This window comes from Styela clava, chromosome 1, assembly GCF_964204865.1.
Source record: "Styela clava chromosome 1, kaStyClav1.hap1.2, whole genome shotgun sequence".
NCBI lineage: Eukaryota > Metazoa > Chordata > Ascidiacea > Stolidobranchia > Styelidae > Styela > Styela clava.
In genome coordinates, this window is record NC_135250.1 from 23,896,431 (window position 1) to 24,040,609 (window position 144,179).

Here is a 144,179-nt window from a genome sequence, read left to right on the forward strand (position 1 = left end):
ATTAGAAAATACCATAACATCTTGAAAATTGTCACACGTTTTAGATTTTGTCGACTCCTATTAATTTATTTATTTATGTCGACTGGATATATATTTTTTTCAATCGATTTCTTTTCTTCTCGATTTCAATATTAATGCTATAAAAAGTCACCTCGGCACGTTTATTCTGGTCACGAAATTCCTCTTTCCACTTGTCAAAAGTATCTTGCAGATTTTGTTGGCAAAATTGCCGCTCGACTTGACTAATATTCATCCGCTTCAAATATTCCTCGGATTTTTTCTCAGCCTCAGAAAAATATTTTCTCAAGTTTTCTTCTGTACACGCGTTCCCCCCAGTTTTCTGACACATGAAATGTAAAGATTTTTAATTATGCTTTTATTAAGCATTAAAATGTTTATATCGATTTACTTCAAAATCATATATTCGTAGATTTAAATTTGAATTAAAACTAATTTTGGGTTAAAAATCCGTTCTTTAATTGCGGTTATCACAAATATTTATTTTCGACTATATTCTTTAATAAACTTTTTTGATATTTTATGTCATGAATTTTACCTAATCCATACACGAAAAACAAAAATTTAAAAGTATTTAATGGGTCAACTTGTTGGTAAGACTGGTTCTACTGCACCAATATTATACATAACACCCCGTGCATTATTTTTCTACCTTGTCGAAACGGGCACATACAAGCTGTAAGTTATCATATAACATTTTGTTATTTTAAATAAATATATTGCACTAATGAAAATTACAACTCTCTTCTAAATCTTGCGCATAAATCCCAAACTTCAATACTTACAGTTTCAAAGGATCGTTGGAACTCCAATTTTACTCCGTTTAAAATCGAAGCGGATTTTTTGCGGGCTTTATTCTGTAAGTACGATATATACATTAGATTTGAAATACGATATTGATGTAATTGGTGAACTGTTATAATATTCTCAGTTATTACTTTATTACTATTCGCAATTTTCCGGTAGTGCTCCTTTTTTACTCGAATCATTTTTTGTAATTCTGCGTTTACTCTGTTATGCATTTGGCTCGTGAATTTCGCTGATATATGTTGCATGCGATCAAATGATTTCTGTTGGGATTCATTGTGGCTTTCTTCTATTTGAAAATCATCCATCAAATCTTTGCAGGCCTAAAAAGGAATACGCAATTTACATTCATCTGAAAGATATATTTACCAAATTTTACAATATATATACTAGTCTATAGGGGTGGGCAAAATCGAATATTTTTTTCGACTCGAATAGTTCGATATTTTTTACGAATACCGAATAGTCGAATAACGAATATTTTTTTTTACAACGGGGATCCGTCGGAGGTCAATACTCCCTTCGAAAATTAGAAGAAACTTTGAAAAGTCGGCAACAAAGCGTTTTTTTCTTACTGGTTAAATTCCCCAAAATCGCTAATTGTTTTTGTCGCGCGATCCTAAAGTTCGTAATCTGTATTCCCGCCCGATTCATTTTTTTGAAAGTATTAATTCTTGCGGGTCGGCGGAAACAAGACAATAATGAAGCAAGACATTTTAAATATGCCCTTATCGGTCACGAATTGATCACTTTGCACAACAGAAAACTTATTATTCATTGTAAAAGTCGGCTCTTTTAACAAGTCGCCTAATCGCGGCGATGAATATGTATTTTTGATTTAACGATATATTTAATTTGTATTTTCATTGTACGAAATAAAATTGTCTCTACGGGATTTCCATATCAGTTATTGAGATTTTTCTAACGGCGATAACGAGTTCGCAAGATTCCAAAAATACGAATTAAAATTAAATACACCTGGCAGTTTATTTCATACTTTTATGACCACAGATCGCCGTGGCAAGTAATGTTTTAATTTTGACTTGAGAATAAGCAACCGCGAGTTACTTTTGACATAATAAATTAATATATAAAGACATTTTGGAATCTCGTAGTTGTCATGGATTGAATATTTTACGCAACGGCAATGGGAATTTCCGATTTTGAATCCCCCACCCCCCCCTGTTGATAAATTTACGGAAGGGTGGGGGCGTATTTTGCAAAATAAGGAAATGAAACAATACGTTAGGCGTGAAACGAAAACAAATAACATCATAACGCAATGAAAATTTGTCGCCCATCACTGTCGCCCACTACATGTTTATTTTTTTGTTCTTCACAATTTTTATTACATAAGAGAAAAAGAGTTTGTGACTGGATATAAACTATATATGTTTGACGCGTTAGTAGATAAAAAAAAGTCAGTACAACGTACGCAATATAACAAATTTGAGGATCAATTCGTAACAACAAACTTTTTCCATTTCTTGATTGTAAATTTTAATACATTCTTGTAGGCAATCAGTTTCTTTTCCTTTTTGCATTTTCTAAAAAATAATATAATCTTTACAAAATGAAAAACGAAAGATACTTTTTTATAGTTTAGGTATACAATGCAGAATTAGTACAAAATATTTGTCAAATTCAGTCTAAATGATTTGATTGATCGTTAGATGGAAAGTTGATATCATATTGAGAAAAATGCAGCATGGATTGTAATTAATTATACGTAATGTATTATAAATAGAGCATCAAACCTAACCTCATGTAAATTCCTATGTTATTACTGCATATACCATATTTTTGTATAATATGCACTAGTAAAGATAAAATTGTGAAATTATAACCAGTTTTGGTGAGGTATGTTACGGTTTTAATGTGCATCTTGCTCAAGGAAACTATTGTAAAAACTAACCAATATATCCATGTTACTTTTTTGTAACTTTGCAAATTCTCCTTCCAGCATCCTATTCAAATCTTTTTTCTTCTCGGAAATTAATATATCTGGCATTCCTTTTGAATTTTCAGCATATTCTTTTAACGTATCAGATTTGCATTTCATGTGAAACTTTTTGAGATCTTCCAATTCCACCGGGTCGGGCTGATCCAAAGACTGTGGTATATATTATATGTTTATCACGAAATCGAATAAATATTCAAAATGCCAAACTTAGCAATTATTAATTTAAACAATTTATGAACAAAGTATGAATGGTTTTCTTGTGGAACAATTGCCTCACCTTCTTCATCTTATCTGTATATTGCTGTCTTCTCTCTTTAGTAAACTTTGAAAGTTCCTCAAGTATTCTTTTCTGAAAAGTGAACCCAATTTACAAATTTGGTTCATTTTACGACCACATATATATATTTATATACATGCACGCAGAAACCTTTCTGCTTTCATGTTCTTCAATCGTTTCGGAAAGTAATATGTTCAACTTGGTTTTCAAATTTTCTCTCGAACTACGATAAAGATCCATGGGTCCGTCGGATACAGCCTTTGTGAATTTATCCAAAGCTTCCAGTCTAATTTTTTTGTGAATTGCCTTAATATCTATTTCGTTTTTGACATCATTTTCACATTTCTGAAATAGTAAAAAATACAGGACTTACAATTTGTATGAGTAAAATACGTGATAGTAACATGTTGTTTATAATTGATGCGTTCAAATAATACAAAAAATCAATATTCGTCAAAACCTCACATCTTTTATTTCATTTTGTGCCCAATTGTAACATGTTCCCAATTCCATACTGCAAAGTTCATGGAAATCTTTCTGTAATGTAATAAAATCTTTTTAATTTTTTTTTAAGCAAAAAAAATCAATCACATTGAACGAATAATTTTACCATCAAGCATATTAAAAATAAGATATATATTTATACTCTTTACATAATAAATCTGTGGTAATACAACTTAAACTATGAAGAATGCCCAAGCAATAAAACAATAACGCAATTGACTGAATTATATATATATATAAATGAATAAATATTGCAGGTAATTGGCCATTTTAGCAAGAGAAAAAAAATTACTTCTTTTTGTTGATTCTCTTCCAAGATGATTTTGAATTTGTTTTCTAAAATCGCACCCAATCGTTCTAGACATTGATTCTTTATATATCCTCCCAAATTCATATCCGAGAGAATTTTCTTTGCCTTTTCAGCAGAATTTTGGCGAATTTTTTCCAGCTGAAGCTTACTTTTCATTTTTTTGTTTGTTAGCTAAACAAAAATATTTTTTGCTATCAGTTATTGCAAAAAAATTATAGGTGAATTCAAAATTACCTTTACGACTTGTGTTATGAAGTATTTCCCCAATTCTTCAAGTTTTTCGGAAATTTGCATTTCATCGTTTTCCTAAAATTGAAACTGATTAATTTGAAAAGTATATTATATTATTAAAACAGAATTGAACTAATATCGCAAGTTACTTTATTTCGAGTGATGATTGTTGATGCCAAATCGCAAAGTGTTTCCAATTTTTTCACGTAACTTTATTTTCCGATCATCAGATTTTGTTTTTGGAATGTCTGCTAACACCGATTTCTCAGTTGTGTCATCCACTATTTGTTTCAAAATTAAATCAGCTTGAGATGAATCTTTAATATTTTTTTGCTGCAGAATCTATAAAATAATATTATTAATTTTCCAATAGCTATAAGCGAGTTCATTTTTCTCTTATAAGTTAAAAAATCATATGAGAACACTATTTTTCGTAACTTTTCCAATTTGTTCACGTATACTAAATGCTTTTCCATATATATTTTAACAACCCACCTCAGATAACTTTACTTTTGCCTCTTCGTAGATATCGTTTATTTGAAGATCCAGAGATTGTTGCATCACTTTCTGTTATAAAAATCACATACTTGATGATTTCGCAATATTTCAATACAGACAAATTTAAAGAATAAATACCTGGTATTATAGTTTCAGTTCTACGGGTAATAAAAGGCAATCATATACAGATAAGAACCTGAAGGTTTATAAATCAGTTTTCATCTCTATAACTGACATGAAGACACACCAGCTGCACAGAATTTTGAGAAAATCGACTATATAAATTTCATTATACATGATACAAATTTTCTCAGTGTTTCTGAGGACATCTTGAGGATCGATGAACCCAATGCCTTTTGGGATTTTAACAGTTGCCTAAAGTATATATGTGTCGCTATGTCAATTATGGTTTTATTTCCCGTTTAGTGTTTCATTTCGTAAGCCCGTTTGTACATGAAAATGATTATCAATAAACAGTAGGTGAGTAGGTTTAGTAATTTATTTGTATATAAATAAAACTTGTTTATTAGCCTTAAATAGATCGATTTTATTTAGCGTTAGCCGAATAGACTTATTAGGTCGAAAACACTGATTTAAAACCTATGAATTGCACGACTACAAACCAGAGTTATAGTGTCAGCAAGTCTTGATCCCAATAAGTGACAAAGTGATAAATATATGCATGGCATAATTTAAGATTTGAAAAATCTAAAAATTTGGTCGCCTTACCAGATTGTTTGTGTTTTGTAAAACGACATCATCACATAATTGTTTTATCATGTTTTTGATTTTCGAAGTGTACTCTGCTTCAAAATCTTCAACTCTACGTTTAATGCCATCAAAATGTTTTCCAAGAATAACTGATTCGTATTCTTTACATGAATCTTTTATTTTAATTTCTTTGACATAGTGTGAAAATTTCTGTGGTATAGAAAAAATATTCTTTGTCAACGTGATGTATTACAACTAACAAATACAAATCTACTCAAAATTTACCTTCCGCAAAATATCCGAAAGCTCCTTTTTCTTTTCGTCTATATATTTGTCGTAATCTATTCTACACTCGGCCTGAAAGTATTAATTTTTTATGATACAAAGATGGATGAACTAGAAAACAAGCAATAACAAATTTGGTGTGATTTGGAAGTCACTCTATCATTTACTACAACTTCACCAAAATCGATCAAGCGGTACAATCAGTTGACATTGCAAAGGCGAACGTGCACAAAAAGAATTACTGCGTTTGCCAGACGGAGCTGCTCGAAAAAGAAGCCAGGCTTAGATTGCCAGAGCGATCGTCAACGATGAATCCTTAAAAACTGGCAAACAAATACCTAGTTTTTTCGGTGGAATAAGAACTGAACAATAGAATTAATTAGGTATACTTCTATTGCTAGATTCCGATCAGAAAGTTCTCCAATGTCGTTCTTGATGTGCAGTTTCACCGATTCCATAGCCTCTTTTTTCGATTCATCACCACCGTAAAAAGCCCTGCCTTCCAGCTCTGCGATTATTTCGTTTTCTGCACTTTTGGCCATTTGTGCAAATTCAGTGTTCTTTAGAAATGGGCTCTCGCCCATATTCTAAACATTAGATCAAGTTAAACAAGTCATTGTAGCCAAGTAAAACTGTAAACTGGCATATTTGTTATTGGCATATTTATACTTATCTTAGTCAAAAGTCAAGACTGATAATTTAAATCAAGTAAAATTCAATAAAATTGGCTACACTAACTTCAAAAACAAGTATCCATTACCTGCTTCATTTTGCTTTTGAATTTGTTTCCAAACTCGATGACCAGATTATTTTTAGCAGCCTCAATCTGTGCCTATTGTATAAAAAAAATGATTATTTAACAACTGTAAAAATAAATTTAATAAGTGTCAACGGTACAAATAATTTTATTTCGTTAAATTTAAAATTTGTATTTCTCAAAACAATATATGGAAATATTTATTATTATATAGGAAATATGTGCAAGCTTACGGGTAGGTGTTTCCTTTTTTACAACGATAAATTATCAAATAATAGACAAACTAGTGCAAATACGAAAACATTTGTATCCATCAAGTTGCTATTGGTTGATTTATTCCATACCTCTACAAAGTCTTTGGGGGTTGGCAGATTATCACTTTCCAACATTTTCGAAAATTGCAACGCAAACTCTGCTAATTCTCGTCCATGAATTGGTTTGTCATTAAATTTTTTTAATGATATTTTATCTGGATCGGATTTAAAAGTATTACCTATTTCGTATTTTGATTATTCCGTAATAATACCTCGTCCATATGTTCCAGTAATATCCAAGAAAATAGTAATGAGAACAGAAAATTTAATTTTTAACTGCAATGTTATTTGTTTATCTGGTGGCAAGTGTGATACAAATATTGTGTGATGTAAAATTGTAATTAGCAATGTAAATCTCCAAAACGCTCTTTGCCAAGATAGCCCTGCAAGGTCTCAAATCTACGTCATTATATTCACCCTCAAAGGCGCCATTGAATTGTTCTTGTCTGCTTTGCGCAACTTTTTTTCCAGGGTGAGGTAATAGAAATCCTCCAACTTGTTCAAACATTTTTTTTTTGAAGTTTTCCTTTCTAACGTTATCTTGTGACCCTCTACTAAGTTGTTCATTAACATAAATTTCTCCGCCTTTGGCACCGCAGCTATGTTCATCACGATCTGGCCAATCACGAATTAGAAACAACAACGTCTGATAAAAAGATGCGCTGATTTTCGTCTTTGTATTAGCCATAGTTTATTTAAATGTGATCTTATCAAAAATAAGTTAAACAATATGTTACCTGAAAAAAACTTTTGCCGTGAAGACCTTCAGCCATTCTAGCATGTTCTACGAACATCTAAATTAATTTTACTAACATTTAGTTTCATACAAAATTGATCTAATAAAGACATCATATACTAGTTCACATGCTATGTTCTTCAAGTAAAACGTATATTAGGTTCGAAATTGATTTTTAAATGAATAATAAAATGTTCGGAAAGAATTTGACTGTACAAAAAAGGCCATGAAAGGTTGGCAATTGAGCCTGATATATATTAGTTTATCTGAACAACAACATGCATCATTTGCACGAACAGTCTATTTTGAATAAACTTTTGATGATAACTAAAATTTCTCAGGTTGGGGAAATTATCGAGCTAATATTAATCCTTTTATTATAGTCTAAGCCTACATTATGTTTTAATACAAATATTCAAAGCAACCATTGAGTATTCTCCAAATTTATACAATGCGAGATCTAAGAAGTATATATAAAGTAAATCTGATCAAATCATGGGTAGTTACTTATTATATATGTATATTTATGGCGTCAACAATGAACTATATTATCTCACCTCGAATAATTCTAATTTATCGCTTCGCAAACATTTGTTTACGTTGTAAATCATATGGGAACTTATTGCAAGACTCATTGTTATAATCTTTGAACTTTGAGTGAGATCATTTTCATTATCAAATGCTCCTTGAGTGTCAATGAGAAAGATTGCAACCTATACAAAAATGAACTTGTTTGCTAACGACGTCTTTACTCTTCTTTCAATTAATATTTTGATTTTTGGAATGATATCAAACATATAATTTTTGACACAATCCAATAACGTGTTTTGGAGTAAGCACTAGTCGAAATATCCCAACAGTATGACCAAAGCAACAAAACATGACGGAAATGCATTTTGTTTGACCTCCGATACTGGCCTATCTTCACTTGCATTTCAGTTGCTCTGTGATGTAGTGGTCTCAGTTAAAATAAAATTACTATTTCAATTTTGATAATAAGAAATAATAGGATAATCCAGTATTAATTCATATCATTTGCTTTTGGGGTATTTGACAATAACTCACTTCATTGATTGTTTTGTTGGACCCATCAATTCTGAATAATATAGATATATTTTACAATTTTTGATAGTTAAAATTAAAAATACGCACGTCATCTATACGGCTATTTCTTTTTATACTTTCCTACCATGCCTTCTTGTTTTTGAAAAATAAAAAACGTTTTATCTCAAATTTTGCTCATTGCATAAAATTGCGCCACCACTAGGCGTAAATTTTAACGAAAAAGTTTTCTAATAAAATATTGAATAACGTGATCTACTTCATGCCCTTTTCATAGAAAGATTGTTTTAGACACAATTCTATTCAGATTTACCTTTGTTCCGTCCAGCAGAGTTGAAAAATATGGTTTGCTCCACATTAATATCCCCATTGTATTAGATTTTGTACCGCCTCGCCAAGAAAATCCAGTTAAGTTGGTTTCATTACTATTCATCCAATTGTCAGACTAAATTATAAATTGACACAAGTTATCAAGATGAGAAAGATATTGCAAAATCTCAGATAAAGTTCAAGAAAAGATGCAACGGTATGTGTGTGTGTGTGTTTTTAAGTGCTATTTAAGTGTTATACCATTCAACGTATACAATTCGGCGTTCAATGAACCTTTCCCCGAGCATGGACTTCCTTGTTTACTTCGTGACATTGGCCAATCAGCAAATTGGAAAAAGTGACGTAACAATGCTCCCTTTTCGCATCCGCTCAGACACTTTTCTCACTCAGACTGATTTTCAAGCGCGGTCGTAAACATTACCTCGTTTTCGCATTTTTGAACTCTATTCGTTAGTTTTCAGTTGTGTTTTGGAAACCTAAACGTAAATCAGATAATTCAATTGCCACCCTGTCTTCCTAGGAGTTTTAATTTAATTGCAGTAATAAAAATTAGTGTAGAAATAGCTGTGATAGACTAGGCTCAAATTATTTAACGATACTTTTAAAAAACAGATTGTTGTATGCGATGGATCATAATGATGGTTTGAAACACATACCCCGTTTTACAGGCGCCAACTCGCAAAAGCACTCTTAAAATAGCCCCGAACATTTTGCAATGGTAAAGTATAGGAAGAATTTTTCGGGGGTCAAAGGTCGGGGAAAGGTTCATAGTATTCCAATGGTATGTACCGATAAACTCGTTTATGTAATGCAAAATAGTAAAGTGAAACATGGTTTGCATGTGGAACCTTCGTACAATTGGTAAATTAGTTCAAGTAGTTTGTAAATGTGTGATTTATGATATAAAAAGGGTACATGAATCCACAGATAGAATACGAAGTCGTAACATGAATTAAATGTTATCCTACTACAGTTGATGTACTACATGCGGAACACGGGCGAATCATATTTTTAGACAAAAATTGACTTATAGAGCTTACTCGTCCTGATTCAAGAAATCTGATGAACATATTTAGAATAAACGATTTCCCTTCACGCATAGCTCCAGTCACAGACAGTATCATAATTTTGCAATCATCCACTCCATCCTGAGAGAGTATTTTTAAAATATTATCTTTTACAATTCGATGTACTTCGTCATCATTTTGTTTAATGTAGATTGGAACTGCTTCACCTGCAAGACATATTTTTAACAATATTATATTTGTTTCATTTATCAAGAACAATTGTCAACAATTTTTAATTTAAAAGTCACTACCTAAAATAAATGTTAGCGTTTAAAAATTTTATTAATAGGTCCTGAATTGTTCTAATCCACCTCGACAACTTGCTCAATTTTGGCTAATATAACATGTCAAAGTTTCATATGTCGGTTGAAAAACTTGATCATATTTACATTCTTTAGAGATTTTAAATTATCACGTTTAAAAATCGATATGTTTTAATTACTATCAATAATTTATGTAGTAGTGAAAATGGTCGGAGCGGCACTGCTTCGAAATTGAGACTGCAAGTTAGGCATTTGGTACGTTGTATTTTTACAATCACAAAATTTTATATTATGTTTTGAACTCATTTGATTGATTGTATTTTATCTGGTGGGTTAAAATTAAAAGATCATTTCTGCTGCTGAAAAAAAGAATAGGTCCAGGCATACAATGGTTGTTCTATAAAATACAATAAAATTATAGCCTATAGGCAGTGTTGAGAAGACTCACATTTTTTATTGATTCGAGTCATTCGAGCAAAAAGACTCGATTCAAATTCTACCAATTATACTTGACTTAGGAATAAAATGCTGGACGGAAAAAAATTGCTGACAAAAATCCGTTGAAGTGCGATATAGTACACATGATAATGCCGTAATGATAAATATATATTTGTTGAAAAAAAGGTATCAAAAATATTTTCACAAAACTCAGCTTTGGGTCGCGTAGGGTCGTGTCCCATAGGGAAACACAGTTGAAACATACGCATAAAATAAGGAGTACTATTTAAAAATACCCGCTATTGTTGCAATTAACAATACAAGCCTGCTAACGCAGTCGGCAGTGGTTCAAGAAAGGGATTGTGCACAGTTTGTGTACAAATATACACCCGATAGAGAACAGTCAACTATTTGTTAGCGAGGATTGGTATGCAGCGGGATGATCACGACGATGCAGTTAAAGATAATGCTATCACGAGAACACGAATGATAAAATTGCTACATTTTATAGTATATCCTTGGGAAAGAATGTAGTTCATGTTTATATTCCCTGCCAATTCTTTTCTAACTACCAAAGACCTTCAAAACTTTTGCTTCTTCTATTCTATTAAAAAAAAGATTTTATATATTCACATTTCCATCTGTTTGTTCGTACTCCCAGATAACCGATCCGGGGCCTCCAAGGAGGCCGGAGTCCCCCTTTAAAAAACCCTGTCATAAGCTAGAATAGGCGACCGTGCTTCTCTTGCCTGTTGTCATGTTGTCCCTCAAATTCAGCTACAACAAAAAATTCACGAAAACGGGTTTTAGATTTTATGATTCCATCAATATTCTCGACAATGAATGATATACGGGTGGTAAAATGCCAAGTTATTCAAACAAAATGATCATGTTTTGCAACTTACAACCAATATTTTGTAAATAACTTTGTTTGACAGAGCCCCAAAAGATCTAACTACAAATATCAAAAAAGATTGGCCAAATAGTCACACTACAACATAGTCGAATGTGCTGTATTTACGATAGATAACAAGTTCACCAAAAAGCATTACATGTAAAATGATAAAATAAAGATCAATTCAGCAATATCTAACTAAAACTTGGTGATATGCATCTGTTGATGATTTTAAGTGTTTGTTTCGGAAATTTAATGACAGAATCAATTGTGGTTGTTGGGAATGTTTCAAAAAAGATTGAATTAAAAAAAGTTTTCACAAAATGTCAAGGTTTGAGAGTAGTAAAGATGTAGAAAAAATACTCCCATGTTTTCTTCATTTGATAACCACACCACAGAACTTCTCCGATAAATATACGTAGCAATTGCGAGAGGCAGAAATGCCATGATGGAATTTCAACGCATTACAAACCAATATTAGCGATTCTCAGATATATTCGCGCATTCCCATCTGAACTGTGTGAAAAAGACTATACCTTTCTACACACTTGAAAATCTTTGTCAGATGAGCATCATAATATCGAATATCAGGAAAGGAATAGTGCAATGGGAAAAACATATAAGACGTAACTTTCAGTAAAATGCAATTAAATAATTTTATTGTAGAATATATATTTAAAAACATTTCGTCACGTCAACCGCAGTCCGAAACTTTAAGTCTCTGGCTGAGCTTAGATACCAATTGGCACTCATGTAAACTGGTAAGAGGCAGGTCTTATATTGAAACGCCACGGGATGGAGCAGATAATATGAGTATCCATCCCCCAGCTGTCATTTGAGTGGGTACTGCTGTTTTTATTGCAGATGAAGTCAAATATTCCAATCCATTTCAACTAATAAAATATTTCCGAGTCCTAAAACTTTAAGCGGGAAAACGAAATGCTCGCAGTATCACAAATGTAGTTTGAAAAGTGCAAAAGGAGGTGGCTAGTAGCTGTCGATGAATCTTGGTTTATAGTGAAAAACTACCATTTATTGTACTAAAATTGAGTTTCTGATATTGTAAGGAGATTCATTGTTACTATGTATTCAAAACTAACCTATGTAGTTCTAAAATATTTGTTTTCAACAAAAACGTGCTCCCGAAATATTCGTACCAAGATGGCGTACAACCTGAACTTTGTATGTGTACCAGTTTACGCTTCAGGATGTTCGTCATCTTGGTACGAATACTCCCGGAGCGTCTTAAAATCCACTTAGAAAAAATTGCTCAAAATGATATACTCCACACCCACTTGGGTATCATTATTTATGTCATTGACATTATATCTAAAAAAGAAAAAAAAGTTTATGTCTTAAAACCAGCTTCGGCCACGATTCTGCCAGACTACACGTGTGCCGGTCCAACTCGTGGATCTACCAACACCACTTATTTGCCGATGCCGATTCGATATATACCAATACCAATATTACGAATTTCTTGTATTACTGCTATTCCAATAATCAGTAATTGACATCATTGCATATACAATGTTTTTGAGTTCTTTAGTGTAGGGTACACACGGGGTAAAATGTTCGTCTGTGAATAGTATTTATTGGGAACAGTACTTCAACTAGAATGACAGGTGAGGGAGTCATGATGCACACGTGAATGCAAACTTTTGACCTGACTTATGACTCAGATGGACAGTGACGACTTGACTTGGACTCTGCCTTTAGATAATTTTATTCAACACTGCCTGAATTCTAGTCGGGTTTTTATGGGGATTACCAATTGTAATCTAGTGAGTTACGTGAGTATTGAAGGCTTTGAAAATTTAAAACGTCATTGTCAGATTGCTAAAACGTTTGAAGTTCATCTGAGGGCATATTGACTTCTGTATTGTTATTCAGAGAACACCGTGTCTGTTATACTGTAATGAGCGTTACCGTCATTTTCTGTAAATATGTTTAAAATTTGAATTTAATCAGCAAATTCTTTTGTGTTTGTTTGTCCTGATGTTTTATCAGAACTTATGACGTTAGGCCCTTCAAATTTCGACTGTAAACAAACGCCAACGACCTTTATCTAGTTTCAATAAAGCAATTTTTTTGATATATATATATATATATGTATACTTGTAACCAACTTGTTTGCGCAGACAAGCGTAAACTTTGAAATTATTAACGAATTCGTCGAATTGGATAATGCCTTTGAGTAACGAAATAAATTTTACCCACACATACTACGACCGATAACTAGGACCATATCATATAATTTGGGTTTGATAAAACAGTCCAATCAAATTTAGTAATACCAATTCAATAAAATACAGGAGAGCTTTGTTTTAAAATATGCACAAAATGCAAACGAAATATTTCACCATCATATCTCAGAAAATCATATCCGGTAACTTGTCGGGGCACCTGGTACCGCTTTTTCAAATCCGGTGACAATGAAGCATTTTTCATATGATTTAGTTTGAACGTGAATTGAAGTACCAAATTATATTTCAGTTTTTTTATTGCATCCTAATCATCCATTAATATAATATATTCATCATAACTATGTACTATTCGGTATATGTACGATTAGAAAATTGAAGTCGTGATAAAATCGATAATGTTACAAAGCACTGCTTCAATTATGTCGGCATGGCAAATAAAAATAAATGTAGAAACCAATGCCTACCTTCCACGCTGGCCATTGTTGTTTGCGTGCCTCTGTCCTTGACTGCAATATTGACAAGATACAATAGCAAAGTAAAGTAATTTCATATAAGCTGAACTCTTTAGGCGTTTAATTAATAAAACAAAAACGTTGTTGAAAATGATACTTCAAAATCACTTGGCTGCAACATGACACAATGTCCTAGATCAAACAAGAAGTGTTAAAAACGCCAATACATAATCTTACACTGAATTACTCAACATCATTAGTTAGGAATATGAGGATGTTGGATTTGTTTGCATTGTAATCTATGCCTTTTCTTTCATTCAGTGTTCGTTTAGCTTCTTCGGCATCGACCAAGCGGCCAACACAACGCCTAATATGGTGCGTCGTCTTGTTTTTTGTGTGCACGCCATTTTTTCTTTATCCGTTCTATAAAATAAATGTCCTTACGCCTCTCGAGTTCATTTGCGTACAATTTAAACGCGTAATATTATCTAAATGTCTTGAATTGTTCGAAAGATATTATACGTGGCTTGATAGACAATCAAGTATTGACACAGGAGTATTGGAATCTATTTTATTCTCTGATTTAATATTTCTAATGTAAACATGCAACTAAAATTGTGTTTGGCCAAGTTTGATAAATTAACACCGATGTTGTTCACCTGAGCTGATCAGTTGCTAAGCAATGTTGAATTTTGTAGGTATAATATCAAGACAAGAACTTTTACTAAAAAGTTGAATTCAAGATATTATACCTACAAACTTTAGTTATACACTGCCTCAACATTTTGAGGCAGTGTATAAGAGTTTTTTACTTTTTTCACTTTTTCAAATAGATTGGCATAACTAGCTTATTTTTAAATCAACAAAGTATCAAAGAATATGGCGACTTGTATGGAAAAAGACGAATTTTATGAAGGTATGCGTTTTACCTATTATCTGTATATAAGTAGATTTTTTCTTAATAGTGCAATCAAAAAATATTATTACCTACAAAACTGTTTCAATGACTTGAATGCATCCTTTTTCAGCCAATAATCTGGCAAATTTTACATGACCATTTTTATCCATTTTATAACGCGGAGATTTGCCCAATATATCAATTATTACCGTTAACTCAAAGTTTTGTTGAAGGCCTTTCGAAACGTCGAAATATAGAAAAAAAATTCTATTTTCGCATTTTCAGCTGTTGGCTGCGTTATTCTCTTCTGAATCTTAAAAAAGACTTTACAGTTTACTCTATATTTATTGGTTTTACTTTTCAGTCGATATCATACTTGTGTAAAAAGAGATAGCGAATCGCCCATAATGAATATCTTTCTCTTCAAAAAGTCAGCGCTCCAAATCAAGCTTGTCTATTCTTGTTTTGTCGATCCCTAAGTTATCGTATGAAAACTTTTAGAAATCATAATCTGAACATGTATTATGAATCATGAAGAGAGCTATAATCTTGGAGCAAGTACTTATTAAAATATTGAGATGATAAAACGCTTACATATTTTTTATTCTGTAACGGCACCAAAATGCCTAATGCGCTCGAAACACTCACTTTGTTGTAACTTCCTGATGTCGTAAAAGGCTCACTCTTTCATTGTTGAGTAGCAAATAAAATGAACTTTCAAAAACCTTAATTGGACTTATCGGACGATTTTTGGTTACCACCCATCGCTCAGATTGATTGAATTCTTCTTCTAGTTGTGCGACGTTCCATTATCACAGCGAGGTGTATAAGTTCGAAATGTAAACGATATTTTAATACTTCCAAATGTCATATGAAATTCATAATTATATTGCTGCATAGGAAGTTAAATTCGCTTCCACACAAGATCATAACAAAAATTCCTGACATTATGACACAGCAAAACATCGCGAATTCGTGCACATGATGGGCAGGATCATATTTTAAAATTTAAAATCGATAGAAACTATATAGTCTATAAAAACTCAATAATATATAGCACATCACATAAAGTGTACAAAAAGGTGACGTAATGAGTAAACTAGGGGTTTCACTCAATGAGTTTACGTCTAAATTATACTTTATAGATTTTGTAAAAGAGTCAGTTTATTTGTTTTACACTCTATATGCGATTACTTATAAAGTTCTCTAAAGAAAAATGAAGGAACCTCTTATTCGATAAGTCGATTGATTTAATGTAGTCGAGCACTTTACATAATCCGACGACAAATAAATTCATCTGTGCCGCTCACTCACTACTTATCGGCCGATGTCATCCGCTATCGTTAAAAACAAAATCCTGGAAGAGTGGGGATCTAGTAAGTTACAACCTTCAAGTTGAAAAAATGGATAACTTCCAAATCTTTAATGCTCTCATTTTCTGCGCCCGATTAATTTTACGCATTCAAAAGCTCTCAAATAAGTCAAATTACCGACGATAAATAAATGCATCTCTACTGCTCACTTGCGGCTTAGCGGCCAATCAAGTCATCCATTGTTGAAAATATAAATTACTGGATGCGTGATAGTTGAGGTCAATGGACAATAGTGTAGGCCATATGGACATACAACCTTGAACCGTGAGGGATATTAGATAACTTTACCCAACTCTCACTGTGAAACTCTCTCTTTTTTATGTAAACTTCTCTCGGCAAAGATCAAAATATATTGGCGACTGCGAGAGCCTTGAATTTCGGGCATTTCCGGCTGCATCTTACGCCCTTTCAAACGCCTTATATGCGCGCATCATTGCGTTCAATGAATTTGGACCAATACAGTTTACCTTCAATACTATCACCAAAAACAGATTATTTCAATATATTATCCCAGGCCTTTTATTTTGTTGAATATTCAATTTCAGTCACGCTTTTGAACATTATGTATTTGATTGGAATATTCCAATATACCAAAGTCTGTCTCATTGAAGTCAGCGAAATATAGACAATGCGCGTGCTATTTAGACCACACTGACCCGTACCAGTACAACAATAATATTTGTGCTTGAAGTTTAACTACCAATTTATGCCAATAATGCAATTATGTCATGTTTAACTCATTGCAACAAATATAAACAAAAATCCAATAATGAGGTTTGTGTTATTATTTGCCGATAGAACGGCACCATTAAATATCACACATTTATATCTAGATCGCTATCTAGCGCCTCTAAAACAATTTTTGTTATTAATAGATGAAGGTGAAGCAATACCAATATACGTCAAAGACGAGAACGGCAAGCAGATATTTCTAAAAGATAATCTACTTAGGATACTGAATCAAAAAGGAGTGAAAGATGGAAAAGTCATGGTGCTAACTGTCGCCGGAGCAATGCGTGAAGGAAAATCTTTCATACTAAATCTATTCATCAAATATCTTGAGTCTGGGATGGTATGTATCATAGTTGTTTTAAATAAATAAAAATTAACAATGTATTCGAAAGAGATCTGGTTTTCTTTATGACAATTTGCATTTTTTCGTTTTTGTAAACCATTTTATAATTAATCAAAATAATACGAAAATCACCTTTCTGAAGTTTGATGAGCGTGCTTTTTGTATTAAAGCTCTACAAAGAAATACAATTTGCAAGTAAGGTATCAGTGAACTTTGATCTGTTTACTGTGCCGGCCATAATGTAATTCAAAGTTAACGATATGGAATTGTTTATTGTCATTATTGATTGCTCACTGGCTTATGCTACAATAACTCGATGGAAAAATTTTAAAATAATCATCCAACAACATATTTGATTCGAACAGTAACAGAACGGGAATTTTTTCATGCGTTGAACGGCCTAACATACTCATCACTTTGTAAATAAATATTTAAAAATGTGATTTCTCTTATATTACTCTGCAGTCGTCTAGTTGGTTGGACGGGGATGAGAAAAAAACACTTGCAGGTTTTTCATGGCGCGGGGGAACAAAGTCAAATACTATGGGTATACTGATGTGGAGTAAGCCATATTTTGCAAATCTTCATGGAAAAAATAAGGTTAATGCACATTACTCATATTTCTCTTTATTGAATCCCACTGTTTTTGTTGTGAATAACGTTCTAAAATACTGACGCTTATGGCTTATCAAATGATCGGACTTGAATTTCAGACTTTCTATGGGTCTTTCTCTACATATATATATATATATTACTTTTTATGTCTCTTCTTCTTCTCTTTGAATTTTTATTTATAACGGAATGTGAATGTCCTATGCTCATACTGCCAATATTACATGCATATACAGCCAAATCATGTACATATAGAGCAAACCAAATATGCAAATACAACCAATGCCAAATGTGCATGCGGCCAATGTTATACGGATATGCAGATCAATATCAAATCAATATAATATACAGCCATTGAAATAATGTATATACAAAGCAAGTACCATGTACATATATAAATATACAGCAATTTAAATGATGTACTGTATACACAAAATACATTGTTGTATTATATAGGTCAACTGAATATACATTCAAGTGTGTACATAGAAAACTCAATGTCATATGTGTATAGACAGCCATCTAAATATGCATATATATAAATAAAATATATTGTATTAAAATATAATTTGAAATATTTATTAAATTGAATCGGCTGTATATTTTATATATATATAAACAAAAATCCAATATCTTATATATATATATATATATAAAATATTGAATTTATATAAATATGGCATTGGCTTTGTATGCATATTTGGTTATCTCTATATGCAAAGTAGTTGACCGTATATATGTATTTTTGATCTACACTATATGTTCTTGATTTTATTGTATATGCATATGACATTGATTGTGCATCATATGCCATTTGATGTATATGTATATTTGGTTAGCTCTACATGTGTATGAGTTGGCTGTATATGCCCATGACAATGGCTGTCCATGATATGACATTTCGTGTATATGCATATTTGACATTGACTTTTGCATGTGCATCACTCAAATGTCTGTATAAATTGCTGCACATTTTATGGAATTAGCTGTGTATGTGCATCACACAAATTGATGTATATGCATATTGGATTGGCTACATATACATATATCATTGGCTTTATATGTTTACAAATTAGGCTGTGTATGCATACTTTGTCTGTAGTTTTTATATCACGTTACCAACCCTATCGAACCTTTTCAGGTAGCAATACTTTTAATGGACACACAGGGAGCATTTGATAATGAAAACGACATTGCTCAAAGCTCTAAAATAATTACGATGAGCCTTGCAATCAGCTCTCACCTTATTTATAACGTCAACAAATGTTTACGAACGGACAAACTTCAATTTTTTGAGGTAATATTTATGTTTTTTGAATTTGGCGCTACTTACCAAGACTCTATTACATGGCATTTATAATTTATCTTGAGTTCTGATAAATTTCCCCATGAAATTATTTATACGATGTAATCAGCATTTTTATTGCACAACCCTTCTACGATTGTCGATTAATTCGATCTTTTATCAGTGATATTTCATAACCTGTATAATAGTTTACTTTATATGTTGTATTCGAGTAACTCATTAGAACTCCTCATTAGATTATTACTTTTGATATTGATAGACGTTCCTTGAACATGCTAAGATGGCGAGAAAACTTCAAGACGATAGCATTTTCCAGGTGAGTATCAACTAATTTATTGCATGCTAATTACTTATCGATCTTAAGATCGGTAAGTATATTGATAGGTATTTGTATGTATGTCTGTCTGTCTGTGTGTGTGTGTGTGTGTGTGTGTGTGTGTGTGTGTCTGTTAGATGAACGCGATATCTCACGAACGCGTGGTTGAATCTGCTCCAAATTTTGCATCTGCATGCACCTTACCTCGGACCAGGCGCCTATTTTGGGTTAATTATGTCGTATAATTAGCGAGGTATTAACTAATTACCGATCTAAGATCGATAAGTCCTCGGTCTCCGACCGATATTCTCGTTTAAGTATTGGGCGAATTTTTATGTCGCTTTCCCATTGCTTCGTTTTTATGCGGGTTGGTGATGACATGCTTTTCTTGATGAAGTTTCAGAAAAAAACCTCATAAAACCTCCAGTAGGAGATTCTAAGTTCTTCTGATAGCCACATTAATCATAAATTAACTGCTGATTCTCCTCCACCCCGCTATTTTTCTTCCAATACCTAGTGCTTTTCAATGCTCACCATAACATCCCTCTGTAGCAATTGTTTTATCACAGTCTTTGACGTTTCTCGTTCGTGATTGGGCTGATACCGAAGATTATCCTTATGGCTCAGAGGCAGGAGGGGATTACGTTGACGATCAGATGAAAGGGAAAACAAAAGACAATATCAAGCGTTCAACATTTAAAGATTTGTTTCATAAAGTCTCCTCATTTCTCTTACCGTATCCTGGAAAAAGTGTGGCTGAGAGTTCTGCTATGAAATTCAGTGGATCTTTGCGAGGTTGGAAGGAAATGGTTCAATTTGCATTTTAATTATGGGTATTTTAAATGTAGGTAAAAAGAAAAAAGTTTACTTAGAAGATAAGAAGTACAAGAATATATATTATATATACAGGATGTCTCAACAGTAAGTATACACTTTTAATTTTGATTTGCTTTTCAGGTACTCATCATAGAGCGTTCCTTTCTTTAGGATACATAGTATATATATATGAATAAAAAATAAAAGTTAGGTATTGTTTGCATTTTTCAACAACCCACAGAATGACAAGGTGATTACCCCGAGAAATGAGAGGCAAAATTGCTGTTGGGCGAGAAGCATGTTAATCAGCAAGGCAAACCCAGCGCTTCGTTAACAGAGAATTTGATTATCGTAAGTCATCGTTGTAAAAGTGCCGAATGACTTTAATGCTTCTTGCCAAACAGCAATTTTTGACCTAATTTCTCGGGGTAACCTACTTGTCATTCTGTGGGTTGTTGAAAAATTCAAACAATACCTAAATTTTACTACTGATCCATACTATGTTTTGTGAGGAAATGAACGCTCAATGATGAGTATCTGAAAAGCAAATCGACAACCGATTGCTGCCGGTACATCTAAGCCCAATTTTTTTTTTTTTTAATTTATAATTTCTCGTTAACCAATAACGCCTGACACATCACTCAGGGCTCGTTGGAAGCTTTGTTTTGTTTTCTACACGCTAGATGTCGCTTCTGGACCATTATTCGTACGACGTCACGCTTATGCTTGAGTAAGCATCAGCTTGTAAACAAACAATCAACCTTTTTCAATTCCTGCCGAACGAGTCATTCTTTATCATAACAGCAATCTCGCATGTTTGGTATCGTTGATTTCCTAGTTGTTATAGCAACAGAATGAGACCGTAAGAGGTCTTATAGCTTACGCCGTCGCATAGTGAAGACGTGTTATGTTTGGACAGGTCGTGTCTTCGCGTCAGGTTGTGCGACATAAGAAATGTCCGATTCCACTAAATCATTTGCATCTGAATGGTTAGGAACAAATTTTTTGTTCTCTATTTGCTAGAGGACACTCTCTAACGAATAACTGCGACTGCTGACGAGACGTAATGTGATAGTATATCTTCCTACTACTGCATAGCACATTTCGTAATGTGATAGTTTATATTCTTGGAGTATTTGGTTGTATTAAGGTAGATTTTCCTATTATGACGCATGAATCGATATGACTCGCTCGAGTTCAATCCCGTCTTATTTATATAACTAGCCAATTCCCACGCGGAAATAATCCACGCAGATATAATACTATTTGTTTTTTTAAAAATTATAATTTCTTCTCAAGATAATAAATAAACTAAATTTACTAATTATAATTACTAAATATATGCCATCCGGCTGTAATGGGTTGTATACTTACTTTTGAGACACCCTGTATATTATTTTTCTACATTATCTAGCTAGATCAACGGTGCACAACCTGCGACCGTCGTGAAAAAATAATGCGGCCGTCCACATACAAAATCCTATAAACAAAACAAAATAAAAAAAAGTTCAAAATATAGGATTTGGCGGCTATGCTGGCGTATATTGAAGCAAAACAGAAGCACTGCAAAAAAGTCAGACGACACGATGGTTCAGATTGATCACGCGTTTTTACATAATTGTACAACCATTATTCAACTTGCTGCAATATATCTGCTCAAGAATAGGTCCACCGAAAAGAAAAATCTGTTTAAAATGTGAATATTATACTTCCAAGTAGTCCTACATACTTTATAATTGGGCAGACTGCACCTCGCATGGGTCAAATACGCGGTTACGACGTCATAAAAGCCAAAGAAAATCGTGCGCCGTCGACGCGTGCATTAAGCCCCTGGAGGCCGTATTGAATACAAAGGAATGCAATGTGGCCGCCAATAGCAAAAAGGTTGTGCACCCCTGATATATATAGAATGCATAGAACGGTATACCACTAACTACTCATTTTTACTGTTATACAGGCGTATAATCATACAAATCTCTAATCAACTTTTACAGATATTGATTCAGAATTCCTAGAATACGTGGACAAACTTGTTCACTTTTTGTTCGACCCTAGAAAAATTGTAATGAAGAAATATAATGAGGAACCCGTAAAAGGATTGGAATTGACGGAAATAGCAGTGCAGTTTGCAAAAATTCTGGAAAGCGACAAATTACCAACACCTAAAGATTTTTTGCAGGTTTGTTTTCATTTTTATTGCATTTCAACTAATATAGCTTTTAACGTTTAGTGCATTTATCAATGCTTTGTTTAATACAACAATTAATTTCTGTATTCAAAACAGCAATTTCTTATGGGTTAAACAATTTTACTATGTCACATCACGAATACTTGTGATAATTGGATACTTGTGTTACAGGCACAAACAGAAGCGTTTTTAGCTAACGTTATTGAAAAAATGAGAAGAAATTTAGAAGAAATTATTGTGGAGGTGGGTAAAACTTGTTTGTCATTCGAAAACTGACTAAACTATTATACATTAATGAGAACACGTTCATCCTCCCCCCAAACTCGATGAAAAATGCATTTCACCCCGGACCTCGGTGTTTGCATCATTATTTATTATTTTTATTGTTTAGGTCATAAAGTTTTTAAATTCATACCAGACCTATTTGTTCAGGTTCAGAAATTGACAGTATTTAAAGTATGTTTAAGAACAGGTAGTTATTTCTAAGTTAAATTTTGTACAACTACATTGTTCGTTTTTAATATTCAGTCACTTGGCGAATGGACATTTGTGGACGAAGAACTTTTCAGTCAAATTTCAAAAGCTGCGTTTGAGAAATCAATGATTGAATTTGGGAAAAAACCGTTTTACGGAGGCGACGAAGCGAGAAAACGTTGTGAAACAAATCTTGTGGAACAATTACGACATGATATGGAGCAGATGTCTGATCGTAATAACACAAAAAAAGTAACTATTTCCAGTATTTTATTCTTCTTTTAAGCTTATTTAGGAAACATTAGCTGCATCGGTTTAGGAGTCAGTGTTTGTTAGAGAAAAATTAAAACCGACACTTCTGTACCAGAGAAATGAGAAATGAACAATGTTCCATTAATTTTAGTCTCTGCTTTGCATGATGTGCTCCTTCTTGCGGAAAAATTGAAAATAGTTTTTTTTAGACTAGATGGCAATATTCGTTTTTACATTACCTTTTCTACTTTTACAAGCTTGCTCACATTGAAAAAAAAAAAAACTTTTAAACTAGCATAATATGAGTAAATACTAATAAAGAAGGTTGTTTATCAATATTGAGATATTTTTGATCATGAAAAAAATTATTTTTATCATCAGAACTTGTAAATTAAATGACAAAACGAGTAATAAAAATCAGCGATGTAATTTTACCTCATTACCTAAAAAATATTTGGCAGCTGTTAGTAATGTAGTTAAAGTCGAAACCATCTTTTTGTTTTATTAATCACATCAGTACAGCAACATAATCAAGAGTCTAGTGCTAAATGGTATCAACCTTTGGTAGATCATTTTCCATATTTAAAAAAGAAAGTAAACCCCCCAAAATAGTGGAAATAATAACTCTCGAAAGGACACTTGTATTTTAAACCATTGAAAATATAAAGAAAATGCTGCAGTATTGATTATTTTTCAACAATACTAATGTGCTTTAGCTCCACTTTTTCTATAATATGGTGTTAATTAATTAGGAATTATGCATTATGCAAAGTGCATTATTTTAATGTAACAATCGGACAAAATAAAGTTGGCAAAAAATTAATATTTCTCTAAGGAACCCATTCCTAAAAATATTGCTAGAACGAATCAAATTATACTTTTGTTCAGATTCAATGCAGAAACCAATATGAAGAATTTATAAAAAAGGAAATGAAAGAGATGCAAACATCTTTGGAACAGGTTGTTAAATACATGAAGTCTTATTTGTCGAATAAAAAAGAATAAATTCTAAAATTACGCCACATTTGCAGTTGTGGTAATTTTAGTTTCTGTTTGTATATATAAATAATTAATTTATTTTCTCGTAATTTTATACACATATATATTTCTAGAAACAAAAACAATGCATTTTCTTGCAAAAGCCATTTTATTTCGGACAAATAAATGTGCAGAATAATTTGAAATTAACTTTATAGAAGGTGGGACAGCACGCAGAAAAGACGGAAATAACCAGGGAATGTCAACATCTCGAATCTTTTGTGGCGAAACGATTTCAACAAAAAGGTTTTGGTGTTCCTGAATACGACAAAGAATACATTGCTACAGTGAAAAAAAGGATTATCGAGTTGTGTGAAGAAACAATTCGAAGTTGCAAGAATCGTCGGGTAAATTTGATATTTGGATTTGTGACCGTAGATAAGAAATATTAGGAATTTGTTGAACTATTTTTTCTGAATTTGGCTTTATTTTTGAAATATCTGACTTCATCGTACACTCTTCTATTTAGATTATCTTAATCTATGTTATTCTTTATTTCTATCCAGCAGCATATGAATTTATTTTTGTTTAGTTATAACAAATAGGATCAATTCCATATTTTTCAATGTATAATATAAACCAAATTAGATCACAAAAAGACAAACACATTCAAGCTATTCGTTGTGGTCCTTAACAATGGCCAATGGCGTTGCTATAATACCAGTTATTCCAACTATTTTCCTGTGGAGTTTTTTTTTAAATATTTTATATTATTTTGAAATAAATGTCTGAACATCAATAAAAATGCATTTTGTCTGATTTTTTAGGATTTAAAAAAAAAAATTATGTCTCATAATGTTTTAGGTAATTTATAGGTTTTCTTTTCTACTTAAGCTTTTTTTAATTATTGATTCAAATTTATTTATACAGGAAGCTTTGAAATTTTCTTGCATTCAAAAAATATCCGAAATTGAGAAAAAGGCGAAGCGTATTTTAAAAGAGGTATTTAATAAAATAAATTATAATATACGCTCCAAATACTTCATAACATATTTTTTCCAATGCTACCCGTTTACTAAATCTGCATCAATGTGAAACTGACGCTTAACGTAATGATTCCTTTTAATACCTGGTATATTTTTATTTCGCCATTTAGAAACTTGACCAAGTGGTGATTGAAGATAGAACAAAATTGGAGAATATCATCAATCAAATTATATGTGATGCAAAGCTACATTTCGGTGAATATATGCAGTTGGATGCTCCCGATTTATTGAAAAAAAATCTAAATGACACGTTAAAAAGCAAACTCGATGAACTTCATGCTGTTGCCATTGAACTACAAAGGGAAACTAAGGTATTCAACACAGACTATGTACTATGTAGTGAACATTATAAATATACGTGATTGCTTATTTTACCAATATGCTACCAATTGCTACAAAATAACATTTTTTATAATATATTGCAGAGGTATCTGAGTATGATAATTGAGCGTGAACTCGGCACACTTCGTAGATACTACTCCGAGGCTATGCACCAGGTAATAAATTTTCTAGCTTGTTCATGAGAATCGTATATTTTCAATATAGCAGTTTTATCATTGGAAATATTTCCAAGTCCAATATCACAGAATACTATCACTACCTCTGGCTTGCTTTTATCCTTTTCAAAAAGAGTTTTTAGTAGTATATTATCTCTGGAGCAGCCACTAAATGCCTAAAAAATGAGATAATTTTAAAAATTTGTATGAATTCCAGACCAAATCTCCAAACATAGTAAAATGTTCTTATTTTTTTATTTTAGCCTCTCCTATTTTCAGTAATAGCTCGGAATTTTTGACATTATGTTACTGCAATTTTACTGAAAAATCCCACAAAATCTTTTCTTTCATTCCTTTTACTTCAATAAAATATTTATGTGTAAATAAAATATCAAATTTATAACACAATGCAGGAAATGGGAGAAAGTGCAAAGAATGAGAAAGAATTAGATAATATCAATGTCAAATGTATTAAAACTACTAAGAAACATCTCAATGAAATGAAGTTGCTTCCATACGTTCGCGAAAAATGCATTGAAGAACTTGATTCTGTTTTGGCTGATGAATACGTCATCGTTCGTAAACAGAACAAAGAAAATCAGGTGCAGTAAATGTTATTTTGAACATTTGATATATGAGTTTGAGGTTCGTTTATTCGAATAAAACTTGACACTTTTATCTTATTATATTTTACAGTCATTCTAGGGAAAAAAAACTTCGGCGTTGTTCTAGTTTAATTGTTATGTATTTTTTTGCAGAAAGAGTTTCATGACTGGTGTCGAAGAGAGGTGACTAACTGCCTTAAACAAGCGAAAAATGAAATTGAAGAGGTGCAATATATATCATCGTGGTATAAATAAGAGTGCGTTTGGTTTTCTTATTTCACGTAAATATTTTTGCACAGAAATGCAGAAATGATGTGAAAGAAGACCAAGAAATAGAAGCAATTCATGATACCGCAAAATTGCATGCATTAGAGAGTTTTCAAAACCTCAGTCAAAAAGGTCCAGCGAAAGTTATAGAACAGCACAAAAATGATTTGTGCATTGGACTTGTTGAACTTCTGAGAGATGTTAGACAGCAAAATCAAAATCTAAAGGTTTGGATGGGGTAGTTTAGTTTGGTTAAGCCAATTTGTATATAAATATATAAATTATATAAGTAGAGTAGCTTGTACTTAACTATTTACTGCTCCTTTCAATCTGCATTTTTGTTGGTAGATCCGCATGCAACGTAGCAGTAATCAAGAATGCGCAATTTTTTAGGCAGAAGTTTAACTCTTCAAAGCAATAACGCGAAAGTGAAGTAGTTCTGTTGTTCCTTATATTCTTCGAATAAAATTATTTTTGTTTTCTTTCATTGTTTGTTAGGAGGCCATTATACGTGAAATGGATGAAACGATAGATGAATTCAAACAACAATATAAAAATTCGATGAATAAGGTAAAAAATTAAAAAAAACTATGATAAAATAATCTCTGATCAAACACAAGAAAAGGTCAAAATAAGACACGAACAATAGCTAAGTCGTGAGGTTGGAACAGCTAATTTTTCAATAATATTCCACGGTGAAATGCGAGTCAAGATTAGTATTTCAGCCAAGTATAAATTGAATAAATTTTCTCAGTATTTCTCTTCATTTTATTTCATTTGCAGGAGTTGAAAGCACCCGCAGCATTGGAAGAAATTGTACTGAAAGAAACACATGAGCGAATCAAGGATATTGTAATGGAAGATTTTATGGAAAAAAATCGTTTAAAACCAGAAAAAATCTGTCTGCAGTCTAAAGCAGATCTAAATAGAAAGTTGAATGGCTTATTCAACGCGTTCAAGCAAGAAAACAAAAACAAACAAGTTAGTTATATTTAATTTGGTAATTTTACAGCAAATTGTTTCCAGATACAGTAAATAAAATTTCATTATCTTTGCACCCACGTACTCTTGCAACCAGGACATTTGCGCCTGTATAATTTTGCCCCCATGTACAATTGCACCCATAAATTTGCACCGCCATAATTTTGCACCCGCATACAGAGTGCACCCATATACAATTGCACCCATAGATTTGCATCTCCATATTTTGGCACCCGCGTACAAAGTTCACCCATGAACAATTGCTTCCTCGTACATTCTTACCATTGGAAATTTGCACCTATGTGCATTTACATAAGTGCAAATGTGCGTGGGTGAAAATGTGCCGAGTGCAATCTATATGCTAAAATCTGTGGATGTAAATGTCGATGGGTCCAAATGCCGGTAGGTGCAAAAGTATGCAGGTGCTAATGTGCTGTGTTCAGTTCACAGATGCAAATGTACGTGGGTGTGAATTTACCATCAGTAAATATTTATGGAAAGAACAAGGTGAGCCTACGAATCTCAATAACATCGACTTATTGAGATTCGTAGGCTCACCCTGTTCTCTCCATAAATATTTACTGATGGTAAATTCACACCCACGTACATTTGCAAAATTAAACTTCCAATTAAAAATTGGTCTGCTGTATCAACCCAATTGTTTTTTATCTGGTCAGTGCAAGCAAAGCTATGTAAACTTTTTTTCCTAGGTGAAATATTAATACGTTTATTTTTAAGAGAAATCTTCAACAAAAGCAAGAAGAAATTGTTCGTGAAAGCCTGGTTGTCTACAACAAAGAAATGAATCAGGTAAAATACTATATTACAGACAAGGGAAGGAGCAAAGTTTTCATTTGCAGTTCTCCTCAATATATATATCTATTTGTGATTAAATAAGCAACTTCATTGTAGATTATTACATGTACTTACGCATAAAATTTATGTATAAATATGCTGTTGTACTGTATATACCAGGGCTAGTGAACTGGCGGACCGCGTTCCGAATCTGGAACTCTTTCGACCATTTAATTTGAACCTCGTCTGTTTGTTTATGTTTGTAAGACAAGAATCGTTTTATAGTTTTAGATGATTTTGATACTCTTTACATCTTCACTGAACCACGGGCGAATGAATTTTGACAGCATGCCAGTATGTTTCTCGAGTATCGATGTAATTGTTTAATTCCGTAACATTGCCTAATCGGCAATATTTCAACGATGTCGTAACAATTTGTTTTTTATCAAATGACCAGACGAATTTTCCACTCAGGCTGATTTTCAGGAACGTAGTTTTGTTTACATAGTGAAATATGTTTTCTGAAATGTCCGAGACGCAGTAATTTTGAAGTTTTGTAAACGGACCTTCCGTGGAAATTGTTGAGTAGCTTTGGTATATACAATAGTCATGCATGGTTTCGAGAAAAACACATTCCAAATACCTCCTAAAATAAAAAGTTTTTTCAGGCATTCATATTAAATTGAATGTTATATTTTTATTCAAAAGGCATGCGAAAGTCTGCCCGATGAGTCTCAACTCGAAGAAAAGCACAAAGAAGCTGAAGAACTTGCCATCGACAAAATTTCACAAGTTAAAGTGGATGAAACTATTCGAGACAATTCAATGACTGTACTATCGACAATGATCGAAGAGCGTTATTTGCACTACAAGAAGACGGCAGCCGACAAAAAGGTTGAATGATCTGAATACTCACATAAAAAGATATTCTAAATTCATTCTGATTATTTCCGAATTTACATTCAGAATTTATATTTTGAGTGCCCATAAAGCAAAGACGATTTTATTCATAAACTAAATGTTAGAACAAAGCAAAGCAAAAATATATTAAAAAATAGGCATTGGGTATATGAATGGTATAAAATACTACCCATTATCGTTTTTATATTTTATCAGAAATGGGCTGGCAGCAAGTGTGAAGAATACATGGCCAGGATAAAAAGGACTTTCGAGCGCGCAGTGGAATCGGTAAGTGGACAAATCTACCCTTTTTCAATCGTTACACTATGATTTTGTTGTTGCTGTTGTAAAAAATCGTTTTTCCCATCAAATATTGAACTAATTGCTCCGCAATTTTCAATGCCTGGAAATTGTTGTCGCTGAACGCATTTATTTTCATTTAAAAAAATTCTGTGAGCTCAATGGTATTTGACTTTGTATGATGAGTTTTGTACGATAATATCAACAAAATTAAAAATTGCTCCGTGAGGCAGTTGTGAATAGCATTTAACCATCTGGTAATCCGCAAAGCCGGAAGTTTTTTATAAGGAAGGATACAGACGAGTACGGTAAAAAATTTGATACTACATCGTATAAAACTTGTGTTCAAACTTTTAGCATTGCTCATTTGTTCAATATATATATATATATAATTTATTTCAGAACACCGGTGAACATTCTTGTTCTGCCGCAGATCTGAAGAACTATTTTTTTAAAGCTCAAAAAAAGGCGGAAAATGCTTTTCAGAACATGCAAATAGCTACATCCATGAAAAAATTGTGTGCAGAGAATATGGAAAACGCAATTGAAGATTGGAAGGAAGATTTAACAAACACAAACAAAGAAGCAGAGGTAAGACATACATATATTTAACATTCGCACTTGTATTCGAGCGTTTGTAAACGAAGAGTCTATTCTGAACCGTGTTCACTAAACTAAGGTAAATTTGAGCAATATTATCAGAGCTCATTGTTCCTTACATTATTTAGCTGTACTTGACTCTAAACATATACAACAGGTCGAGTTGAAAGCACTTTGCAAAGATAAAATTGGCCGGTGTTTGGAGCATTACAATACGCTCATCAAACGGGTAAGATATATTAATTACCTTATTTATACCTAGTATTAGTATATTGCTATATGCTATATATATAATTAGAATAGATAATTTCAGATGATTATACAAAATTGATGGCTATGTAGATGACTAATCACATTTAATTGAAAAATAGAAATTTAAATTAGTGAATCAATAAAGTTGGTAGTCAAATTTTGTTATGTTTCTGTTTGAATGTTCAAATATTAGTTGTTTTTAATATTTTGTGGTTTAATTATGTTTATTGTAAGATTGGACAAAACATCGTAGAAGAAGAAGATCTCACTCCTCATCACGATAGAGCAATGGAGACAACTGTGAAACGTTACGATCGAGAGGAACTTGTTGGAAACAAAGAAATTGTACAAACACACAAAGAACAGTTGGAGGAAAACATAAAGTCCGACTGGGAGGATTTTAAACAGCAGCGCAGCGATTTTCTGGTTTGAAAGATATAGTTTGTTTTGCATTTGAAACAGATATAGGCCGGTAGATGAATTGTATTTCGCGGAATCGAGGAGATGCAAACGCTTTTGAACACTTTTATGTTGGTGAATGAGTTAATCGCTGTTCACAGGAAAAAATATTTTTACTGGATGATGATAATAAATTGTGTGGCTGGAATGTTTATTTTTGAAGATATTCATTTTATATTATCGAAATATAAAATCGAATTATTTTATTAGGAAAAGAAAAAAAATGAAGGAGAAGAATGTGTTTCGGAGGCGCAAACGTTGTATAATGAAGAAATGAAAAAGGTGAGGTAGTAACGTTTAATTAATTATCTACTATCCCACTACTATCTCATTTATTACTATTTTAAAGTTCCCGGATTATTGTTAAAAAGTTGGCTTATTTTAGTTTGTATCTTTTAAAAAGGCAGTAAGTTCAATCAAGAAAGATTTATCTAAAACGAACATAAAAGAGTTTGATAGGGCTGCTTGCACAAATTTCCTCTATGGTTAATTATATTTGAAAACAAGAGTTTAAATCTACCAATGATTGAGGTATTAAATTTATAGTAGTATATGGCGTAAAATCATCTCATATTGAAATCAAAACACAGGTTATTGGTGTTAGAACGTATAACATCGACGCATTAAAAGGGTTTCACGATGATGCATCTGATAGAGCTAAATCCAAAATCAAAGCATTAAAGTTCCCAAAAGTTGTTCAAACTGAATGCTTCGACAAATTGCAACAATTAATAAAAACCGATTTCTCAAAGTGGGAGCAACAAAATGAAGATTTGAAGGTAGGATTTCATAAAACAAAAAAAAATGAATCTCATTATGAAACGTTACAAGGGTAAGCAAAGTAGTAATCGCTTCGATTGTTAAATGCATTAACGATACTTTTATGAGAAAAGATCATTTACAGTTCATGCTTTATTTCTAATATTCACCACGAAATTATAAATTCATTCGATTGTAACTCACATTTTTAGCAAATGCAATCAAAAACTTTATTAAAGAAACAAAAGTAGAAATTTTTTTCATAGAATTAAACGAGTTCATATGTTTTTGACTTATAAATATCTCTAACTTTAAATATTTAAAATTCCTACTAATTAAAATACTTTAGTTAATACGGCTTTTTGGATTTTTGTTTCAATTAAAATAAAATTTTCAACAATATAACATTTATCTTATTGTCTTAAAATTTTCGTATTCTGTTTCTGCTTTGTAGGTCGACAGAAAACGAAGTTTGGAAAAATATGTCCAGTTGGAGTGTGTTAATGCATACAAACAGAAAATGAAAGAGGTAATCTATGTGTTGTTGGGCGATAACTCGCTCGCCAACGTATATTGACGTTGCGCAAAACTTATATCATTCTGATCTCATTTCAATTATTTTGGAAAACAGTAAAATTGGTGTGCATTAAATATATTTATCAATTATAGAATAACGCTAAATATTCTGGATTTTATTTATAAATTCATAATTCACAGCTTTGTGGTACACTTTATTGCCGTGAAGATACGATGGTCTCGCACCATGGAACAGCTATCAAACATGCAAAAGTGAAGTTTGATTCTTACGACACACTTCCCGAGAAGTATCTTCCTAATGAAAATGTAGTCCAAGCCTGCCTAGATACACTGAAGGAACTTTGCGATGATGAAAAAAAGATTTTTGACGGAGTTAACACACAACACAAAGTAAATAAATTATCTATTGAACATTGTGAAAAATAAAAATAAAATGATAGATCAGTTTCAGAGTCTGAAAGAATGATACTTTAATATTATACTGATATACTATATGGACACGAAGTGGAACTATATATCGTTCGGTTATTATGTTGTTGTTATTATGTTATGTTAATGTGATAAAATCGATCTCCCCTAATTACATAAATAATTGATTTGAAATTTGCAGTAGGTAATACTTATTGTTGTCGCTAGAAGATTTATTTATTTTAAAAAATTTTGTAGGCTCTATGACGTTCGTTTTCCACTTCGACGTTTTGTCACGTGACTCCATCAGAATTGCGCAAAGTGCTGTGAATAGCTCTCGTAATATGATATACGAATAGATTTACCGCCATATGCATATCCAGGAAAATAAATATAATATATATGCATTTATTAAAGTAATTAAAGTACATGCAAACGGCACTTATATAAATAGAACGTCAATGACATATGCATATACACTCAATTTTAATATGCATATATATGTCCTTTGTAAATAAAGCCAACTTAACATATGAGATCATTTAGCTGAAAATACATACACTGTCAATGTCATATGCATATACAGCCAATTCAATATAATGTGCATTACTTCAAGCAATGCACATATAATCAAATGTCATATACATATACAGTACTCAATGTTCACACTAAGTCATTTGTGTAATTCAAAGAGCTGTAATGTCATATGCGCATACATGCGAATCATATACAAATAAAGCCAACAAAATATGCATATACAACCAACTCACATACATATAGGGCTAATAAATATGAATATATAAAAAGCCAAAGCATCCTAGACATACGTATTATGTATGGCAGGGATGGCGAATCATTTTCGATAAATGGGTCAAAATTTATATTTTTATCGCGGATCAGAAGAGAGTGGGTCACTGATATTTAATGTTTGTATCTTAAAAAACTTCTGAAACAAATCTTTTCTAAGCTTCTGTTGGTGTTGGTGTAGATTTGGGATTATGCATCACTTTTATTAAGGACTTTTAACGGCACGCATATTAATAAAAAGCAAAGGAGCATCTAGTTCTCGTATAACCCCTAAAACAGTCCGCAGATGCTCTTCCGAAAGAGACAAGACATTGCGAGAAATGAACAGATCAATTGCATTGTTATGTCATAAACGATGTCAGAGCCAATAGCCGAATTACGGTAAACAGCCGTGCAGACACGCGTCCAAGATTAGAGGTTTTAAAAAATTACCATACCGGCTCGGAAATATAAATTTGAATATGAGCGATAGCAGCCTTGACTGCCCAACTGACGGTACATTATAATAGTCTAGTCTATTTATTGCAAGATTAATTTGAAGCCGGTTTTATCAATTTTCATTGATATGTTAGCATTTATTTTATTTCATTCGTGCCTTTGTGAGTCACGAATAAAACGAGGTGTGTCATTTTGTGACCCGCGGGTCAGTGGTTCGCCATCCCCGATGTATGACATTATATTTTCTATGTATATCATCTGAATGGCTGTATATTTTTTGTACTGCGCATAACATTAACTTTATTTTTCCTGAAATTGTATCTTGATCAAAATATACACAATACAATTTCACGCTTTGTATTGAATTGTAAATAGTGAAATTAATTTTCCCTTTCCTTCCTATTAATGATGTTCTGAAACTTTATAAATGACTTTATAAATAATATTTTATTCCCAGGTTAAATGCGAACAGATGGCAAATGAGAAGATGGATGAAGCGGCAGCAGAATACAACACGTTTATGGAAATAGTATGTAAATTAGTGTAATGCGTTTTTATCTGAGCTTGTAAGTATTCGTTCACATTTCACACAACAATTTGCAAAATCTGATTTTTTCAGAAATTGTTCAAGCAATGCTTTTTTTAATTTTTTTCTAATCAAAGAAAACAAAATACGGAATGGACGAAAGGGCTCTGAGGACTTGCCACAATAGCTGCAAACAAAAAACAAAACGATGGATAGAAAACAAAAAGTCGTCATTAACGGAGGATGTTCAGCAGCTCGTTGAAGAAAAATTCGAAGAAAAAATGATGAATATATTTGAGGAAATTAAAAACAATAACCAAGACAAAATAGTAAAAATTTATATAACCGTTGTCATATATATTATTTCTCAGCACATACGCTTTGAAAATTATGCAAACAATGTTTAAACATCAATAACAGCAATACATTTTTTATATTGTAGAATCAAATGAACGCGGTTCTCGCAAAAACAAAGTTAGAAGCAATTGAACAGTATAAAAATAAAATGAAAGAAGTGAGTGACATCGATATGCCAAAAATTTTCACACTTGTGTCGATTTTTACATTTTTCTTACTATTGTTGCTAAGAAAAATAAATTAAATAACTCTGACTTTAAGTGCTGGTTTTGTGCACGAAGTATCTAAACCAGCGGTGCCTAACAGAAGTAAAGTTGGCAATTTTGCACTGCCAACCTTTTTCTAGTATTAAATAAAATATTACAACGTCCTATGTTGCTTAATAAATCTTATCATACTATCACCGCAGAGAAGACGGGATGCTAGAATGGGCTTGGTTGCGGGCTACAACCGTAGTAATTGTTATGTTAGCGTTATGTAAACCCAGCAAAATCAATTTTGAATATAATTTTTTTTTTTCTTTCAAATATATTATCTCTCCATGCGTCATCAGCGTTGTTGTAGGAAGCGAAAGTATAAAAACGTGTTACGTATGAGATACAAAATCTAGTTAATACTTTCCCTTTTAAATCCCAATATTGCTTTACTAAAATGCATTAGCAAAAGTTCAGTTTTTCTAATAAATTATTAATTAGTAAGACAATAGTATATCTACTAGACTAAACCAACAAACTTTTTATTTATTCTTTCTGACGCTTTTATATACACTCATATAATATACCATAATGCTTTTGAATATGTTAACAGAAGCTTGCAAACACGTGCTTTCACTCGGATTCCGATTTCAGCAACGCTCACTCTGGCATAAGAGATATGGCACACGGGCTCGAAATGAACGATTCTGTTGTGGACAAACTTTCAAGCCAGTTTATGAAATTCCAAACCGAAAGAGATAACGATATAGAACTAGCTCGCAAGTTATTTATCATCGAACATACTTCCTTGATGGTAATGTGTATATTTATGTTCTCTAATATCCATAGTTATTGAATTGCTGACATGCCATTTTGAATGGTTCGAATGGTCACGTTATTGAGTAGGGGTCATGTATATTACATACTTACAGTTATTAGTGTTTGAGTTTAAGTGTTTGAATTTAAGTGTTTAATTGTACTGAACTCATTTTAAGAGTGAACGCAAAGTAAAGTATCAAGAAGTGATCAACAAGTATGCTGGATTTTACAGAGGAAAAGTCAACAAAGTCAGAACATTTGTTTTCATTGATACGTATTGTATATTTAAATTATTGTTTGTTATTAAATAATGTTTTTTTCGCTCACCTGCAATGGCATGACACCTTGATGCTGTTAAAGCGTTTCCGACTCATGCAAAATGACACGTTGAAATGGAATAATTTAAATACATTTGTCTAGAAGAAGTAATGTTAAAAAAATATGTTTGCATGGATTTCTTTGAGTTACTCAAGTGTTTCTATTTGTTTATTTTTTTAAAAATTTGGAGTTAAACAGTAATTACTCAATTTTAGTATCTCTTATCGTCTGCTCAAATAATTTTTAACACTTATAAAGTAATGTATAATTTCAAGTAAATTTTATTTATAAATAAACATTAACAATATACTACAATAACTTTTAGTCAAAAAAAGAAGCCAAGGAGAATATTTGGTTGGCATTTAATATAAAAAAGAAAATGAAGGCCGACCACGCTCTCAATAAAAAAGAAGCAGAAAGTAACGCTGTCTCGAAGTTTCCGCCGGCAGGCTGTCCATCTTGTTCTTGGTGTGAGAACTCAGCAAAAACAGATCTGAGTTCAAGAATTGACAATCTTTACACAAAAGAGTACGACAGTCTTTAAGCAAATATATTCGCCTGAGTTGTACAAACACCTAAGTAAAATACTACAACTACAAATAAATAATTGGGGAAGTTAGGAGAATAAGAATGTTTATGTCTAGATTCTTTGATCCGACATTGTTTCAAGTGACATTTTCTTCATTTTCTCTGTACTGCATAGAGAAAAACTCCTACATTTCAATTTTACTCTCAATATAGAAAATACAGTTATGTACAATGTACATTAGTAGAAAAATGTAAAAAAACAATAAATATGTTTTTCTAAAAATGTCATTCAACGTTATGGTCACAGTGTCCACTAATGTAAATTTGTTGTAGGAATAGACGGTAGAAAATAATGACGTCTAATAAGCATTACGCGTTGGCCCACTAAAGAAACTCAAGCTACTTAAAAAAATAAAAATGATTAATGTCACAAAACGGTTAATAATTATTTGGGATAAAATCTTATACCTTCTGCATTCACTAACTATTTTTAAAAACAGAGAAATGTTCATGTGAAACGCGTTTCTCAGTTCGATGTTTTTAATATTTGAATCGCTTTAGCACCAAACTCACCCAAAACTCGATCAAATTTGTTAGATTTAAATTATAGAATAACCTTCCTAAAAACATTCGAAACAGTAATTATACGCGCTTATATGCACTGAAAAGCCTATACCTGGATGCTTGTAGGCCTAGTTGCCATCATTTGAAAACAATACTTAAGTGCCTGACTTTGTGTTGCTTGCTATACCCATCTGTGTTCATCCACGCTCGTCAAGTATAGCATCTTTAACATTTTCTACACAATAACTATTGTAAGTTACCATTTGCTTTTGTCTGCTTGTGTCCTGCTCTTGCTTTATCATTTTCAGCCCAGTATCATTGCCACAAATTTTGCAGAACGCGCGATTCAATCTGCACTATTTTTATGAGCCAATAATTTACTAACATTCGCTATTAGCAGAAAACATTCGACGAATATCAGCCCTAGCAGCCAAAATCTCATTGCTGGGCACATTATTTTGCTGTGATCCGAAGCTCTTGAGGCATATCTTATTTACAGATGTCGCTATTGCATCACCTATTACCCTGTAGTCTCATCTTGGCATTCCGTGGTGTATTTCCGATTTGTTGATGTTCTATCTTTGTATGATTGTGTTTTAATTAAGTAAATGTTTAATATACTATAGTGATTGTGGCATCCCGTGGTTTATCTCAAATTATTTATTGTTTTTTCATTGTATGATTGCGTTTAATTAAGTAAATGTGTAGTGTTGAGTTGTTTTGTTGCTATATTTGCAGCTTAAATTTAGCTGCATGGTGTCGCTGACTAGATGACTTTTTGAGTTTTTCGCGACCCAGCGACAACTGTAACAAGCCGACTCCCGTTTTTGTAATTTGTTCATTATTGTATTTATTCATTATTTCATATCACGCATTGCTTTTTAAATACCCGAATCTGAATTCTATGACGAAGCAAAATTTATTCCATCAAAAATCTGATGCCGCATCACGTGTTAGAGTATAATAAAAATACTAATATTTTGTGCATCCAGGCGGTTTAAGGAAAACTGTATTTAATGCAAAATGAAATTGACTCACTTTTTGGAGTGATTAATGACTTTTCTTTTCATAATTGTATTAATTGTCGTGCTATTTATGGTTATTATTATTTATGATAGTGTAATATAACAATTAAAAGAATTTTCGTGTTTAGTATCCTCTTTTGTACTCAAGAGAAAATTTCTGGGATATGAAATTCGATTTTACGATGTACTTTGATGTACTGGTGATTTCTGTAACAAAGTGAAAGGATTTAGATAAAGTTGATAGTGTTGTAACAAGAGTCAGGCACCTTTAACATTCAGCTTATAAAACGGTCTTGTATTGCGATAGACTAGCGGTCAATCGTTTTCCAACATGTTTCTTAGAGACTTTCAACACATCCAAATGTTTTGTACAATACCTAAGATCTTTAAAATACCTTTAATACCTTTAAAATAGTGTTTTGTTGCAGGTAAAAATTTATTAAATGATAATATTTCGAGGTCAATAAACTAAAAGTATATTTTCCTGCATTGCAAACAATATATCGAATATCCGGGGCTCCCGAAGTATGCGAACCAAGATGGCGGACATCGGAATGTAGTATGTGTACTAGGTTAGGGTTAGGCCATAATTTTAGGTATAAATACTACGGGAGGCTCTTGGCTAGTCTTCGAACTGATAATAGGACTAAAATAAGTAAAATTGAAAAAAAAATAGCGCTTAACCCTAACCTGTTACCCATGTTACGTTCCGATGTCCGCCATCTTGGTTCGCATACTTCGGGAGCACCGAATATCCATAACGTGTTCTGGTAATATCATATTTCAATACCCCTATCATTGAAGTTTAGAATATCAAAATCGATCAGAGATTCACGTCTACTGACTACAACATAATATAAATTTTATTATATATTCAACTACTTTGTGTAGTGAATTGAAGTGCGCATGCGCAAAATGATGTATAATGTGCCGTTATATCGCAATGACGTCACACATATCCAGGTTTAGACGAACACTAACTTTGTTTGGTGAAACGTAGATAGACAGATTTCACCGAAGGTTTTTCCCTAAGGAAAACGACGCGGATGAATAATTAATTTAGTTTGCAGAAACCCTCGCGATCGTCGAAATGATAAAATTTCTTGTTTATCTCGGGCATTTCAAGAGGGTTGAGAAACGACAGCAATTTATGAAAGTTTTATTCTAATTAGATTAAATAAAGATATTGAGGGTATAGAACTTTCGCACTATTCATCAGAGTCGAGTTCAGACCTGCAGTTGTTGAAAGTATACAAAAGTCGGAATAAACATTACACAGACTAAATACTTTAGTATTCAGTTAGTATACAATGGATATATGATATATTTTAGTGGTTTTCAACGGGTTATTTATAACTCGTATTGAGCAAATAATTTAAATTAGCTGGGCATGACGTATTTCGAAAATTTGACCTGTTCATATTACACTGTTCCTCGAATTCGAGTTCAGGTCTGCATTTGGTGAAGATATACGAAAGTTACAAATATCGAGAAAACGTGTAACAGAGTAAATACAGACGCTTGTTTAGCATACAATCGATATAGGAAATATATTACAGTGAAGTATAAATCAGACGAATACATATTCATATTGTGAATATTAGTCATGAGAAATATTTCTAAGGCTATATTCATATTGTTTCTTTTGCACAATTTGAGTTTGTACGTGAACAAAAACAAGATATTGCAAAAACTTGAAATAACTGTTAACGATAGTTCTGCGAACAAAATTTAAATGGAAAGAGAATTGGTTGAGTTGGTCAATAACTTTTTGCGTATAGTTCCTGGCCAAACAAATATGAGTCAAAGCAAATAAGTTCCCTCGTTCGCTTTTTCTAACATTCCTTAAAGGAAAGGCTGTTCCATGTTGTTGTAACACAGCTTAGTACGGCTTGTTTATCTTCTTTATGCACTGTCCCAAGCCGTTAAATATAGCCATTAACATTTCTATGAAACCAGGGGTGGAGTATGCTCGTGAGATAATTCCGATCCTAGCGCCTTTTAATGGTTTTATGCTTACCTAATAGCTTACGGGAAATACAGACAAATTACGTTGTACTTGGTTTAGTTTGTTTCACTAATATTCCTCAGTTACTTAGTCGTATTGTAATTTTTTTTTTATTGAAAGGAGAAATAAAAAGCACTTCGCAAAATAGCATTTTGTGCTGAACAATAAAAAAATTTGTCACTCAAATGTGGTGAAAAAAAATTAAAAAGTATTGTAATACTTAAGTATGGATGCAATATAAACTATTCAAAATGAACAAAATCAGATCGCAAATTGTGCGTATCACTAGATAAAGATCCATTAAATATTTAACAACAATTAGAACGGAGATTTCATACCATGGAGAGCTGGAATATGTCGGGAAATGTAAGGAACCTTGCACTGTTCTGCAGCATTTATTGCTTATGTTTGAACAAGTGACTAATTGGCCATCATGATTAAATTACAGTATATATCCCTTTTTTAATACAAAAATAAATATTTTTTATATTAAAACAGATATGAGAATCAAACTTAAAGTGGTGTTTATACTGATTCTAATAATTGTATTTAAATTTGATAGTTTTAAATGTCTGAAGCACTGGCTATCAAACAAGATTCCAGATAGAGATGGGAACTGCTTATGCAATAAATGGGTGTACTTGTCGTCAGACATAAAATGGAAAACGCATGAATTCAAAGAAAAGAACCGATTTAATTCTGCAAAATCTTGCCGATATGCAATACAACTCAATCGGACTAAATGCGTTTCTACAAAACTGCAAGCATCAGGGCAGAATGTAGACGTTAAAAAACATTGCAAGAAGGGTCATGTCAGGATTAACAGATCATTTTACCTTCCACGAAATCGATGTCACGCCGGATTTCAAAACTTCCAAATAACTGAAAATTGTGACAAGTGCGAGGATGAATACAAAAGAACGTTTTCTTTGTGTTATTCAAGACTGAGTGAGAACAAAAAGAACAGGGTTCACTACTGTAAAGTGAATTGGACAAATTGTGAAACGTCACAATGTAACTCTAAACCCCACTTCTGGTGGTCATTGGTAAAACTTTCTGATGACTGCGGTGCCAAATGTACTGATGGGCTTTCAATAGGTATGATAACATCGGTAAGAAAATGTGTGGCATTGCAGAATAACAGTGACATCGCATCAGGTGTTAGTTGTTTACCTGGCGAAGTAGGAAAAGAACGAAAATTTAAATGTCCGTTGTTGCCTAACTGCAACGACGCTATTCCCACAAATGAAATTAAGTTTCACGTTGCCACGTCCGACGCGCTTCCTACGTCCACCGGAATTCCAAATCAAGAAAATGATGATTGCAACTTATCAACCACATCATCAAATAAAAACATTGAAAAAAACCAAACGAATACTAACATGGGTATTACCATGATATTCACTTCGACTTTTAATAATATTATCTCAGACGAAGTAACCTTTACTGCTCCTGAAGAGGATACTAATCCAGAAACAGAAGTCATCCTAGTGACGTCATCATCGTGGAGTTCCTTTGTCGTTGCCATGACAATCATCGGAATTATACTTCTTCTAGTTGTGATATGCCTCGCGTCAGCTGTTTGTTATATTGTGTTTTGTCAAAACAAAAAGAATGTGACAAATATCTACGAAGTAGTAAGAAGATCTAGAAATTCTTTAGAAAGAGGTTTGTTGGTTTGAATGATGAATTTAGCTTTATCATAACTGGCAATACAATAAGGTGGAGGGTAGGACCGTGTATAGATTATGTCTGAGTATGGATTTCCCAGGTATGATGGCTAAAGGGCAATACCAAAATTATCCCATTTTTAAACAACTGATATAGGAAATCTATTTCTCCCTGGAAACGGATATCGCATCTAAACTTTTTAATCTAATTTTGCTTTGGACGTTCGCCCATCGCATTGATTTTATAGATCGAGTCGGGCGCAAGCTCGCAATGTAATGGCGTTGAAACGTTAAAATGTTTTACACGAGCAACAATGTTTTTTATCATCAAATTTTACGATCGCTGCTGAAGCTAACAAATATTTGCAAAGGTGATTCCATGAAATTAACAGTAATATTCCGATGGTACATATATATATTTTTTTGTAAACAGTAGGTAATCAGGTATTAATTTAAAAAAATGTAGAGAAAATACCCAAGAAACTGTGTATCTCCTTGTGGTTCAATTGGTATTTTTACAGAAAATTATGTTCAATTAAAGATATCGCTTTTTACCACCGCAACAAATGAATTGACTGAATAGGGCGTGACAGATAAATTTATGCAGTTGCTAAAGTTCTATACTCAAAAGCCTGATACGCGGTTAATTGAATTTATTACCTTCTGCATAGACAAAATACACCAATTTATTCAAGATCATACTGTTGTATGCCCTTACCCAAAGACAAATTTGAGGTTTCTAAAACTATGGAAACGTTATTTTTGTCAATATCTATGAATTAGACATAAGGTATTCAAATAAGTTATAATGCAGTAACATGTAACATTATTGTATTTGTTTTTTAAGGCTACGAGAGGTTTAGCGCATTTATTCGCGGTCAGAACCAATGTATCGATTCTACTAAGCCAGGCCCATCTCAAACAGTGCCGATGGAAGCAGTAACGCCGGTAAGTAATTTTTCAAAATTGAATGATTGAGGCGCTCATTTTCAAACTTGTATTTTATAAACATATTTCATTGAAGTCACTCCTCATTATAATTAAGTTTGATCGCAACAAAGGTGCGTTTTATCTAGAAGGTAAATTATTTGAATGAACAAAATTCAAGTCGTTTGTTCCCAGATTACACTACATATGAATGACAAAGTAGTGGTTGATAATGATGAAGATGCTGAATATTGGACGATCTGTGACGTAAATGGCGAAGGAGTGACGTCATTTCTTCGTGATGACGCCATCAATCATAACATACCATTGGAAATGAGGAAAACGACGGCGCAGTATGATCCACCGAAAATAATTTCAAAACTTTCTGGTTCACTAAGCCATGGCGGAATCTCAAACAAAGCAAAAAATCCCTTAGTGCCACCTACAGGAGATAGTATGCGCAGTTCAAGTGAAAGTAAGCAAAACATTGAAAAAATATCCTAATCACACAAATTTTACGATTCCAATGCCGTAATGCAACAAATTAGGTAGCGATCCAAATGTATCGCTTACAAAACGCATGGTATTTAATTACGGATTTCAATTAGTCGGTCACGTGATTTGAAAGACTATCACATTTTTATAATACTCCCATCACTTTTCAGTACTAATGGGAATTTGAAAACAATTCAGGTACAAATAATGCCGCACCATTTTTTCTGGTTTCATCTGGCATTGGCAAATCCTGATAAGAGAAACATTGTAATCCCCCTGGCTATAAACTGCCTATACCCGCGTCTACCAACTGAAGAGGAATTAGCTCCAAAATAGGCCAAAAATGAAATTTTGCAAAAAGGCTTGAGAACCAATGGTCTATAGTTTATACTCTATACTAAGATCCGTCTGTAGACGGTCGAAACTATTTTAAATCCTTGTGCCATTGTGTTAGGTCATTATCTGTCTGCTTGAAAAATGCTTGTTTGGAGAAAAATGTTTAATGCCCTTGGCTCACGCGTTACCAATAATAACAGGTTGTTAAAGAATTACTTTTTTATTTTTATTTTAGAAGAGCTGAAAAAAAGAGTAAGTTGTCCGGGATATGATTGGAAAACAAAAGCTCGACTATCTGCTTTCCTTGATGATGAGCCTTCGCACTCCAAAAGTTGCGACGGTGACAAACAATCGTTTGATGACATCATCAATGAAATATCGACATTGCGTCGTGATTTGTCATTTATTACTTCACGAACCAAGTCAGAATTTTTGCCTAAAGAAGAAAGTGCGTTACATACTATGTATGCCGACAGATCATCTTCGTCAGACGAGTCAGTGAACCTATACACTTCAGTTTCCCTAGCAAACTCGCAACAAGAGCCGATACCAATGTATTCTCCACGTTTATCAATAACTGAATCTCCTTTTAAAAAGATTTTGCCGCCTAAAAGTCCTATTGTGCCGTCACAGGTGTGCAACGTAACGTCATTAACTCAAAAATCGCCTGCTATAAGTGTGTTGCACCCTAGAGAAAGAAGATTCGGTCTGATAAGAGGAAGAGAGGATCATAACTTGGGGAAAATTGTGATAGACACGACTAAAGCCAAACCAGAACATATAAACACCGAAGCCAGGATTGCTAGACCCCATCATTCGTCGTTTGATCCATATTATAAATAAAAATGTGTTGTGATATAAGTAATTTTCATCAATTTTAAGATTTTTTTTCCAAATAAAAATATATATCTTACATTATAATAAAGCCGTACAATTTTTTATTATTTAAATAGGTGTTATTTGTTCTCTATAAATTTTCATAAATTCATTATGATTATTGATTCAATAAAAGCATCGTTGTAAACGACAGGTTCTTAAATATCACTTATATACTTATAGATTCGATGTCATATGCATATACCGCCAATACTATATGTAGGCTATATATAACCATTTGGATGTATCAGCCATTCAAGTAATGTACATAAAGTGCGAATGCCTTATGCATATATAGTCCAAGAACAAATACACACAAATTTTATGCTCTGGTCGACGAAAAAAGAACGAATCCTATTTACTTAATTACTACAATTTATGCTCAGGCAATCTATATCATAACATCTCCACGTCCAATTACACTTACAATAACAAAAACTAAACGTTTAGACTTGAAACTTCAAAGAAATCACGGCATTAATGCCGTCTATTATTATATTGTAGAAAATATAACATTAATATGCCCACACAATTTTTATATGGTCTACATAGGCCAGCTATATTATAATATCTGTACTTATGTCTCATTACAACGTAAAGTTGTAGGAAAAGAAAAATATAAAAAATTTGCCGCGGTGGTTGAATTCTTCATCGCGTTATCTAATTGATATTTCACGTCTATATCAGGGCTTTAAATGTTTAGGTACACGTCTATAATCATATGTCGCAACCTCACTCGGCGCATCCTACAGCGAATGACTAACTAATGCGCGATTCAGCAGATAGGCTACATCGCAACGTCTGTAAAAAGATGTGATAATATTGGCGCAAAGATAATATATTTAGGCGATATCTTCCGAAAGGGTCGAGAACTAATATTTGTTTTTCATACTTCCGGATACATAAATAGGAGCTCACTAAAACGGAGTCATCACATAGTCATAGACAACAGAATTAGAGAGATGGCTGAAGCAAAACCTACAAAGATACTTTTGAGGGCCGCAACTAAAGTAAGCCTTAATGAGAGATTTACCAAGCTAATGCATAGCCGACCTCCGACCGTAATAGAGGCTAGAATCGCGATTCACGGTACAGTACGCAAAAGTAACGGGCGATTAGCACACCAGCTACAATTAGAGAAGAATCGAGTCACACAAAACTGGAATAAAATATCAATAAAAGATAGGTTAGGAGCGCCACGTGGGAAGACCAGGGGACGTGGAATTTCAAGAGGAGCAAGATCCGCTGTATTATCACGCTTAGGACATGGAGGAGCAACGTTACAGACCAATGGAAACGGTTTGGTTAGCACAACAAAAAGTAAAACAAGAAGAGGTTTCGTTCGAAATGCGTTTAAAAATAAGAGAAATAACAACAGAGGAAAAGGTCGTGGTGGATTGAAGAGGGATACTCAAAGAAATCGACAAAAAAAAGTTGACAAAACATCACTGGATGCGCAGATAGAAAGCTATATGTCTAAAACCAAGAGTTCAATGGACGCCGAACTTGATGTGTATAACGCATCAAGGTCAAATGTGATTATACCAAAGTGATTCCAATATGTATTACATTCAACATACAAATGAATTGGGATTTAGCATTTCTTTTCTCTAGCATCATGGACGTCATCCGATTCTTTTCCTTTCACTTTATTTGATAGGCTATCAAAAAACAATTCCAGTTACCGCGGAAAATCGACTTGTTTGTGGCAATACTTATCACCATGTAATAATATTATAGAAGACAACTCATTTATTTATATCTGGTATATATTTCAGCTCATTATTTAAATAAAATTTAGTATATGAATTTCATAGAGAGAACAAAATTAGTATATGATACAACGAATTAAGTATAATATTATCTAAATTGGATGAATACAAACGCTAGTTCAAATATCTATTTTTAGTACGGCCAATGTGTCCATATTTATCCATCTTTTTATAACGGTGATATCATATAAAACTAACAGGAATGTTTATAACGGTGGTATCCTAAAACTAACAGGCAGCAATGAGATTGAGCGGAATCGGTGTTGCGAGAACAGCTGAGATTGATCCAATTCGCAAAAAAGCAAATCAAAACAAGATATAATCTGGCACTTTACCACACATGTTTACGTCTACAGATTACCATGGTATTTTAGATTAGTTACGACCTGGGATTTTATTTTGTCACGATACCGCAGGTTAAATTGAATACAATCTAATTAATAAAGCAAAACATTTTAAATATTTCAGTATTGATTATGGCACGATTACTTTGCGCATCGAAAAAGCCCGTTATTTAATAAACAATAGGACTTCTCAAGGAGTGACATAGTCACGACTACTACTAAATAGCAGTTATGGGATTTTTTAACGGCGATGGCAAATATGCAAGATCGCAAAAATACGAATCAAAATTGAATATTATGGGGCATTTTCTTCATATTTTTATGTCCACAAACTGCCTTGGTAGTTATGCTTGTATTTTGTCGTTGAACGTGCAATCATGAGACACGTTGAGCATGATTAAAGACCTTTTAAATTCTAATAGTTGTCATGGCTTAGATATTTTACGCGACAGAAAAATCACAATATCGTCACGCTAATAACCGAATTGCGTAAGTCATTTTTAGCAGTTTTGAGAAAAACGTAAAAAACTTCCTAATGATAATGTTATGTCATTGAGAGGCAATAATTTGCCTTGTTTCAATTTTTTGATCGTAGCCTGATTTAAGTTAATTTGTATGACGCAGTTAAGTGACGTCATTATGACGCACTGTGACTTAGGCAGAAATGTGTCTATGACTTGGGGACATATGCAATTTTGCAACTTTACTATATGCACCAGTCCTGAAAACCAAAAATTCCAAAAACCAATGTAATTTTTAGTATCTACAATGTCTAATCCCCAAAATAGCTAATCAGTTTCTATTGCATTATTTTTTATGTTTAAAATTATATATATTTCAATAATATAACACGTTCTGCACACCCACCGAAATAAGACTAAGATCAAATATAAAGAATAAAACAGCAATGCACCCAATATAAAAGCCACCCAAGGTGAATTGGACTCGGACAGTGAATATCACAAGTGCACGCCTTCCGATACTGTAGTATAAATTCAAATTAATACGCGCTAAGCTAGAATCCGAGATGCAAAAACTCGAAAATACTTCGCAGGGGTTATTTTCCTTTTGTGACGTCAGAATAGTCCTGCGGTAACAATGACAATTGATTATGAGGAAACAATTGCACAAATGTGCATGTCATACTAAATCTCCATTTTTATGGGTTTCGGAATTCTTGAAATAAAATCTGAGTTAACAGATAGGTGCGCAGCATTACATAAATACCTATCTTATAAAAAAACTCAAAATCGCTAAAAATGACTTACGCAATTCGGTTATTAGCGTGACGAGGGAATCTCAGATTTTAAAATCACCCTATTTGAAAAATCTGGCTGCGCCCTAGCCATTAGGGTTTGCGAACTAGGGGCTTAGCGGAAATAGGAATCCAAAATTGTAAATATAACTTCGAACTTTCAAATTAATATTAAAAACTTAAATTTATAAATTTAATATTAAGCTGAAAAAATGGATTTTCATATTTTGTATAAGGTATCTAAAAATTGGAAATGTGAAAAAGTGAGATAGTTTGGAAATGGTTTGGAAAATTTCTGCTAGATCTAGCGCCGGCTCAAGCTTGGCTCCAGCTCCGACTGCAGCTGCATCGAAATGTCACGGCTCGGTGGTTCCAGGCCCCGATTCCGTGGTTCCAGGTCCCGGCTCCGTGGTTCCAGGCCCCGATTCCGTGGTTCCAGGTCCTGGCTCCGTGGTTCCAGGCCCCCATTCCGTGGTTGCAGGCCCCGACTTCGGGGTTCCAGGTCCCGGCTCCGTGGTTCCAGGCCCCGATTCCGTGGTTCCAGGTCCCGGCTCCGTGGTTCCAGGCCCCGATTCCGTGGTTGCAGGCCCCGACTTCGTGGTTCCAGGTCCCGGCTCCGTGGTTCCAGGCCGCGGCTCCGGCTTCACAACCTTGGCACTGCTAACAGGCACCCAATCATCAATATTGACTGCAATATAATTATCATCATTGTAATTGTCTTCGTGTTCTTTGATATTTTTGATAGCGTCTTCGTAGTATGATTTATTCTGCAATTCTGGCATCGCCGTTTTGAGTTTTTCCTCCAACTAAAAAAGAGAATTTATTGACAACTTTCCACGCTGGGGAGTGGACAGCAGGGGTCGGCAACCTTTAGTCGCTCGCGGGCCTAAATTAAGGGTTCTAAGTCATTGGCGGGCCGCACATATTTTTAGAAAGTCGAAAATCGAACGGATGATATTTCTTATATTAAAAATTAAGCAGTGATACATCTCTCGAATAGAATACAAATTTATTTCCTCATTGCCTTCAATCTCAAAAAATTTCATTTGAATATTTTCGGCGCCATTGAACCCTTTGCACTTAGCAATAAATTTTCTGCGTTTTGTTGCCATTTGTCTAATTATAAATAAATTATTAGTTCATTAAACAAGAAATTGTGAATTTTATTCTTTTCAGATTATAATATAATTTAGTCTACACGTGTATCACAATAAATTCTGTTACGTAAATAATATAATCGTCTAAACTAAACAGCCGTTTTGTTACTATAATTCAGTGAAGCGTCGCGGGCCGGATTAATTTTGCATTGGACTAAAATAACTCACAATTTGTCTGATGTCTTTACTTATCATATCTTCCTTTATCTTCAAGTAATTATCGACAATGACGTATGTGTTGTAGTCTGCATTATACCAGCATCTATAATAAAAGTGGAGTTGCATGTTTAAACAGGGTTATTGGTGTTTTCAGACGGTTCTTCACTGTTTTTAAGCGTTTTAGCAGGGTTAATCGATGTCACCATCCGAAACATAGGTCATAGAAGATGGTTAAATATTTCCCGTGTGTTTCAAGAACATATTAGTCTATTTCGAAACGATCATAATAAATACGTGTTGTGTTCTCACAAAAAAACGTTTTGGTAAGTTCTTACTTGAATGATATACTTTAGGTTTTAAATTAAGTAACTTTTATTTAAATCAAGTTCCCACTGTGTCTGTCTTAAACTATTTAACCACTTCAATGGTTAGTCGGCACCAGTAATTTTTTTAATTTTCATATAACTTAATTTGATAGAAAATTTGGAAATCTGTATCCAAGTATCATTTGTTCATTTGTAAACTCGTTGCATTAAATATTGGGTATCGTTATCTAGAATAGTATTTCATAATCATCTTAGCGCATAATGAAACCGATAGAAAGAATGACAAATAGCATCAACGTTTAGAACAGGGTTGACGAACCTATATGCTGTCACGGGACATTATTTCAGTCACCGCCGAGTGAGCACAACTTTTTAGTCATACTATTTCCCGTTCGAATACCACAGCCTTTTTAACACGGATTTTTTGGTCGACTACCGGGGTATCACTGCACAATCATTTTTATTGCACTGAATGAAATAAATTGTAGTCTTAGATATTTTATGCAGATCTAGGGATTTCTGTGACATTGCTATCTTGAAAAGAATCTTGGGTGATAACATTGTGATAAAGTGGAGTCAGTGATGCAAGAACAGATCAAATTTGTATTAATAATTCGTAACAATGCAAAAATACAAATCAAAACTAAATATAATCTGGCAGTTTGAAGCACTATTCATGCCCGTGGATTGTGATATTTCATAGTAATGTTCTGAATTTGTTGACGCAATCGCAGATTGCAATAAACACACAATTAAATTATTATAGTAAGAATTATAAGTAGACCCGTATTGGTCCTCATTGGAATACTTTGCGCAACCACAAAATTATTACTCGACAACATAACATTTGGGTTGCCTATTTGCGGCGACAGTTGTATGGAAATTTTCGATCTCTTTCCGGTTTCCCATGTTGTGGTAATTTCAACCTAGGTTTTATCGAACCTTCCTCTATGACATTTTATGATTTGGTGTCGGGTTAATACGTAAAATTCTAGTTCATAATGCTCCCCATGAATGGAGAACTGGATACTTAGTAATTTGCTATTTCAGAACGTGATGTTTTCTCAAATTTCACATTTTTGCATTAGTGGTGGGGGCTTTGTACAAAAGATCCGTATTTCGTAAGCCTTAGAATACAGAAACTATAAAAGTATCCATCTTTTCACGATTAACCGATTTTTAAAACGTGGGCATTTTTTTCAAGATCTTGTTTGTTTTAATCGTTGAGCTGAAGTTATAAACTTGTTATTATAAATTCAAATATCCCGTGTATCGTGCGCAAAAACATTTCTTTTCCCTAAAGTAAGGTTACCCCTTCTTCATTAACCCGTATTCGTTTGCCGATAAGACAGTCTTTCTAGGATAAGACTAACTAGACTGAGACACTGGTTATTTTGAACCATTGTTGAAGGTGTCTATAATACAGCAAAAACAGATGCATTGGAAATAGCGTTGCCAGTAATATGAATGATACTGTCGATCCCGTTCTCTTTCTACAGCCTCTAAAGGTTTATGAATTTACGCTAAACCAAACTGAATCGCCTGAATGCTTCGCGGGCCGCACGAAACTCTTTTGGCACTTCAAGCCTTGTACCAAAATCTTCCACAAAGATACCAAGTTTTTTAGATATCTAAACGTCCTTACCGATTGCAACATACGATTAAAAGGTATACCAGAGCCACTCCGAATATCATAAATTCTCCAATGATCTGAGACGTTTCTTTATTTCTTTGATAGGTTCCTGAGAATGGCACTAAAATAGAAAATAGCAGACCTATTAACAACAACTTAACATCCATAACCATGGCCAAGCGAAATTTAAAATTCAACTGAATGCATATAAACGAAAATAGGACACGGAGGTTATACTTACACTGATCCTTTCTTGTCCTGCTGACAATGGTACAATTCTGCGTGTAAGGAATACAGGTGACAGCACATGCGTCATAATCTCCATCAAACAAAGATAGTTTAAACCAAACAATTATCACTGCGACAGCCTGAAAATTCAAGCTTTTTATGAAATATTCCATGGTATAAAGTTTAAAAAACGTATTCTGTAGTGGTAATGTCAATATTGCTGAAAAACCGCATTTAATATTTAGTTATACACTAAAATTCTTACACGAACTCATAACCTACTAGGCGTAGATTTCTTGCACTTTGGAATGAAGCATGTAGTCGACTTCTAACATTTAGCTAAAACTCAATTTTTCTTACTTGAGCATTGGCTTGAAACCATTTCTTTCCTTTAGCATTGGGGACGTTTTTAAGTGCACAATAGCAACAACACCAGAATACGACTGGCAATTTTCCTTTTTGTTTTTCCTTTTGCATATTCCTTCAAATTAAAAAGAGTAAGAGGAAAAATTTCTCTAGTTGTAAAACAGTAAATCGTTATATCCGCATTTAATGCTAACCATGGCTGTTTTTTAAGCCGTGCAAGACGCAAAATCCGCTTTACGAATGACCGGTATGAGGTAATATTGCTTTTTAACATTTTTAAAGCAAAATGTTTGACGTATATACCATGTGGATGAAAATAAATAAATGGCTAATACAATAGATATGTATTTATTTACCCATAAATAGATTCCAGACGCCATTGTCTTGAGCAAGGCTTAGCAGATACAACGAGAACGCAGGGATGAGAAAGAACAGCAAGCTATAGAAGAGGTTCCAATCTACTGCAATCTACATTAAAAATAGGGAACTTTTTTTAAAATGTTTTCGAACTATTTAAGAAGTTGGACATTTCTGAAGTAATAATTGGCTACTCACAGCATGTCTGCGTATTGGTTCTGCAAGGACATCAAAATATTTCATCCACGAATATCTTTTCAAGTAGAGCAGTCCCGATAAAAGCAGTAGCTTTCAGAATTGGAGATAATGTGGTTTTCCTTGCTCCATCCAGATATTGTTTGAGCATGGCATGTGGAAGTCTCGATGGTTGAGCGGACATAATTGCAATTGAATAGAGTGCAATATGAATATCAATAATCTCAGAAAATATGCAACAAATGATGCTTATTCCAAACTTTATAACAGCATAAGTAAAAAGTGTAATAATTACGATTTGACGACGACATGCAGGTTGACAGAAACACAGACAAAATATACCCCGCGAAAAAGTTACAATCATTCTTTTAATATTTCCTCTCTTAAAACAGCCCGATGTAAAATTACTTATATTTATTGTTTACATCGATCTAATAAAGCAGTGTTATTCAACATTGTCAGTGACGCGAATCCCAATGGAACATTCCAGAGGTGCGAGGAACCCAAGTGTAACACTTGTAGGGCTGTATGTAAGAAGAATTATATAAACTATGAATATACATAAAATCAAGCCTAATACTTATAAACAAATATTCTTTAAATATAGCAAGTTTAATAATAGTGATAAGCCCAATGTGATCATATTTAAACAACCTTCATATAATAATATATACCAAGGTGGTCCCAACCAGGCCCGTGGGTCACATGTGGCCCCGCCGCTTCATTATCTGTGGCCCGCGTCGCTTTTGCGCGAGGGTAAACAAAAAAAATCGTATTTGGTGCTGTTTTGTCATAAGAATAACCAGAAAAATCTTTTTACAAATTGTTACATCACTAATGTCAATGAATTGACTAGTGTTATGGCTATCTGAGGCTAGTCTACATTGTTAACTGGCTGTCTATTGTTTTTGTCGGGAATATATGCTAACAAAATAGGCTTCATAGAAAACTAAAATCGAATGAGAAATATATTAGCCTAGGTTGGTTATGCTTTATAACTAAATATTAAGGTAATGGCCAAACAATATAATTCCTCCCGGGTGTTTTTTTTGCAACAATGACAAATGCCTATATGTCAGAAAATTTAGTATTTACCCTCCTGTATCTGAAATTTGGTAACCAATCAATCTGCAATTATTTGTAAGTTATTTTGTAAACATGAGTTTAAAAAGAAAGCTGGTCATTTAAAACAGACAATCTAAAATGGCATTTTCTCTTTTTTGAACTTTCTCCGTTATGAGTTTAAAATCTTACACTAAATGTAGTTATAGTAAGATTTTTGTACGTTTTAGTGAGTTTTTGCATGTTTTATCTTGATAAATGATAAATATTGAGCAATGTGTTTGGACAATAAAAGTGGTTGTATTGCACTGTTTACCTATTCTTGGCGCTATTGTGGGCCGCGTACAACACAAAAAAATATTAGTGTGGTCCGCAAAGCCGACAACCTTAGACCACCCTGATATAGACTATCGGATTTAGATAAAAACCTGCGAAACCCCTGGGCTGCACTGACAGAACCCTGGTTAAAACCACTGCAAAAACTAACACTGGTTTAATTATAAAGACAACTTGATAAATACGACCTCTACACCAATTTATTAGTCGTCACTCGATGACACACAGTATTACGTCACACAACCTGATTACATTGCCTTTTGTTCTAGAACCTGTGCTTCGGGAGCACTATTGATGACAAATAAGCGGAACTATATGCTACCAACAACTACGTTATATCTATACAATCTGCACTGAGTGGCCATAACTTTGGCGTTAATGGAAGAGACTGCATCGTATAATGCAGCAGTAGGCAAATCGTTTATATTTTTATATCCTGAATTTGTGGCCGGTGCTCGATTTAATAGCGAGTAGCTATTATGAGCATCATGGGCCATGTCTCCATATCGTGACAAAAATTTTCAGAAAAAATGATTTGAACACCGCTACAAAGTTTACGTCAATAAACCATTAGGAATAAGGAAATGAGCGTTTAAAATATTTTGCCATTTGACCTAATATCGGACTTTTTCATACTTCAACTATTGCAGATGAAATAGCAATGCTAAAATGAAACAGCACTGTAACACCTTTTCTATGTATCCTGGCCAATACAGGTGTCGCATAAGGGGGTGACTGAAATATCTGGCTGTTCTTTGGTTCTTGAAAAACTATTCGAAAACGCGCAACTCTCAGTGTGTCCTCCAATGCCACAAATATCAAATGTTGTACAATGAAATTTGATATATTGAAATAAATCCAGTAAAACAGTTCACAATGTTGAATGAGGTTAAAGAGGTGTAGCGTACTAATAACAGAATGATGCAATGTGTATGGTGATGTGTAGCGTAGCGGTTTTCTGAATTTAAATGAAAATATTCAAATACAGACCACAGAAAATAACAATAATGCATTAAAGCACTTGCAAACTTAATCATTAAACAATGTGACATTGTCTAGCTCTACTGACAGTATTTAATTAACATGAAATACTATATACTATTTAAATACCAATTAATTATTATTATTTGGAATATTATTTGAACTAATAACAAGAATTCTTATCATAAACAACAAATACTAAAACTTACCGAAACGTTTTAAGCCAGGCGATAACAAATATTCAGAAATAACTTCAATTTCAGTTCAGGATTCAGAGAATCAATCAATCAAATTACAGTCTATTTATAACTTATATAATATTCTACAATAAAAGTTACAGCAGTTATATGTTCCAATAACATAAGCCTTGGGTATGGGCAATTATTATCCCTACAACCGGACGTTAAACGTAACTAATTTAACACATAAAAGCAATCTATGCGAATATTAAGCAACGACTGCCGTCAAACACGGCAGCGAGTCACGTGAGAGCGAGGCAAGATTAGACTTGTCCAGCGAGAGTCGATTGCAACATATGTGGACAGCTGGAATTTTCCATTTGTCGTTTCACTTTAGGGAAATCCCCATTGATAGAAGATAATGCCAATTTTCGAACTTACATAAACTCCCCCCAAATGTATGCATTGGGACAATAAATACATTTCCCTTAAAAACAAAAAGTTCAAAAATTGCAGAAAACGAAATTATGGTCAAATAATAAAAATTGACGAAATCTCAACTTGTATGTACATGTGCAATATTTTCAAGATTTCTCATCTTGAATAAACAGTCCATAAAAAGCTGTTTTAAACAGTTCAGTTCTTTCATTACTTTTCTTCCACATTTGCTTCTTGAATGAAACATAACTTGTTGATTGGTCTTCTCAGTACTCCCCATTGAGTTTTGACATCTACATTACGAACTATGTCAAATCGATCCGGATATGTGTTGACAATTCGTCCCATTTCCCATTTGCCCCTTGGTACACTGTTGTTTACCACAAGTACTATGTCCCCAACAGTGAAGTTTCTTGTCTTGTCCGGCCATTTTTGACGAATGGCTATGGTTGGCAAATATTCTTTGCAGAATCTCCTCCAGAACTCGTCAGCAAGAAGTTGAACTCGACGCCACTGTAGACGACTATAGGAATCTTGATTATTGAATAATCCAGGTGAAATACATGGTGTTGGTTTTTGCAGAAGTAGATGATTTGGAGATAATGGTGCATTATCTCTTGGATCAAAAGAAACTGGACACAAAGGTCTTGAATTGATTATGTATTCTGCCTCCAGGAGTGCAGTATGCAGAACATCTTGAGATACAACAGGAGATTTGTAAAATATCTTGTTCAAAATTCTTCTTATTGATCGAATTAAAATTTCCCAGGAACCTCCTTGGTTGCTGGCTGTTGGAGTATTGAAATACCAGCGGATTTCTTGTTTTTTGAAGAATCCATCTAATTTGGTATGATCGAGCTTATGCATTTCTTCTCGTAATATTCGTTCTGCTCCAACAAAATTAGTTCCATTGTCACTGTGCAATTCAAAAGGTTTTGATCTTCTTGCCATAAACCTCCTAAGAGCATTTATGAAAGCATCAGTGGATAAATCTTCTGCCAGTTCAATATGTACAGCTCTTGTTGTGAGGCATGTAAATATGCAGCCATATCTTTTGATTTCACTTCTCCCACGTTTGATCAAATATGGGCCGAAGAAGTCGATTCCTGTTGAATAGAATGGTGGTTGACCAACCTTTAGACGAGCAGATGGCAGTTCAGCCATTAACTGTTCTCCTTGTCGTGTGTTAGCTTTTCTGCAGGTCACACATTTATTTAATTCATGCCGAATTGTTGCTCTCGGTCTTGTGATCCAGTATTTTTCACGAATAACATTCCAAGTATGAGAAACACTTGAATGTCCAACTTTCTTGTGATAGAAGTCAATGATTAATCTGGTTAAGTGGTGATCATTTGGTAAAATGATGGGATGTCGCATTTCGAATGAAATAGGAGCTTTATCCAACCTCCCCCCAATCCGTAGAATTCCATCAGTTATAATTGGATCTAGTTTTGCAATTGACTTTGTATGCTCAGCTTTCTTCATCTCGTGACGAGCCTTCCTGTCACCAATTTCACTTTTGTCTGATAAATTATCAATGACAGATTTGTAATTCTGCTGCTGAACATATTTCACAAGTGCTTGCTCTGCGTATTGCATTTCTTCCACAGTTATATTTCTTGTGGTAACAGAATTGTGGTTACGAAGGAAACTTTTATAGCGTAACACCCATGCAGTGGCAATCTTGAGCCTTTGTAAATCAGAAAAGCTTTTAATGAAGTTGTCAATTGTGTCAATATCCGAAGCAATAATTGTTGCCACTTTCTTTCTTTCAATTGGCTGAAATTCATCAGGCAGGTCCGTTTTATCTTCAGAATTTCTTGGCCAACTATCTTCGGTCTTCCATAAAAATTCAGGTGCAAGCAGCCAACGACTTTTATTGATGAGAGTTTTCAATGATAAGCCTCGTGATGCGTCATCAGCCGGATTGATTTTTGAAGGCACTTGTCGCCATTGAGACGGCTTTGACTGTCGATGAATCTTGGCCAATCTATTTGCAACGAAGGTACGAAAACGTTTTCTTGGATTACATATGCTTTGACGCACTGCACTCGAATCAGTCCAAAATACGGACTCACAATCGGAATAATTCAACTTTAATCGTAGCCACTTATCTGCCTTTACAGCTAGCACAGCAGCAACAAGTTCAAGTCTAGGAATGCTTTCAGCCCTCGGAGGAGCCACCTTTGCTTTACCACATAAAAATGAGCAGTGTATTTGATTATTTCCATCGACCAGCCTCAAATACGAAACTACACCATAACCGAAGCTAGAAGCATCTGAAAAATGGTGTATCTCACAATGTTTGATATTTCCAAATTCTTGTGGCTTGAAACATCTTGGAATCGAAATATATTCAAGATCAGTGAGCTGTTTGAACCAAGTGTCCCAGTCTTTAATATTGTCTTCTGTAATTACTTCATCCCAGCCGAAACCTTTTTTGATGATTTCTTGTTGCAACATTTTTGCTACCAGAATCACGGGAGCGAGCATTCCCAGGGGATCAAATAGTGAATTAACTGCAGATAAAATTGTCCTTCTTGTATATGTCTTCAACTTAGGTACAGTTGAACGAAATTGAAAAGCATCGGCATCTACATTCCAGAAAACTCCAAGAACACGCTCTTTTCGAGGTTCATGCAAATCCAACTCTTTCACAGATTTGGTATGTTCAGATTCTGGGATATTGGCCATCACAGTGGAACTATTTGAAATCCACTTCGTTAGATTGAAACCTCCCTTCTTCATCAAATTACAAAGTTGTGTTTTTGTGTTTATTGCATCTTCATCACTATCAGAAGATGTAAGACAGTCATCTACATAAAATCCATTTTCAATAATCTCACAAATTCTTTTATCAAATTCATGACCAAATCGTTTTCCGGTTTCCTTCAAGCAGAATGAAGCAATGCAAGGTGAACTGCAAGCTCCAAATATATGACGTTCCATGAAATATAATTCTGCCTTCTTTAAAATATCACCATTTGGCCACCAAAGAAATCGCAGAGCATTGCAATCTTCTTTCTTAACTTTAATTTGATGAAACATAGCTTCAATATCAGCAACTAAAGCTATGCGTCCCTTACGAAATTGAGTCAACACACCAATAAGGCTTGACACCAAGTCTGGTCCAGGCATGAGAGTGTCATTAAGAGAAACACCTTTATAAATTGCAGCACAATCAAATACGATACGCACTTTCGGTTTGTTTGCGGTACACACCGGGTGGTGGCACAAATACCAAACAGGACCTGCAGGGATATCTTCTTCTTGCGAAAGCTTTTTCGCAAAACCTTTTGTAATATATTCCTGCATTTTTTCTGTGTATTTCTCTCTCAAATCATCATTTTTAGACAAACGTTTATGGAGATACTCCAATCTGCGTTCAGCCAATGCACGACTTCCGCTCGGCAGCTGTGTCCCAGGACGCCAAGGTAAAGGTATTGTGAAATGACCATCGAAATGCTCTACAGAGCTCTTCAGAAAATTTAGAACATGTCTATCTTCTTTCGAGGTTGGAAATGTCAAATCTCCAATCTCATCTTCAAAATCAGTGTACCATGTTCTTCTTATCTCTTCTTCGAGTAACATATCAGACTTCACAAAGTTGACATGAATCTTGTGCGTTGATGGCATATTCACTGATGGTCCAATAATCGACCATCCCAATGGAGACTTTTGTGCAAATGGCTGCTTCTTGTTTCCAGTTCGAACTTCCAACACATGATGTGCATATGGACAATCAGTTCCAATAAGCAGAGAAACATTTTTATTTTTAATTTTACGTAGATTAAGTTCTTGCAGATGAGGAAGTAGCTTGAGTTCTTCTTCAGATGGAATAGGATTTGGTTGAACTGGAATCTTGTCAATAGACATCACATTTTCAATGAATATTTCTTCTGCATCGTCAATTGATGCAACAGTGAGATTTACAACAACACCATCATGCATGACTGGTCGTTGTCCTAATGTGTTGATTTCAACAGTTCTTTGTTTTCCAGTCAAACCAAGTTCTTCAATTACGCTTGTTTCACAAAAAGTTGTGTCGGACCCAATATCGACCAGAGCATATGTTTCCACTTCAACGTTATTTGCTCGAATCCTGACAGGCAAAATATTTCTGTAAGTATACATGGAGCTCTTGCATGCATTTGAATTAGCTTGAACTGCAGTAGTCACATTCTTCTGAATTGAGCTTTGTTTGTCATCATTCTTTTTGAAGTTTGCATTTTCTTCATTTTCTAATTTCTTTGTATTTAAATGCAACAAAGTATGATGTCTTCGTCCACACCCTTTAACAGAGCATGTATATTGTGACTTGCAGTCCTTTACCAAGTGACCTCCACGTAGACAATTGAAGCAGAAACCAATTTCTTTCAGGAATTTTACTCGTTCTTCAATCGATTTAGAATTAAACTTTTCACATTTTGACAAAAGGTGGGAAAAGGAACAACACTTACATTTTAAAATAGCAGGACTCTGGACATGAGAAGTTGCTTTGACATCCTCAGTTTTCACAGTATAAGTTGTAGACTTTCGTGTTGATTGCCGTTTTTGTTGTGGCTTATCTTCACGTCTTCTGATGTTCAATGATTTCGCAGTATTTGAACCTGCAATATCAGCTTCCTCTTCAATGAAATCAGCCAAGTCCCATATCTGAGCCTTTTTACCAGTATTATTTTTGATCTTCACAGCTTTCCTTTCCCATCCTTTCTGTGAGCTGTATGGTAGCTTACTGGCAAAATCGATAATACGATCAGATGTATTCATTTCTCCAAGGCTATCAAGCTTACCGAGCACAAGAACACATTTTCTCATTAAAAGAGCATAGTCTTGCAGTGCTGCATGATCATCTGGTTTTATATTCGAACAACGATGCAACTGTTCTTTAAAAGCTTCAGTTACAACATCTGAATCTCCAAATTTCTTATGAAGAATATCTTTAGCCTTGGCATAACCCACTTCTGGTTCAAATATAGAACAGTGTTGTATGAGCGATTTCGCTTTTCCTTTGCATTGATGCAGTAAGAAAGCTAATTTCAAGGCATCTGTGGGACCTCTGTCAAGCTAGCAAAATGCTAGCAAAATCTTGCTGCACGAAAACACGAAGTCATAAAAAGTGTTTCATTATAAAATTTATGATTAAAAATTAATTTAATCGTACTCAGCAAATGCGATCTATCATTTTCGTGTATAAATACAATACCAGTATCCAGTCTCATGTGAATAAATTAAAATTGTATACTTTGGTATGATGATATTATGTAAGTATTGCAATAAAATAATGTATACGTGTCAAAAACATATACGTGAATAACAATGAGGTTCTCAAAAAAATTAATTTTTGTCGGAAAATTTAAACAAGAGACCGAGACAAAACTCGATCAGTTTTCTAACAAAACACATTTAATACAACGCAATAATATAAATTTCACAAAAATGCCAAAAATCGTTGAATTGACCCAAAATTTGAACAAGATCTGCCTTCGGGACTCAAAAAATATTTTGAGTATGGATATATGAAGTAATCATCTTTCCAATCAAATAAACAAATTGGGAAAGAACACAATCAGTTTTCTAACAAAATTCAACGCAATAACGTAAATTTCCTAAAAATCAGAAAAATCGTTAAATTGACCCAAAATTTGAACAAGATCCGCCTTTGGGGCTCAAACAATATTTGGAGTATGGATTTATACCTTAGACATCTTTCTAATCAAATAAAGAAATTGGAAAAAAACTCGATCAGTTTTCTAACAAAATACTTTTAATATAACGCAATAACGTAAATTTCTTAGAAATTCGATAAATCGTTAAATTGACCCAAAATTTGAACAAGATCTGCCTTTGGGGCTCAAAAAATATTATGAGTATGGATATCTGAATTCATCATCTTTCCAATGAAATAAAGAAATTGGAAAAAAACTCGATCAGTTTTCTAACAAAATACTTGTAATATAACGCAATAACGTCAATTTCTTAGAAATTCGAAAACTCGTTAAATTGACCCAAAATTTGAACAAGATCTGCCTTTGGGGCTCAAAAAATATTATGAGTATAGATATCTGAATTCATCATCTTTCCAATGGAATAAAGAAATTGGAAAAAAAACTCGATCAGTTTTCTAACAAAATGCTTTTAATATAACGCAATAACGAAAATTTCTTAGAAATTCGAAAAATCGTTAAATTGACCCAAAATTTGAACAAGATCTGCTTTTGGCGCTCAAAAAATATTGTGAGTATGAATATCTGAATCTATCATCTTTTCAATAAAATAAAGAAATTGGAAAAAAACTCGATCAGTTTTTTAACAAAATACTTTTAATATAACGCAATAACGTAAATTTCTTAAAAATTCGAAAAATCGTTAAATTGACCCAAAATTTGAACAGGAAATGCCTTTGGGGCTCAAAAAATATTTTGGGTATGGATATCTGAATCCATCATCTTTCCAATGAAATAAAGAAATTGGAAAAAAACTCGATCAGTTTTCTAACAAAATACTTTTAATATAACGCAATAGCGTAAATTTCTTAGAAATTAGAAAAATCGTTAAATTGACCCAAAAATTGAACGAGATCTGCCTTTGAAGCTCAAAAAATGTTGTGAGTATGGATATCTGAATTCATCATCTTTTCAATGAAATAAAGAAATTGGAAAAAAACTCGATCAGTTTTTCAACAAAATACTTTTAATATAACGCAATAACGTGAATTTCTTAAAAATTCGAAGAATCGTTAAATTGACCCAAAATTTGAACAAGATCTGCCTTTGGGGCTCAAAAAATATTATGAGTTTAGATATCTGAATTCATCATCTTTCCAATGGAATAAAGAAATTGGAAAAAAACTCTATCAGTTTTCTATCAAAATACTTTTAATACAACGCAATAAATTTCCTAAAAATCCGAAAAATTGTTGAATTTACCCAAAATTTGAACAAGATCTGCCTTTGGGGCTCAAAAAATATTAAGAGTATGACTATCTGAATCCATCATCTTTCCAATGAAATAATGAAATTGGAAAAAAACTTGATCAGTTTTCTAACAAAATAATTTTAATATAACGCAATAACGTAAATTTCTTAGAAATTCGAAAAATCGTTAAATTGACCCAAAATTTGAACAAGACCTGCCTTTGGGGCTCAAAAAATATTATGAGTATGGATATCTGAATTCATCATCTTTCCAATGAAAAAAAAAATTGGAAAAAAACTCGATCAGTTTTCTAACAAAATACTTTTAATATAACGCAATAACGCAAATTTCTTAGAAATTCGAAAAATCGTTAAATTGACCCAAAATTTGAACAAGATCTGCCTTTGGGGCTCAAAAAAATATTTTGATTATTGGTATTTGAATTCATCATCTTTCCAATAAAATAAAGAAATTGGAAAAAAACTCTATCAATTTTCTATCAAAATACTTTTAATACAACGCAATAAATTTCATAAAAATCCGAAAAATTGTTGAATTTACCCAAAATTTGAACAAGATCTGTCTTTGGGGCTTAAAAATTTGTTTTGACTATGAATTTATACTTCAGACATTCTTCCAATCAACACAAGAAATTGGGAAAAAACTCTTTCAGTTTTCTAGCAAAATACCTTTAATACAACGCAATACCGTAATTTTCTTAAAAATCCGAAAAATCGTTATATTGACCCAAAATTTGACCAAGATCCGCCTTTGGGGCTCAAAAAATATTTTGAGTATGGATATCTAAATTCATCATCTTTCCAATCAAATAAATAAATTGGAAAGAAACTCAATCAGTTTTTTAACAAAATACATGTGATACAACGCGATAACGTAAATTCCTTGAAAATCCGGAAAATCGTTAAATTGGCCCAAAATTTGAACAAGAACAACCTTTGGGGCTCGAAAAATATTTTGGGTATGGATATCTGGATTTATCATCTTTCCAATCAAGTAAAGAAATTGGAAAATAAGACTACCAGTGTTCTAACAAAATACTTTTAATACAACGCAAAAACGTAAATTTAACGAAAATCCGAAACTGGTGATTACCTTTGCTTTGTGACATCATAATAATATAAAAGCCTCTTGAGAAGTCGATCAGCGATGTCTCAGCGTGCGTTACCGCGTTTCGAGATATTCGTTAACTGCCATTCAATGATTGCAACTATTGGCATCCACCACCTTCATTTCTCGTGATATAGCAGTCAAAGTCTTGAGTTTGAATATTATACATCCCACCCATCGTTCTGGGTGAGTATTCAGATTTACATTTTTTTGTAATATAACCATTAATACAGTGACTTGTTGGGGTCTAGGAAGTGTTTCACCAGGAGCAAACGTCTTCCTATTTGCATATGTTACCGTTGCGACTTTGGGTCATAATGTTATAACAATAATAACGAAAAAATAACAGATACGATTTATTTTAGGACGCATCCCTTCCTTTATGATAAAATGGCTGCAGATTGGAAAGCTAGACCGGAAATAAAGAAAATATGCAGGTCAATCGCTTGCTACATGATTGAAAATGACCTAGATACATTCGAATCAAAAATCCATAAACAATGGTTTTTGTTTAAAAGCAAAGTATGGTCACGGAGATCATATTCGGAGAGGCGTAAGAAACTCGACGCGTTTCTCAATCAACATGAGAAAGCAATTTTTGAAATTATTAGCGAAAAAAAATCTGAAAAACTACCAGCAATTTGGAACGAACATGCAAGGCAATTCAACCAAAACGAGCGAATCGAAATAAATTCCCTCTTGGTAAGTTTCAAGGCATACGTGAAGACAAACCATCGCAAAAAGTGCATTCTCAAAAAACTACCGAACCAATATACATGATGAATTTGCCATCCAGCTCGACATCATCATCTTCCCCCACTACATTATACTGCATTTGCAGGAAGGAATATAATGGCGGAAGTATGATTGGTTGTGATAATTGCGATAAATGGTTTCACCCAGCTTGCATTCGTAAGAGTGGGACACTTGCTGCAGCCTACTGGAAAAATTGTCCTTTTGTTTGTGAAGGCTCCGCCGTTGTTATTGACAAGGCAGTTGATAAAATATTTTATCACTCAGAAGACATTGCTAAACACATTCCGGTAGTAGACGCGTTTTCAGATTTTCAAGTGCCCTCTACAAAAGAATCCAAATGCGTGCAGACTGACGGAAAATGTTTTTTCGGTGATCAGAGGGAATTCATCACAACCGATTCATCAACATTAAAATGTACGGAAACCAACTATCAAAAGAATTCACATACTCACGTGTATCCGGATTATCGACAAAATTCGGCCAATTTCTTAAAACTAGGTCTTTACCACGAAAAAGACGTAAACTCTTCGATAGAGTTCAAAAATATTGACATACATGGAAAATTTACTATTTCACAATCGGAATGGCAAAAATTGATACAAGGGCGTCAAGAGCATAAATGTCAAAAATCTACCGATATGGAAATCGTTATAAAAAAGTATTGGTCTATATACAAAGGCTGTGTTCCATGCATCACGAACCATTGTTTGAGAAGTCCTATTTGCAGTCAATGGGAAACATCAAAATTTGTCAAAGAAGGGTCGATAAATATACATTGCGGTCACAAATGTTGTTGTGGCTGTAATGTGCGTGGAAGGATCGAAATATTTTCGACATCGAGTGAACAAATTACGTGTCACGTGACCGTGAGCGGAGAAAGAAAACATCAAATTCATTGTGTTAAAAGTCGTTATGTTCGAAAAAATGAAAGAACAAAATTGAAAAATGAGATGATTTTGAAATCAGCTGAAATTCAGAAGCGAGAACTGCACTCAAAAATGGAAGACGAAGAAAGAATTCTGGGTGCATACACTTATTCTCCAAGCGCGAGCGCATTGCGAAACATTAAGTCAGAAAATAAAGAATACAGATTCACTGAATCATGGTTGCAGAATATTGGTATTATGCAAACTATATTTAAAAGTAATAACGAGCACTATATTCGCTGCTTGCTATATTCAACGACATGCCAATATTGCACAATTGCCTCAGCCATGCAATGCATGCGGCCAAATTGCTGTGTGTTAAATATTATAGAAAAAGTCATAGAGTCGTCGTCATGAATTGGGTCGAAAGGTTTTTTGCATCAGAAAGCATCGAAGAACTTGACGGAATAGCTAATAGTTTTTTTTTTATCGTCACAGCATTAAAACAATTGTCCCCTCTCGTCGAGATACATTTTGAAAAATTGAGGATAAGAAATTATGTCAGTAGATTCTACACTGATGAACACGAATACCGTGAACAAGGAATTTTTGACACAGTTAATGACAGTATAGACCCTCTCTCACCCTTTTACAACAGATATCGTATTCTTTTGGACAACTTTCGACACTCGGAGATCTATAAAAGTCACACAGATGAAATTTCAGTCCCCTGTCAAAATCCATACTACTCGGATAAATTTTGCGACATTTTTTTGAAAGTAATTATGAGCAAGTTAGCGGCAACATCTAGCTTGATGTTGGGGGATTTATCACGCCATGTGAAAAAAACGACCGTAGACAGAGAATTTTACGAAAAATTTGCCAAAAAGTATCAAACAATAAAAAACTCTAACGTACAATCGGCTCACCAGAATAATAAAACGCAAGGCATAATTGAAGAACATTTTGGGCAATTGAAACGAAACCATTTACACGGAAAACGCCTGAGTCATCTCGACGAATTCGTTTGGATGTATCGAAAAGAAGTCAAAGTAACACAAAAAATGTACGCGGATTTTGTCCTACATCGAGGATACAAAATAAATACAAATAAAATTCAGACAGAATCTCTGCTTGTCAAAGAAAAGTTTAAAAAAGAAAAACACGAGGTAAAGGATTTTATACTACAGGTACCGCCTCACTTAAAATCCATTTCGATTACGGGAAAAATCACCAGATACAATGCATCGCGCATATTGAAACCAATTCGACTGCATCTTTAGAAACGCTTGAATTGACTCAGAATGTGCGACATCCGATATTCTTCTCAGAACATCAGTTGAATATTGAACTTCATATACAGTTTTCTAGAGATGTGTGGGGTAGTATTCCAACTGATTCGATGCTGAGTGTTGCTGCTGGGACGGAAAATGATAAAATTGTTCGATGGCTAGATATTTATACTCTGTGTCCTGCGCCATCTAAAGTTTTGGATTTGGCTGGGAAATGTCTGTTGGATAGATCGCATCAAGCAGGATGGCTGAACGAAAGTATAGTAGAGGCATATATGTGTTCAACAATTGAAGCATGTAATAGTATTACAGGCGACGTCATTCGTTTTGGATATGTTGATTGTCTTCTAACACAGCATATTTTAGCAGGTAAACCGATTAGAAATAAAGAACTTATCAGGGCAGCTCTTGAAAATCCGAACCAACCTGGGATTTTGAGAGAGAATCTTTTCTTTCCTCTGCTCTACAACCATCATTTTATTTTGATTTGGATTTCTATTCCTATGCTTACCGCGTTCATTATAGACTCGGCTGAAAGTAAAATAGACACCACGAAAGAGAATATTGCCTCATATCTTCTCCCGTTTTTATTGAATCTCGGAAAGTATGAAGGAAACATTTCCATTCTTCAAAAATGCTTTATTAGGCAAACGGATGTGACAAGCTGTGGCGTATGTGTCTGTATGGCAGTGGACATGATTTGTTCGGACTTCAGAAATGACCTTGGCCTCGTCTCCCCAGACATATTTCGAAGTTGGATGATGTATGCAATTTGTCTTGGATCTAAAAACCTACATCCGAAAGTACATGCCATATTCAATACTGTATTTCGTAGAGATAGAGAGATAATTGACTAAGTAGTGAAAACAAATAAACGTTTTGGTTCAATTTATACTTATCTTTGAAAACTAAAGAAGTTGACGTAATTTTTGTGGATTTTTTTTATTAGGTTACATTTTTTTGCCAATATTCATAGGTATTTCGTTAAATAAATGTGCCAATTTGTAGCATACAATTGATTCGCGTGTTTCAATACTTACGGACTGTATAGTAGGAATTCGGCATGTTCTCACTGGATCTGGAAGCTTAATATTAAACTGTAAGATTTTGAATTCGATCGTTAAAGTCATAATTTCAGACATTCAATGGTGATAATGGAAGTCAAAAAAGCATTAAGCTTCCTAAGCGTTTTCTAACAATTAATTAATGAAGGCTAACATGCGCTAAAAATTTTGTTATCAAAATTTGATTTTCCTAGAGTTCGGAGCTGTAGTCAAGGTCAAAATTGTTTGCAACCCCGAGTCTAGAGTCGGAGTAAATTTTTTTTCAATTCGGATTCGATTGTAAATTGCCGTGGAGTGGAACGCGGCAACTATTTTACTGTTACGAAAGCACATGGGTTATTTCTTCGGATACTGTTCATCTCTACTGAATCGAGTTTTTTTCCAATTTTATTATTCCATTGAAAAGATGATGAATTCAAATATCCATACTCAAAATATTTTTTAAGCCCCAAAGGCAGATCTTGTTCAAATTTTGGGTCAATTTAACGATTTTTCGAATTTCTAAGAAATTTACGTTATTGCGTTATATTAAAAGTATTTTGTTAGAAAGCTGATCGAGTTTTTTTCCAATTTCTTTATTTCATTGAAAAGATGATGAATTCAAATATCCATACTCAAAATATTTTTTAAGCCCCAAAGGCAGATCTTGTTCAAATTTGGGTCAATTTAACGATTTTTCGAATTTCTGAGAAATTTACGTTATTGCGTTATATTAAAAGTATTTTGTTAGAAAACTGATCGAGTTTTTTTCAATTTCTTTATTTCATTGGAAAGATGATGAATTCAGATATCCATACTCATAATATTTTTTGAGCCCCAAAGGCAGATCTTGTTCAAATTTGGGTCAATTTAACGATTTTTCGAATTTCTAAGAAATTTACGTTATTGCGCTATATTAAAAGTATTTTGTTAGAAAACTGATCGAGTTTTTTTCCAATTTCTTTATTCCATTGGAAAGATGATGAATTCAAATATCCATACTCAAAATATTTTTTAAGCCCCAAAGGCAGATCTTGTTCAAATTTTGGGTCAATTTAACGATTTTTCCAATTTCTAAGAAATTTACGTTATTGCGTTATATTAAAAGTATTTTGTTAGAAAACTGATCGAGTTTTTTTCAATTTCTTTATTTCATTGGAAAGATGATGAATTCAGATATTCATACTCATAATATTTTTTGAGCCCCAAAGGCAAATCTTGTTCAAATTTTGGGTCAATTTAACGATATTTCGGATTTTGAAGAAATTGACGTTATTGCGTTGTATTAAAAGTATTTTGTTAGAGAACTGATCTTTTTTTTCGAATTTCTTTATTTGATTGGAAAGATGTCTGAGCTATAAATCCATACCCAAAATATTTTTTGAGCCCTAAAGGCAGATCTTGTTCATATTTTGGGTCAATTTAACGATTTCCGAATTTTTAGGAAATTTACGTTATTGCGTTGTATTGAAATTATTTTGTTAGAAAACTGATCTATTTTTTTGTCAAATTCTTTATTTGATTGGAAAGATGTCTGAGTTGTAAATCCATACCCAAAAGATTTTTTGAGCCCCAAAGGCAGATCTTGTTCAAATTTAGTGTCAATTTAACAAACTTTTCATTTTTTTTCTAAATATTACGTTATTTTATTTTAATAAATTTAGTTTGTTGTAATTCTCCCTTGATCCTAAATGCTTTGTGTGATTAAATGCTACATAATAACGTTCAATTTACAATTCTACATCTCTGTGGTTAATAATTAAAAATATTTCGCAAAGTGGAAACACGTTTTTATGACATCGTATATTTTGCTGCGGGATTTTGCTAGCATTTTGCTTATATGACAGTGGCTCTGTGGGTGCTTTAGCATCAATATTAGTTTCAAAATTTTTCTTGAAAATATAGTAGTCAATAGGATTACCAGAAAATGTCAAATATTCCAACTTTGGAGCATGCATGGCTTCACCAAAAGCTCTGGCTATACTCTGAGCAAATTTATCAGTGTCAGTGACCAAAGGTTTAGATATATTATGTTCATTATTTGAATTTGTGTTCAGTGCAAAATCAGCGGACTGTTGGGAAAATCCAGAATTCACGCTGTCATCATTGCTTGAAGACACCACATCTTGTTTAGGTGAAACAGCAGGTTTAGTTGTAGCGATAGGAGATGATTGACTTACCACCTGTTGATTAGTAACGTTTCTCTCAGGTTGTTGTTCGTGTTCTACAGTCCGCGAAGTTACTACAGCTGTAGCTTCCTTTTGAACACCAGATCTGATGAATATATCTGATGAAGACCGAGAACTTCCAGCATCATCAACCACAGACAAATTCTCCCAAACAGCAGCCTCTGCTTCTGCTTCTTGCAAATCAAATTTTGCTTCCAATATTTGATTTTCATGTTCAATTTTGCGTTTTTCATCTTCAATTCTCTGCTTTGCTTCTGTTCTTTGCAATGCAATTCGAGCTCTTTCACGCTTAACTTGTGCCTTGGCCATATGTACAGACCCTTTGCTGCATATTGATGTCTTGCTACTCGCATAAGAGCGTTTACTTCGTATGCTACCAGACAAGGACACGACTTCACTTTCCGCTCTTTCTCTTCTGGAATCGGGAAGTTCAGAATCTTTGCATTGATTTGAACTCCACGTTTTGGGGTTTTGTAAATGTGTGAATTCACGTACTCGAGCAAAAAGGTTGTCAATGTCTTTATTCACATTCCAAAGTTCATTTTCGAATTTCAATCTTATTTCATCATTGGGTGCAGCTGATATACTCTCAGAGTACATTTCCACAAGTTTGGCAAAAGGATCATCAATACTTGACATAACAGAATTTAGCACATGCAAATCCTGATCAGCAATTGCTTTTTCAGCCATGAAATATAAATGTTCTAATGTTGTACGTTGTTTTTTGACATCAGCCAGTGATGGCATCTTCTGACAAGCGGCTGTTGTATAGTTAGCCAGTTGCCTCAAAGCCAGTTTTCTGGGTGAGTAATCTTCATCACTCGAACTCAAGTTCATGATTTCGTTTCAAAAACTTATTATGTAACACCTTTTCTATGTATCCTGGCCAATACAGGTGTCGCATAAGGGGGTGACTGAAATATCTGGCTGTTCTTTGGTTCTTGAAAAACTATTCGAAAACGCGCAACTCTCAGTGTGTCCTCCAATGCCACAAATATCAAATGTTGTACAATGAAATTTGATATATTGAAATAAATCCAGTAAAACAGTTCACAATGTTGAATGAGGTTAAAGAGGTGTAGCGTACTAATAACAGAATGATGCAATGTGTATGGTGATGTGTAGCGTAGCGGTTTTCTGAATTTAAATGAAAATATTCAAATACAGACCACAGAAAATAACAATAATGCATTAAAGCACTTGCAAACTTAATCATTAAACAATGTGACATTGTCTAGCTCTACTGACAGTATTTAATTAACATGAAATACTATATACTATTTAAATACCAAATAATTATTATTATTTGGAATATTATTTGAACTAATAACAAGAATTCTTATCATAAACAACAAATACTAAAACTTACCGAAACGTTTTAAGCCAGGCGATAACAAATATTCAGAAATAACTTCAATTTCAGTTCAGGATTCAGAGAATCAATCAATCAAATTACAGTCTATTTATAACTTATATAATATTCTACAATAAAAGTTACAGCAGTTATATGTTCCAATAACATAAGCCTTGGGTATGGGCAATTATTATCCCTACAACCGGACGTTAAACGTAACTAATTTAACACATAAAAAGCAATCTATGCGAATATTAAGCAACGACTGCCGTCAAACACGGCAGCGAGTCACGTGAGAGCGAGGCAAGATTAGACTTGTCCAGCGAGAGTCGATTGCAACATATGTGGACAGCTGGAATTTTCCATTTGTCGTTTCACTTTAGGGAAATCCCCATTGATAGAAGATAATGCCAATTTTCGAACTTACAAGCACTCTAACCAGATTTATTTGAAAACACAAAATTCTCAAAATACATGGTGTCTTAAAGTAAGTATACACTTTTAATTTTGATTTGCTTTTCAGGTACTCATCATAGAGCGTTCATTTCTTCAGAAAACATAGTATGGATAAGTAGTAAAATTTAGGTATTGTTTGTCTTTATCATCAACCCACAAAATGGCAAGGAGATTAAACCTAAAAATGAGGCCAGGCCAGCTATGCATAGACCAGCTATATTATAGTATCTGTACTTATGTCTCATTACAACACAGAGTTTGAAAATATAAGAAATTTGCGGCGGTGATTGAATTCTTTATGGCGTTATCGAATTTATGTTTCACGTCTATATCAAGGTCCCAAATGTTTTGATACACGTCTATAATAACATGCCACAGCGAATTAATGACTGAATATTGTGCGATACAGCAGATAGGCTGCATCGTAACGTTTGTGAAAACAAGTCATATTAATGGCGCGAAGACAAGATATTAAATCGACATCTTTCGAAAGGGTCGAGAACTAATATTTGTTTTCATACTTCCGGATACATAAATAGGAGCTCGCTAAAACGGAGTCATCACATAGTCATAGCCAACTGAATTAGAGAGATGACTGGAGCAAAACCTACCAATACTTTTAAGGCCGCAACTAAAGTAAGCCTTAATGAGAGATTTACCAAGCTAATGCATAGCCGACCTCCAACCGTAATAGAGGCTAGAATCCCGACTCACAGCACAAGACCGGAGGGCGTGGAATTTCAAGAGGAGCAAGATCCGCTGTGTTATCACGCTTGTGACATAGAGGAGCAACGTTACAGACCAACTCAACGCGCCAATATGGAAACAATTTGGTTGGCACAACAAAAAGTAAAACAAGAAGAGGTTTCGTCCGAAATGTGTTGCAAAGTAAGCGAAATAACAACAGAGGAAAGGGCCGCGGTTGATTGAAAAGAGTTACTCAACGAAATCGACAAAAACCAGTTGACAAAACATCACTGGATGCGCAGATAGACAGTTATATATCTAAAACCAAAAGCTCAATGGACGCCGAACTTGATGCGTATACCGCAGCAAGGCAAAATGTGCTCATACCAAAGTGATTCCAATTCGTATTACATTCAACATACAAATGAAATTTGGTTTACCAAATTTATTTTCTTTTTCTCTACTTAATACACCACCACATAAACTTTTCCAGTCCTCCCCCCCCCCTCTACATGTATCGACTTATTTGTGTCAATACTTATCACCATGTAAAAATATTAGAATGCAAGTCATTTAGTTTTATCTGATATCTATTCTAGCCAATTTTTTAAAATCATTTAGATATATATCATAAACATCGTAAAACGGATAAATTAGTGTATACTACATCAAGTTTTAGTTTAATATAATATAAATGTAATGAATACAAACGTTAGTTCAAATTTATATTTATTTTTATTTTAATACGGCCTGTGTGCTGTTATCGAGCTATCACTTCTATGTTACAGTGCTAACAGTCTCCCACTCTGCAATATTAACTGCAATATGATTATCATCATTGTAATTGTCTTCGTGTTCTTTGATATTTTTGATAGCGTCTTTGTAGTATTGTTTATTCTGCAATTCTGGCATCGCCGTTTTGAGTTTTTCTTCCAACTGAAAAAACGAATTTTTTGACAACTTCCCATACTGTATAGTGTAGAGGGATACAAACTGCCAAGACTGCACTAACAGGGATATACCTACCATTCGTGACACCCTATTACCATTACTCATATATAGAATAGATTGTTCAAAATAGATTCAATTTTAGACGACATTCAGAAATGAGCGAAAAAATTTGAATACACTCTAAGAAATGTTCGGTAAATTTTACCGTCATTTTAGGGGTAAAAAATTAAAAAATGAGGTCGGTAAACTGATTCACCGACAAATGTCGGTAATAATCACCGACATTGGAGGCGTGGCGTTAGTCAATGTTGCGCGCGCACATTGGTTAAGGATAGCAGCCTATCAGAAGCTATATTTCAAACGCGTAATTAATCACGCGCGTTTTTTTTGTTGCTTCACTCCTTAATTTGTCCGTTTGATTTGACATTTGATGAATTCCAGACTTTTGGACTTCGATATTTGGTCGGCCGACAGTTATATCTTGGTCGCTTTTGTTATTACTGCAGTACTGCGTTGGCAGTATTTCTGTAAGGCAATGCATCTTAGATTCAATAATGTCAGTGTAGGTGTCGTGTTGTTTAGTGCTGGTTATTAATGTATTGTTCAGTGTGATTATACCAGTATGGGACAGTCGGGAAGTAGGGTAAGATCTACCGTACCAATAACTGAATTAATATATATATATATATATATATTTGAATACATACTGGCTATAACAGTACAGCAGTATACGGTACTGGTATAAGGTTGGTTGGACTAGCTTACATCAGTAAATCCGCAGATCCATGTTACGCCTGGCGATATTTAACACAGCCAAAGCTTGATTCGTATTTCCGAATCTGAATTTTTTTTGTCAGTAGACTGGCAAATGTTAAAATGGCAATACAATATCTGAATATGCCCTCTTCACAGCTCTAGACTTTGAAATGTTAGCATCTAATTACTGAATCAAGATAAACCGTCAAATTATCAATAGCTTTATGATGATCGCAAACTCGGACTACGTGCAGGCTGGACTACAGGAAACACATGAACAGGCAGACAGGGAGAGAGGTGACGTTGCTCTACACCCCAGAACCGTGGCTTGAAGAATATGGCATTAAAATAAACAGGTATCAATTAATTATATACTCATATAATTATATACTGATTCAGTGATTGAAAATCATCTACAGACAGACAGATTTCAGGATTTGTATTTAATTATGATATTTTAAATTATTGATTCTAGGACTAATTCAGAACAGTTTCATTTTAAAAAGAGCAATTTTAGGCAATTCACATTTATCTGACATAAAAACACTAGATTTCCTTTTAACTTATGACACTATGAATAGAAAATTTATCAAAACAATATTTATCTATCTTATTCTGTATATTTACCAGAACCAATTCTGTAAATATAGTTGAATTTCCCTTTTGAATAAGACCGAATTTGAACATAGTCTATTACATATAATGAAGTTGGGGAATGAATACATTTCTTTTTAACAGTGTTTTCTCTTTAGAAACTGAAGAATCTGATTATGCAGGCATGAACAAATTGTCTGCCCCAACCCTGAACTGTGAAAAATTCAATGTCTAAGACTTCATAATATTTGAGATTCTTACTAACATGTTATTTCAAGGAAGAAGTATTTGAGGTTAGTTATAATGTTAATTTTAAATTGTTAGAAGAGAACCTTTCTTATCTGCTCTGAGAATAAAATATTAGGAGTGTAATTTTTATCATTTAGGGACTTTTAATTTTATTCCATTTAAATACTATTTCAGGTACCTCCTCCATCTGATCTACAAAGTTTGGTAATACTGGAAAAGTCTGTATCGATTGATTGCCCACAGATTTTTGTCCCTGAACTCCAAGAGGAAAAGAAAATATGAAAGTTTATAGAAAGGTGGGATAGGTGAAAGATGTAATGAATGCTAGTACATGCAATTAAATAATTTCAGATATTTCCAACTTGCAAAAGAATTTGATTGATTGATTGAATACTACAAAATATTAAATCTTATTCGAAAATTAAGTAATATTTTTAAATTTTGGAGTTGTTTGGGTAAAACTCTTCGTACATTCCATTTCAGATAACTTGAAGATATGGAGAATAAAATACCACGAGTTCGTAAAAGCAGATGGATAATGCAATACAATCAGCATGGGCAACACTAACCCGGAAAGACTCCCCCTCTGCCATAGAATATTCTCTCACAGAGGCTGTCTATAGAGACTTGTTTAAAGTGACTATGTGAACGGATACCCTGCGAGCATAAACTTCTTCAACGAGAAGTTTCTGTCTACCTCGCATTTCTAACTTTTCACTATACAATTTCTCATTTTTCCAAGTTTTATAATTCATTTCACGTTCACTTTTATTTTTTGAATAAACCTTGTTTCATACAATAATCTGTGATTTTTACTGATCATATCCTGTAAAATGTAATGCCAGGATATTTACGGTAATTTTTACCGGGTTCTGAATGTAAATTCACCTAATTTGTAATGTAAATTCACAGGCTAACGTCGGTTAATATTACTACGCATTGCCGGTGAAAATTACCGGAAAGAAATTGTAAGGATTACTAGGGAAATCCTGTAAAATTCGCAGGTGATCAACAGCAATTTTACCGAAAATTCTTGTGATATTTACCTTAAAATCGCATTAAAATTTCACAACTACATTCCAGTAATATGTAATGCCAGGCGATTGCCGGTAAATATTTCTTAGAGTGTATAAATACGAATAAATGAATGAAATACGCCTCCCATATAACCATTCATCTTTTATCCATTCAGATCGCTGAATTTTCAAATGATTTTCAGGCAATAAAATATTTCATGACTGATATAAGCAAACTGAGGAATGTAACATACGGTTTTTCAACAAAGCATACGGTATGAAAGCTACATAAAATTTATAATCCCGTTGAAATGTACAGTTGAGTTATATTTACATGGGTTTTCATTACGCTCTAACGGTTTCGATCTGCTTGTTACTTTTCGAAAAAAAAATTGGCACAAAATTTGGTAAAACATTATTTTTTGAATTGAACTAAGATAACTCACAATTTTTCTGATATCTTTACTTATCATATCTTCCTTTATCTTCAAGTAATTATCGACTATGACGTATGTGTTGTAGTCTGCATTATACCAGCATCTATCCCAAGATTGGAGTTACAGATTTAATCGCTGATGCAAGCAACTACAGCATCCCCTACAATCCAAATTTATGGTCCTAAAAAGTGGCTCTATCGGATAGAAGCATCATCGGATAGAACAACATGAAGATGACTATGTGAGAGAGCACAAATGATCAGCGGTTACATTTTCACCGATTTGGCAATCAGTGGGGCAATTTTAAGCACCACACCAATAAGCAAACTAGTTTTTTTAGATATCGAAATGTTCTTACCGGTTGCAACATACGATTGAAAGGTATACCAGGGCAACTCCGAATATCATGCATTGTCCAATGATCTGAGACTTTTCTTTATTTCTTTGATATGTTTCTGAGAATGGCACTGGGATAGAAACAGCAGACATATTAATAATTTAATATCCTTAACCAATGCCAAGCAAAATGTGAAATTCAAATAAATATATATACTAAGGGATATTGTGTATTGAACTGCAGGTCCTTTCTCCTTGTTTACTTTCTACTTCGGTTCCGTATGTGGTACTCACCACAAGGATGCTTGAACGAGATAGTATTAAAGTGATAAGTAAAAATAACATGATCTCTTTCAACGAAATAGTAAGTATATTTGTGAGCTTTCGTTAGATCATGGTCTAACTTCTTCAAACGATACAAGATATAACTGTAAATATAAAGATCACAAGAATTTAATTTATTTTAAAATTATGTTTTCTATAACTGATTTAGATGCTAGGGTAATTTAATCCATATCATCTCAGAACTGTCGGTCTAACTGATGTGGTTGGGTTGAAGTTCGTCTATTTGTGTGGTTTCCTTTGTTTGCTTTTGAACCATGTTTGTTCGTTTTACTTAAATATATATAAATAACAATAGGACGTGTACGTAATACTTACACTGATCTTTTCTTGTCTTGCTAACAATGGTACAATTCTCCGTGTAAGGAATGCAGGTGACAGCACATGCGCCATAATCTCCATCAAACAAAGATAGTGCGAACCAAACAATTATCACTGCGAATGCCTAAAAATTCAAGTTTATTCATAAAGTATTCAATGGTATAATGTTTAGAAACTATATTCTGTAGTGGTGATATCAATATTGCCAAAAAACAGAATTCGATTTTTAGTTAAACTGTAAAACACATACATGAACTCATAGAATGAAACATGATAGGCTTGTATTTCGTACACTTTGAAATAAAGCAAGTAGTCGACTTCTTATGTTTATTCTCTTCTGGGTAACTCTGTAAGTTTTCTCTCATTTTTCTAAATTTTTAGGTTTGCTTACTTTAGCATTAGCTTGAAACCATTTCTTTCCTCTAGCATCATGGACGCCATCTAGTGCACAACAGCAACAACACCAGAACACCGAAAAGCAATTTTTCTTTTTGCTTTTCCTTCTGCATATTCCTTCAAATTGAAATAAAAAAGGGTAAAAGAGAAAATGTGGAATTCAAATTTTTCGAGTTGTAGAACGGTAAATCGTTTTAATCGCATTTAATGCTCTTTTGTTTTCTGCTGCTCAAGACGCCACGTCCTATTCAAGGTTGACTGGTATGAGGTAATGGTGCTGATTTATTACATTTTGAAAATGAAATTTACCCATGAACAGATTCCAGACGCCGTTGTCTTGAGCCAGGCTTAGAAGATACAACGAGAATGCAGGGATGAGAAAGAACAGCAAGCTATATAAGAAGTTCCAATCTACTGCAAACATTAAAAATAGGGAATTTTTTTATATTTTTTTCAAACTAAGTTGGAAATTTCTGAGGTAACAATTGGCTACTCACAGCATGTCTGCGTGTCGGTTCTGCAAGGACATCGAAATATTTCATCCACGAATATTTTTTCAAGTAGAGCCATCGCAAGAAAAGCAGTAGCTTTCAGAATTGGAGATAATGTGGTTTTTCTAGCTCCATCCAGATATTGTTTGAGCATGGCATGTGGAAGTCTCGATGGTGAAGCGGACATAATTGTATTTGGAGAGTGTGCAATATGGACGCAACAAGTAAATCGGTTTTCCAACTTTAGAACTACATAATTCAAATGTGTAATATTTACGATTTTATGACGATACGCAGATTGACAAAAACACAGACAAAAGAAACCTCTCAAAAAAAGTTACATTAATTATTCGATTATTTTGTCTCCTAACACGTCCCGATGTAAAGTATTGATTTTTATCGTTTCCATCGATCCTATAAAGCAGGGATTTCAACATTGTCAGTGGCGCGAATCTCCAATGGAACATTCCGGAGGTGCGAGGAACCCAAGTGTAACACTTGTAGGGCTTTATGTAAAAAGAATTATATGTACTATAAATATATATAAAATTAAGCCTGATGATTTCAGAACAAAATGATCTTAAAATGTTTAATATTAGTGATAAGCCAAATGTGATTATATTCATTGAATATTCATATATTAATATAATATAAACCAGAGTGGTCCAAACCATGACCGCGGTCCAAATGTGGCCCACCGCTTCCTATCTATCAAAAAATCACATTAGGTTCTGTTTCGGCATAAAAATAACTAGAAAAATCTTTTGACATATTGTTACATAACTAATGTCACTGTCACACAATTGAGTGTTGAGTAGTGTTATGGTCAGCTGAGCGGCAAAGTTGAATAGAGTGCTTGGCTAGTCTAAATTGTTAACTAGCTGTCTATAGTTTTTGTCGTGAATATATGATAATGAAATAGGCTTCATAGAAAGATAAAATCAAAAGGGAAATCCATTAGCCTAGGTTGGTTATGCAGGACAACTGAATATTAATGTAATGGCTACACAATATAATTCCTGTCGGGTGTTTCTTTTGCAACCAGCCAACAGTATTACAAAAAAATGCTGCCTATATGTCAGAAAATTTAGTAATTACCCTCCTGCATCTCAAATTTGGCGAAATTCGTTAATCAATCAATCTGCAGTTATATGTATGTTATTTTGAAAATATGAGTTCAAAAACAAAGCTGACGAATTGAAACAGACAATCTAAAACGACATTTGTTGGAACTTTCTACGTTATGAGTTTAAACCACAGTAAATGTAGATACAGTAAGATTTTTGCACGCTTTAGTGAGTTTTTAAGGATTTTCGCATGTTTTGCTTGATAAATGACAAATATTGATCAATTAAGTGGTTGTTTTGTATTGCACTGTTTACCTATCCTTGGCACTATTATGGCCCGCGAACAATACAAAAATATCAGTGTGAACCGCGAAGCCTAAAACCTAGACTATCGGATTTAAATAAAAACCTGCGAAACCCCTGGACTGCACCGACAGAACCCTGGTTAAAACCATCGCAATAAACTAACTTTGGCCTAATTAGAAAGGATTCTATATATCATACGACATTGACAACTTGACAAATACGACTTCTACACCAATTTATGAGAGCGTCATTCGATGCCACACAATATTATATTACACAATCTGATTCTATTGCCTTTGTTTTCAAACCGGCGCTTGGGAAACACAATTGGTGGCAAACAAAGCGCTTGGGAAACACAATTGGTGGCAAACAAAGCGCTTGGGAAACACAATTGGTGGCAAACAAAGCGGAACTATATGCCACCAAGAACTACGTTGTATATATATACCAAAATATCATATAATTTAAACAGCCGATCTCGCAAGATTGAGTGCCACTAAGGTTTAATATTGATACGTTTTAACCAGTTGTACCAGACTACAGTAACATTGCAATGGTTATCTCTATTCGTATCGCATTCTAACCGCTTCATTTTCAATCCATACTGATCTCCACCCCCCTGTATTTTCAAATTTGGCCTTCAATGAATTGCTAAGGTTGGATGCGCTTCGGTTAATTCTGCAAATTTATACAAATAAATATTCAAGACTCGCGCTTTTCAGTCAACTGTGAAACACTGTGTATGATCTATCTCAACGGTGCATAACCTGCGGCCGTACGGCCGTCGTGAAAAATAATGAGGCCGTCCACATACAAAATCCTATGAAAAAAAAAAGTCCAAATATAGGATTTGGTAGCTATGCTGGCGTATATTGGAGCAAAACAGAAGCACTGCGATAAAGTATATCCAGTGCTACAAGAATTGACAAAAAAAACTTTCGTTCTTTTTGGAAGCACTTACACGTACAAAGCAACGTTTTCAAGAATGAGTACCGAATCAGATTGTTAGACGTCAATCTGGAGTGTGAACTAGGGCTGATGGTATCCAAAGTGAGTAAGTGACTATAACACAAGTGAGGACATGCATTGGTAACGGTATAAGCGCGTGTGTGACGTCACACCCGTCATTTTGGGTCCAGAATACTATCGCTGTGTGATTCTGACTAAGTGATTTAAACCTGTGTTCGTTGAACATTTGAATAAAAAAACGATGCTCAATAATTCGGACAAAACTTTCGCAACCGCAAAACGAATGAAAATTCTTCTGAAAAATTAATTTTCCGCAGATGTTTCTTAGATAACTCGGCTCGGCGATATGGTCAGCATATACGAAGTTAAGGTTAACGTCATCTAACTAAACTCGATAAATCAACACCCAATAAGACCAAAATATTAAACAAAAAGATACACATTTTATTATAAAAATTCCTGATGTAAGTATCGCTAATTACACAGAACCCTATTTTAACAAACTGACAGAACTACAATACAAATAACACTACACAAAATTTTCAACACGGTGTACGTACTTTGCCAAAATATATTAAAAAAATATACAACATGCATGGAATGAAGAATAACAGCATATATCAAGGATACAAGAACATCTAAAAATCCTGAGTGTATAAAATAATATATTATCTATTTGACTGGAGCTTATTAAGAATACGTTTCAAAATTTTAAAAGCGACATTGTGACAAGATGGGAAATTCTATTTCAAGCAGTCAACTTTATCTGTCAGAAAAGTAACTGGCGAACATATATTAATAAAGGCATTAATATTGGTGCGATATATAGTTTATACTCCGCGCAAACATACGACTGCTTTTTGGATGGGTGGCATAAATATTAGATAAAACTATCGATTTTCTAATTTTCATCATGTGTCTAAGACCGAAAAACGTGAAAGACGTGATGGCGTCGCTAGATCACCTATGAAATAGTTTAAATTTTCCGATGCAAAAGAATCGAAATATTCTGCCAATAAGTTGATAGGTGCTGTAACACCAGACGTGGCGATTGGTCTTCAAATTTTGTCCGTTATAATGTACAACTTGTACACTTGAATGAACTTCATTAGGCCGCACAATGGGCTAGCCATGAGACCGTTTAAATTATATAATTTTTGGAGCAACTGTTGCAACAGCTCGTTAAATCAAGAAAAATTGTCCCGAGAAAATTTGGACATTTCATCAGCTTCTGGAATAATTAATGCAATACGCAGGCTTTAAACTTTCGGCACGGTGTGAACAGGTATCACGATACCAGTTCAAATATTACCTGCTTTTTTGTTTGGGATCAAGGGTCTCCAACTCAAAATACGTGACGGGCCACTTCATGAAATTTATCTGCGACGCGGGCCACAAACCAACAAATTGGAACAAAATTGATACAATAAATATAACAAAAGGAATCTGAATATATTTGTTAAAATTATACTTGAATCTTCCACAAAACGAGACATAAAACATATTCATTTACTTGTGCTGGATATTTGACACCGTTTTGTAGCGATGAAAAACTCGATGTTTTGCCTTATTTTACGTTGGTTTGCTAGTATTAAGACAGCACGCAAACGCTCGTCTGTTAGTCGTGAGCGAAAGGTTCAACAACGCTTGAAAATACTGATTCGAAAAGGTACGTGGAGGGAACTGCCGTGAGTTAGTTTAATGGCTTAGCAGCAACTTTCAGATATGTGTTTTGCATCATCGCCCAGAATTTACTAAGTGTATCTAAGTCTATCCTCAAAAATTGTTTTTGCAGACGAATGGTGTATCATTTTCAAAAATTCTTCCTGGTTATCTTCTTAGTCCTCGGAAAAGTCTTGAACGGAAATTTTCTTCGAGAATCGTCGCTAATATCATTCGCCTCACACGTTCGATTTAATGTTAGAAATGCTGTTCCACGACGACCAGTTTGCATCTTCATTTTTCAGAAATTTAGCTTTGCGATGAAAGCAGCAATTCTGTCTCTTTGTCCAAGTATATTTGAATCTGCTCCTTGTAACTTACGATTTAGTTCGTTCAAATGACAAAACATGGCCACTAGGAACGCCATCTAATTCGAAACAATTCGTCAGAATGATCTTTTTTCTGTCGAGCTACAAGAAACTCCGCAACCTCTGGTAGTAAATGCACAAGTCGAGTCAACATCATTCCTTTCAAGATCCAACGCACAGAAGTATGGAACAATAAGGAATCATACTGATATTCCATATCATGATATCCTGACAGAGTTTTAAGTCGAGCAGTTAGAGCGCTCGTTTTTACGTAATTCACGATTTTAATTGCACAATCCCGAGTTTGTTTGAGTGGGTGCTGCATTGTTTTCAAGGCCAATGCCTATCTATGATATTACTTATGCTGGACCAATGTCAAAACTAGATTCCCTCTACCATAAAACACAAATTATTAAAATGGCGGATATTAATAAAATTGACGTTTTGAAACTCCTGCACCAGCATCATAATAAAAAAACTGCCATTAGCATTCACCAACTATTTTGTCAGACAAACTAGAGTACACCCTCTTGGTCTGCTGCCAATAGCTCTTACTATGTGCCTCGCTATACTCAACCTATCGGTCTCAAAAAACTATTAATAAGTTTCTTGGTGTGAACTTATGTAATATGCTTCTTGATACAATTCGACCAAAGAATTATATTTCATTTAAACACGCACTAATAAATCTCTACATTGATGCTTATATTTGTCAGTAATTTGGCATAGTAAGAATGTCTCATGAATTGTTTGAAAGTCTAGTAATCAGCGTTTCCCAACCTTTTTCGGTCGCGGACTATTTTATCACCGGCAAAAACCTTTGCGGACTCAACGTGCGTTTATTGCAAATGTACTCGGTGTGAAAAAGTAATAAAACCAAACGCAATTGCGTTTCGCAATTCGTCGCAATTGCGCGTTTGTTTAAAGAGTCGAATTTTTAGTGTGTAAATGGCCTTTTCTGTCGCACAATATTCAATCCATGACAACGACGAGAATTTAAAATTTCTTTCTATTTTAATTTAATTGTGTTCATGGTCACCGCGGTCGTGTCGACTTATGACAAGATGAGAGCATTACTTCTTTAAAATGCCATGGCTATCTGCGAACATAATAATATGAGAATATATTGCCCGATTATATTAGTTTTGATACATAATTTTTTTTGTTGCGATCTTGCGAATTTGTTATCGCCGTTAGAAAATTTCTACTATTTGCTCTAAATTTCCAGAAAGTACAACTTGATTTAGTATTTATTAAAAATATAATCAAAGTATATATATTAGTAAATCAAAAAAATATATTCATCGCCTTGCTTTAATATTCATTTAATTGTGATCATTTTAATCTGCGGTTGTGTTGACGAAATAAAAGCAATACTACTCAAGAAATATCACGACAATCCGTGGACACAAAAATGCGTGGTGAAGTGCCCGATTATATTTTGTTTTGATTCGTTTTTTTGTAAATTCAACAAATCTGAGCTGTTCGTACAACACTTACGGCGCTCCAGTACTGTACGTACTAGTGTCGAGACAGTAAAGCAAATAATCTTAAGGGAAAAGACCCTTACTACAGTATACTACAGTAGCACCCGAAATTTTGCGATTTGCAATGTATAAAAAAGCGTTTTTAATCTGATGTGGACCATCATAAAACAAAACTTATGGTGTTCTCCATTTTATTTTTAGTATTGCCGCTTTTCAATTAAGAAAATTCAGGTTGCCACCATTGATACCTACCAGAAAAAAAAAACATTATTTCTAGTTGTTCAAGCGCGCGAGAAACACCATTTAGGTATCTATCCACGCGTGTGCCGACTCGTGTTTTCGTCGGGTGAGTTGTGAAATCCAATCGTTTGATTAACCGACGCGAAAGTGACCTGTCGCGTCACCTGTTACCAAATTTTCGAATAGTAAATTGCTATTCTAATAGTTGAATATATGCCCAGCCATACTCGGTATCCAGTAAATATTGAATCGACTAATGTTACGTGAATAAACTTGCTTTTTATGTTTTATGTAAATTCTAACCTAAATTGTAACTTGGCTGATGGTTAAGTTTCGCAAAAACGTTTGCAGCCCGCCGTGAATTTCTGGCTCGTTGCGGACTCATTCAAACACTCCGCGGACTCATTTGGGACCGCGGACTAGGGTTGAGAAACACTGGACTCTAGTTTATGAGAATTTTTTTTATTTTGTTTAATACACATAATATTACACACCATGTTCATATTGATTTTCCGAAGTTGTGGTATAGCCTACTTTTCAATACCATCTGTATCATGTGCTTCTCTTGGTGCAAAATAAATTTAGTACGACTTCTTCCTTCGAAGTATTCGCCTTTGTTTGCTCAACATTTCATAATATGCTATTCATCTCGGTCTTAATAATTTTCCAAATGTATTATTCTTCGATATGATGTGTTCCTCACAGCACAAAATAAATCTAATATGATCTTTTTTTAGCAAATACAAGGTTTGATTGTCTACTTTTGTCCATTATAGTCATTGTTGCTGAACAGGCATGTTCCCATTATATTTATAACCTTTGTTAGATATTCTCCAATACTATTTCCTCTTAGCATATAACTTAAATATGACTTTACTTATTCATAATTTAATTGGTATATGTGTAATCCCACTGTAGCTGCAGGGATTTGAAATACTGTGCGTCTGTTTCTTTTTATTTAGACTTGATTTCTTATTGTATGTGTTTACAACGTTTCATGCACAACGAAAATAAATTATCTGAATCATGGTGCATGATGCAATGCGTCGTAATAACATTGTTTTTTTTTCTTTACATTCACAGCCTTTGTACGGTTTTCTAATGGGCGACAAAATGTAAAGTCCTCCTCAATAGTTTTGTTGTGAATATAGCAAACAAAAAACATTAGTTGGAAGAGCTACATCGACCGATTCACCAATTTGCATTTCGAATCGTAACTCCGACGTTTGTTAGAAGTTGATCTTTGGTATTAAATAGCATATCCTCTCGGCGGCATTTAATAGTGTCATTGGACAGGGAGACCTTCCTCATCATTGACGCCGCAGTTTTGCTTAGTAGACTATCAGCACAATCTACCAGACAAGGCTTCATCATGGTCTCACGGATGTGGTGGGGCTTTTTGGTCCTTTGCTATTCGCTGGCAACTACAGAGGACGCAGTCACTATCGCCTTTGAACTCATTTGAAATTGTCCCATGTTGTAGAATCTCATCTTTTTTACATAGTTTGCTTTTAGTTCGAAGGAGCTGCGATCTTTGTTAGCAAACTGAGGATGGATTTTTGAAAGATGTTGCTTCAATTGACGCGTCATAGAACAATTCTACAGGTTTTCAAGGCAAACGACGCACTGCGGCAGTTGCTCAAAATTTTTCTCTGCAAACGTGGATCTGTAGTCGAGATAACTATGATCCTAGTTTTTTTTTACATTAGCCATCACCTTTTATTGAAAGTTTAGCTTTCAGCAGAATGACGCCACGGGCCAGTTATGCTCGTACGAGACATGTTGGTCAGGTCATCCAGATAGTTACGTGAATACCATGCGATTAAAATGTCTTGGCCCGACAACGAAATTTATCAAAATTTTGAGTACTCGTCGCAGAATGGGTTTCTTTTCGTCATGTTGGGGATCTTAATTCTGTTTTTTTTTAATAAAGTTATTATGCGTACAATTTTAGAAGAAGTTTTTTTGTCTCCGAATGGCGATATTTCAACGTGGACCGCGGAAGCAACGATTCTGTAAAGGTAGATTAAAGTCTCCAAACTGAAATATTGGCCAGAAGCGCGTTTTTTTTAATAGATTTGTACAAAATTTTTCAATGGATTTTATTACGCCAATACTTGGCCAGATGTTAGGTTCAAAGACAATAGCCAAGTAACTGTATACTTCTTCAGAAATTGTTTACTAAACAAAAATAATAGATTACCAGTCGCTTTTTCTTTGACCTGGAGCCCTAATTGCGTTATACGTAGCCTATATTAAGAAAGCCCTTTCAAATGTACTTCACTTTAGGCCGCTAAATTACACCTATTTTCCAACGAAAATTAGTTCAAATTGACATCATATACCAATCGTTTACAGGAGATTTCTCTTACCCATTTTGACTATGAATGCATTTCATTTTACTTTTTATCAGAAAACTTACCTGTTGAATCATACAGTATTTAGTACAAAAACAAATTTAATTTCTAATTCTTGAACATATATAGCTTCACTAATCATGATATGATTGATCATAAATTTGGTGTTTCTAGTGTTATGAGACTGAAAATGGGAAAAAATTCAAGCAAGCTTATTCTTATCATGCACGCGCTGTGCATTAAGTCGATATATCTTGAAATATGATCTAAAATTATAATTAGTCAAATGATAATCAATACTCATTACAATATGCAAACGAGCCAACCACAAAATACAAGCACACACAAAAGTAACACTGTGTTGAAATACTAGTACTTTCAGAATACTGATGTGGCTTATTTTGCAAACTTAAATATATCACGGATCCAACTTTCTGGATCATTATAAAGCTTGGCATTTTTTTATTTCAGCTTCTGACAAATGTGGAACAATTTTCAAAAGTTCTGTTACTCCATCGTGTATCGATTTTGTAACAGTAAACCCCACGTCTTTTATGCGCTCAAACGAAGTTTCAAAGTTACGATTGTCAGCGTCTTTATAAGCCTCATCTTTTGGTTCAGAAATTCTGATATTCGGTAACTGATCTTTAATTATCTCACAAATCTGTCTCTTCGAATAGCCGAGAGACTCGTGTCCAACATTATAAGCCTTGCCTCGCATTTTGTCAATATTATTTAGAGTGAATAAATGACATTTAGCCAAGTCTTGAACATGAATGAAATTCCTTTTGAAATCAGCCTGGATGTAAAAATGAAAAATTCATCTTAGTAACTTATTTCTTTAAATTTTTCCACTGTCATTTCAGATTATCATATAATGGGAATGATTCAGAAGTTTTAATATTTACTAAAAATATTGATTCAATTACACTAGCCAAGTCAAATTCATCCAAAATTCACAGTTCATTTATCACCCTAATAAAAAAAATTCTCAGATGTTTTACATTTGCAGTTTAACTTAATCAATGCAGGGTTTGGAATTTGCCTTATTGATAACGCAACTGATTCGATAAGCTATGTGAAATAAACAAATAGATATGACATAATACAGATACAGCATGCAAATACAAAAAACAGCATGTCAGCAAGTGTTTTACCTGATACAAGTCAATATGGCCTTTAGTACATGCTTGAAATACTAGGTTGTTGACAAGAAGATCTAGTCTCATTCTTGGCGATATTCCAAAAGCACTTGGAATTCGCAAAACCTGAAAAAGAATGAATAGGTCGCTGCGAGCCTGCAAGTCAATAAATCAGCAAGTAAAGAAAATTATGTACGATTTTTCTATTTCTTCATCGTTTCCACAAAAAATTTGATTCGCAGAGAGTAGTAAATAAATGATTAACAATAGGACATGCAAGCTGTAGATATGTCCGTCCGCATAAGATAGTAAAAACATTGCATATTTCATATTTTGAATGCTTTTAGGAATTCAGTGTAATGCATAAATAAATTCAAAACTGAGTCATAACTACGAAGAATAATTACAGATTTCGAAAGTAAAGAAATAATTATTAAAAGTTATTAAATTAATTTTTAACACAAGATTATATTAAATCTGAAAATTAAAAAAGAACTCACCACTCCATTTGATTTTAGAACTAGTTTTTCACTTTCAACAAATGTTGCAGCGAAGGGGGAAAGTGGATCACATTCTTCATCTTCTGTGCACGGTCCTTTCAAATTCAGAGCAGAGCGACCGTATACATTTTCTACCGATGCAAAAATGATAGGTTGATCTGGTTTCAGTGAATCTACAAGTATTTTTGTCCCTCTTTCATTCACTTCTTTAGCGATTTCTGGATACCTGAGAAAATGGAAAAGTATGAAACAGTTTTATATTGACAAAATTCGACAATGTGATGTATACCAAACGTATGAAACATTTTTTCAAAATTTGCTCGATTCAAAAAAATGAAAAGCACATACAAATAGGATAAACTGGGAATGTCCGAATAAATAATGAAAATTTCTTTCTTTGTTGAATTGTCTTATAGTTTCACTTTAGCATTTGCTTGAATGAATAATGAACAATAAAAGAGTGATCCTCAACATATCGTTATATAAAACCATGAATTTAGCTTATTTTTCTGTTTTGAAAAAATCGCATTCTCGTAACTTTCAAAGCTGTGGATAATGAGTGGTATATACACATCATATTTATAAGTATGGCACCTGGGGCTATGTTTTTGAGAATAGCTGTAGGTGAATTACATACCTATATTTATCTTACCCCCATTTTGGACAAAAAATACTTCGGTTTCATAAGGTTACAATACCAAAACTAGGTACCACGATTTCCACCATTGAATATCTCATAATTATTCTACCCATTACATGCCAATCTGTCAAATCCAGAAATATTGACATAAAATTGAAAAAAAAAATGTGACATTAATTACTTTGGTTTTTCTGCGTCGACATACAGTTGGCTATATCATGACTTTCAGCAACAGAGATTATTGAACACCACAATTACCTATTAAATGCAGGAGCACTCACAATACCAGCAAGATGGATAACAGCATTGGAACTTTTCACAACAGATTCCAAAGTTATATCATCTAGGATATCACCATTTATAATCTCAAGATGTCTGGTATCCAAATTTGAATTCAATAATGGCTGCATTCCCCACCTAAAATGAAAGCTTAAGCTTGTTACTGTTATTAAACACAAATGAACTTGTAGAATAGCATTTTTTCTATGCGAAACAAAATCAAGTTGACGTATGGAAAAAAATTGATTTAGTTCTTCTCCAATTTGGTATCGTTTCATATTAATGAAAAACTTATGAATGATATATATGTGCAGTGCATTGAGTATGGCAATATTAGAATCAAGAACATTTGAAACTGTGGCTCTTAACTGCATTTAAATGCTTTTATTCCTTATTCAATCTTTAAAGGATCATAAGCTTGTAATACGAGCAAATGGTACTTAGCCTTTGAGTTTATGATGTTGGGTCAAAAATATTGGTAACATTACACCCAAATAAAAAAGTAAAAATTCAAAAAACATTAATGGAGGAGAGTGATTAAATCTAACCATTTGGATATTTCAATAATTCCCTTGAAAGCCCTTGAAAAGGTTGACTATTATTCACGGAGCCCCAGAATAAATGTTAAAATTGTTACTTTCCGATTAATATTCCTGAGTAAGTTAAAAGTACTTTACTTAATTTAAACTGCAAATTTGACACTTGGCAAACATATTAATAATTGGGGGTCGAATCTTTTCTCTTCTGACATTTTTGGAAGACTTAAAGGACCGCTAATAACTGCGCGATTGAATTTTGTTACAATTGCCGATTGTTTTCGTCAGCATGGCGTGTTTTTAAACCTTAAACATCTTTACGCCGAAGTTTATTCTCCCTAAATCGAAAATTTTCTTTGGCATATAGTCCATGTATTGTTCCACAATGACGACAACAATTGCTTTTTTGTTCTCGTGGGAAATTATGTGTTTAATGTGAAAAACATATTATGGTCATCGGCGACGAAATGCTAAAAATCATAATTAATAAAGAGGTGAATCCGCAACTCAAATTTCTTGATTGAAAAGCGGCATTCTAAAATATTAAAACTAAAACTTAAAATGGAAGATCACACTATAAGTTTGGTTTCAGCAGACCTCAAAACGCTTTTATAAACATTGTTTATCCCAAAACTTGGTGTTATGTTAGGTTTTCTTGGGTAATTCATCGTAGTAACTGCGAAATCGAAACACAGTCAATTGTGCGCGCGATGTAGGCTACCTTTTTTCATTCTGAAACTACCGACTGGAGCCGCATGCAATAAAATAAATTTCAATCGTTTGTATTTTGCCCAGACCTTGTGATTTTTTAAACGCGATAACTTGCTTAGAAATAATCTCGAGAGCGAAAGAACAAATCAAGTATGATAAATCCCAAGATCGCAAAAATACAACTTTATAGTTTGCAGTTTTGTACATATTTTATGTTATTTTATAATAGTATTCTTTCATTTTAGTAATCCTAATAGTAATCTCGAGTCAGACGTGAGTAACGATGAGCACAAATAAATTATAACGCCAAGCCAAGACACTTTAAATGCTCGCATTGGTCATGGATTGAATATTTTACGCAACCGAAATCTCGTTTTCCTTTTTAATCGCGAAGAATGTTGCACAGAAATTTCCTATTCCAATTTTTAACTCCCTCTTAAGAATCCTGGCTGCGCTACTGCTTATAAATATTGTCATTTTAATATATTTGAGGCTATATTGTTGGCAAATTTTATCCAAGCTGTTATTGCTTTTTTGAACAGTTACAAAATTAGCCAAGTCAGTACTTTGAAAAGTAATGGAATAGCTCGCGGAGCCCCTGGGTTTCTCTCGCGGAGCCCTGGGACTCCGTACGGAGCACTTTGAGAACCTATGCGATAGGGTAATACTGTAATGCCATTTGAGTAATATTTCAGGTATGCAAATACTTCCTCCTGTACAATGACATACTGTGCAAAAAAAGAATCTAGTATAGTACCATAAGAAGTATTTTCCGGGGGACGATTTTCGAAAATTACATCACTGCGAAGACGTAGTGAGGTAATACGGGATACGGCCCTCCAAAGTATACGAATAGTCGTGCAGACAATCATCCAAAATCGAGCAAGCTATTTCTCTCGTTTTCTCGTCGAAACGATACCGATAAGAGAGAGATCGCTGAGGTTGGTGAGTTCATTACAGTCGACACATATGCCTTCTGGACAACAGTAGCTAAACTTTAGCAAGCTCTATGACGCGATTGTGATGTTGCAGTGATGTAATTAATTTTTGAGTGATGTACCCAGGTGGGGGTTAGCAATATTATATGCAAAAATCGTTATGCTATGCCCACTAGAAGTGGTTGAGAGCGCGTACTTCAGAAGACCCCGAATTTTGCATATGATGTTCCTAACCCCCATCTGACTATGTCACTTAAAAATTGCCTAACTATGACGTCACAATCACGCCATAGAGTTTGTCCAAGTATAGCTACGATAGCCCGAAACATAATCTACGCTGCCGATTACGAATTCATTACCACCATCGATCTCTCTCATATCGGGTGATGTTCTTCGCATTTTGGACGACCATATGTACACTATCGAGGGCTTTATTGCGCCAATGTGACGTCGTAGTAATGTGATTTTTTAGTGATGTAGTGAGGTGGGGAATGACATATGCGAGAATTGTTGAGTCAGGCCAACTACCATTACTGAACTAGAAGTGCATGTGGTGCTAAACTATAACAGACCACGAAAAATGACGGATGAAATACATGTATGAAGTGCACAAAAATTCCAAGCTAGAACAGTAATATCATGAATTTAATCACATACCTGAACAAATCATATATGACAACAGCATACCCTTCACTCAATAACATTGGAACCAAAGTTGAACCAATATATCCAGCACCTCCTGTCACCAACACTTTAAATCTTGGACTCTCATAACTATATCTCAAATTTGAATCTTCTTCCACAGCAAGACCATCAGCCATTTTTGGGATGGATGACTGGATGAGCGAAGCCGCCGACCTGTCTATGTCAAAGTGAATATAACACCGCAAATAGTTATACCGGTAATTTCACTTTTTTCAAAGGTTCCACATCAGCATTTACTGATATAGAATAACAAATATATATATAAACATCATCCAGTTTTGTCCAGTAATTCATAGTGTTCCATTGTTGATTCCAGATAAAGTTCACCATGTTTATCAGTAAATATACATTATTTTACATGTTTTTTAATTATTGATAGCAGAAAATAAAAGTTTATACAATTAGCCATAGATTCTTGCATATTACGTCAAGTTCTTTTATAAAACTAGGTTTTAGTCTAAATTGTTTTATATTTCTCCTTGCTGAAAGGGATTTTTCCAATTCTTGTTGAGACATTATTAACACTTGAACTAACATTTTCAAAAATAACTGCATTATGTTCCAACCAAAGTGACTAGCGGTATATATTACTGTATTATAGTTATAGTCACTTTGGTTCCAACCATATCCAGATATCTTATATCTTGCAGTACACAGAAGTATGACTGCATTACGTAATAAAAGTTTTTATATTATTAGCCAATATTTTACAATGTATGTTTGAACAAGCTCTTTCAAAACTACCATCTCTAAGAAACACTATTCTGTCACCACTCTTCAAATTATTTACTATTTTATTATATATTATTCAATGTTTCTCTTGTTCTAAATCACTAGTCAGTTTATGTGATGTTATATTGCCGAAGAAAAGTAATTATGGCTCCATAGTATCTATTGGGGAAAAAGTATGTGCTACATTATTATTTACTGGTAGTTTAAAAATAATACTCAGTTGTTGCCCTATGTTATATTCAATGAAATTATATAGCCTACTGATTGTCTAGTGTTCAATATTAGCATTGATTTTATCACAGTAATATTAATAAGAAGTCGTGACATGAAGACACAATGTGAAAAGAGAAATAATTACCGTATATCATAGGGTGGAGGCTAACTCGCCATGAGGGCTAACTCGCCATGGACCACTCGCCATGCGACGGCGGTTAACGGGTTAGCCTGCAACTGTGTGGAGGCTCTTCTTGTAATGGGAGATGGAAAGGTGACTGTGCGGAGGAAAGGAAATATATGCCCGGCCAGGGTATACCAAACAGAGCCCTCTCTCTCTCTCGAACTCGCGATGTCGATCGTTAAATATAAAGAATAAAGACATGGCGAGTTAGCCCTCTCTCTCGAACTCGCGATGTCGATCGTCAATTATAAAGAATAAAGACATGGCGAGTTAGCCCTCTCTCTCTCTCGAACTCGCGATGTCGATCATCAATTATATAGAATAAAGACATGGCGAGTTAGCCCTCTCTCTCTCTCAAACTCGCGATGTCGATCGTCAATTATAAAGAAAATAGACATGGCGAGTTAGCTCTCTCTCTCCCCCACTCTGATCGCAATCAACGGCTGTTAGAATAAAATGAGACTGCCGGTAGCAAAATAGAACTTTTGATATATTTAGCATTGTTGTTGATTCAGTGCTCATACAATCAATTAATATGATGATATATTTAGCATGCTTAGATAAAAATGATAAGTTGAGACATCACAGCGCGGCGGTGTGGCTCAACGGGTTAAGCGTTAAGAATACGCTCGCCACCGCACCTCTAATTACTCTGCGTAGGTTCGCAGGTTCCATTCCCATGCAGGGATCGTTATGTGCGAGAGGATTGCTGGACTCCTCGCCGTCGTTGGGTGGTTCACGTAACCGCTGGTCGGTTACGGCTTCCTCCACCACCAAGTCCATGCTTCCGAAAACAAACAATACCTGAATACAGTATAACTAACTAATCCCATACCCGACTTGGAATGGTAACCGGACGAGAGGCCGTGGTTCGCCATATGGATAAGCCGTCTTGTCGGCTTTCCTCTCCCCCGGGATAAATATGTAAATCTAATCCTAATCCTTTGCGCGTCAAGTACGGTACTGTACGGTACCGGTATGCCTTCCGACATATAACAGTATAAGCACGTCCTAATATCCTCCTAATATTTTGGTTTTACATAATGCAGTACGGTAATGTTTCAATTCTTACGGTATTTCTAACATTAAATACAAACTTTTCAATAATATCATCAATTTGTTTTGCTATGTAGACTACAACAGGATAGGATATATTTTTTGCACAATATAAGAATACAGACAAAATTTTAAGTTTGATCAAAAGACATCTTCCATTGAGCGAAAAAGGAATGTCCTTCAGTTCACTTATTACAGTTCTCACATTATTCATACAGTCTTCCCAGTTCTCATTGCATGAATCAGAGTTTGAAATCAGTGACTAGGGCTGTCCAAATTCGAATAATTTTTTGATTCGAATCGAATATTTTTGCCGAATCGAACCGAATAATCGAATATTGTTGCGCAATCCTGAATCTGTCTCTATTATACAACATCCGCCTACCCTTCAATGTTATGGTAACATACCTATGTGCAGTTGCATCTTACTTACTGCTGGTATTTTGCAATACAATGATTTCAGATGAAAGGTGATCAAACGCTTGCATGAACTGGTCAAAAAAAAGCGGAGGACTCCAAAATTTGGGTCTCAAACTGTTGAGTGTTAAGAGTAAAAATTGCACAATTCAAAAATTGCAATCTCAATTCTAATGGATTCAGTTTTAATAGGACATGTAAAGCCTGTAAATGCTATTCTAATCCTATTCACTAGTCTCATGTTTTTTTGTGTAATTTTCAGCAAAATAATAACAACCATTAATATAGATAAAACTGTTGCTCAAATTCAAAATTGCATTTAACAAATTCGAAGCTAGTTTGATGACTATAATATGCAATCAAAATTCAAGAGTGCAATAATTTGTCTTGGTATATAGATGGATAATACAGTGTTGCCATCATAAAAAAATTACATATTCCATTGAAAGAAGGTATTGCCATCATAAGGATCCCAAAACACCTGTTTTAGCTTTGAGTTGCCTGTACCATGTTCTTATGATAACTAACTCAACAGCTTCAAATCGATTCCATTTATAGAACTATCGTTTTCTAATTTGCCCTTTTTCTCCTTGTGTACTCTCTCAAAAACGTCATTACAGATTATAACTCATACGTTTTTTTTTTTTTTAACTTTGTACAATGGCGCAAAGTCTACCTCACTGTGAAGTTGGGTTGCAAAATTTGATAAATAAAATTCTACGCGGTTAAAATACATGTTCCCATAATATTTAATAACCAATATTTGTTGCCAGATGACGATAATTTTATAAAAAATACTGTACTAGGTATATTTTATGAAAAATTAAATCAAGGAGTACACAACTTTTTCTAATCAAGATGCTTTTAGGAAAATCATTTGATTAATAATAATTTTTGTTATACAATTCTTTCAATAATAAAATTGTGTATTCTGCAAATTCAATACAAATTCAACTTAATTAAGCAAACTCGAAAATATCTTTAAAACTTCATTAAAACGAACACAGCCTGTGTAGAAAAATCTAAATAAATACTTAAGAATTGACTGCCGCTAAAAAATTCATCAATCATGTTGATGATCTTAGAACGTTGAACCGGTAGAACTGTTCACCTTTTTCATACCCAACTATTATGTAACTGGACAAGAAACCATAACCAGCTTATCAAATATCAAATAACATTTCCTATACGATAAATGCGGAACATTCGTTTTGTAGTATTGTGTTCTAAATGGCGGTGCTCATATACAAAGTCATGCCTCTGGAAATCTTAATCTGACAGCTTCCAAGCATCTTCAATTTGTTTAACACGATTTTTTACCAGAGAGATTTTTTTCACAATAGTTTTGCACTTTGTCGGCAGCAGACACTGATGGCATCAGTCTGATTCGCCGACGCGCTTATTTTGCTTCGCTGTGAGTGACTGGAATCGTAGACACGTAGTGGACCTATGGATCGTTTTGTGAATATGTTGTTGTTGTTCTTTGAGACAGAATTTTATCGTTATGAAAAAAAATTGCTTTTTTCTTCGATAACTGGACAAATTACTCTCAAATTTCTAGTGATAAAGGATATGATTTTTTTTCTAAAAGGCTGTTATTTATTTCTAAATTTTGTATGAATTCTATGAGATCTGATATTTCATCCAAATTTTGCTGTTTTACTTATGGGAACACGGTTTTTTGTCCGACTAGGAGTCCGTTTCAATTCAGCAAATTTTTGCTTTGCGAAATTCGGAATTATGTTTTACGGTACCGCTCCGGTAGTGGTAGGTACAGTATATGATTACTGGGGAATTTATATTTTATTTTGCCCTGGTAATGGAGAAGTGTCTCGGATCACTTGGTATTTCAATTCATGTTGAGATTGAATGAAGAAGAATAGAATAGATCATTGACCAGGACATGGAAAAGCTATGATATTCCCTATTTGTAGCGCGATTCAGGTGCTGGTAATTTGACGCATATGATTTTGAGACGTTTTTTTCGTGGAAAATGGTTGACTGCGGTACCTAATCTGGTAATACAGAAGTTACTCGGATCACGTGATATTTGAATTGACGAAAATGAATTATGAAAAATTGATCATGTCACAGGACCTAAAAAAGGCATGACAGTTCCTGTACATATTTGATTGTACATACTTGTACATATTTGATTTACCCTATTATAATTTATATATATCAAAAGGGGTGTATGCCGCACATTTGTGTTTTAGGCCAATATGGTCTTGTGCATACATCCTGTCTTCAGTATTTATAATTACTTACTCTTTTATATTGCTTTTACGAGACGAATAAACATACATACATACATCGTCACGGTACCCCGATACAGGTACTGGTAAGTTACCGCATATGATTTTCTGGGAAATACTTTGCGTGTTCATATATTTGAGCATTACTATCTTGTTTCAATACCGTTTACTGCAACTGAACTAAAACTTTACCGAAGTGCAGCCGATCGCTGGGAGAGTTTTCGCTAAGGAAGTCTTCAGCTTTCGATATAAAAATCATACTTTTAGCAAGAATCAAACGTAAAATAAAATTAATTGAATTCGAAGTGATTAGAAAGCAATGCTACTATGAAATGTTGGTTGCTTCATTCTATTTCCAGATATTTATTTACAAATCGATATACGCTTTTAATGTATGTGTGTTTATTTGCCCTAAAAGCGTAACAGTCTCTGTAGCCTATAATAATAATTAAACAGTAAGAGAGGCGAGGTAAGTGTTTAAAGAGCTTATAAGATCGGTATACAGGCCTAAGACATAATTGTAAATAAAATATGAGTAGGCCTACAGCACAAAGCATAGAGGTGGGCTACGGAACAACTACGGTATGTACAATAGTCAATGGAATCGCGTATTGCACCCGCTTGCACGACCGTTCCTAATTAAATTCAAATATAGAGTTGTCTGTCTTGTTTTTGTATGAGGTATAGACATATATATTATATGGCTCTTAGTTATCGGATCAGTAATCGGTTGCAAGTTTTATTCATTTGAGGGCCCGAGTCTTTGCTTTGAGCAAACTTGTATGAAACACTATGATTTGCGTATGGCTAGCTTCAGACTCAAAATATCTTTGTCGGCGAAACCTGGACTTTTTTCGTCTGAGCTCTTGTTGCCAACCTTCAGCTCGTCAAAATTTTCATCCCTCAAGTCTCGAATCTGACTGACATGCCGATCACAAAGATATAGGCTTAGCTTTTAGCGTAGGAGTGGTCGCTTGCAAATATCCTTTTCACTTTTAGTTGGAGGATCCAGATGCTGCATGGATCGAACTTGCATGGAAAAAGCAGCGCTTATAAATCTCAAAACTATATATTGCTCGGTTTCATGGGTATTAACAATTTGATATAAAATGTATTTTTCTGAATATCTCTAAAGTGAATAAACCCAAAATATAAATGTCAATTTTTAGCGAAACATAGTAATCAAAATCGAAGTTACAACTTATCTCATATTCCAATAAGGATTGGTCCTATCTCGTGAAAAGTGAATATAAACTTTCATTCACGTTAAATTTTTATAGGTATCATTATCCTCCGGCTGTGCACACGTTGTTGTATTCATGTGCAGTCGGCTCGGCTAACGGCTCAGCCTAAAGACGCAATGTCTTTCCGTAATGTGACAAGTAGGTATATGAATCTGGAAATAAGTCTATCCAACATCAACATAATAATCCTTTTCATTAATCGCCGCATTGTAAAAATCATAATTCTGAATCCGACTCCAACTCCAATACCCCGAAAATGATACCTAGCCTGAATTTTAAAAATGTTTTTAAAATTGACCTAGTCGATAACAAGAAATCTATCCTACAGATTTTAAATGATTAAATCTAAAACGTGTGAGAGAGGAAAATGTGTTACTTATATAAGTAAATGGATATCGGATTTCATATATATATATATATTTTCAGGTTAGGCGTTGGTTATATCTGACTATTTATTGTAGAAGAAAAACGGTGATCTCTATATCATGCTTGAGACTCATATTAGCCTTTCTCGTCTATATATTGGATCTGAATGAGAAATGAATATAAATTATTATAAGCCAATAGTCTAGCCTCTAGAGCAGGGTGGGCAAGGTTTCGGGAACAGGGGGCCAAAAATATTACCATCTGGAGTCCCTGGACACATGGACCATGTAAGTGTGACGTGAAAAGTTACATTTTATGAATAATATTTACAGTGTTACAAACGTAAATGCCGAAAACAACAAGCCGCATCGTGCCAAAACTAAATTTAATCGTAATATCAACAAATCCCTTGAGCAATTTTTCAGCTAAAACATCACAATTTGGATTTATAGTTGGGTTGTGGCTTCATTACTCGGGTCAGATTAAACTACCGAATGAATTTGGCCCGCAGGCAATAGATTTCCTATGTCAGCTCTAGAGTCTAGCTCAACGTTTCCCTGCCTTTTTAGGTCGGGGACTATTTTCTCACCAGCAAAAATCATTGCGGACTCATTCAAACGCTCCACGGAATCATTTGAGACCGCGGACGTGGTAAGGAAACCCTGGTCTAGCTGGAAGACTGTACTATCGCTATTTGACGCCTAAAAAATTCGAGGTTTCTGCGAGATCTACATATATTTAACAGTGAACCCGTCAAAGTGATTGATACTCCAGCTCCAAGCTATTTGAAACAACTAACAATATAATGAAATTAGCAAATATGGTGTATGAGCTCGGGCGTGATAAAATTTGTTGCAGCAACCTTGATGTTAGTAATCACATGGCGGCACTACAGAGCAGAGTTTTTGTTGGGTTGGCATTTTGCGTAATAACAATAAAATGCATTTGTTCTGCTATAGAAGATTTCATTCTATACGAAGGGGGTAGTCGGTATTGTTGTCAAATAACAGAAAATAAACAATAATGTTAGATTCATCGTTATCAAGCCCGAAGACTCCTGCTCACTGGATATGATTCCGTGATCTATATCTCCCAGACATATCAGGTTTTTCATATATTAACGTATCAACTCGAATGCTTGAACATATTCGAGACGTTTCATAGTTAGCATAGCACAAAATGTTTTGAGTGGAAGGCGATCTATTTCTCCCAATCTAGCTTCACATAATGCCAATAAGGTGGAGATATTGCAAAATTATCCTCAACCGAATACATTGAAAGAATTAAGATCTTTTATTGGTCTTTGTACCTATTATAATCGTTTTGTAAAGAATTTTGCTACTATTATACGACCTACATGCTTTAGCCAATGCTACGTTATTGGTTCACCCAAATCACCAATCGCCTATTTCTTTAATTTCTGGCGCTTCTGACATTGGAATATCAGGCGTTTTACAAATGTTTGAATATAATCATTGGAGACCTCTGGGGATGTTCTCAAGAGCCCTCCGTGGTCCTCAGAAAATTTATTCGACGTTTGGCAAAGAACTTTTGGCTATTTTTGAATCCATCAAATATTTTCGACATGAATTGACAGGCAGGAAATTTCAATTAATCTCCGAATCCAAAAGCCTGGTACTGGTCATTCGAAGTCCGAAACAGCGATTAATCCAACGGGAAGCCCGTCAGCTTGAATACATATCAACTTTCGATTTCACAGTAAAATACATTGCCGGTGCATTGAATATCACGACCGACACATTGAACCGTATTAAATTTCACCCCGCAGAGAATGTTGGCATAAACGCCATTGTTCCCCAACAGGAAATTATCCCTTTGATTGACATCTACAACGCCCAACAAAATGACCACGAGCTCAAACAACTGCTGCAGAACGCCAGCAAGCATTCTCTACAATTAATAGCATTATCAGTACCAGAATTGGCGGGAAACATAATTTGTGACGTCAGCCTCGCTGGAAAACCACGGACATATATTCCAACTTCATTACGATATCGCATTATCATCCTAACTCATAATTTGTGTCATCCAGGAATATCAGGAACTCAACAGCTTATTAGAGACAGATATGTCTGGCCGAATATCAATAAAGACATTCGTAAATTTGTTCATGAGTGCATACGATGCCAGAAAGCAAAAGTTCAACGACACATACGATCAGATTTGAAAAACATCAAAGTTCCGGATGAACGTTTTAGCACTATCAATGTAGACTTACTAGGACCACTCCCTCAATCTCATGGTTATGTTTATATGCTTATGATAATTGACAGATATACAAGATATCCGATTTGTGTTCCGTTGAAAGACAGTTTAAATAATACAATCGTACGCGCCTTCACTTATATTTATATTAGCCATTTTGGTGCTCCCAGTACCGTTATTACAGACAATGGACCGCAATTTACATCAACTAACTTGGTAAGATTTCATGGCATTTCTTGGTTCAAAACATATATTGACAGCACCATATCGGCCTCGAGAAAATTCTTCGGTCGAGCGCGTCAACCGAACTGTTAAAGCTTCTCTTAGAGCTTGTGATTACCCATCTGACTGGTTTCCGAATTTGGGATTCGTATTACTTGGTATTCGATCAGTTGTTTAAGAAGATTTAGGTTTCAGCCCTGCTGAATTAGTTTATGGATCAAACTAACGCCTTCCAGGTCAATTCGTGGACCCGAAGCCAGAAGAAACATGTACCGACCCTCATACATATGTAAATAAACTTAAAAGATTTTTCAGAAATCTCGATTCAAATCCAACACGCAAACAGCCTGCAAGGAAAACTTATGTACCAAAAGGACTTGCTGGCGGTAAACATAATGTGGCCTATTTTGTGAAATATTACATGCTATTAATATGAAAGGGTTAAGCAAATTTTCAGCTAAAACATCATAATTTGGATTTATAGTTGGGTTGTGGCTGAATTAGTCGGGCCAGATTAAACTACCGAACGGATTTGGCCGCAGGCAATTGATTGCCTATGTCAGCTCCAGAGTCTAGCTCAATGTTTCCCAACCTTTTTAGGTCGCGGACTATTTTCTCACCAGCGAAAACCATTGCGGACTCATCCAAACGCTCCGCAGACTCATTAGAGTAATCACATGGCGGCACTACAGAGCAGAGTATTTGTTGGGTTGGCACTTCGCGTTCTAACAAAAAAATACATTTGTTCTACTATAGAAGATTTTATCCTATACGGAGGGAGTAGTCGGTATTGTTGTCCACTAACAGAAAAAAAAACAATAATATTAGAGTCATCGTTATCAAGCCCGAAGACTCCTGCTTACTGGATATGATTCCGTGATCTATATCTCCCAGACATATCAGGTTTTTCATATCTTAACGTCTCAACTCGAATGCTTAAACATAATTGAGACGTTTCATAGTTAGCATAGCACAAAAGGTTTTGAGTGGAAGGCGATCTATTTCTCCCATCTAGCTTCACATATTAGCGATTCCGTTACATTGGGATTCACGAAAACACTAAAAATGAATTCAAGACGGATTACGCCCATGCGTTGTTTAGTTTCTTGTACATAAACGCCAAATATATCGGCCTGATCTTCACACGCTCTGTGGTGACATCGATTCCCAATTTTGTATATGTAGGCTATTGTGTTACGCCGCCAGCAGTCGCCATGTCCTAAGTCGGGACGGGTGGAAAGTACCGATTTTTACAATACTTGAAACGAATGAAAAACGATTTACTTATTTCGTTCCTTAATTTCTTTACGTGCTTTTTGAAAAGGAAGGAAATTAATGTTGTGCTTGACCACAAAGTTGAGTGTTGTTAATTATACCTTGTAAAAAAAAAATTAAAAAATACCCCTACTATCGTTAAAGCAAACAAGTCGTACGAAAGGCTTTCCTCACCTTAGATAATTGCTTGAAACCTGTCCAAAATATCTACGCATTATTGCATCTAGATTCCTTTTGCTTAAATAATCTTGGATACTATTTACGCTCGATTTGTTGGAGAATACATTTGAAAATGTATCCAAGCTGTAAGTCTTTACAGTAAATTCGCCGAGAGTTTGAACAGATATAATCGTTGTATAATGAACATATTCATATTTTGCCACATTTGCGATGCAGTCAGACATGTAAAATTTTGGGCAGAGATTATTAGATGTTGCTTTCAAGAATAAAAATACTTGAAAAAACTAACTTTTTCGTCTAAAATAGAATCATAGTAGATCTGTTGGTCAAAGAGGAAGCATAGAAGAAACTCTTGAATGCAAAACGGCTTTCAACAAGCATCCATTTAGAATTTTTACTGGAATTATACCAAGCATACGAATTTCCACATTTTTTCATTTGTTTTTCTCGACAATTTATGATTCTTTTCTTGAATAAGCTTAAAGCAATTGCTAGTAAACTTGGACAAAAATGGTTTATTACCAAAAAGGCGCAAGAAGAAGTTTTTATTCTCCAAAATTCATAAATGATCGTATTTAAATACACCGCCTTCCATTCAATAACTGCTGGACTGTATATCTGAGACAACTGTTTTGAGAAAAGAACGTGCGTCAAACAAGCGATGTTAAAACCACGAAATGTTTTACAAATCGGCATGACAACAATGATCAAAGCACTCATGTACAACGCGCTTAAAATCTCTGCGGCATATCTCAATCCCCGATAGGACTATCTAATAACATTAATTTTCACGCTTAAACTGTTAGGTCTGATAATGTTTGAATAATTGTTCACTGGCAGAAGATCACAGATGAGACGTTTGTATTAAAAGTATATTATAATTAGAATTTGATAATCCTTGCTCAATGGCTTATTTGCTTCATTGTCCTTATATAGCCACAACGTATACAGCTTCAATACACCGACTCAGATTTTCACCGCGGGTTCTAATTGATAAGTGCTTTAAAATTTGAGAAATGATTTCAACCGATATATATATAATACTTTACATATATGTTTCATTCCTTGTTGTTTTAAATATTAAACATCATTTAATAAAAAAAAACGTTTATTTGTCGTGTGGAAATAGAATATAGTCGGTATCCTCTCGTCGATCGACTATGCCTACATAACATAGAATATCATTTTGTGAATGCAATAACTTACATAACATAATTTTGCTGAATTTTTCTGGCTATTTTTTTCTTGTATAACTAAATTCATGTTCCCGAATTTAGAAAATCGTCTAGAATTTAGACTATCGGGCAGTCATTTATATTCTGAAATATATCAAAAACAATTGATCGTTTTCAACGAATTGGTATGCTATACATAGAAGTTACCAAAGATTGATGACGACAAAGTTATAGAAAGAAAATGTTGTGGCTGAGACACGGAATAAATTTTTTCTGGTCCCAATAAAACTTTCAAATGAAGTACTGTCCATTCTATGCGCAATTCAGAAATTATAAAGTTATGTGATACAACGAAGAAAATGCGTTACTTCAAAACCTATTAGAACTCGATTCTAGGCGACTGTTTATTTAGAAACATTTTTTTTTCGAGTCGCAGTAAAAGTTCCAAATGATATATATAATGTACGCCATCTAGAAAGTAGAACATTGTGTAAAACGCGAGAAACATGGATTTTTTTGTTTTTACGAGCCACTGTATAGCTTCGTATATTACAGTGCACACATTTTTAAGTCTTTCTCGGATCTCTGGTGCAAATGAACTAAATGTGGTATGATACTGCGATAATAGGAGAGCGTGCGTAATTATGGTATATTGGAATCAAAGAATAGGATCTAGTAACCAAAAGCAAAATGGGGAATATTTAAAAAGAAATTATTATATCAGGTGTTAAATGAAAAATCTGATATTACATGGACTCATTAAAGCAAATAAATTATTTATAAAAGATCAAAGGATCTAATCAAAAGGCCCGATATCAATGTAAATGAATACTGTCATTTTGTATGTCATATTCTTTTTCTGTGGGATAATCAAGCATGTGGTATGTATGATTTGATTAAATAAATTATTTTCCCGCAGTTTCTTTGCATATTAGAATAATTTCGTCGAATATGTACGACGAAAGTAAATTATGCAAAATGCTTCTGCATTAAATTCGAAATTTCTTTGTATTGTTAAATGAAACCCAAGCAAAGGTAAAATTTGACGAATCCCTTTCTCACCATTAATCTACCATAAAGTGGCATTAAAAATTCGATACTCCGTTTTAATGTATATCAAATAATCAACAAATACACCAAAATACAAACGAGAAACTGCTCTAATAGCAAGGTAATTTGCATCTAGTTGCTCAGAACAAGTTAAAATAAAAGTATTGGCAGTAATATTAAAACATATTAAAATTCTGTTTATTTTTATTATCGATAATTATTTATTGCTACATTTACAACAAAACAGACAAGGGGGCAATTATCACTAAACGTATCAACTTGAATATCTTTCAAACGTGGTCGAAATGCAAACGTATTACTTATCCGCTTTCCGAAACGAGAAATTACCATTCTTTGATCAAGTGACAGGTGGTTTCAATAATATTTAGTTGGTCAATAGAAACATTAAACACAGGTAGCCTAAACCAATATTTCATTAACATGACGAATTAGTGATTTATAACAACTGTTCTACATATCATGTTTGTTCAGAATTCGTCATATAATTTTCTAATCAGGTATTAGTTTTAACCTATTTTTTGTTATCGAACGTATGATATTGGAGGCCATTTAGATATCTGAATATCCATCACTTGAATCATCTCATTATTATACTCATTTGCCCTTTCTTTATCGTTTTACGATTTATTGAATATGTCTTGTGGAAAATGAAATGTACTTTTGTTTTGGATACAAATTCTATTTCAATTTATTTAACTTGGCAAAGTTATATCTACTATTCGTTTGTATATGTTGCAGTCACTAAACTAAATAATACCTTATGGGTCTTACACACCCATTTTAGTAAAATTTATATGGGTTTGACAAACATTTTTTTTCACGAAGAATAAAATTCCTGTCTCTAAATTTGGAAATTATTTCAGAATATTGGGCAATCTTTACATTCTTGAATATATCAAAAACAATTCAGCATTTTCAAAGGATTGTCATGCACAAAAAGTTATCAAATATTAATGACGACAAAATTGTAAGAAGAAAAAGTCAAACGATCCCTGCGCGGGAAACCGTGACTACATCTTAATTGATGACTGTGATACAGGCCTGTGGGAACTTTCGTTCATTCAAAAATCGAAATATCAAGACAAAACAGCAAAGTACAAAATGATTAAGTATGTACTTAGTATCACTGACATCAATTATATCGAACGAAACAGAATGGACGTTGATGTTTTGATTCTCAGTAGACACAAAGAAGCGAGGTGTTGGGCTTGGAAAAATGTTAATGTTGGCAACAATGGTAAAATTGGTTAGTTCGAAATGTGACACTTTTATTCGCACCTGTTTACACAAATGAAAACGTTTAAAAAATAAATCTTATCAGATATAATAAAATAAAAACAAAAGCAATAAATGTTGTAAACTGACTCATGCTGGTTTGTTGTTCACGCAAGTTACACACAAACCAAATATGAATTCTATATGATACTTCATCGTGACAGAACAGTAACTCGAGCGAGTTCTCATTTTAAAATTGTATATTTAGGCCGCCTTGTTGACTTTCCTCCCTCCTGGGATAAATATGAAAATATAATCATATACCAGTTGCGTTTACTGGACGTTCCTTCTGCAAAATTACTCAAAACGAAAATTGTCCACGATTGTTTCTTTCAGGGCATTTCATTGACAAATAAGAATGTTTTTTATGAAAAACCAAATGTAGTAGAATCAATTTGCTGCTTAAAACCTAAATAGATATATATAAGCTTGTTATTTTTCAAGATAATAATTAATCCAATTGTCTGTGTAATCAGTATTACCCACATGGTAAAATATAATATAAATATATATTTATAAGTATCTACATTTTAATTTATTACATTGGGCTTCTTTAGATTTTGAATAATGAACGTGATAAAGTTATACAACTACATAGATTTTAATTCAATATACAATATTTAACGGAAGATACTACGCCAAATCGAACGCATGATTAAAATTTCGCACTGTCATGAGAGACAGTTTCAAAATTAATACAACAAAAACATGTCATTGGTATATGGCAAATCATACCAAAATGATCATTGAAACCGTTGAAATACGGATACTACACTTTAATACACTCTTGAGCTTTTCTTTCAAATCGTCAAAAAATACGGAACCAAAAATATCACCGACTTTCCAGTAAAATATTGGAGTAAGCAATACCCAAGGCCTTTGAAAAATAGACACTCACATATTGAACAAAACTGAAAACGCTCAATTGAAAAGGATGAAAAACCTTTCGCACCAACAAAACTTTGCTGAAATGGAAATATTTCTATATTTGTCGTAATGATAAATATAGAGATCAAACTCGAAAATGCATTTTAACAAACATAAATAATAGTTTCTCGGATGTGTGGGACATAAACCTTCGATTTCATTTTACTTTTTTAATTTAGGACATTGCTAAAATAGCGCAATTGTACCAGCAGTTGATTAGTAAAACAGTTTCCCGTCTCTGGTTCCTTCAAAAACTAATTGATGAAACGATTACGTTGTGGGAATACAACCCGATACAATCAACAAAATGCTGTCATTATATGAATGTAAACTGCAATATTACAAACAATACTTTCGCAATATCGGATGTACTGTGAACTTTCAGATCTTGCAATAAAACAGTATGAGTTGACCTGTACATATGAATGGAACATACGATTGTTTGAGACCTGCGACCAATTTTTCAACAAGTCAAGCTGAGAATATCATTGACATCCAGCTGATAGCTGTTAGTCGATGTAACAAAGTCTTTTGTTTTATTATGAGAATTGAGTTTATTACAATCAAATATTTACGTAAAAATAATCGAAAACTATTGTTACAATATGTTTGAATTGGCGAAGGACAACAATGTGAATGATAAAGGAATGATTTCATTTCTGTTGCGTATAGTTTTCCTCTGGAATAGTGCAATCCAAAGTTCTATGACATACTCTATTATGATGAATATTTCTTGCGCCATCAAAAATACCGACTTTGATATAAGTAATAGTCTTATTTATTAGAATACAATGTTTGTCATGCATCCGAAAATACTTTGATATGCACTTTGAACCAAAGTAAGCCTAAGCCCACACATTACATGTCTTTTGAAAGTAGATTATTTGGATTAACACATTCAATGGTGAATGCCATTAAATCTATATCACGCGACAAACTATTCTTCATAACAGCGCCGTAGAGACTAGGTCGTCTTGGCAGCGACAACTATATTGCAACAAAAGTGTGTCTTGCCTATTATAAAATTCCCAACCTTGACGACGGTGCGAAATATTTTCAGTCTGACGGGCACCAGGAAAGACAGTCGACACCAACATAACTTATGGTAGCTGTGTAATGACTTAGCTATGGAGTGAAATTTACGACCCATTGGCGTAAATGTTTATTTCATTGCGTACACAAGTTTAATACCAAAGCAAAATTGTAATTCAAAACGTCGCATTAGGCGGAAGAACAAGGCGGAGTGGGTATGTGCAGTGGAATCGGCTATTTATTGTGCTCAGTTTACGTAGTTCGCAAGACAGGTAGCTTATACCTTCCATGTTTCTTATTTTAATTTTTATATTATGAAGGGTTTGAAAGTATACGGAATGAATTTTAGAGAATAAATATTATTCTACTGTTACTGAGGAGACCAATAGCTAACAATTACCAGGAAACTATAATTAAAGTTAATATACTGCGATAGCGGTATTTAGGAAACTAATACTAAAAAATTCCGGAAGGGCATAATTTTCTCGTCTGTCGTATTCTGCTTGATATCAGTTCAACATTAGATATGACGTAAGGTATTTATTGGCCGCTCTCGTTTTGCGCCGACGACGGTTTACTCGTTTTTGGTCGTCGCATAAGTCGGTTGGGGCGCCCCAGTAGTGGTTCATTTATCGGGGTTAAAGACGTCAGTGTGTAAACGATTTTAGTATTCAAAATCAGGTTTAGATTATTTCAGGTTAATTCAGCTTATCAACAGATTTTGATGCGGGGTGAAACGAAAAATTAAAAAAAAGTTTTGAAGGTGTGATAGATCGAAATACCTGTGTGTGTGAATTTACCGCATTTGCCTTTGATCTAAGGGTATACTTCCTTCTCTAGTGCGTTCAAGTTTACAGAAAGGATAAATCATTTTGGTCTCTATTGTATGGTTCTTATAAGTTTAAAACAAACTTTAAAACAAAGAGATCAAGCCTCTAGATCGGTGCAAACAGTGTCATCATTACTGACTTAGAGATAATCTGCAAAATAAGTAAAATCACGGAAGTTAGAAACTTGTAGTTGAGTGAAGTTTTGTTAGACAACTCGGTTGGCAAGCCCACGTGAGGATAATCTCCGAAGAACGCACGTGCGAAGCATTACCAACGTCGCCATTTTGATTTGACGATCCTCGTTAAGCCAATTCATACGGGAATTCATAGCGACGGCTTCAGTTTCGTGATCAAAGGCGGCCGCTTAGTCAACATTGTCTTATAACTATTAAATGTTGCATAAAAGAAATATATGACCACCGTATTCAGATCAGCAAACAGCGAGGAGTCTTGTTTCGGTTTAGAGCTATGTTTAATTGTACGATGTTGTTCAGTCAAATTTGTGCATTTACTGCGATTGAATATATTCCCTGACTGCTGGTGAGAAATAAAAAAAAAAATTCTGTAGTCAGTTCCGAAAGCGTATCTTCTCCTTTGGTTGACTAGAACATTTATTCTATATGACGAAATGAATTTGTCCGTTATGTCTGCCTTCTGCAAATAAACTGTGAATGTAAAGACGTCTTTGTTGAAATAATATTTATCATCGAATCTTTGATCTCCCGACAGTTTTTGTCTTTGTTTGAATTTATTTTGATGAAATCAAATATTTAGCAGTAGCAAATTTACCTGCAAAGTAATATGTAAAGTAAATAATTTGATTTATTTTTTTGAAAGTATTTGCGTAGCTTGAATTTGCCAATTGGTATTAGATATGGCAGCAAGAAATTGATTTATTGGCAGTATTTTTTTTTTTTTTAGAAAAAGGTCGATTTTATTGAATTGGAATTTTGAAAATGTTTTTTTTGCTGAAAATATTATACTTGGCAATGGAAAATATTTTAAAGTTTGATGTAGTTTATATTTCTATATTATGCGTATTTCTTCATTTTTTGAAAGTTGTAGACATATGGATTTGATTGTTCAGCGTTCACAATTTTTGAATGTTTTGTATTGTAAGCTGTGTAAAGAATAAATATGAAAATTAAATGAGAGAACAACGGTATAGAATTCATTAGTTTATTTCATTAGCTTCAAAAATGAGAGAGAAAGCCACGCAAGTTAAACATAAAATATTATAGATTTTCACTCAGCCCCCATTGTGTATGAAATCGAAATTAGAGAGAAAAAATGAATTGGACATTTATTATCTGATGTTCCGATTAATCCATGACTATTTTATCTTCAGTGCTTGACAGATAAAGTTGGTAAATAGTAGTATGACTGTTAAGAAATCTGCAGAAGATTATCCGACTTCAGCAAGTATGTCTGACAATGGTGTCGAACAGTCGTCGAGTAATCGACCCTCAATCAGCAGTTATGAAGAAGAAGAAGTTTATTCGAATACACATTTACACAATGTTTCAAAAAACATTTTACAACAAAGATGCTTCGAAGAAATAAGCAGAAACAAAGCTTCAGAAACGTCCTCTAGAGTTCAAGAAGAATCATCAATTGCTGAGAATCAAACAAACATAAGAGATTTAATTTGGAATCCACTTCTGGTTCATAGGCAATATCTAGCACAAAAAGAATGCATATCCACTAATTCTGATAGTAACAGCATCAAGGAAAAGTCTATTACAATTCGCTCTTCTACACCTTCTGCTATAGATTCACTAAGAGGAATGGCTGCAATGCAATTTCGCAAAGAATACGCTCCAGTTTGTAAACCATATGAACAGATTTCGCCATCTATGTCTTGGAGCGATGAAAAAGGTGAGTTGTAATCATTTATACGCGTTTATATATCAAAATTTATAGAGCAGTATCAATTTTAAATGACTACTCCCGTAGTGTGTGTACCAGGGCAGCGTTAGGTAATAATTTAATTCAGATTTTCCTTATTTTAGTTCTATTATGAGTTTGGGTCTGTCTGTGTTAGCCAAGTGAATATATAAAAAGTAGGCGAACGAAATTAGTTATCTCCATATTGGTACACACACTTCAGAAGCGCCTTCAAATGCATCGAAAATTGTATGTAAAATAACTTCTAGACTTTACGCCATGGCTTTCAATTCTCGACACTAATGTTAAAATTAAAGTTATACATAATAGTCAAAGTAGTCTACTATTTTAGTAGCATTTCAACACTTTTATTTTTATTATATTACTAAATATACAACTATCGTTTATTTTTACAGACCCAACAGCGATCGAAAAAAATGATGAAGTCAAATTACGAAAATCTGATACAACGAGTGAACCGAAACCGTGGAATGATGCGGAAAGCACACAACTTTATCAATATGGCATCTCGTCAAATTCTCACACGGTACCTGCTTTGGCACAACAGAAAATAATGGAATTTTGTGACGAGTCGTCGACTGAAGAAATATCCACAAATCCAACACCAGAAGATTTAGATGAAGATGTTTTTGATGAGGAAGTCACTGTTGACGAAAAAGATGAGCCGATTTCTATAAATATCAATGACAATGATTCAAATATGCTTGACGATAAAAATTTGGTTAAACCGCCATATTCGTACATCGCCCTTATAACAATGTCGATATTGCAATCACCGCATAAAAAACTGACTCTCAGCGGCATTTGCGAATTTATCATGAACAGATTTCCTTACTATCGTGAGAAGTTTCCTGCTTGGCAAAACTCAATCCGACATAATTTGTCTTTGAATGATTGTTTTGTTAAAGTTCCACGCGAGCCAGGCAATCCCGGCAAAGGGAACTATTGGACAATGGATCCAGATGCCGAAGACATGTTTGACAACGGCTCTTTTCTACGTCGCAGAAAACGATTCAAGAGACAAAGTCGAAATCCATTGCGGGATCACATGATAGCAGCAGCAGTAAATGGAGTTCCAGTTTCATATGGAAGACCCTATGGAATGGGGTTATCGGGACCCCAAGCTGCTGCATTTGCCGCCGCATTCAACCCCTATTCTTACTTACACCAGACGATGCCACCTTTATTGGATCATTCTCAACTTGCGAGCAGACAAGCAGCCGCCATTTTTGGATTTGGTGGGCCAAACACAGGATCGCACCTGCCTAGTTTGAACCCAACATCAGCACAAAATGCAATTCTTCAATCCATAATACCGTCATCTACCACACACTGTACACCTCAAAGTTTACCAAGCCTGGGAAATGTTATTCACCCGATGTATTCTTCGATATTCGGCAGTAGAAATCATAGTTCAACGAGTTCGCCTCCACTGGAAAGCTTAAAATTGAATTCCCCGCGAGGATCATCACCTCGTGAACATTCAAAATCGTCTGGATTTTCAATTGATAATTTGATTGGCAAAAAGGAAGACAAAATCGAGCCTCCTTTGAAACGAAAATCGTGCGGGGAATCTGAAAACTCACAATCTAAACGACGAAGGAATTCAAACTGTTCATGTTCATCGAATTCTTCACATGATCATGCAATACAATCGAAGAAACACGAATCTAGAACTGAGTCTAATCGCTCCAGTTCGGATAGTGACCAGGTCGGTGGTGGTTCTTTCGTCCCGCCGAGTTTGCACCGCACTAGTCCCGGTGTGTCATCGGGAAGTTCTCCGATCCACGAGAATCGCCGTAAAAACAATGGACAATATCATAGTAAAGCAATTTATAATTTCGAATCAAATCAAAGCAAATTTATGAAGAATTCAATGACCAGCGATGACATCGTTTCTCAAATGAGAGCTCATGATAACTCAAGCTCTGCGCTCCGGGGAAATTTTTCAACCGTTTCCCCCGACCAAGGAGCAATTTATAACTCATTATTAAATGCTGCCATGGTCGGGCGAATGGCAGGTTTGACAGGGATACACTCAAATCCAATTTTGTCTGGTGGACCATCTCCCCCAGGGACATTTAACACCAGTCCGAACCCCTCATTGCGGCCAAACGCACAACTAAATTCAATACTCAGCTCAAACGCACAGAATTTTCTTAAGCCAGTCATAGGATGGCCTTCTATGGGACCGTTTATGTAATTTAATAAAGATTTAATCAACAAGAACACAATACATACCAAAATTTATATACAATGTAATTTGTGTCATGTGGTGTAGATGTAGAAAATTCAACAATGTATTTTATTTGTTATTATTACTTTAATAATTTTTTTTATCGTATAATTGAATCAATTTTGAGATTTTTTGCAATTGCTGCTACATAATTGTAATTCTGCCATAGAGTAATTTTTATGCAGTTTATTTCACTGATATGTTTCATAAAAGTTAGAACAAATGACGACATGCTGTCCATGACCATATGTAACTTATTAAATTTTACATCGGATTGATGACGCCATCTTTTAATTCAGTAGTGGTATTTTCTTTAATTCATTTTTTTATCAAATCGGAGACAAATGCTATAATGTTTGGTTTGAAATGCTGTTGAGTTTATTGCAATAAGGTTTGTGTGAAAGTGAGTATGTGAGAATCGATAGAAAGTAATTTCATAAGAACATTTGAAATACCTAAAAGTGAAATCATGCTTGTATATGTATAGTTTTAAATTTGATGATAGATTTTACTGGATTCTTTGGCAACCCGACTTCTATATTCTCCATACTTTAATTTAACAGGTTTGTGAGTTTCTTTATTCTATATGCTGGCACATGTTCGTATTGCATTGCGTTAGTAATTTCCTGGTGTTGTTTTTAATGAAACACGACCAGGGGTCGTAATAATAAACAGAAGTTATGAAAATTCAATAACAAACGTCACTATTTTTATTTCACAAATTGAATATAAATACTACATGAAATGTATTTGAACAGTTTAATTTTTTTTTCTGTATTTGAAAGTATTTCAATAAATTGCATTGTCTATTATAGGATGAGTAACTTTTACTAAATTAGATTAGAAACGGTCGAATTAAGGTTTGGATTATGATATTAAATATTTTTTATGTACTCCTTTGTTATATCTTACTTCTTTTTGCAATTTGAGTTGAAACTGACGTGGTATAATTGTTTTTCAATATTAAAATATTTCAAATATGGAATACATTCTGATCTTGTACGGGATACAATACCGGGTATGAGAGAATTAGAAATTAGAAAATCACTTAGTTTGAAAGGTGGGTTTCAGCTTCAGATAATGATCTTGACATTTTCGCATTTAGGGGTTCACCTTCTGATATGTATTTTTGTTTCATTTAATGAAAATTTCAACTAAATTTAAAATAACAATATCCGTTTCCAATGCAAAAGAAACAATTGAACCGTTCGACCAGCGCTCTCAGTCGATTTTTTGTTGAGTTATTCTGAGATCATATTATGTGAAAAAGCGGTTCGACTCGAAGTCAGATTGGAATAATGCAGTTCATTTAACAGTTATTTATGTTTGTATTAAATAGTATTTCAATTAAATATAAATCAAGAATATTAAATGGAATCAGCAGTTGTTTGCTTCGACAAGCGCCTTCTTTGGATTCTTTGTTACAAAGCGACCAAACGTAGCCGGTTGTCCCTAACTCTACCTGCTGTGACAATAAATAGAAATTGTAAGGTATTTGCTCATCAGTGATACAGTAGCGAAACAATACTCCCACATACTCACATCGTGAATAATGTTTTTGGAAAGCCGGAGACAACCGTTTCTATACAAACATTATTCTAACTTCACACCTCAAAACAAAGTGTTTCATGTGATGAAGATAATTGATCAATTGTTTTCTGATTGGAAAGGATCGGAAACGAGGATATAGGATTACAAAAAGGTGTGAAGACCTGTGAGAACGACAAGACAGGCTATTTTAAAATATTTTATATCAAATATGAAGCAAAGTTAACCACATTTGACGGTAATTCAATTATACAATTTTCAATATATTTTTGATACATTCATTAGACATGTATTGGAACGTCTTCTCTCGCCAAAGTACATTTCAAAGCTAAAAGAACTTTTTTTGTTGAACATCAAATATTTCCAAACAAAAAATACAGTGTCTCGAGTTTGCAGCTTAATGTCTAGGCTTTTTGTGCACGCGTTTTATGGTTCACTCATATCGGTACAATTGTAGTGACAACAGTGACATGATATATCTCCGATAATAAATTCATATAGAAGTAGTGTATTTGATCTCAAAGCTTTATGTGTAACGTATGGAGTGGGTAAATTGCTGTCCGACACTTTTTGTTCAATTTTGAATGTAGTATCACTTTAACAACGATTTCCGAAATGAACAATGTATCCACCAATTCTCGTACAGTTGTGTTTTACACACTCAAAATATAGGAATTATATTATAATAAAGAATTTGTCCGATGCAATATCAGAATTTATCAACCGAGTAAAGTAATAAGCAATCCTGACTGGTGTGGTTAAATCACACCGAGGCGATTGTTTTCTCGAGTATATGTAACGCTGTTCCAATCAAGCTGAAATTTGAACCGGACGCACCTGTAGGCTACTAATGCCCAATACAACACTACGTGTCACTTTATGGTGCTTTCCTATGATAACACAAGATGTCCATCTGAATAGTGTTGCACTCTGTTGAAAGAAATCGTTTTATTAGAACGTACGCCATTTTGTATTGAAATGAATATTGTGAAAACGGATGGTCAGGTTATAGTACTCAGATATGGTTGTTGGTTGTCTCCACTGGAGTAACAAAAACTACACAAAAACTCACCTTTACAGTATTCCATAAACAAAGTTATATTCAATTTTTGAGTTTGGAGTTTAATAGGATTACGTGCCTGAAGGTGCGCCTATATTTATAGTTTCCATGAAGCGCAAAGCTTGCGCAGTCGTATAGAAGAGATTTATCACAGTATTTTCTACAACCATATGTGGCGAACGTTAATTTTTCAGGGGGTAGGACTCCAATACCTGTTTCTCCGTAACTCTTATTTAGTTTTAAAATTTAATTAAAACATTACAAATAAAACTATGTACATGAATTATATAATGTGAGCAATATTACCCTAAACATAAAGAACATAAAAAATGTTTCTGTTTGATTTATAATGTAATTTCGACATAAGGTATCCGAGTTACACAATTATCTGTGATACTAAGTTACCTTTATATTAAGAATATTTTTAAATAGAATAGCAATATGCAGCAGTATTCAGTAAAATTGTTAGCGTTTTTTTTATTTGTTCTTTGTAAAACTAGAGAAAAATCAATTATTTGGTCTAAAATCATTTCACTGAATTAAATAATTGCAAATATACAAGAAAACCTAAATATTGTTTGAAAATCCACAAATTGAACTATCGTTTGGTATCATTGAATTAAATTAATTATAATTTTCAACAGTGTAAAAAGATAATACTATTTGCTGATACTACTGTTACCCAGTTTACTAAATATTGTATCATAGTTTGGCAACAACTTCCAACAAAAGTATATTGGCAAAATAAATAAAAACGCAGGTCGTTGCGCAGATATGAAGTTTATAATTATATCTAACACTGGGGAAAATATTGAAAAAATATAAAATTAAAAAATAGGATTTTGTCATTAATGCTTTACCTAGCTTGGACACCAGTTATACACCGTATCTTGTGGTACTTTATAATCGTCCCATACTTGTTAGAAGATAGTAACGCAATATTGCATGTTGTCAGAAACTCGTAGTTTTTACAATATTTTAAGATAGCGTAATATACCAGAAAAAGGCGTTTATCAATCATAAATTTGCAGAAATTGCCCGGAAACATAATTTCAGCATAATTTTATTTTTATCACGTTCTATTCGGCGTCGCTCATCTCAAGTTACGGACGTAGTTATTTCATTCCACCGTGAAATTTTATCGATTCGACTTCATTGGTTTTGGTTCCCCAAATCCCAAATAAAATGCCAGAATGGATGAACAACAATATCGTCAAAGTGTCCAGAAATCTTTTCATTATCTAAAAATGCATTTTTACATGCGGTATTCATATTGCATTTTGCACAAAAATGAGAGATTTTTTTTATGTACAGAGATCTATATTCTATATCACACATATTTGTATCCAGAAAGCAGTTAATTTTAAAGTTTCAAAAGCCTATATTGTTAGTTACTATGATAAAAGAGCAGTTTTTATTATATTCAAAATAGAATTGCTGGTGGTCGAATTATTAAACAAATAGAACAATACATCTTTCGTACACATTTCAAGGAACTCCGAAAATGGACTGACTAACTAGTATTTTGTCGTAGCCATACGATTAACTCAGAACATAGCTCAAGAATTATAAAATGGCGAATTCATTTTTATTTTTACAAAGCGTACCGCTATCCAACCATTGCGAATGTTTTTCTTTGATCATTTGACAGTGTTCTTATGTACTGTTTACCTCAATATAAACCAATATTTCATTTCACACGATAAATTAACAAATAAAAGGTAATATTTAAGATTAAAGACGCGGGAGTGGTTCGATGCCCCAGATGTAATAACGAAACGTCGGATTTTTAGTTTATGATGTTACAAAACGACTTTAACTTTGGGCCACGCCAAGGACATGCATTCAAAATATGAAATATCTACAAACCATGATTAGTTGAACGTAGAAATATTCCGGTGTGAGGAATTTATAATATTTTGTGTCGTGATTAATATCTCTGACTTGAAAGGCAAAATATCAGATGAATCACAAAAATAAGAAAAACTGTGGAAATATTTTGTTGCCAAGGTCGTAACCAAAATTAGGTTGCGATATTTTTATTTCTTCCGACATGGAAAAGCATATAAAATATCTACATATTTTTGACAGTATTCAAACTAATATTATTATCCACAATAGATTTTAATCTCAGTCATTTATGCAAATTTCGAACATCATGAGAGAAGGCTTGATGAAATCTGCAAGCTGAGTAAATATATCTCAATTTAGAGATATTTTTTCTTCACCTTCTCTTGAAATAACACAAGCACATATCCGATTTCTTTCAGTCGAATTGTTTGTAAAAACATTCTCGACAAAAAATGATAATGGTATACAGTTTCAAGTTTTCCCACAGTAACCTACATTTATATGCGGAAGTATGAAATCAGAACATAGCAAAAATGTTTATTCGTGACACGTTTATGGCCATAATGAGCAGGACCACACAGTTTGCTATGTTGGGAAGCATAACATACCGATTACACTGGATTTACAACACAATAGTTTCGACGCATAAAGATAAGTAAATGCTTCCCCTTTAAACTGCTTGGGATTATAGATTGCAATGTAATAATATATCTTCACTGCCATAAATCCAATAAATGTTGTTTTACTAAATGCAATTTTTCTCCAGGACGAGAGGAAACATGCAATTTTCTTGTCGCTGAATGGGCTTAAATCCTTTTCTATTCATACTTAAGGCATGACGTTATGTCTTGCTGTTGCCAGGGCGTCCAAGTTGTTGTTTGTAACTGGGGAAACATATTTTATCTTTAAATAATGAGAGTAGTCGACAACAATAATGCATTTTGGTGATTATGGTTAACGTGTATTGGTAGTCTACTTTGTATTTTACATTCACATAAAGTTCAGCATGCTAACCAAAAAAATTAGAAACATATCCAAAAATTAAATCGTCATTTTTTATTAATTTCTTTCCGCAAATATCCAGCTTATAAATTTTTACGTGTCTGAACTTTCTCACCATTCTGTGGGAGAATTGGGTGCAATATTAACTTGTGATTACAGATTATGTTGATATTAAATACACCCTGTCATATTGGAGGATTTTCTCAATTCTCCTTATAATCCGTAAAATAACTACCAGTTCATGTAGGGATACAGCTAACGGGGTTCGTATTCTATTCATAACGATCTTGAATATTGTGGAAATAGGTTGGGCTCCAAGGAAAATAAACCTGTACGATCGAAAGTGGAAGAATTTTGCCAGAATAAAATAAATAACATTTTTATACATTGGTATTAATGTTTTATTAAACATACAATATGCCATCCAGGTGTTTTGTGCCTTCAAGGAGGATGGCAACACAAACCATCGGTATTAATCACCAAAGCTTAAATTAACAAGCCATATAGGCGGCAAGATGGCTTTGTAGTAACAACATTCGTACCGTATTAAAAATATTTCAATATAACATAACCACTCAAGAGGACCCGAGGGAGGTTCGTATACTTAGTCGTGTTCCAGGCTCTAGTTACACAAGTGTTCAATGCAACAACTTAGATGTTAGTTTGATTAACACCAACAAGATCAAAGAGTCTTCAATGACGTTTTAAATCGAATCAAATTTAGCATAAGCTTTCATAATATGGTTTAATATAGACTAGATCAGAGGCATTAAGACAATTGTCTTGTGCGATATATACTATTAGGTTACGTAATCCAAAATACACACATGACAAGTTTCAAGCTGCTTCTTAATGAGAATAATAAAAGAATGGGGAGGGGGTTTAAACTATTAGGAGAATCGCTAAAGTAATAAATTCATTACGATGCACTTTGGAGGGTTTAAAAATTTTATTTTAGAAAAATACTGAATCTGATAATACAAATGTTTTAATTAAATGACTCTTTGTGATATTTTCCATCTATATAAATGTGAAAGACAAAATTCTGAATCAAATATCATTTTTAGCCATGTATTCTTATATTAAATGTGATTATCTAAATTCTAACTAATATAAACCTATAAACCTTACTGACTGAGCGCGTTACAATGTTCAAACTTTGGGGATCTAACATTATTTATCTTGCAAATTATCGTTTTATGTTTATTTCTATGTATTAGGGAACACAAGGTAATGCAACTGAGGATTAAATTTCATTGAAAAATGCTCTTTTTTCAAATAAATAATAGTGGACGTGAGCGTCTTCAGCACGACATGTGCTGACTTATGATATGATTAATTCAAAGAATGCTATTCCAACAATGGACAATTATGCATTTCTGATGCTATTAGCTCGCAAAATTGTTAGTGTAACCAAACCCTCGTAAAACAACAAACCACAGTTGCGAGAGCATAAGAGCCTCGTCAATTCACAACAATATCTTTCTCCCGTGACGGATATTTTATATCTAAGTTAGCGGTATTTTGTACACTTCAAGTTGCAGTCAAAACACTCAAGCGTTGGCTAAAATCATTTCGAACCGCTGAGTTAGTGTTTTGAAATCATCTAAAATATTTATTGGTATTCGTAAATTCACCAAATTTTAGGAGTAATTTAAAGAAAAAACAAACAAAACTAATGTCTCACATCCTTCAGATATAGCTGGAACACTTACTGGTCATTTACGCAAGTAACCTATGCCACATGTTCAGCCTACTTAACTAGTTGATCGAAAACAATTGTTTAATATTGATTACTTCAACTATAGTATGAAATTACCATAAAATATCATGTAATAAAATTTAATTTTTAAAGTTAGCATTAACATAACAGTTTCTAGTCCTTGAATCGGCCACAGCTAATATTTATGGTTCGAAATTTGTTGAACCACGTTAAATGTTAACGTTACGGTTAAGTTAATAATAAAAGGGATCAAGGGTAAACATATCGACGAAACATAAATTGAAATCTCAATTTTCGTGTAGTGGAACAACGGATAAATTATTTGAGGCGGCATACAATATACTTGAGCCACAAATGATCGTGCATTTCAATTACCTCTGCGAGTTAGAAGTATCCAATACATCGGTGTTTTTGCGATTGACAAAACGTAATATGACCGTTACGAAACAAATTCCAAATGGTTGATATACATTATTTTATACTTAACAGTGGTGTATCGTATACCTGTGCGTTCGATTTCAAAACATCGGTATTTCTTCTAACGCAACGTTTTGGAGTGAAAGTCTTTACCGTCAACATGGATTTTGAGAACGATTGTGACGATTACTTGAAAACTAATTCTCAAAATGTCTGATAAAATGCTGTATCGTACTCGTACTCCTATTTCAAACACGTCATTTGGGGTTATTCAGAGCAAAACAAGAAACGTTTTACTGAGACATTACCTGTCTTGACCGGAAACATTGATTTTGAAAACAAAATGAACGTGGAGTGTTAAAGGTCAGGAAAAAATGGTAATGCACTTTTGAGTTATTTTTTCTGAGTACTTTATTGAAATCTAATAGGTTTCTTTGATCCACGCATCTTGTCAATGAACTTTATCGCTATTTTTGGTGTAAAATCGCTCATGTAATTCATTTAGGATCGGTCGTGCAAAACACCACAAAATAAACTCTTCTTTAATCGAATAACGATATCGTTACAAATGATTGACACTTTCGATAAATAAAAAGTCGAATTCACTCATGACAATCACCTTTATAATAACTATTTTTAAAATATCAGAATTGATATTGGGTTTTTATTTGTCTCGGTTCTATATTTGAAACCAATTGATAATGAGTGCAAAGTGTTTGCTCATCACCGAATAGGATTTGAAAAATGTTCGCAATATTAAATCTTTGAGTAATAAAATATTTCACTGCATGAAGACTGCTAATGAAAAATACTTTATTTTTATGGACCTCCTGCGACGAAATTAAGAACTGTTTGCTTTTCTGTGGCCTGACACCTTTTTAACGTTTGTCGATACACAAAAATGCTCAAGGTCTTGGGCTCACATTAAGTAAACGGACGATAATGGTATGTTTCATTAGCTTTCAAAGCTGGATAAATCATTTCTAAAATAAGTGAAAGCCTCCCACACATAGGGTCATAGTTTGCATGCCATAAACCGCGTGCGACATCTTAAATTCTGTAATGGAAAGGCCCGTGAAACCAAAAAAAGAGTTATTTGCGGGGCTTCATTTTTGGTGGTTTTGCTTTAAATAAGATAAAAAGCAGTTTCGAAAATATGATATTGTTCAAGATTGAAATCAACTCACTGAACTCAATTTAGAACTTCAAATCTGTAGTATATATTCATATGTTTGAGGCCATATTGTTGAACTAATATTCATTTGTGAGGAAAACAGCCTTTGATATAATATAGAGAAATAACAATGAAAGATCAGTATAGTATACTTATTATTTGGTTCGATTTGAAGACAATTGCAACAAATGCATAACATTGGATGTGATAATTTCCACATTCGGATGAGATTGAATTGGGTCAGATACTTTTATTATGCCTAGTGCTTTAATGGCTTTTCATGCACGGTTGCAAAACTGACTGATGTCCCGATGTCATAAAAAAAATCAATTTAAAAGAAGTACATTACTTAAAAATTTCAGTACATAATGATGTATTGCTGCAGAGTATACGCAAAAAGTCTAATGACAAATTGTTTTTTTTTTCAAAGAATGACATTTACACAAGAAACATAGACAAAAATCAGTTGTATTTACTGTCATCAAATCTTGCCACGAAAATGGTGTTACGAAACACAATACCGGTGAAAGGTAGCACATTTTTCTTCATAAGTAGTTTTAGTTATTTAGGTAGGTGGCTTTTTGTGTTTGCATTTCTTCGACAAACTGTATATGTATACAAAACGCAGCTGTTGAGTTGTCCACTCCATTAACTTAGGTACGTAAAGATGACAATGTGATGTACAAATTGGTCCATATCTCCCACTATGCGGCTTATTCCTATATGAACTGTCTTCATCGTGTTTTAGACGTAAAGTACAACAGACAGGTTTTATATATATATCAAAATTTTATATGCCTGTTATTTATCATTTTGAAATCAAAAATACAATGAAAATTATTTCATTTCTTATATGTTATCGCCGAGTTTTATTTAACGAGGCTAGGAAAATTTACGATTACGTAATGTATCACGGTAGGTAACGATCCTAGATCCCAGACATCCTACAACTATCTGTGATACTTAGACAAACATTGCGATAATTTAAATCTGTTGAGCTGTGACGATTAATACCTAATGTTGCTGTTTTTGTGTCGATTGTTATTTTTTGAATTTTCCAAGAATCACAAACCACAGATGCGAGCTACTTTGAAACTACTCAACTAGTACGGATTACAGATACAAAACAACTCTCGATATCAATGACTTCATCGTTATCTAGAAACTCAATTAGCAATTTTGCACCTAGCATATTCAAAAAATTCTTTACCAAATCATATTAAATTGAGGCGCTTCAGAAATTTGTTTACAGATATGGAGGTAACTAATTTCCTTCGCCTACATTACATCAAGTTGTTTAAAGTGACTGAAACCTATGGTCAGGGGGTATTCACTTCGCTAACACAGACAGTTCCCGAACTCGTAATAGAAGTAAAATGAGGAAAATCGGGATAAATTATGGCCTAACCCGAACCTGGTATACACACTACGGGAGGACCACAAATGGTACAACAAATTGGTTGTAAAACAAAAATGGGACCTCCTGGAGTATGCGCACCAAGATGGCGCACAGCCTGAACATAGTATGTGTACCAGGTTAGGGTTCAGGTTATGCGACATCTTGGTGCGCATACTACATGAGCACCCAAAAATGAATATTAATATAAGAAGATGTCATGTAAACGTCTATGCTTCAAAATTTATTTTTAACTTTCAATTCGTATTTGCAAAGCGAACATATATTATACTTGTCTAGTTCAGACATGAAACAATAAACACTGCCGTTCTAAAAACATCATTATATAACTAAATGCATACTGACTTTAGAAAATATCGTCAAATGTGTGAAAACAGGTGTGAAATCTTTTCATCAGTTTACTTTGGCATTTTGTACTTTGATAACAGAATTTTAATGGCAATGCCTGTTCACCACACAAAAACAAACTTCACACCTTTAGGAGAAATTATTTCGTATAATTGTCTTTGACAAAGATCTAAAGAATATATAGAATTATTTCTTATATAACCTATATACCAATCTTACTATTAAGATTTTCCGAGAATAGTCTAGATCCTGCATGTGTTAATTTTGTTGAATCGCGTATGGGCTTGCATCTCAAAAATTGCATACCCGGCTTTCAAAATTAATTAAAAATTTTAATGAATAAATTTATTTACTGTAATGTGAGGTATATGTTGTTGCTTATGATGTAAAGACAACTTTGGTTTAAGAATGGTTAAAATGTTATGGTTTCTTCGATTTATTGTATCAAATATCGTATATGTTGATTTTTTAAAGTGTGCACGCGATTGTGTCATTATACAAAGTCTATTCAAATTTGAAAATTATGGTTTCGATAGATTAGATAGATATACAAATTTTTATAAAGTGAAATAAACATAAAGAATGCTTTTTAGTGGATAATGTTTTTAACCTATTCTAGATGTTTTAATTTGCCAACAACTTTTTTGCATATTTTGTTTGGAATTACAGAGGAAAAACGTCATCATATACCAATTTTATCATTTTTATGATTATCTACAGCAAAATTATATAAGAACAAAAAACAAAATTTTTTTCCTGGCAGTTGAAAATAAATAAATATATATTTGCCTCAAAATTGAATTAATTAAATATTTAAGTATATATTATTTCTTTGTGTTAGAGCGTTTTATGATTTATATGAAGCACATTTTTGTCGATTTATAAATTTTGGCAGATGTACATTTGATATTGCCTAAGTGTACACAACACTTCAGAAGATTTATCTTTCAAAATGACAACCGATGGTAAATAATAACAACACATGTCAAGTTTTGTGTTTTGATAAAATCGATTTGGGTCTAACTTTGTCGAGTATGTATATTTTTATTTACTTTTGATATGAAGTAAGCATGAAAATCTGGCAAATAAAGATTTTCCGAGGTTTGATGACAAAACTTCGTATTTGCATTAAAAAATAAACGGTAAAACAATGAAATGTCTAGGTCATTAATTAATAACAAACAAGTCACTGTAGTTATACTGCTTTTCAATTTGTGAAGTAATTGAGAAGGGACATTTTAAAAAAACTATGGGAGTGTATATGTTGGGGGAAAGATAACTAATTCTGTTGTTTGCTTATTTAGTTTACGTTTTTCATTGTATGGAATCAGTGGTTTTTCTCATTTTTTTCAATATATTACAAAAATGTGAGTGATAAAAATAAGCATTGCCAAGTTTTTGTTTAGTTGAAATTTAATATTCCTATAATAGCCTCAGAATACGTTTAGACCAGCTTGCAGCAGATTTGTATTAAAAATGGGTCAACGCAAAAATCATGTATCAATAAATTCTGCTTGTTTTAGTACTATACTTACTTTTTATCTTATACTTTAGTGATTCTTGTTACTGCAGTTACGAAATCCTTGAATGTATTACAATAACGGGTAAACTTCGCAGCTAATTGTTTTACTTGAAAATATTTCGTACAATTAAAGATGTGATAAAGCAACCGGTATTTTTTATTTGTTGAAAATTTTAGATGTATATTTTGTCGTGCAAGAAATAATGATTGCAAACAGTAATATTTCCTAAATTTATAGTTCAGAATATATATCTTGAGATTTATTAGTTTAATATTATACAGTTGTTTTCCTAAATATTAAAGTATGTTCTAAATAATGTTTTCAATGCCACACCAATTAGGCCATTTGTATATAAGAACACAAGACTAATGACGCAGTTCAAAATATCTTGTTTATCAGCTGGTGTATGAAAATGACTATAAAAACACAATGTCAAAAAGATAAAATCGTAATTACTTATTTGATTTATCTACTAAAACAGCATCCGTCTTGTAAACCGTTTTGTATATTTTTTTTTGCACCATTTACTGAAATGTCTAACAAGAATAATTTTCGATCTATGATGTGGTTATACTCGTGTCAGGTTGAGATATTTTAATACGATAATGTCGAACTTTGTTTATTTTTATCAAAAGTTTAATTTTGCGCGAGAGCTGCAAGATATAGCATAAAATATCACCACGATTTATTGATTGAATCAATGTTTAATGTCAATTAAATGCCTTACTTTGAAGAATATGATTGGATGTTTGAAATCATACTAGTATACTACTACTATAGGGAAATGAAAATTATAAATAAAATGCAACAGACTGTGTTCATTCTGGTGTGCTAAAAAGAAGAAATCTTAGATACCACTTACAATTATACTTTTTAATATTAATTTATGCATCTTTGTCGGATGTTTTGCTTTTGCTTGATATTGATATGTCGCCTTTTATGTCTTTTTATCAGAGAAATCACTATTGATGTCTTTGAAAGAGTCCGAAATGAAAAAAAAGATAAAGTATATACTCTTAATGCTTATCACAAAGTGAAAGTGATAAGTTATTGATAACGACGACCATGAAACGACTCACTTGCTAAGTTACAAATGATGTCGTTATCAGTTTTCTTATCAATGAAAAATGTTTATTTTCCTACCACCCGGGATGCAAGTTTGAGGCTTGGTAAACAAACTTCTGAAGCTGAAGCTTTAATATCAATACATTTCGCACTTTTCAAATACGTTCGAAATTTACAAGCAAATGGAATAATACAATATAAAACAAGGGAATACCACACAATGATCATCATTCCATCTTATATTGTATAAGTGTAACAAACTTGACAATCACGAAATCTGGAAAGAAGAATTTTAATAGAGAATTTTAATATACATAGAGGTGAGTCATATTGTTGTGGTAATGTTTCTTGGTTTATCTTAATGTTTTCTTTTTATTTATATATTATAAGTAACTATCCCATGTTGGTACTTAAATGTGTTAAATAGTTTTTATTTTGTTTCAGATTTATTCAAATTACAACATGATTGTGTCACCAACCAATGAATTCCCAGAATGCGCCCTAGGATACCAACGTCCTCCAAGCACCGACAGTGGGATCTCTACATCTCCAGAACCAGCTACCGTATCACCATCTTCCAATTTTGATTTTCCGCTTTTGGTTAGTCCAATTCGACCAAACAAATATCAACTTCCAATTCAACCTGAACAGAATAATCCTGATTCAGAAGGTTATCCATTTCCATTGGCGGCATCGACGCCGGCACCGGCTTATCTTGCCAGAGGCAGAAGAGTTACAAATCAGAGATTTCATCCATATGGGCCAAGACAAAATAAAGCAGATTCACAAAACTCCCAGCAGACTATTGTACAAACGAATTTACCTCAAACCGTGGAAGGTATGACAAGTCAAAAAACAATCAAAATGCCTACGTCTGTCGAGAAGAGTCCTCAAGCTTCCAGCGATGTCAAACCGCCATATTCGTATATTGCGTTAATAGCAATGGCCATTGTACAGTCGCCACATCGACGATTGACTCTGGGAGAAATATGTGAATTCATTATGAAAAGATTTTCTTATTATCAGAAACGCTTTCCCGCTTGGCAAAATTCAATCCGACACAATCTATCACTTAACGATTGTTTTATAAAAGTTCCAAGACAAGCAGGTATGGGGAAAGGAAAGGGAAACTATTGGACAATTGACCCGGCAGCTGAAGATATGTTTGAAAACGGCTCTTTTTTAAGAAGAAGAAAACGTTTCAAGCGGGCTGAAAACAAACTTCAAGAATCCGTCTGGTCTGCAGCACAAATTGAAAATTCTATATATTGTTCTAACCCATCGCCTCATACAAATGCGATGTATTCACAGCAACTTCATGGTTACCAGCGCCAAAACTCTCCTTGTGTATCATTTCCCAGATTATCCCCATACAACCTGGGAACAACCAATCATCAATTTTATAATGCACATGATAACCAGAGGGCTTTTCAATTTGAAAACAAGCTTTCCGGCATTCAGCAACAATATTTATCGCCACACGAGATGCTTATAAGTCAAATGACTCCAAACGTGATGTATCAGCAAAACCACCATGGGTTGACTACAGCGCCAAAACCAGCAGGTAATCAACATCAAAGTGCATTTTCCATCGAATCCATTCTTGGAAGTACCAATGAAACATACAATCAAGATTCTGCATCACATTATGCACACTTAGACCTTCAACAAAGGAATTACGCGCAATATATTAATCAACAGGGAACTGACCCAATATACCCAACCCCACAACTTGCATTAAATTCATATAAAATGTATTGAAATGTTACTTATTGTTAAGTATTTTCAACCAGAATGAATAAGTAATAGAATTTTATTGTATGCTGTTTCTAGAGTTCTAATGTGCTATACGTCCCCTTTCCATATATACAATGCGCATGACGACTTCGCAAAATGATCTACAGCATGTAAGTTTCATAAATAAGTTTAACTGTTTCAAAAATTTTGTAGGCTTTTTTATTTATATCAATATGTGCTTTTCAAACCGTATTTTTCGTTGTTTTTTTCTATATTTTTCTTATGTTTTTGTTTTGAATTAAATTGCATCGTTCAATAAAATAATATATGATTAAAATAAGACTTTTTTAATGGATAGTCAGACAGCTAAAGTAAATATAAAAATGAGAATACGTTTATGCAAAGAACCCTATTTAGGTTTGGGGATGGATCGAAATAATATATTAATTGCCATCCTATTCATTGCACAATAGTGGTAAGAATGTGTATTGAGCACCGAGGCCTATAATCTCCGAAGTCAGCATACAGTTTGATCCAACACTCTAATTAATGATTTAACGCGGCCCCTTTATTCATTACAACTAGAATTAATATAGACTTTTGAATACAATTACAAACTCCACAGGTATACTTGAAAACCACTGGTAATTAACCAAACTGGCTCAAAATTGAAACAACGCAATGGACAGTGACATATCAAGAGTTGGAAAAACTATGCTGCATAAAAGTGGCAGCCCAGCGAAATAATATATAAATATTTCAAGATGAATATGGTCGCATATACGCACGTATATAATATGATTTCAAAAAGTTCATCTTCAATGCCAACCTATTAATACACGTAACCTTGAATTAGAGAGAAAATAAGAACGTCACTATTGTCACGTATCAAAATTTATCTTTCTCATAATTTCTGATTTCGTTGTACATTCAGATTGATGTATTGTGACATTTAGATAATTTATTAGTAGAATAAAATGACTCAGAAAATGATCGAATGACAAAAAATCGAAACCTCCCAAGGATTTCTAAAGTTTGTTCCCAAAATGTCAACACCAAACGTCTTTTGGAGCAAGCACGAATGATTATCTACGATACACACATGGTGATATATTTTTTGAAGTTATTTACCCGGTGTCAGGAATCAAAGAATTCATTGTAGTTTTATTTCAAACATTGAAGTTGGTCTTTTGAATTTATCAAATAAACTATTATCCTTATACCATCAAAGCTTCAATTGAAATGAGAACAATGTTATTCTATTTGTACAACAAGAGAAAAATTCATAGGAATGTACATTTATCTTAAGCTAATATTTTTGGATGAAATCTAACAATTACCTCCGCGTCCCTTTTGGAGAATTTAAATATGCTTAAGATAATTTCTTTGCAAGGGAGATCAAAATTTTGGCAATAAAATAAACCGTTTAAGAACAAACACGAAATTTACAACGCGGTATACAAGGAGTGTGCCAAATCTTTTAATATCTATATAGTCCCTCAAAGGAAATAAAACATATTGTACTCTGTAACTTTGACTATAGAATGATGGCTATCGAGGACAATTTAGAACTATCAATCAAAACACAGCTCGACTTGGAAAGAGCGGCCTGCTTTGAGAATATACATTATCAGGTGTTTAATCTAAAGTAAACCTTGATTTTAAGCGAGTTGTACTTTCGTCAAAGACTCTTTTGTTATCCGTAAGCTCAGTAAAGACATATTTTTTGGTTTTTATAACGGGATGTAAATATTGTGGCATTTATCTGATGTTATTATTGAAATAATGATTATAAATCACATAGGCGGCTCATTTCAGTTTTCAGATTACATCTGGTCTCAATTCATGACTATTTAAGTGGTATTAACACCCCTCAAAGAAAGGATTTTGCACATGTATTGTCGTTATGTTATCGTAACTTACAATCTCTCTACCCGCTTAAAATAACGGGAAATAGGAGTGGCCCAAAACTATTTATCATTATTGTCATAAAGAATTGCGTCAAAATGTGGAAAATATTAAAAAATATCGGTAAATTTAAATTTAAAATGATGTAAAATGGTTTTTGTGCTGTAGTCGGCATCAACAAATTTTCTTGTCTTTAAATGAAATCAAATCAGTTTCAAGATCTTTAACGAAGCAAAAGAATCTCGCCACATTCACTTTTAATAGGTACAAGAATAAGTTGAATAGATGTTAGAAATTTCAACCAAGAAGTCAAAGTATTGTATGCTTTACACTAATTTAAAATAAATATATAAAAAATGCAAGTATTTGTCTAACTTGTATTTTGATAATATCAATGATATCTATATGGCGATCGTGATATCAACCGTGCTTGAATAAAAAATAAATTCGGTACTCCTAACCTGGTACACAATCTGAGTTCAGGTTGTGCGCCTTCTTGGTGCGCATACCTCAGGAGGTCCATAATTTCTCGTCATACTTTTAATTTGTATCTCTGTGATCGTATTTGATTAACGTACGTTGGCTCATTTTTTTTGCAAGAAAACATATCTAACAACAAGAAAGCAAGTTGAACTACTTGAAAAATGATTTTGTATTTTTGAATTTTCAAACGTTCCACGTATATATTACATTAGTGTGGGATAGACTCAGAAATCGATTACTGATCGAGCATGTTTCTTCGTTGAGACGAACTTGGGCATGTCGTGACCTCGCGTTGAAGAAATTGTAAAGATTTTAATGATGGATATTCTTGTTCAGTTTCCTTATGCTGAAGATGAATGAATGCATCGTGTGGTAACTTTGTGGATCGACGATTATCACTGACTTGAATTATCTTTCAAGGTTCATCAATCCCATCACTTAAAATCATGTTACTTGTTTCCCACGACCTTTATATTTGAAAATACATCGTTTCTATTGAAATCCTAAAATTCTCGTATTTAGAATAGCGATGCATATGCTTCCAAAATGCTATTAAACATTTGTTGTTATATGCAATTGACCCCAAACGTGATAGCGCGTCTTTAAGGCGTCTTTCGCGTTTGCTTTGTCTGATATTAGAAGCGGAAAGATTAAGAGATGAGAATGCGCATCATAACCGAGATGGTAGGTAGAATGAGAATATTTTTTTTAAATGTTGCACATGAGTGGCAACCACAATTGCATGAGAAGTGTTTGGATTTAATAACGACTCACAATGCATTTATTAAAAAAAATAATTAATTTTTGTAAAGTTGTATGACAGGACTGCAACAGTCATTCACTAATCGGATCTGGCAGCTAAAACTACCAGAACCAATTACTAAACTTCCAGTTCCCAATACATATTTAATTTACTTACTATACGATATTATTGAATATGTTTAATTTGTGAATTGAAAAAATTTATATCAAAAATACGTTGCTTAGTTAGATTTATAAAATCTGTTTGGAGTAGCAAAAGGATTGCTTGTCATTAGTAACATTTTTTAGTTAGCTCAACGTTTTTGCATGATTTAACAAAGAAAACACAGATATATCACAAGGCGTTTAAGAATGATCGAAATGTCTAATTCCAAACACCTGACCTCACTCAGTCGCTTTGTTTGTCCACAAACTAAATATACACCTTCAAATTCTCAGAATATTTTGGATGTATATATATATTTAATTTTGTCACTACGGTATTTTAACTGAATCATATTTCACAAAATATTTTGTTTGTCGTACTTCTTCAAGTATTCTACCGACGAGTTTAATATTTGTGTTTTTGATATTTATAAAATCTTATATCACAAGCTGCGTTACAAAAAAAGTAATTGAAATCGGTCCACCAAAATGTAGATTAGGAATGATATTATTGGTTTTCGAAAACTATCACTGACAATTAGACAAAAATGACATGCATTTCCACGGTTTACATGTCCCATGACTAGAAAGTAAACCAGTAAGGTCGTTAAACGTTTAATACTTTGCGACAAAAACAATAAACGATGCGTCATTTCGGGTAGCATGTTTTCTTCATGACGATTGTGCGAACCCAGGTGTGATTTTGTCCAAAATACGAGTGTGTAATAAAAATATTTTCTTTTCCCTGACGTCTGAAATCGAGCGAAACAAAGTTTTCTTAGTGATTGAGCGTGAAGTATCAAATTTGGATTATTCAGTCTGAAAGGAATTCAAGGAAAATAGTTAAAAGTTCACACGACCGAGAATAGCTTGTGCTCTCTTTGTCCATCGATAAAAAACGGTTTCTCACAAAATGATTGTCTTTCCGTGTTTCCAACATTTAACTGAACTTCCATTTGTTAGTAATAATTTACCTAGATTTTACAAAACTAATGCCTCGACATGTGTTTTCAATAAGTTCGAAGGTCATTTTAACGTTTGTGTTTCCCGTTTACTGTTTGATTAGTCATCGCGGCAATGACATTGAATTTGAAACTGTAGTACCGTGGAAGTGTCGTTTAGCATTAGATGTCAACTTTGATAACATCCTGACCAAGTTAGGCTGATTTTGTCATTGTTGTGTTCGCGGCCGTAAAAGTATATCACCATTAGTCTTTAGACTTCCGCGTAAACCATGAGAAACCAAAAAATATTGGGCACTGAATACACGCCACAAGTTTTTAAAAAATTGGATATGTATTCGGGTTCTTATCAATTATGGCTATTTTATTTAAAACAAAACTGAAAATTAAACAATGGGTAAAATGTTATTTTTTGCCCCAAACTTAATTAGATGGTTTACACGTGCAGCCACACTCTTTAGTAAAGGAAATTAATTGAGTGACCAATACGGGATAAGCCATCACAAACAAAGTAGGTATCCATCAACCCTTTTCACCCAGGTGTGAGAAAGGGTCTCGAGTAACCGATGCTCTATTGACTTTCCCAGTCTCGACCTGTGCAAATTCGTTAAGGCCGGATCGGACTTATTTGCTTAACACTACCGTGTTGGCTGTTACGCTGAAATCGTATTAAAACGTTATTGCTAGGGAAATGCCTAAAAGGGCATCAACGGTGTGACCTTAATCCGCGACCTCTCCACCTGTCGTTGACGGAACCCTACACCCACATCCAATCGTCCAGTGTTGACGGCCACTTAATCAGGGCGAAGTGGTCACGGGACCCCATATCATGATATTCTTCTGGTTGACTCATTGGATTAACCAGTGAATACAAGTGCACCATAAATAGGCAATTCTGAGGTAAAAGAGAAACTTTAATTCAAAAAAGGCCAAGTCTAGAAAATTTTGTGAATTATGCGTTCTTTAAATGAATAGTATAGGGTAGCTATAATTGAATGTAGACCGCGTTATTACTACTTTTATCATCTCATTTGATTATATGGTTTTTTACATTTTTCTTTGTGAAACTGCAATGAATTTATTGAGTTGAAGCAAAGTAAAAAAAAATATTTGGTTAAATGATTTTAACTGAATTTGCTGATTGATACGGGTGTCAATGTAGCAAGTAGGAAGTTAAAGTTATCAAGTGTCCCATCTGAGCTTAAAAGTAAACCTTTTGGCTCACGCGAGTTTACCAAACACATTTGAGAAGGAGCCAGATGTCCACCTTACATACCAGCTAATCTCAACTGTTAATGGAAATATCTATTCGGATATAATACAAACAAAAAATCGTTGCCGTGATTCGTAGTTGCTAGGATAGCAGGCGGTCGTTTTTGAGATGTAATTTGAAAAATAATATTAAAAAGATCTTAAGAAGATGTTTGTAATTTGTTGTCGCTAACAGATGTTTTTTTGTTAAGCAATTTTGAAGTGGAATAGTAGAAAGCTATGATTCATTATTTTGTCGATGCCCCATAAACTAACTTAGAAAGTGTAAGTTTGAGCTTCAAATGAATACCCAATTCAGTGCTTATCAATCTTTTTAGACGAGCGAAACCCCCACGATACATTTTAGAGGCTTGCGGACCCCTGTGCGTTAGGTCTTTAATTGTCTGGATTGCATAAACTAAAATTATATATAAAAGCAAACCTGTTACTGGCAAAACAAAATGAACTTCAAAGTGTATCAAGTTTGATAACAGTGGCAATTGTTATATTCAAACAATATACATAAATTGATATATTAATATAGATTCTCGCAATTGAAGGAAAACTTGCGATACTCTTTGACCTTGCTGGAGAACCCTGGGATGCCCCCAAAACCAGGTTAAAATCCACTGACCTAATTATTCAAATAAGGAAATTACAACCAGCAGGACTTTAAAGAATCAAGTTGTTACAAAACATATCAAATGACGGACACTTGAATAATTATCGAAGTTTTATATTTATTTTATAAATCATGTTAATAATGTGATTAAATTGGAAAATTGAGCGGGCATTGAAGCGTGACCATTTTTTATTTTTTATTAAATATGAAAAACTCATTTTTTTTCTGATTCAGAATAATGAAATGTCCGTTTAAATTGAGCGTGCAAACGTTGCCTGAATTACCACTTTATAAAATTTTACTTATAATATAGAATTACATTAACATATTAGTTCCTAAATACCAGTGAAAACGTCAGTGACCTGATATATTATATTTATAAATAGTATAACAAGCCCATGACCATCTTGTTTTGCAAGATAGTATGCTATATAATTGCCTTTTGAAACGCCGTTAACTCAGCCACCTGTGAATATGTTGGGCATAATAAAGACACACACTATAAACGGTAACAGCGGAAAAATAAATTATATTGTCGGTCAATGAATTTTAAAAACCAATAAACGCGAAAGAAGGATAATACTATCATTTCAAAAATAAATCATTTTATCTTGGAATTTTATACCATTCAAACTAAGCTTGTATCTATAAACTGAAATCTTTAATATATATTACTTGCGCTTTATTTCATTGAACTGTATAAAGAAAATCTTTTTCTAAAAATATTTTATCTGGAACATGATTGGTAATCGTTCATACAGTTTTAGCTTGCTAAAAAGTTGTTTCTGCTAATATTTGCAAAATGACAATTATGAAGAAATCACATTGAATTTATTTGACGTATGAAACAAATGCATACTTTATGACGACATTTATTGTTCATGGTTTCTTTGGTTAATTTTCGGGGATCACCGTTTGACAACAATTGACAATCGACTGTCTGATTCGTGCAAATGAAAACTTTCGTCGTTGATTTCAAACATTATTAAACAGGGGTATTGACCCTGAATACAAAATGCGGTCGAAATAAAACAGGAATCCAGGCCGAGAAAACAAACCTAACAAATCTATCGTAAATGCTATACAAACGTTGTAATAAAAACGTTATTGTTACCAATATCGACATCAAAGACCTCCACTTAATAAATTTTATCACATTAAATTTATAACATCTTTCTTTGCGATTTTAACGAATGTTTATACATGGAAATATCACAGTACTCCCCCATTTAATAAATTTTAATATCCTTCATAAATTTGTCGGCATCTTTCATGTCTTCAACCCCAATAGAGTATCAGCGTCCTATCATGTTGCTAGGACTGAAAACAGTTTTTGGTGTCTGAAATAACGAGCGACTTCTGCACCAAAGTAAATATTATGCGACCATTGCGTTTCGGGAAATAATATTATTGGCTATGAAAATAGACGAAATATTCAGAAGCTATTAGTCACACAAAGGTTTCAAATTTTATGCTGTTGGTTTGATGAAATATGCATTTAGTTAAAAAGAAAAACTGCGGTGTTAAAATCATATACTGTGACTCGACTGCTGTCTAACCGGCGCTCCAGTGTTTGTACCGATATGGAGGTAACTAATTTTGTTTGCCCACTTTACATCAAGTTGTGTAAAGGGACGGAAGCCTATGAACAGGGTATATCCACTTGGCTAACACAGACAGTCCCCAAACTCGTAATAGTACTGAAATAAGGAAATTCGGAATAAAACTAAGGCCCAACCATAATCTGGTACACACACTATGGGAGTACCGTATAATCAGTTACATTTTTAGTAAACATAAGTGCACTAAACATTACAATTGATGTGTAAAATTTGAACTGTTCAATTTTATAAACCAAAATTGAATCAGATATGGAGGAATTAACATTTTATATACAAATCAATAGGATTGTTATATGAATAATATAATGCAGCAACACTATCACTTGGTAATGATCAGGTTTTATTTCATGTTTGCTGTTTTCTTGACACACGGTTGAAAATTCGGACCTCCTGAAGTTACGCACCAAGATGGCGCACAACCTGAACTCAGGTTGTGTACCAGTTTAGGGTTCAGGTTATGCGACATCTTGGTGCGCATACTTCAGGAGCACCGAAAATTTCACATGGCATTTCAATATTCAAAATTGTATATTTGCAGCAAGATCCGTCGAAATGCCGGCCATTTCTTTCATTGATTCATATGAATATTCATTGAAGTACATATACCGTATGATAAATATGTACATATGGGCTATAGTGCGACTACAAATAAATATCAGTCAGTTATTGTTGTATCAAATCTGCGTAAAAATGGAGGAATGTGCCATGAATAGCTTTGAACTACATGCGTATTTAGTTGTGTTCTGATCTGATAGTGTTCCGATAAAAAAGTTCCAATAACGGTCATTTGAAAATTAAACAATTTTTGTAAGGTTTTGTAACTTGGGGTATACATTTTTAGAAAAGAGCATAGCATTTCTCTAATAAGGTTTTTAATATCAATCAAACGTACCAAATTCGAGTTAAATTTCTGTTGAATGTTACCAAGATAACCAAGTTTTTTGTTTCCGCCATGATCACGCTCAAGGGTCGAAGATTATATAATTGATTTGCCTGGGACGAGAAATCAAATAACGGCGAAGTGTGTCTTTAAATCCAAGCATTTATGACAACTTCAGGTCGATTAAATGATTTCAAAAATATTTTATTGAAGGGGTATTATTTACAACACCCCTTCATGCGGTTCAATAATAATCTGAGTTTTCATTGAAGTCAAGTTTCCTTATTTTAAATGACATCCATATTTTTTCCATAATATATCTTGTGCTTGTTATTAATGATTTTGAGTATAGCATGAAAAAAATTCATTATTTTGAAATAAGGCGTAGGACATTTACGCTAACAAAATGTGTATTCCAATATCTATTGTATTTCTTAAATTTTAATTTTGTGTTAATTCAAAGTTGTCGGTCATTATCAATTGTTTATAAATGACGGTAGGTTTTTATTATTAAATAATATTTGGACTATAAACTAAAGAACCTTTTTTCTTGACAAATTTCTTTCCTGTTAACACAGATCATCCTTGATTTGATCGAAACAAACCAACAACAGAACCGACAGAATCAAAATTTATTGCCTAAACCTTAGCATCAAAAATGCAAACATAAAATATAGTCTGTAGATCTACCCAAGGTATGCAAGGAAAAAGAACGAACCGATTTAGTTCAAATTTAGACAGATTTAATGTATTGATTTATTGAGCTAAATATGTAGTAAACACTAGAAACCTTGATAAAGCGGACATTCGCGATTTAGAACTGTTAATATTATAGCACTTTGGTAAAACAGAAACAACCCTTTCAGTTTGGAAACTTGTCAAGGCATTATCTTGTATTTCATGAAGGTTAATTTCATGATGTATATATTTATATAATATATAAATGTGAATCATTACAATAACTGTAAATCAGTAATAAAAACATTAGTAATTTTACGCGGCAGCTGGAACTGTTGCAGTGAAAATGTTTATGACCAAAGTTTACGAAAATAAATTTAAATTTAAGTAAATTTTAGAGTTCAAATAAAAATAAGACGTTCAAAATGATTTAACGGATTGGAATTGTATTTGAATTCTTCTCAATAATACAATATATTCATTCATTTCGGGGCATTTCTCAAACTTGAATAAATTATCAATAAATATTTGCTTTTGTCAAAATAAATTCGAACAAAGACAAAAACTGTCGGAAGATCAAAGATTCAATGATAAATATTATTTCAACAAAGACGTCTTTACATTCGCAGTTTATTTGCTGAAGACAGACATTCGAATACGTATTACATTCAAAATAATATTTCGACGAATGAAAACGCCGGCGACAAATATATGATGATGCCCTAAGTTTCACTTGTAAAAAGTACAAGTGCAATAAAATGAAACCTGCTGTCAATTTATCATTGAATTAATATTGTTCAATCAAAGATGTCAATAAATACTTGAAATAAATGAAGTAAAATATATTTGAAAACCAAAGCAATAACACTCTGCTTTTTAAGTCAATTTGTAACTTACTGCTTACTGTAAACTAGAATTGGCTCACATTGTCCTAACTTTCGATTATTTGGCCTATTTAAATTAAAAAATGAACATCGTGTTACAGATCAAAGTATTATATTACATCCACAAATGTCCTAAAATCTATAAATCATACATTATCTAATATTTAAATTATTTAAAAAATTTATTAATAATATTTAAAGTATTATTAAAAAAACTAAATCTTTAGAATGAAAAAATCATAAAATTTATACAACTAATTTTGAATCAAACTTCCTTATTATTTAGAGTGCAAAATGTTCATTTTGCCGTGACTTATATCGATGCAGAAATTCGCCAGCAAAATCACTTAAAAAACTTACGAAACATATCTAACGTTTAAAATCAAAATGGCGGAAATATCAAAGTCCCGCCATCCGTGTTCGATTGTACAGCTTCATTATGAGGTATATATACAACGATCAAGTATGGTCATCAAAATTGAAAGTAATACCTATCTATGGTCATGCATAGAGAAAGGAAAACTCCAGAAGATTGATTTTTAATCACCGTTTAAACCAGGTTAAAAATCCAATCTGTAATCAAGTACAAAAAGTCTTCTGTCATCTCATCGTTTGACTACATAGAAGTTTGCTGCTTTTGTTCTTACTATTTGTTTTAAAGCTACAGTGAATTGTGGTAAAAATTCAAAGCATTTTCATCTTTTCTACAAACTTGAAGGCACCAAAGAAGGAAGTACAACGTGTGATAAATGTAGGCACCGACAGCAGAATGTGTTTACAAATGATTAGCTCATTGAATCAACATTTTAAATTTGTATTTGATTTCCTGCGTACATGAGAAAATATGCTATGAAGTTTCACAGAAGGTGGTAATGAGCTTAAGCAATGAGTAAAAGGCAAAGGATTTTTTTTACTTAACTAGAACGTTTTTTTTTTCTCGAAACAAATAAATATACAGCTTAGAATTCCAGCGTTAAATCGTGTCCAAAAACCGACTTATTAAAAGAGTGTGAGAAAAATACAGAAACATACTGCCTCAATTTCAGAAAATGTTTTGTTTGTCTGAACACGCAATGAATACTATAAATATATATTTTCTGGGGCTCCACTCTGGGCTTGAATTCTTACACCAGTAAAAGGTAATATCGGTAAAACGAGTAATAATAGTATGGTAAAATTTTGGCGATAATATTAATAAAAAATAATGCTACAAAGAATCAGTGGCTTCCGATTTTTACTGTAAATTATCTTTTAGTTAAAACTGACAGAATATGTCAATTGAATCCCGATTGAAATAGTACTAGCAACAACTAAAGCCCCTAGGATGGGCTACATCAAGTCAATTGTATGCACAATAAAGGTTTCCTGTATGCAACATTCATAACATAAACAATTATTACAAAGTGTTTGTGGTATGGATTTTGTTTTTGAAATTAATTTTTTTTTGGTGTAGGCCACGTAGTCCAGATAAATTTTCTCCAACAACTCCATTATAATTAAATTTCATAAATTGTTTAATAATCTGTAATGCAGCCTTCATAAATGTTATATATGCTATGCGGTAATGATCAAACGAATCATATACAGATTATTCAAATTACGATTACTTGGACTACATGAATCTCAGTTATGAATAGTTAATGGTAGATTTATCCGAATCCTTTGATCTTTATCATGTTAATTCAACTGCAATCAAAGCTGTTGCGTTAAAGCACTTACTAAACTATTCTCTGGAACCAACTTGAGTATACAGGACGATCCCTGGGGTGTACTTAGGTTGCCATAGTTCAATGTAATATTTTTGTATTGAAGCATGACGTAATCTTCTACGGAATAGGCTGAAACTCAAGACCTTATGTCAGTGTTTTTCAGCCTTTTTCGTTAAATTCTTCCCTTTGCTTCTTCTGAAACTCTTTATTCCACCTCATTTTTGTTCAATATTCAATAAATCCTGAGCTGGTGTTATGCGCAATTCACAGTTCAAATAGGTGATATTATGTGAATTAATAAAGAACTAAAGTATATTAGTAATTTAATATCAGATACGGAATTCCACATCAAGAACGACAATATGCATCATTTTCACCAATTGTTGTCAAGCTGATAGGTTCCCCTGCTAACCTATCGGTCTATCTTACTGACAAAGGCGTCATCCTTGTTGAAAATCCCTTAATCAAAAAGTAGTATTGTTGTTTGTTTACAATAATGATCAAATATAATTATGAGACTATCAAGGCATTTTGATTACACGGCACTTGCCGATGGCACCCTTTACTATGATCGTTTTTTATGCTGTTTAGAATACAGCAGTGCTTAGTTGCGGAAATCGAGTTCTTTTGTTGAAGAAACCTCAACGAATTTTTCAGATATTATTTGAAGTAAGTAAAGTTTGATTATTGTAGTTTGCTTTACTATAGTTTGCAAATGTAAAGCTTGTGGACTATTACAATTGGAGGGATTCTATTCTCTGAGTTTCATTCCGATTTTCCTTATTTTAGTTCAATTGCGAGTTCGAGGACTGTCTGTGTTAGCCAAAAAAATATACCCCCTGCCCATAGGTCTCATTTACACTACTTGATGTAAAGTAGACAAACAAAATTAGTTACCTCCATATTGGTATATACACTTCTGGAGCGCCAATCGTTATACAAAGTGTAACTTGTGTTTGTGCTGTGTAGACGATGAGAGTAATTGTATCTTTTTTATGTCATGATGTCAGAGAAACTACTTTTCCCACGGATAATAGAATGCGATTCCTTCAACAAAACTAGTCAAATACCAATTACAATTTATTAATAATATTGTGTTATATTTTATTATCCAGTGAAAGTTTATTTAAATAATGTCATTTGTGTAAACAGGTGCGAGCTGACAGTGTCACGTTACACTCTAACCAATTTACCATTGTTGCCAACATTAACATTTTTCCAAGACCAACACCTCGTTTCTTTGTGTCCACTGAGAATCAAAATATCCCCCTATTTTCTCTTATGTTGTTTATAACCGATATCATTGATACTAAGTACCTAAACATTTGGTACTCTATTACTTTGTCTTAGTGCTATCGATTTGTAAATGAATGAAAGTTCTCACATGTTCATGCTTTTCTCATCAATTAAAATCTCGTCACGGTTTCCCGCGTGGGAGTCATTTGACTCATCTGTCTTTTCACTTTAGTTGTCACCATTTTATTATAACTTATGTTACATAGTTTGTACCAATGGAAACTATTGTTCAGGTCCCATTGAATTATTTCATTGGCTATTTAGCTTAATTTAAAACTTTATGATATACTCGATTTCACGGACCATGTGCAAAATCTGGGCTGATTCCACAAGCAGACGTGTCCATCTTGGTGTAAATACAGCTAAACAGTAATAGCTACAGCTAAACATAATATTCGATGTATTGGTTATATTGTATATAGCTAGATAGCAGACTTCTTGGATTGAAAATTCATGCCAAGAGTTATTTACTTAAATGCAAGTTTTCTCGGGCAAAAACTTTCAAAATTTCACACGCTAAATCGTAAAAGCATGTTTGCAATAAACATCGAAACTTTGAACCTGTCTATGTCCAAGGAAAACCATTATTGTTAAGTTTGATTTTTAGTTTTTTAACTGAAACATCTTAGCTAAAATTCTTATAAACCTTTTCAGAGCTGTTCTTTAATAATAAATTTTAAGTATAATGCTAATATATACAATTCATTTTTTTTTATAAACAGAAAGCAGCATATGGGAATTTTTTAATTTTTAAATTCATACACGTTGTTGGCCAATCCATCCAATAAAGTGGTTTTAGTGACAAAATCTGAACAAACAAGATATGTAGAACAGTTGTTATAAATCACTAATTCGTCATGTTAATGAAATATTGGTTTAGGCTACCTGTGTTTAATGTTTCTATTGACCAACTAAATATTATTGGAACCACCTGTCACTTGATCAAAGAATAGTAATTCCTCAGTTAAAATTACGTAATGGGTATTATATAAATCTGATATGTTCATGGCCTTGTCAATTCTACCATATTGGGTATACAGCTGTAATGAAGAGTTTCAATTCCTCGAAATTGTTGATTCGATACAATCTAACAATATACCAAATATTTACAAAGATATGTAATTTTGCTTCTTTCTTAATTTTCTTATATTGTGTAAACATGGAAATTCGGTCATTTATATATTATCTACAATATTGACTGTCGTAAAGTTTTTACTGATATTATGTAGGTAATATTATTGAAACATGTGAAGTAAGGAACAATCAACGTTGTTTAAATTTTTGCTGTAAATGTTTTGCTTTGAAACAAACAATGTAAATTAATTCAACGCTCATTATCAGCATAGGTGCAGTTTTATTTGCATATGTATGCGATTTTGAGCTAAAATAAAATTTGATCATTTAGAATAAATAAATCCGTTAAGTATGAATTGAATTCTAAAATAACGTATAACACATGTCCCGTGGCGTTGTTTCATATATGGCCCGCAATAACACGAAAAAAGGCGAATTTTATTTTCAAGGGTTTTTTCCCCGGGCATCGACTTCCTTGATCATTTCGTAATATTGGGCAATCAGCGAGATCCGAAATTTAAGTATATATGAATCAAATAGGTCAATCATAATTTTATCTTCTTAGGAGTTGTAGTTTAATCGCAGTAATCAAAAATTGTCTAAAAGTAGCTGTGATAAAATAGGCTAAAATTCTCCATCCGTACGCAACGTTTTCTGCGAAGGATGCACTCGTGGGCCACGAGTCGTGTCGCGTGCTTTCGGCGAAACTGTTGTTGTGTACGTTTCTCATGCTAAAATGAACGTCGAACGTGCATTATGCGCTAATAGTACAAGTTACATTACCTTTTGTATTGCTTACACGCGGTTATTCATGACAGTAATTGTTTTGCTAACAGCTAACCTCAGGATAGTTGTTTTTAAATTGAGAATTTATTCCATTGACTAAAATAGTTGTCCGACCGTTACAACACAGTTTGAGTCATACCTAGCCCGCGGTCAAAAAAGTTTGGTGACCTCTGATATGATGCAAAAGAAACGGGTGATTTATGATTTTGTCCAATTTCGAGGCGAAAAAATAAATTATACTGCTACTCTGTATATCAAGAATATTAGTATTGCAAAATAATTGATTTGGTTTTTTCAATGACCTGTTGAGGCAACCTATAGGTTTAGCAGAAGACGTTGCCTCCAACTTCTCTCGATTATTTACTTCGTAGTAAATGCGCGTGACCTTTTTATAAATAAAAAAATTCTTAATTTCTTTTTTAAAGTTTCTCTAGCTTACTACCAAACTGGTGGAATCGATGACTGATTTAGAACTCGTTATCACAGTACATAACACCCAAAATAATGGTCCGAAATTTTACCCGGTGTCTGGGTCTTTGATGTTCTGTAAATAATTTATTCGTCTCAATGAGCCGATAAACTAAAGATATTTCATTTGCCACCTGGGCTTATATGTTGATCTATGTTGTCGCCATTTTATTTTAAACTAATTTTCATTTTTTCTCCATAATTTGTTATGACTATATCTTTCATTTTCTTGTAAGGAACGGGTAACAAAATTGCAGAAATATTTAAAATTTTTATCGGGTTAGGAATTTAGATGAACGAATCAATAAACATCGATGTCTCAAAATTGGGGATATAAAAAATCATTATTGGAGATTCATTTACGTGTTATTGTTAATTTAGTCGAATATTCTTTGGGCAATCATCGTCCAAGGTTGCCGTACATTATTTTACAGCGAACTGATAGCGAATAATTTATTTCTCAACTTTTTCCACATAGATATGCTACCCTCTGGTGGTCAGCTATTACAAAGTATTGGATTAGCGTATAACACCTATAAATTTTACGGATCGAGATAAACGCAGAACGTTAAAGTCCAACAAGGGTTTTTATTAAAGATTTTCCGGTTCTGGAGAAGATTCGGTGCAAGAATATGCAAAAAATTATTTGTGACCGCCCGTATTACTATAGAGAGTCATCCGTTATGAAGTTTACTTTTTTTGCAACTACTATGGAATTTCAAATCCGTTTTAAAAATGTCTTTAGCAATTTGATGGTTTTAAATTTTTACTCTGGTTTATAACGGAGATAATAGGAAGAAATTATTAGTAGTGTTCACACACTCGTAGTTCGAATTGAAATAGTTTTTCTTAAATCTGTGTATCTTTTCGCTATTATTGTAATCCACTCCACAAGAATTATTTCGTAATCATCAATCTTGGCACCTTCCTAGCAGAAAAGAATGTCATTGACTGCGTCAGTGCTTACAACAGAAACGAACA

The 144,179-nt window shown here is 33.6% G+C and overlaps 11 protein-coding genes and 1 long non-coding RNA gene across 13 annotated transcripts; 7 read left to right on the forward strand and 5 right to left on the reverse strand.

The window, feature by feature from the left end:
• Positions 1–4,260: 4,260 nt before the first annotated feature.
• Positions 4,261–14,203, reverse strand: LOC120340392 (atlastin-2-like). The gene is made up of 13 exons (XM_078114138.1): positions 14,138–14,203; positions 9,844–10,037; positions 8,787–8,918; positions 7,969–8,124; positions 7,413–7,469; positions 7,093–7,321; positions 6,706–6,830; positions 6,365–6,436; positions 5,994–6,191; positions 5,605–5,676; positions 5,338–5,529; positions 4,606–4,677; positions 4,261–4,452 (listed from the first exon to the last, which is right to left on the reverse strand). Exons 1-13 carry the CDS (start codon positions 14,151–14,153, stop codon positions 4,261–4,263), a joined length of 1,707 nt encoding a protein of 568 aa, XP_077970264.1. The 5' UTR covers positions 14,154–14,203.
• An 801-nt stretch (positions 14,204–15,004) lies between these two features.
• LOC144424957 (uncharacterized) lies at positions 15,005–27,070 on the forward strand. The gene is made up of 17 exons (XM_078114142.1): positions 15,005–15,041; positions 17,272–17,468; positions 17,937–18,071; positions 19,225–19,380; positions 19,649–19,705; positions 20,275–20,500; positions 22,516–22,700; positions 22,881–22,952; positions 23,238–23,435; positions 24,324–24,395; positions 24,632–24,820; positions 25,344–25,415; positions 25,570–25,770; positions 25,885–25,956; positions 26,370–26,558; positions 26,715–26,786; positions 26,861–27,070. The coding sequence occupies exons 1-17, from the start codon at positions 15,005–15,007 to the stop codon at positions 27,068–27,070; spliced, it is 2,340 nt and encodes a 779-aa protein (XP_077970268.1).
• A 231-nt stretch (positions 27,071–27,301) lies between these two features.
• On the forward strand, positions 27,302–38,509 carry LOC120325439 (uncharacterized). Of its 2 annotated transcripts, XM_078112322.1 has the most exons (17): positions 27,302–27,809; positions 28,548–28,619; positions 29,313–29,498; positions 29,721–29,792; positions 30,207–30,395; positions 30,562–30,633; positions 30,891–31,082; positions 31,326–31,397; positions 31,706–31,894; positions 32,329–32,403; positions 32,592–32,801; positions 34,522–34,593; positions 34,728–34,919; positions 35,033–35,104; positions 35,755–35,955; positions 36,137–36,208; positions 36,604–38,509. In XM_078112322.1, exons 1-17 carry the CDS (start codon positions 27,684–27,686, stop codon positions 36,820–36,822), a joined length of 2,283 nt encoding a protein of 760 aa, XP_077968448.1. In that variant the 5' UTR covers positions 27,302–27,683; the 3' UTR covers positions 36,823–38,509. The 2 variants fall into 2 exon arrangements, with proteins under 2 accessions (XP_077968448.1, XP_077968449.1); XM_078112323.1 differs by lacking the exon at positions 35,033–35,104.
• Positions 38,510–40,601: 2,092 nt separating this feature from the next.
• LOC120340409 (uncharacterized) lies at positions 40,602–45,419 on the forward strand. Its single transcript, XM_039408658.2, has 4 exons — positions 40,602–42,071; positions 42,921–43,021; positions 43,196–43,475; positions 44,067–45,419. The coding sequence occupies exons 1-4, from the start codon at positions 40,904–40,906 to the stop codon at positions 44,672–44,674; spliced, it is 2,157 nt and encodes a 718-aa protein (XP_039264592.2). The 5' UTR covers positions 40,602–40,903; the 3' UTR covers positions 44,675–45,419.
• A 224-nt stretch (positions 45,420–45,643) lies between these two features.
• Positions 45,644–46,521, forward strand: LOC120346185 (uncharacterized). The gene has a single exon (XM_039415864.2). The coding sequence runs from the start codon at positions 45,670–45,672 to the stop codon at positions 46,258–46,260; it is 591 nt and encodes a 196-aa protein (XP_039271798.2). The 5' UTR covers positions 45,644–45,669; the 3' UTR covers positions 46,261–46,521.
• Positions 46,522–46,728: 207 nt separating this feature from the next.
• LOC144422473 (uncharacterized) lies at positions 46,729–55,709 on the reverse strand. The gene is made up of 7 exons (XM_078112326.1): positions 52,503–55,709; positions 52,304–52,408; positions 51,942–52,062; positions 51,595–51,721; positions 51,366–51,474; positions 49,404–49,497; positions 46,729–48,884 (listed from the first exon to the last, which is right to left on the reverse strand). The coding sequence occupies exons 3-7, from the start codon at positions 52,056–52,058 to the stop codon at positions 48,435–48,437; spliced, it is 897 nt and encodes a 298-aa protein (XP_077968452.1). The 5' UTR covers positions 52,059–52,062; positions 52,304–52,408; positions 52,503–55,709; the 3' UTR covers positions 46,729–48,434.
• LOC144425033 (uncharacterized) lies at positions 55,706–61,203 on the reverse strand. Its single transcript, XM_078114168.1, has 2 exons — positions 61,195–61,203; positions 55,706–60,562 (listed from the first exon to the last, which is right to left on the reverse strand). The coding sequence occupies exons 1-2, from the start codon at positions 61,201–61,203 to the stop codon at positions 55,706–55,708; spliced, it is 4,866 nt and encodes a 1,621-aa protein (XP_077970294.1).
• An 11,553-nt stretch (positions 61,204–72,756) lies between these two features.
• On the reverse strand, positions 72,757–78,448 carry LOC120346178 (calcium homeostasis modulator protein 6-like). The gene is made up of 7 exons (XM_078112325.1): positions 78,080–78,448; positions 77,892–77,996; positions 77,578–77,699; positions 77,184–77,310; positions 76,546–76,654; positions 76,197–76,290; positions 72,757–73,120 (listed from the first exon to the last, which is right to left on the reverse strand). The coding sequence occupies exons 1-7, from the start codon at positions 78,258–78,260 to the stop codon at positions 72,962–72,964; spliced, it is 897 nt and encodes a 298-aa protein (XP_077968451.1). The 5' UTR covers positions 78,261–78,448; the 3' UTR covers positions 72,757–72,961.
• On the forward strand, positions 73,311–75,536 carry LOC144422502 (uncharacterized). The gene is made up of 4 exons (XR_013475305.1): positions 73,311–74,247; positions 74,644–74,778; positions 74,909–75,030; positions 75,218–75,536. It is a non-coding gene; the product is annotated as an uncharacterized LOC144422502 (long non-coding RNA).
• Positions 78,449–86,783: 8,335 nt separating the features above from the next.
• On the reverse strand, positions 86,784–92,235 carry LOC120348510 (GDP-D-glycero-alpha-D-manno-heptose dehydrogenase-like). Its single transcript, XM_039418655.2, has 5 exons — positions 91,933–92,235; positions 89,070–89,228; positions 88,172–88,397; positions 87,687–87,797; positions 86,784–87,328 (listed from the first exon to the last, which is right to left on the reverse strand). The coding sequence occupies exons 1-5, from the start codon at positions 92,094–92,096 to the stop codon at positions 86,972–86,974; spliced, it is 1,017 nt and encodes a 338-aa protein (XP_039274589.2). The 5' UTR covers positions 92,097–92,235; the 3' UTR covers positions 86,784–86,971.
• A 17,367-nt stretch (positions 92,236–109,602) lies between these two features.
• Positions 109,603–113,789, forward strand: LOC120348498 (uncharacterized). Its single transcript, XM_039418637.2, has 2 exons — positions 109,603–110,538; positions 110,964–113,789. Exons 1-2 carry the CDS (start codon positions 110,040–110,042, stop codon positions 112,769–112,771), a joined length of 2,307 nt encoding a protein of 768 aa, XP_039274571.2. The 5' UTR covers positions 109,603–110,039; the 3' UTR covers positions 112,772–113,789.
• A 12,068-nt stretch (positions 113,790–125,857) lies between these two features.
• Positions 125,858–127,972, forward strand: LOC120347007 (uncharacterized). The gene is made up of 2 exons (XM_039416813.2): positions 125,858–126,252; positions 126,377–127,972. Exon 2 carries the CDS (start codon positions 126,395–126,397, stop codon positions 127,691–127,693), a length of 1,299 nt encoding a protein of 432 aa, XP_039272747.2. The 5' UTR covers positions 125,858–126,252; positions 126,377–126,394; the 3' UTR covers positions 127,694–127,972.
• The last annotated feature ends 16,207 nt before the right edge of the window (positions 127,973–144,179 follow it).

Excerpts from the sequence above, each read along its gene's own strand:
- LOC120340392 (XM_078114138.1), bottom strand. Across the intron at positions 5,677-5,993 it reads ATCGGAATCTAGCAATAGAA|GCCGAGTGTAGAATAGATTA; the intron begins GTATACCTAATT and ends TAATACTTTCAG. Across the intron at positions 4,453-4,605 it reads CAAAAGTAAAGTTATCTGAG|ATTCTGCAGCAAAAAAATAT; the intron begins GTGGGTTGTTAA and ends ATTATTTTATAG.
- LOC144424957 (XM_078114142.1), top strand. The coding sequence starts at position 15,005 with ATGGCGACTTGTATGGAAAAAGACGAATTTTATGAAG. Across the intron at positions 22,701-22,880 it reads CACCTAAAGATTTTTTGCAG|GCACAAACAGAAGCGTTTTT; the intron begins GTTTGTTTTCAT and ends CTTGTGTTACAG. Across the intron at positions 24,396-24,631 it reads TGCAAACATCTTTGGAACAG|AAGGTGGGACAGCACGCAGA; the intron begins GTTGTTAAATAC and ends TTAACTTTATAG.
- LOC120325439 (XM_078112322.1), top strand. The coding sequence starts at position 27,684 with ATGGAAGATTTTATGGAAAAAAATCGTTTAAAACCAGAAAAAATCTGT. Across the intron at positions 27,810-28,547 it reads AAGAAAACAAAAACAAACAA|AGAAATCTTCAACAAAAGCA; the intron begins GTTAGTTATATT and ends TTTATTTTTAAG. Across the intron at positions 36,209-36,603 it reads ACAGAGGAAAAGTCAACAAA|TCAAAAAAAGAAGCCAAGGA; the intron begins GTCAGAACATTT and ends AATAACTTTTAG.
- LOC120340409 (XM_039408658.2), top strand. The coding sequence starts at position 40,904 with ATGAGAATCAAACTTAAAGTGGTGTTTATACTGATTCTAATAATTGTA. Across the intron at positions 42,072-42,920 it reads TAGAAATTCTTTAGAAAGAG|GCTACGAGAGGTTTAGCGCA; the intron begins GTTTGTTGGTTT and ends TTGTTTTTTAAG. Across the intron at positions 43,476-44,066 it reads TATGCGCAGTTCAAGTGAAA|AAGAGCTGAAAAAAAGAGTA; the intron begins GTAAGCAAAACA and ends TTTTTATTTTAG.
- LOC120346185 (XM_039415864.2), top strand. The coding sequence starts at position 45,670 with ATGGCTGAAGCAAAACCTACAAAGATACTTTTGAGGGCCGCAACTAAA.
- LOC144422473 (XM_078112326.1), bottom strand. The coding sequence starts at position 52,058 with ATGCAAAAGGAAAAACAAAAAGGAAAATTGCCAGTCGTATTCTGGTGT. Across the intron at positions 51,475-51,594 it reads CAGGACAAGAAAGGATCAGT|TGCCATTCTCAGGAACCTAT; the intron begins GTAAGTATAACC and ends TTTCTATTTTAG. Across the intron at positions 48,885-49,403 it reads GTAAAGACATCAGACAAATT|TTGGAGGAAAAACTCAAAAC; the intron begins GTGAGTTATTTT and ends TCTCTTTTTTAG.
- LOC120346178 (XM_078112325.1), bottom strand. The coding sequence starts at position 78,260 with ATGTCCGCTTCACCATCGAGACTTCCACATGCCATGCTCAAACAATAT. Across the intron at positions 77,311-77,577 it reads GGTTTCAAGCTAATGCTAAA|GCATTCGCAGTGATAATTGT; the intron begins GTAAGCAAACCT and ends TTGAATTTTTAG. Across the intron at positions 76,291-76,545 it reads TCAATCGTATGTTGCAACCG|ATGCTGGTATAATGCAGACT; the intron begins GTAAGAACATTT and ends ATCTTGGGATAG.
- LOC120348510 (XM_039418655.2), bottom strand. The coding sequence starts at position 92,096 with ATGGCTGATGGTCTTGCTGTGGAAGAAGATTCAAATTTGAGATATAGT. Across the intron at positions 89,229-91,932 it reads GTCATATATGATTTGTTCAG|GTGGGGAATGCAGCCATTAT; the intron begins GTATGTGATTAA and ends CTTTCATTTTAG. Across the intron at positions 88,398-89,069 it reads AGTGCTCCTGCATTTAATAG|GTATCCAGAAATCGCTAAAG; the intron begins GTAATTGTGGTG and ends CCATTTTCTCAG.
- LOC120348498 (XM_039418637.2), top strand. The coding sequence starts at position 110,040 with ATGACTGTTAAGAAATCTGCAGAAGATTATCCGACTTCAGCAAGTATG. Across the intron at positions 110,539-110,963 it reads GTCTTGGAGCGATGAAAAAG|ACCCAACAGCGATCGAAAAA; the intron begins GTGAGTTGTAAT and ends TTATTTTTACAG.
- LOC120347007 (XM_039416813.2), top strand. The coding sequence starts at position 126,395 with ATGATTGTGTCACCAACCAATGAATTCCCAGAATGCGCCCTAGGATAC.